This window comes from Vipera berus (assembly GCF_964194415.1).
Source record: "Vipera berus genome assembly, chromosome: 1".
Lineage (NCBI taxonomy): Eukaryota > Metazoa > Chordata > Lepidosauria > Squamata > Viperidae > Vipera > Vipera berus.
Genome location: NC_138202.1, coordinates 66814635 through 66958813, shown reverse-complemented (window position 1 = coordinate 66958813; position 144179 = coordinate 66814635). Strand labels below are relative to the sequence as shown.

The following is a 144179-nucleotide window of genomic DNA, read 5'->3' as shown; positions in this document are numbered from 1 at the left end:
ATTTTTTCAAAACCAACAGACAAAATAGATGAACTATGTCTCTAGAAAAGTGTTAACACTCTTGCTAGCATTTTTAAAAATTAGCAAGAAAGGTTTCAAAAAATCCATGTATGTTCTTACTCCAGTGAGATTACTATGTCATTGCCTTATCCTGCTCAGGCATCCCAAAACAAATCAACAAGAATTTGGTCCATAACTGTGAAAGACTTACCTACCCTTATCCCAAGCCTATTTTTTTAACCACAGGGTGTTCAATTTATTCATAACATTAAGCAAGACATGTAAACTAAACTTCTTTAAAAAATCTGATTATGGTATATGTAATGTCCAAATCTGGTCTAGGTTGTGAAAAGAAATCAAATCATACAGAAAAGAACAAAGGTATAGTAGATACATAAACCTATATACCACAAAAAAGTAAATCATTGTGGGATGCTGGCTATTTCTCTTGATATGGATGCTAAAGGATGTCAACAGGGTTTCCAATCAATGTATAGGTAGTCTTCAATTTACAAAGGTTTGTTTAGTTATAACAGCACTGGAAAAAAGTGGTTTATGACCATTTTTCAACTTACAACCACTGCAGCATCCCCATGGTCACATGATCAAAATTCAGATGCTTGGCAACTGTCTCATATTTATGATGGGGTCATGTGATCAACTTTTGCAACCTTCTGAGAAGCAAAGTCAATGGAATCCAGATCCACTTAACCTTGTTACTAACTTAACAAATACAATTCACTTAACAACTGTGGCAAGAAACGTCATAAAATGGGGCAAAACTCACTGAACAAATATTTCACTTTGCAATATAAATTTTGGGCTCAATTGTGGTCATAAGTCAAGGACTACCTGTATAACTATCACAGTTACATTCAAGTTTCCCAAGATACTAGTTCCTATAGTGATCACCAGCAGCTCTGGATCTTCTCCTGGTTCCGGAAGTTGCATAAGTACAACACTGTTTTGAAATCCTTTTGCTTATTTAATTTGCTTTGACATCAGTTTCTGTTATTGCACATCTGCTGAAAAAAGGCAAAGGTGTACCAACAATGGAATGCAATGCAGCACAGAACAGTTGTCACCAAGGAGTCACTGACCTTTCCCAAAAGAATTTACAGGTCAAAGAGCGCCTTTTCCATCACTTATTAAGACACAGGGACCTGTCCAATGGAAGGAGTGGTTGGCAACAATCTAGCAGCATCATGGAAATGTAAAGTCTAAAGTCACTTTTAATCTTTTGTAGCAGATGAACCAGTATTTTTGTGACAAACTGAATGCATCAATCCACAAGAACATTAATTAATTAATTGATTTGATTTCTATAGCTGCACAACTCAACCAGGTGATTCTGGGTGGGTTTAGAATTCTAAAATTCTGAAAGAGTTAAAACAATTTAATTTAAAGGACATTAAAACATCCTATTTTATCTTTCAGATGTGCATCGTAATCAGCAGTGCTTTTTTTGTAAAAGAAATAGGTGCCGGAACTCACACATGTCATACAACCCGCCATGCCTACCCTACAAGGTTCCATCCAAAAAAGGTGCCGGAACTCCGTTCTGAGCGTTCTATGAGAAAAAAAGCCCTGGTAATCGGAAAGACTATTAATTTTTCATGGAGTACATTCATACCTCACTTCACATATTACCTTTTGCTTTCTGATGATTCCTTGCACCCTTGGAAGACTGTTTTTACAATGTATATGCTAACTCCATTATATTATATTATGTTCAGAGAGATGGGAAGGTTTGGAAATACCTACAGTGAAGAAATGGTAAGTGAAAATGATCGAATTTGCAGAAATGGCAAAATTGACTTGTTTGGGGAAAAGACAATGAGTACATCTATTAGTAACCCCATAGATTGTTGTTGACAATAGAAAAAAAAATGAAGTAGGGATTTATGGATTTGATGATTAGAAATGGTAAAATATGGGAAGAAAAAAATCATGATGTAACCATAAAGCGGGAGGAGAGATGATAAACTTATTTGTAATTGCTGTAAAGAAGATCAGGAGCTACTTTTTAATACTTTTTCCCCTTTTCTTTATTCATCACTTTCCTGTATTTTTATAAAAATTGTATTCTTTTTATTATAGTATAAAATTCTTCAATAAAAATTAATATTTAAAAGAATATATAATTTCACCCTGTTGGAGTTTTTTTTCCCCCTAATCACCCATCTTCAATTTTGCTTTTAAAGGAGAGATGAAAATATATACTGCCTTTCTTGTTTTGCAGCTTTACTGTTTCCACCCACCAGATTAATTACCTTAGTGTGTGGTGGCTCTCGAATCACTAGGGCAAAAGGAAGAGGTGTGGAGGATATAAGTGAAGACATAGAGGTGGCACAGGAAACGGACTGGGAGAAGAATTACAGAGTTCAGTGGATAATAATGAGTCACACTCAAGTAAGCAGTAAAGTAAAGAGAGGCAAAAAAAAATGGATGACAGATGCCTGAGTACACAAGGAAGTATTTTACCATGGAATTTTGCAATGCATTTCTGTGGTGTGTCCTTAGGATTTGTTTTCTAATAAGCAGACAGCTTGAAAGATCTTCTGAAGGTGTTATAACAGCCATAACCCCATGTATCCAGTCATCTTAATTTTAATAATTCCCAAAGAGTGAGTCAGGACTAAGGATGGATGGATCTGCCTGTTTCAGTGGACCTCTAGTTTTGCATATGCTTATTCCATTTTGTTTCTGTAAGAATCTAACTTGAAAGTAAATAAACATATACTTCTTAATGTTTTCCCTCAAACAATGAATATTAATACCCAGCTTATTTTCATACATTACGTTCACTGAAACCTAATTTCATTTTCATTTTAGTTTAACTTTTGAGCTGAGAATGTTATGGAAATATACATAGAAAAAGTGAAAATAGAAAGATAACTGTATTTTAATTTGTATATCAATCTAGGAGGTGCAGATTAAGTTGTCTTATTTAAAATGTGGAACAAAGGAAATCATCAAAGATTATTTAGGACATAGCAGGTATCTATGGAAACTGTGTGCCAAAGATTCTTGGATTGTAGGAATAAACAGCAAATACTTCTTAGTTTTCTTATTTCATTAATATATTCATCTCTGATTCTATGCACATTAACTGGAAAATAAAGCTTATTTGACTCCAGGTGACTTAACTATGATGAAACAGGATCGTACTACTACTACTGTTTCAACAAAATTCTTTGTGTTTTTGTTTTATTCATGAGTTTTTGCCTTTTTTCATTGTGTTAAGGTTAAGGTGTAAGGTTTATTAAATGTATATGCCGCCCTTCTCCCTAAGGACTCAGGGCGGCTCACAACAATAAAAAGTTAAAAGATATAAATACAAAAATTAAAAGAGGATTAAACAATATAAGAAATAAGAACAATTTAAACCAATAAAAAACCAAATTTAAAAACTATGATCAGTCCAGGCCCGCTTGTTGGAATAACCAGGTATTTAGGTCATGTCGGAAGGACCGAAGGTCAGGGGCCATCTGCAGCTCTGGGGGCAGTTCGTTCCAGAGCAGACATGTAAAACACAAGGCCCGGGGGCCGGATCCGGCCTGCAAAGTGGTTTCATGTGGCCCGTGAAGCCATCCTGGAAACAGTGAGGGAATGGCCCCCACTGCCTTGGCCCTGGCCCAGAGACCCTCTTTCTGCCAGAGACCCTCAGATCTGTCCCACTCCTGCCCAGGCCCCGATAGGCACCCTTGATGCAAACGATGTAGAGCTGGCCACGCCCATCCAGTAGGCCATATGCACTCTAGCCACACCCATCCAGTAGGCCATGCCCACCCTGGCCACGCCCACCCGGCCCCCTGAGGGCAACTGCAATGCTGATGTGGCCCTCAATGAAATTGAGTTTGACACCCCTGTTCCAGAGGGTTGGTGCGCCCACAGAGAAGGCTCTCCCCCTGGGGGTCGCCAGCTGGCATTGCCTGGCTGACGGCACCCTGAGGAGGCCGACTCTGTGGGAGTGAACCAGGCAATGGGAGGTTGACATTGGCAGCAGGTGGTCTCGCAAGTACCCCAGGCCTAAGCCATGTAGGGCTTTAAAGGTGATTATCAGCACCTTGAATGGTACCCAGAGGGCAACCAGAAGCCAATGCAGCTCGCACAGGAGTGGTGTAACGTGGGAGTATCGAGATATTCCCATAAGCACCTGCACGGCCGCATTTTGCACCAGTTGAAGCCTCTGGGCGCACTTCAAGGGCAGCCCCATGTAAAGAGCATTGCAGTAATCCAGGCGAGAGGTGACAAGGGCATGGGTGACCGTGCATAGGGCATCTCGGTCCAAAAAGGGGCGCAACTGGTATACCAGGCGAACCTGTGCAAAAGCCTCCCTGGTCACGGCAGTTAGATGATCTTCCAAATTAAGCCGTGAATCCAGGAGGACACCCAAGTTGCGGGCCCTTTCTGAGGGGGCAATAACTCCCACCCCCATCAGAAGAGATGGAACCTGTTGGATAGTACGAGATGCCGATATCCACAGCCACTCGGTCTTTGAGGGGTTCAGCCTGAGCCTGTTCCTTCCCATCCAGACCTGCACTGCCTCCAGGTACTGGGACATCACGTCAAAGGCATCACTGGGTTGGCTCGGGGTGGAGATAAACAACTGAGTATCATCGGCATATTGGTGATACCTCACCCCAAAGCCACGAATGATCTCACCCAGCGGCTTCATATAGATGTTGAACAGGAGGGGGGACAGAACCGACCCCTGAGGTATCCCACAAGAAAGGGGCCTGGGGTAGATCTCTGCCCCCCTGCCACTACAAACTGCGAACGGCCTGAGAGGTAGGAGGAGAACCACTGTAAAACAGTGCCTCCCACTCCCAACCCCTCGAGCCATCGCAGCAGGATACCATGGTCAATGGTATCAAAAGCCACTGAGAGGTCAAGTAGGACCAGGACAGAGAAGCAACTCCTGTCCCGGGCCCGCCAGAGATCATCTACCAGTGCGACCAATGCCATTTCCGTGCTGTAACTGGGTCTGAAACCGGACTGGTACGGGTCCAGATAGTCCGCTTCATCCAGGAATTGTGGAAGCTGACGTGCCACAACACTCTCGACAACCTTCGCTACAAAGCGAAGGTTGGAGACAGGACGATAGTTATTCAATGAGGCCGGGTCCAGAGCAGGCTTCTTGAGGAGGGGCCTTACCACCGCCTCTTTTAAGGCAGAGGGGAAGACACCCTCTGTCAATGAAGCATTAACAACTGCCTGGAGCCAGCCCCCTGTCACCTCCCCGGCAGCCAAAACCAGCCAGGAGGGACATGGGTCCAATAAACAAGTTGCAGCACTCAGCTTGCACATAATCCTGTCCACATCATCCACAGTCACAGGGTCAAACTCACCCCAAATGGTATGACCAAGACCTGCCCTCTCCACTCCGTCGGATTCCGCCCAGTCGGAGTCCAAACCAGTCTGGATCTGAGCGATTTTGTCCTGCAGATACTGAACAAATTCCTCAGCCCTACCCTGCAAGGGGTCATCCCTTGGTCACTGGTTAAGCAGTGAGCGGGTCACTCTAAACATGGCGGCTGGGCAATTATCTGTGGATGCAATGAGAGCGGAAAAGTAAACACGCTTTGCCGCTTCCATCGCCACTAGGTAAGACTTAAGACAAGTTCTTAGCCGTGTTCAATCAGATTCGGATCTGCTGGACCTCCAACAGCTCTCTAGGTGTCTTTTCCAGTGCTTCATCTCTTGGAGTCCCTCGGTAAACCAGGGGGCCACCCAGGATCTGCGCTGGGTCAGAGGCCGCAAAGGCACAACTCGATCCAAGGCCCCAGCAGCAGCCCTCTCCCAGGCTACCACTAGGGCCTCGGCAGAGTCGTGGGCAAGGGAAGCAGGAATGTCCCAAGCTCCGTCTGGAACCTTTCAGGATCCATCAGGTGCCTGGGGCGGAACCACCTGGTCGGTTCCACATCCCAGTGGTGGGGGGTGGCGTACTGAAAGTCTAGCCGGAGAAGGAAATGATCGGACTATGACAGGGAATGGATAGTTAAATCCCCCCTACCCAGATCATTAATCCACTGCCCAGAGATAAAAACCAGGTCGAGTGTGTGCCCTCCATTATGGGTCGGGTCTTGAATTATTTGAGTCAGGTCCATGGCCATCATGGAAGCCATGAACTCCCGGGCCAACTCAGACACCTCACCCATGGAAGGCAGATTGAAAACCCCCAGAACTATAAGCCTGGGGAACTCAATCGCCAACCCGGGCAAGACGTTGAGGCAAGTATATTCTGCTCAAATGATTCTTATGAAATCTTTTTGTTTCTCAATTCTTTCAAAATGAGAGATCAAGAGAGTATTGCATAGGACAGCATGGACTGGCCCCAGGGTTCAAATCTGGTCCTAAAGTCTCCATTTAGCATCTCCAGAACATAAACAAATATTACATTCAACTATAAAGCGAATGTCACGGTCTGCAAATAAGAGACTGAGAAGTTACAATTTCAGAAATAAATTTCAGCAGGGAGACAACATTTTCTAAATTTGCCATTAAAAGTGAGGCACTGTGTTTATTTTCTTTTGCGTAATGTTAAACCACACTGTGTATATGTATGAGAGAGAATAAACATTACCAATAGCTTCTTATTTTTCTTCCTTCGTGTCTTATGCAAATTCCATAATTAACCATCTTGTTTTTGGTGTTTCTGAAAGAAGTAGCAACCTGCCTAAAGTATGGAAAAATCTTTAAGAAACTAGTCCACATTTAGGGCATGACTGTCCACTCATCGGTAGAGTGTGAGGCAATTGCAGTGACATGGTTCTTTCTTTTTAGAAATATTTTCTATTTGTGTGCGTGTGTGTGTGTGAGAGAGGGGGGGGTTAATTCAGTCTGACCAAGAGAATATATATATATTTGTCTGTAGACGATGTATATAGAAAAGAGTGTTATAATCCCATTTCTCCAAATAATATGAAGGGCTCCACTTGGTGTCAATCTGGAATGTGTCTTGGCATTTAATGAATGCATATCCCGGAATTTAATTTAATAGATTTTAATAGACTCAGTAAGCTTTATTGACCTGCTCTTTCAAAATAATCACTGGAGATTTTAAGGAGAAAAAAATAAGAGGAAGAAGCTGAAAAGGTAACAAGATGTTGATTGAGAGAACAGTGCTCCCAGGGGCTACAGAGGAAGTGGGAAGGTTTGCTCTTGAAAGTGAGATGGCTAAACAAACAAATAAGTAAATAAATTTGGGAGCCTTTTTCAAGGGTCACAGGCATTCACGTTCCAAAGATTAGCTTGTGCCCTCAAATAGTACCTCAATGTAGAAAACTGTGCAAATTAATCCATCAAATGTACAATGACTGCAATCAACTTCAGAGTTGGTGGAGCTGGATAGACACTGGTTGCAGAAAGTGTCAGGTGAGTGAAGAGGCTAAATAATGGTTCCATGCAAGATCCAAAGGATCTGACTCATATTATGCTCACAGTCCACATTTGGAGGAATGAAGAGGGTCCCTGAGTGGCAAGGCAGCTTTCCACAACCTCTTTCCAAATGCATTACAGCAGTCAGAATTCCCAGCATGTTGCAGCAGCAGGAGTCCAAGAAATCTAAAGGCTGCCACTTGGGGAAAACAGGGGAAAAGAATGTGCTCATTAATGCTCTTGTTTTACTCCCTTTCAGAAGGATTAGTGTTTGTGATTAGTCCAAGGAGCAGCCCTTTGCCCTAAGCCTAAGGCAAAAAGGCTCCTAAATCTAAAGCATTCCTGGAAGATATCCGTCTTCCGGTGCCTTGGAAATTTCCAGCCAGGAGTTTACTACTTCTTAAGTAGCTTATTAGCCTGTGGCATTGCTCTCACAACTGTTTTCTAATCTTCAATTTAAATCTACTTCCTAGCAACAAAAAGCCTATGCTTGTTTTCCCCTTTCTAGATTTAGATAAATATTTACAGAGTGCTTATTATGTATTATTGCATTATTTCAACTGTCCTAAAATTTCTGCTTCTTTCGGTACATTTCATGGAGTTTGCTTTATTATTTTAAAATATGTGTGCATTACAAACATAGAAGTCTTTCCAGGAGTGTCCCAGCTACCATGGTATAGTAGTTAAGCCACTGGAGTAAGAGCAAGATACTTGGGTTCAAATCTACTCTGAGCTGTGGAAAGTCACTGGATAACTCTGGATAGTCAATATAGTAACTCTCAGCCAACCTACCTTACAGATTTGTTGTTGTAGGGAAAATTAGGATGAAGTTCTATTTATGCCTCCCTTCGTCCAGTGCGCTCCCACAGAGAGGGCCTCCTTAGGGTGCCGTCGGTCAAAGAGTGTTGACTGGTGGCCCCCAGGGGGAGGGCGTTCTCTGTGGGCGCGCCAGACCTTTGGAACCGTTTACCGGTGGAGCTCCTTCCGACGTGACCTAAAAACATATTTATTTGAACAAGCCGGCCTGGTCTGATGGGTTTAGGGGTATTTTAATGTTATTGTATTAACTTATTGAATTGGGCTGTAATATTTAATATTTTTTTAACTTTTATATATTATATTTTATTGTATTGCCCTGTACACCACCCTGAGTCCTTCGGGAGAAGGGCAGTATAGAAATGAAATTATTATTATTATTATTATTATTATTATTATTATTATTATTATTATTATTATTATTATTATTATTATTATTATTATTATTATTATTCTCTTGAATGAAAGTCAGGACAGAAATCTAATTAATAAATTAAAGGTAGTTACAATAGTGGGTGGTGCAATGGCTCAGTGGCCAAAACACTGGGTTTGTCAAGTGGAAAGCTGACATCCCGGGTTTAAGACCAAAGCTCCACATGACAGGCTGAGCTCCCATTCTTACCCTAGCTCCCGCCAACCTAGCGGTTTGAAACCATGCAAATGTGAGAAGATAAATAGGTACCATTTTGACGGGAAAGGCTAATGTTTTCTGTACTTTCATGCTGGCCACATGATATCAGAAGCCTCTTTCAGACAACACCGGCTCTCTAGGCAGAGAATCGGAGATGAGTGAGTCATGGACATGAAAACCCCCAGTTTGTCTGGTCAAAGAGTGACAGCAATTCTATGCTTCTCTTTCCATGCTGCCATTGCATCTTCCAAGACTTTTTGTACTTTGCGGGTAAGCTGAAGGATTGAAGAGACTGGAGGAAAGGTAAATGAAGCAAGTGGAAGAAAGCAAGAGGAATGCTTCGCTTCACTCTTAGAAGCAAGGAAGTTATGTTTGACTTTGAAATCAAAGCAACCTCACAAGAGTTCTTTGCTCAGACCAAGCAAAGCATCTTTTCAAAGATCTACTCTATTAAGTGGGGAAAAAATAAGATAAGATAACCTTTATTGTCATTTTTTTTACTGTGGGCACAACGGCACACATCAAAAATGAAATTTAGTTGCCCGCTCTCAAAGTGAAACACATACCTAAACATACTATATACAACGTATGTATAGACTCACACCCCTGGAAATTCATCAAAACTTGATACAGGAACAGTTGCAAAAACTGCATGCCAAGATTCTGGTGCAAGAAATCTCAGCCTTTGTGTAAGAACTACAACCCACCATAAAAGACACCCCAAAAGTTGTCCCTACCTTTCTTCCTTCCTTCCTTCCTTCCTTCCTTCCTTCCTTCCTTCCTTCCTTCCTTCCTTCCTTCCTTCCTTCCTTCCTTCCTTCCTTCCTTCCTTCCTTCCCTCCCTCTTTGTCCCTTCCTTTTGCAAGCAGGAAATCTTGCACAGGAATTGCAGCGGGGGATTTCTACACACACACACACACACACACACACACACACACACACACTTTCCCTGGCTTGCCCCGCATCTAGGATTTCCTCATTTCTTCTTTCCTTCCTTCCTTCCTTTCTTCCTTCCTTCCCTCTTTGTCACTTTCTTCCTCCCGCTGGGAGCTCTCTGTGGGCTGGAGCCCGTGGGTGGAGGTCAGGGCCGGCCGTACAGAGTCGCCAGCTGATCGGCGGCCACGGATGCAGCATCCTGGGCTCACGGTGTTGCACCGACCCACAGAGAGCTCCCGGCTCTATGTTTCTTTTAACCTTTTAATACTTTCTTTCTTCACTATTGTCTTCTTTCTTTCTTTCTTTCTTTCTTTCTTTCTTTCTTTCTTTCTTTCTTTCTTTCTTTCTTTTCTTTCTTTCTTCTGTTTAATGTGATATATATGTGTGTGTGTATAAATTAAAGTATATATTTTCATATACAGTATATATGAAAAATAAACATGGGGGATCAGAAGAGCTCTGTATAGACAATTATGGGTCATCTAAGATTATTATTACCTTTGTTACTGTAAACATGCTTGTTACTGCCTTGATGTTTCTTAGGCTGCTGAGATTCTTGGAATGTAGCAGAGGAATGTTAATTGACCACAGATCAATGGTTTAGGGATTGGGGGAATAGACCGATAACCAAGGGTTCTTGCCTGAGGACACTACATGTTTTCCATCTGCCTGAAAAAATAAAGCACAGAAGAGCTGGCAATCGGACCAGATCGGCATCTAGTCATAATGAAAGAGCTGTGGAAACCTTAGATGGAAGCAGTAGACCTTGAACAGAGGCATGGAAACAAAGCATGCCTCAATGAGACCTAGAAACAGTAGCTACTATGGAGCATGGAGAAGATTAGAAAGTAATCTTTCTCACTTGAGCACTAATAATTGCAGAAGATTGCAAAATCTATAGTGCCTCAGAGCTAGAGATTAAAAATTAAGATCTTGAAATGTCCAGAGAAGAACAAAAATCAAACTTGGGGATTGAACACAAAAGGTAGGAAGTATGGCTATTAAAATGATTTGTGGAAGCAAGGGATATTCCTGAGCAACACCAATCAACACAGCAACACCAGCTTCACCTGTTTCAGGTGAACTGAATTAATGTGAACTGTTCCATGTGACTGTAATTGCTTGTCTTGAAAGAGACAAAAATGGGCATTTTTTCCTCTCAAATAGGTATCTGGGGCTGGGGCAGAATGTTTATTGGACTGTCCCTTCATATACCTTCTATCTTTTCACTCTCTGTGGTCACGTGCTTTTGTTGTCTCTCACAGACTCTTTCTTTGAAGTCTCTGTAACTACTTTAAGCTTCATTCAATCCAGACCTTAATAAATCCCTTTGTTGTCCCATAATCCGTGCTCACAGCATCAAAAGGTGAGCAGCCAGAATGCATATAAACTTAATTATTGCAGGACAAAATGAAAAAAAAAATGCCTCTCAGCTTCAGCATGTTATTTGTACAGATCCCTTGAAAGACTAAAAATACTTTCAGCCAGGTGACTGAAAGCATAGGGGGAAAATCCCAAATACTGGAATAACTCTTGGGATTATATTGTACTATCTTGAATTAACCAGGTGTACCACGTGATCATTTCAAACAATAACTTTGGAAGTGTGGGCCAGGGCACTCTCTTGTTTTGCTCCATTTTTCAAGCTCTTAACAAACCATGTTTAATTGAAAGTAAGATCCACCATAGCTAAGTGACTAGCGCTACTCTAAATCAGGTAGAGTGACCTGAAAGACATTCTTTCAGATCATTCTACCTAATTTAGAAGTCAGGGTAAGATAAGCACACATATTAGAAATGCGTAAGCAGCTTCTTATTTATACTGTACCGTGTGAGGTGTCTTATCTCTAATGTGTGAGGTGTCAAGCTACTGCCTTTTCCTACATATCCTAGATACAGATGTTAGGATTTATAGTCCCAATGCAACAGAAAGACACAAGAGTAGGAAGACCCAACTGAACTATATTAGCACACCAACTAAGAGAAACCAACTTTAATATATTTGGAAGAGGTCTGTGTGTTCGTTATTAGGCCAAAGCTTTAACATACTAATATAGAAATTAAAATTCACTAACAATCCTGTAAAGACGTAACAGAAATTCAGCTTCTTTGAATTCTATGGAACTTGTTCAGAAGTATACATATATGGATTTGGGGCCAGAAATTGCTTATCAAGTGATACAATTCTATTTAAGAATTAATCCTCCAGAATTTAATGAAGATGATGTGTTTATATTTATATCTTAAGGCTGTAGAACTTAATATATTGAGCATAGTAGCACTCCCTGTTGAGGAAATGGGCACAGATTGTTTTGTGAAGAAGGCCCCTGGTACTGAACAGTATGTAACCACGGTAAGCTGGGTAGTTGCCAATTCTGGACAATTACAGTAAGTGGAAGTTCAAACCAATTCATTTCATAGGAAACATTGAACTGTTCTGTACTACAAATTATTGTATATAGTAAGTGATAGCTGAGTAGCAGGAAGTATTTGAAAAGGGAAAGTGCATATATTGTTTTTCTCTTGCAGGAAATTCCTATGAGTGCTTCAGAAAAATGGAGATGATTACATTTTGACACATGATTGTCATGTGTAGGGAGAGAGCTGAATGGTTAGTTGTCTACTACAGATATTTCAAAGTGTACAGAATCATATCTACTCTAGGAATGGTATTTACTTTCTTCAAGTTGCACAGTGCTACACAGGGGACTTTCAATGAAACTGAACAAAGTCAACTATTCTACTTTTTAAATTTATTTATGTTTTGAATGCAGATGAATGGCTGTCAGTGCAATCCTGCACACCCATTTGATTTCAGTGGTTCTTACTTCCAGAAAGGTATAAGATAAAAATCCAGAGTTTTCTTTCTCTACCTCTTGCTACCACCAATCAAAAAATTTCTCTTTCTTATCAGTTTTCCCTTTATTCTTTATGGAGAGCTGTATATGAACTCTGTGCATGCAATATTACATATAGGGAGCTAATTGGATTCTGATTATTTTGCTACAGTCTTAGAAATAAAAAAAATACCTGGATTGTTATGTTTAGAAGATAAACCAATCATGTTGGCTACCTATTTCTAATTGTATGTAGACAACTTTGTCTCTTTTGTGACTCGTGGACTTCAACTCCCATCTATGCTGGCTCAGGAACTCTGGGAGTTGAAGTCCACAAGTCATAAAAGAGCCAAGGTTGCGTACCCCTGAATAGGCTATACCTGGGATAGACAAGACCCCCTCTGTTTATAACTACATGTTTTTCTATAGTTGTTTAGATGGCAATCAACAGTCTTGACACAGCATCATTTATTTCCATGGTGACATAACCAACTCTTATAAAATATGTGCAAAGGTTATTTCACAATGAAGATCTGATTAATGATTGACATATGAATAATAACAATGAGTACATATACTTGCATAGAAAGTCACCTTTAATAAATTTATGCTCTAGAAATATTAACAAGTAAAAGCAGAAGATTTCTATCAAATCATGCAGACAGAGTATTTTCACATGATAACAGGCAAGTTAATCCCTATGTTGTGTGACAATATATGACACAGTTCCAAGTCATCCTAAATCATAATTAAAGCTTCTCTAATGTTTCTTCTGTACCTAAAGCCAGCTGATTTTTTTCTCTCCCAATGATCTGCTAACTGGATCCTTCAGAAGTCAAGTTTTCTGTTGTGTGAGGTCTAGTGAGTCTTTGTGTTCTTCAACTTTCTCCACAGATTCACAATGTCTAGGCTCCCTTGTTAACTTCCACTGAGATAATTTCTCATATTTGGACAAAGCTTTTTACTTTTTTGTGTTTTCTCTTCTCTTATTTACAAAGATCAGCTCTACCAACCAAAGGATCTGCAGTCTCCTCCCCACCTGTCCAGCCAGGTTGCCCTGCTTGCAAAAGATTTAAGCTGCAGAGTTCTTGGCGCTCTCTGAACTTGGTTGTTTGCTTGCAGACCTTTCATTATCCAAAGTGGTAACAACAGTGCTTTTTTTGTAAAAGAAAAAGGTGCCGGAACTCACACATGTCATACAACCCGCCTTGCCTACCCTACAAGGTTCCATCCAAAAAAGGTGCCGGAACTCCGTTCTGAGCGTTCTATGAGAAAAAAAAGCCCTGGGTAACATTGTCAGTGCTACTGATGATGTTAACTAATTGGGGAGTAAAATGTATGCAAGCAAACAACCAAGCTCAGAGAGCACCAAAGACGCCACAATTCAACCCTGAACTACAAATATTCTCTTCTTTTGGAGGATTTGTGTGCATTTGCAGTTAGCAAACAAATGAGGAGCAGGAGTTCTATGCACACACAAAATACTATATCTCCTAGCTCAGTTCCAAACTATTTTAAAAAAAACTTTGCAAAAAGCTAGCTATAAAGGTGCACATTTGTACTTTTCTATATTCTAAAAATGAACATACAATGTAGTATATATAATAAACTGCTTGAATTGGCAAGCCTATTGTTGCCAATTCTTGAGTGCAATTTGGCTGAGTCTAATGAAGATATTACTGAGCTATGGATTTTCTCTGAATTACAACTTATTTTTAAATACATAACTTTGTTACATAACTGTGTGATTGTCAGAGGTTTCAGAAGACTTGTTAGTCCTCCAAAGAAGTGAATCATGAAGACAATTAATTACACAAACTGTGTGCTCCTGCAGCATGGAACTGTCAGATGTGGAAATGAAATTCTAGTGGTGGCAACTTCTGACAATCCCCAAAGCATCAACCCTCATACTTTAAAAGGGATTTCTGCCTATAGATAAGTGCAAAAGGAGAGCCTAAATATATGATTAGTCAATGCTTGACTTACTAAGAGTTATAGCTTGCTGTCTTGACATTCCTACATGAAGGAGTTCAAAAAGAAAACAAGGTGGCTCTTTTCAGGCTGAAAAAGATAACAATAACAATAATAGAATTGGAAGAGACCTTTGAGGTCTTCTAGTCCAACCCCCTGCTCAAGCAGGAAATCCAGTGGTGGGATTCAGCCAGTTCGCAACCAGTTCGGCAGAACCGATAGCTAATTATTTGTTGCCCAGGCCCAGAATGGACTTCTGGAAGCAACATCCACACAGAGAACTGGTTGTTCATATATTTCAGGGGTGTCAAACTCAATTTCATTGAGGGCCGCATCAGCATTGCAGTTGCCCTCAGGGGGCCGGGTGGGTATGGCCTGGGTGGGCATGGTCTATTGGGTGGGTGTGGCTAAAGTGTGTATGGCCTACTGGGTGGGCATGGCCAACTCTACATTGTTCGCATCAAGGGTGCCTATGGGGGCCTGGGCAGGAGTGGGACAGATCTGAGGGTCTCTGGCAGAAGGAGGGTCTCTGGGCCAGGATGGCTTCGTGGGCCACATGAAACCACTTCGTGGGCCGGATCTGACCCCGGGCCTTGTGTTTGACATGTCTGATATATTTGAATCCCACCACTGAGGAAATCCTATACCACGTCAGACAAATGGTTGTCCAGTCTCTTCTTAAAAACCTCCAGTGTTGGAGCATTCACAACTTCTGGAGGCAGGTTGTTCCACTGATTAATTGTTCTAACTGTCAGGAAATTTCTCCTTAGTTCTAGGTTGCTTCTCTCCTTGATTAGTTTCCAATCCATTGCATCTTGTCCTGCCTTCAGGTGCTTTTGGAGAATAGCTTGACTCCCTCTTCTTTGTGGCAACCTGTGAGATATTGGAACACTGCTATCATGTCACCCCTAGTCCTTCTCTTCATTAAACTAGACATAACCAATTCCAGCAACTGTTATTTATACGTTTTAGCCTCCAGTCCTCTAATCATCTTTGTTGCTCTTCTCTGTACTCTTTCTAGAGTCTCAACATATTTTTCACATTGTGGCAACCAAAACTGGATGCAGTATACAGTAAGTGTGGCCTTACCAAGGCGTTATAAGGTGGTATTAACACTTCACATGATCTTGATTCTATCCCTCTGTTAATGCTGCCTAGCACTGTGTTGGCTTTTTGGCAGCTGCAGCACACTGGTGGCTCATATTTAAGTGATTGTCCACTAGGACTTTGAGATCCCTTTCACAGTTACTACTAATGAGCAAGGTACCACCTATACTGTACCTGTGTGCATTTGGTTTTTCTTGCGTAAATGTAGAACCTTACTTTTTTCACAATTGAATTTCATTTTGTTAGATAGCGCCCAATGTTCAAGTTGTCAAGATCCTTCTGTATCTTAAGCCTATCTTCTGGAGTGTTGGCTATTCCTTCCAGCTTGGTGTCATCTGCAAATTTAATGAGTTCCCCATCTATCCCCTCATCCAAATCATTGATGAAGATGTTGAAAAGCACTGGGCCCAGACCAGAGCCTTGGGGCACCCCACTACTCACTTCCTTCCATGTAGATGCAGTTCCGTTGAGGACCACATGCTGAATACAGCCAGTCAGCCAGCTATGAAGATATACAGAAGAGTTTTTGAACCTATTTTATTCATGCCGCCAATTCCTCTTGAATAACTTACCTTACTTACTTTCACATAAAGAAAATGATTATATAATAAAAGGATGAAGGAGTTAAGAATATAATATGAGAAAGGGCTCATTACTTTCTTCTCACTTCTGGATTTCAAATTATTGCCCTCAATTATAACTGCTAGACCCCGCCCTCCTAAAAAATATAACTATTATGTGATATCCAGATTAGAGAAGCTTTATATTCTACTTTACAATGAGCAGTCCATTTTCATTGACAAAAGGAGTATATGTTTTAACATAAAAATATGTGTTGGAAAGCATAAAGATTAATGAAGAAGAGGAAGGGGGTAGAAATTGTCCATCAAGAGTCATTAGTTGGAAAACAATTTGCCAGTCACAATGTTACTACTATAAGGAGAGATATTTTAATTTCTATGTAAATCATTGTAATTATTTTTACAGGTGCATCTAGAGTTAAAATCAGCATATTCTAATATACATATACATATATTCTATTAATCATTTTTCAGTGTTGCATTTTTTGTGGCTGCGATGACCACCCATTGAATACTATCCATCTACTCCTCTAGCTTGAAACTAAACTTCTTAGGTAAGCACTGAAATTTATATTTCTATCAATTAATAGCAACAGAGCCTTTTCTTCAATTTATCGGCATCTTAATTTCTAGCTTATCCTCATCATTCTTAATCTCTATTTGTCCTGCACATTTCTGTTGAGCATTCTATAATGAAAGCATCTTTTTTACATTTGAAATGTCCCTATGGGTAAAAGACAGAAATATAATTCTTCAAACTTGGCAACTGTGGACTGCAACTCCCAGAATTCCTCAGCCAGCATATTATTAAGCACACTATTAAGGAATAATAGTATGGTCAGCTTTCTGAGGCCTGACAATATTCTCATCCTCAGATTTTGACCCAGTTTAAATTTCACACACGATGCTAAAATCAACGAGGGTTAGGGTTAGGTTGGAATCACTTCTCATGGTTCTAACTTGCTATTCGAGTCCAATCTAAAAAACTCAAAACATGGATTGTGGTGCAAGCACAATTAGATTGTAATCATCAAAGAGAGAGTATGCCTGATAAAGGTGTTCCTGGCTGAAACTCCCATGAAAGATTCTAGCACTTAAATGGGAGTAACAATCATGGTTTATAAATCATAATAACTGGGTTTGCATAGCAAACAATCCATGTTATAGTTTACTGAAGTATGAATCCAGCCAGTATTATAGAAGCTCTGTTTGCATGGCTTGCTTATCCATTAACTCAATTTTCTGACTCCACGCAGCACAGTAAAGAACTAACCATGTGGGTTGGACTCACATAACATGCTAGGCTAAAACTTACACAAATGCAACAGATTTAAAATTCCCTGATGGCCTTCACTATAGCAGGCAGTAAAGTGCCCAGAATACATTTCACTCCATCTCAAAGTGAAGTTAGGCAGATTTGATTATTTATTTAGCATTATAGTTCTGGTTTACAAATTTCTTGCCCATTTAAGTGAAGTCAAATTTTCACCACTATCATCTGAAATCAGCTTGGTCTTCCAATGTGTTTTTCCTTCACATATGATTTTCTCTGTTCCCAACAGAGACATACAGGAAGAAGTCAAACAAGTACAGTGTAGGAAATGGTTTGATGTATTGTGAAGATACAATGTCTGTATTGGTGACAGGGATGCCATACTATTTAAAATACACACTATTTAAAACCCAAGTTAAACTATTTTAAGAAGGTTGGCAATTGATTGCTAAAAATATTGCTAAAATTTGTTTTCCACAGATCTAAAAAAATATTCACATGTGCTTGCATTTTTATACCATAGAGAAACTGGAGTTTAGAATTCAAAAGCACTATGCTGTAGCAATTCCTAACAGTTAAAAATGAAAAACAAAGGATAACAAAGGCAAGGTATATAAGGTGAATTTCTTTTAGCTATGCATGTCTCTTCAGGTAATTACAGGGTGAGGCTTCCTGTCCCTTCTTCCCATCAAAGGGAGCTGGTCATGAATTCTTTTGTGCAACAGGAATGACTTCATCTGAAAAACAGTGTTTCATCTCACTTCAGTTCTGGGTCTTCCGATTGCTCTTTCAATCCACACTAAGGAGGCATCTGATGATTCAGCCTTTAAAATTCAATCTCTGATATCTCACTTGAATAATTTTTCATAATCACAAATTTAATTCTTTTTTTTTAATTGAAAAGTTTTACAATACATTTTATCTTTAACAATCCCTCCCCCCTCCCTCCACCCAACCCTTCCTAACCCTCCCTAACCCTCCCCCCTTCCCTCCTCCCCCCTCCCCGAATTTAATTCTTGCCACCAGAGATTATTCAAAAGTCAGATGTCACCTGCAAAATAATGATTACCTTCAATACATTATTATAAATTTTTGCTCTGTCCCCAAACTAGCATAGGCACAGGCCATTTGAACAGGGATGATTCCATATTTTTTGTGACATAGTTACAAGAGCAGAAGGACATGTACATTATGTTTTGCTACAAGAACATAAGCAGTGCACTGCTGGATTGGACCTCTGGCCCATTCCCATCCAGCAGTCTGTCCTCATAATGACCAACTGCACAAGAAACCCAATTGGTCATCATACGCCAGGGATGTCAAACTGCCGGCCCGTCATCCAGAAGCCACGCCCACCCCATTGCCGGCAATGGCAAAACAGTCCCGATATGTCTTGCAACGTCACATGACGTCATGAGTTTGACATGTCTGTCGTAGGCAGTCACATGGCAACCAAGGCTAATAGGATTGATTCCCATGACTTCAATGAATTGGTCCAATTATTTGCCTTAACCACTAGAACAAACTAGCTCTCTCGGGAGTGGACCTTGTAAGGGTCAGCAGCTACCCGAAGAACTTGAGGTTCCAAGAGGGCAGGAGACTCAAGCGGAGGCTTCCGAGAGAAACAGAACTTTATTTGGCCAAGTGAAGTTGCTGAGTGGAACACTATCTGAAGCACTGGCAGCTGCGTACAGAAGTGCCACACACTGGTCAGTTAGGCATTTCTTTATATAGGCAGGCAATAACCAATCACAAAGACACAGATGTTAGTACACATATTATCAGACAATCACATTTTACTCCTTTCCCACTCTTTTCCTTGTCTCTGGGTCTGTGTTCTTCCTGCCTTCACAAAATGCCGTCCCTAACGCAAGCATAATTTACAGAAGCAAAATGGCGATAATTAGGCTAACAACAAGAATAGCCTTTTGTACAATCCTTATAACCTCTTTGACATATCTTTCTAAATCACTCTCCCAGTAGAGGTGCTTGGTAGTGATGTTATATTCTTTTGGAGACCAGGAAAAGATATTTTTATTGCCTTAGCTCTTTTAATATTAAACATGCATATGCTTCGTTCTAGCTCTACTTTGATGAAAGATAAGATTACAGCATACCGAAAAGTCAGACTTAAGAAGAAAGGTTAAACCAAAGGGAAGATAATCCAGCGTAAGTAAACAATAACATACAGGCTCAACTTGCACAAATAGTTCTGGCTGTGCAATCCTAATAAAATACCTGTGCAGATTCTCAGTCTCCCAGGTCATCGTTGTCTCAAAGGTGCTTTTTCGAAAGGCAACTGGACTGTTTTTTCCCTTGAGAAGGAAGAAGACATTTCACTTCTCATCCAAGAAGCTTCATCGGTTCTGGCAGGATGGTGGGGGCAATGGCAGGATTAGTTCTGACAGGATGGGGGTGGGTTGGAAGGAACTTACTTCTTTGCAGTCAACTGGTTGTGCTAATGATCCTGTCAAAACTAATCCTGCCATCGCCACCATCCTGCCAGAACCGATGAAGCTTCTTGGTTGAGAAGCGAAATGTTTTCTTCTTTCTCAAGGGAAAAAAAAGTCCGGTTGCCTTTTGAAAAAGCATTTTTGAGACAATGGCAATAAAAATGTTGATTCTCCTGCTGATCTCAAGACGCAGATTTTTTTTAAAAGGTCAGTTCTTCTGATCTAGCAGGTTGAGTATGTACTTTTATTCTGTTGAGGACAGAACATTAAATCAAGAGAAAAAATTCTCTGGTAAATAGATATTTAGGTGAATGGGCAACTTGTATTAATCCCCTTAAACAGAAGATCCCTGATTTTTTTTTGGAGGTTTCTATCTAGAGCACTTAAAAAAATGCCTTTGGTCCCAGCATTAACAGAAACAGCCACTAATAGCCACATTGGCATCTGTACATTATCTTGCTCCAGAGGGGTATGTCCTGCACTGAAACTTTTAAAGGATTTGGCTGTTATTTTTTATTTGTTTTATTGCACATTTTCATTAATCTGGCTGCTTATTTTTTCACTTTAATTTTTTATGGAAATTGTTGTCGATCAGAAGGTTGGCAGTTTGGTGGGTCGAATCCCAAGTGCCGCGTAGCAGAGTGAGCGCCTGTTACTCGTCCCAGCTTCTGCCAACCTAGCAGTTCGAAAGCACGTACAAATGCAAGTAGAAAAATAGGGACCACTACGGTGGGAAGGTAATAGCGTTCCATGTGCCTTTGGCGTCTAGTCATGCCGGCCACATGACCATGGAAACGTCCTCGGACAAGCGCTGGCTCTTCAGCTTTGAAACGGAGATGAGCACCGGCCCCTAGAGTCGGAAACGACTAGTATGCATGTGCGGGGGAACATTTAAGCCCCCTTTGCTGAGTTGTAGTATCATGTTTGTTTTAAAAAATAAATATATACAAGATCTGAAACTTAAATATTGATCTCTCTTCATCAGACTATGGCATCTTCCATTCTGCCTGTCTCTGTCAGACAGCCACAAAATTATCAAAGAGACTCTGCTCCAGATATTCCTGCCAATTAAGGGATTTCTTAGGAAGAGAGCCCTCTTGTGGTAGTATCTGAGCTGTGAATTCAAGTTATTTGCAAGACCAGGCTTCTTAATGCTGGGCCTACGTTACAGCTTGAAGTAAAAATCATTTCTTTTTTATTTCCATATAAACCTGTTCCTGCTTTCTGCCAGGCAGTCTTATTTTTTCAAAGCTGAAAACCTGGTGTTATGAAGTTATAGTTTACTTTGTTATCTTTTAATTATTTTTTAATTTTGTGGCCATTTTGAAAATGTACTTTGGTGTATATAGTTGTGGGAAGTGACTGGTTGCTGCTGAAGGAAATGAAAACACATTTGCAATTGAAAACAACTATGGAATATGTTGTGTCTGTAGATTAATTAAAAGGGGCCTTTCTGGAAGCGGGAAGCTCTGAGTGCAATTATTGGCTGATGCAACTTAGGCGGGAGTTTCCGGGCTGGGGATTGGCCACTGTTTGAATGTAGCTAACTATATAAGGGGGAGTTAAACGGTTAATTGCCAGTTGACTTATGCTTGTGTTAACAAACGTTCTTGCATTAAACCTCACGGTGTGATCGTCTATTCGAACCTAACAATTGGCGATGAGGGTGGGATAGACGACAGATCGGTGAAGGAACAGCGGAATCAGCTGTGCGCGAGGCGGGAAAATTCGAACGCAGTCAACCGAAGTACAACGCTGCCAAAAAATTCACAATGGCACAAGTTGGTTCATTGAAAGAGTTTGACCCGCGATTTCCAGAAGACTGGGAAGAATATGTAGGCCAGGTTGAAGGGTTCCTGTTAGTAAACGGCATTACGGACGACAGGAAGAAAGCCGCGGCTCTTCTGACCATTAGCGGGACGCCTGTGTATCGGATTGCCGTCGGCCTGTGTCAACCGCTGCCGGTCTCTAGCGTCTCGTATGCAGACTTGTTGGCAAAATTGAAGGTACACTTCACGCCAAAAAGGTCTGAATTATTTTGGAGACGGATTTTTGAAAAAAGGAATCAAAGACCTGGCGAATCGATTACACAGTTCGTGGCAGCGGTTAGAGAGGCGGCTTTGAGGTGCAAATATGACAACCTCGAGATCCGGATCCGAGATCGAGTGGTGCTCGGCTTGCGGGACGAGAATCTACAAAATCGAATCATCGCTAAGCCCACGGGAGATCTGCAGGAAGTCCTCGATGAACTATTAACGTATGAATCAACCGGAACGCGAGACCCCCCCCCCGAAACAGCATGGCTTCTGCAGCCGAAATCAACCTAGAAAGCCATGTGGACAGCGGGGAGGTGGACCAGCAATGGGAGGCCGACATAGCTGAGATCTCCAGACGATTTGGTAAGATGGCAGCCAGACCACCGCGGACCGAAGCTCCTGACCAGGCCCGAAGACAACAACCACAAGCGGCGCAAAGAGTGCCTCGAGACAGCCTGCCCAGATCTAGAGACCAGGACACCAGATGTGGTAGCTGTGGGGGCAACCACCCCAGATCAACATGCAGATTCCGCACAGCGAAATGCAGATCGTGTGGAAAGACCGGCCACATCCAGGCCATTTGCCGCAACCGGACGCGAGACAACCGAATCCACGAATTGGACGTCTGGGCCGAAGGTAAGGTAACCCCCCGGGAGCCTGGCATAGAGACCCTTAGACCTAGGGCACAACAATCCAACCGCGGGGAGGGGGCGAGAGTCAACCACATAAGACAATAAAAAATAAATCACGTACTGAGGCCTAAATTAAAAATCGTAGTCCAGTTGCAAGGAATACCCTGCAAAATGGAGGTAGACTCAGGGGCCTCAGTATCAATAATTTCATGCAAAACCCTGAAGTACATTGAACGGGAAAGTGGTCACAAAATTCCGCTTAAACCGACAGGAATCCAGCTAGCCGATTTCCAAAAATCCCCCATAAGCATTAAGGGAAAAATCTCCATGAGGGTTAGTTATAAGGGGTTCAATGGATCATTGGACCTGCTAGTGACTGAGGGCCAAAGGACTAGCTTAGTAGGCCTTAATTGGTTCCCTGCTTTAGGAATTTGGGTAGGGGGAATAAATACAATTCAAAGTAAGACCCTCAAATCTGTTTGCGATGAATTCGCAGACGTATTTGATGGATCTTTAGGCAAATATAAAGGCCCCCCCATTAATTTTAATTTGGACCCCGCTGTAAAGCCGATTAGATTGAAGGCCCGGAGGGTGCCTTTTGCCCTTAAACAAAAAATCGAGGCCGAGCTTGATAAGCTTGTAGGCCAAGGCGTACTTGAACCGGTCGAGGGAGGCCTGTGGGAGACACCAATCGTCACACCCCTTAAACCTAATGGGGATGTGAGGATTTGTGCCGATTATAAAGCCACTCTAAATTTAGGAATGAAAAAACACGCTTACCCGGTTCCAACGGTGAAGCAGGTCCTCGCGACGATCCAGGACGGCGCCATCTTTGCCAAGCTCGACTTGGCGCAGGCGTATTTACAGCTTACCGTGTCTAAGGAAGCCGCCGAGGCCCAAACGATTGTAACCCACAAGGGGGCGTTTCGAGTTCACAGGGTTCAATTTGGAATTGCAGCAGCTCCAGGCATCTTTCAAGAGGTGATGGAGAGGACCTTAAAGGGCATACCTGGTGTATGCCCTTACTTTGATGATGTCCTGATTGCTGGAAAAACTGAAGAAATCTTAGCTGACCGACTGGAACAGGTACTGGGGAAATTTAGAGCTGCAGGACTTAAATTAAAAAGGGAAAAATGTTTTATAGGAGTTAAATCAACAGAATTTTTAGGGTTTAGAATTGATGAGAAGGGCATTCACCCAACAACTGAAAAAATTAAAGCAATTAAATTGGCACCTGAACCAAAGAATAAGGCTGAATTACAAGCCTTTTTAGGATTAGTCAATTTTTATCATACATTTTTGCCACATAAGGCTGCCATAGCTGAACCATTACATAGACTCTTAGAAAAGAAAACCCCTTGGCAATGGCAGGAAAAACATAGAATCAGTTTTCAAACGTTGAAGGACATTTTGTCTAGCCATTCCACTGTTACACACTTTATTGAAAATAAGCCAATTTATTTAGCGTGCGATGCTTCACCCTATGGTGTGGGTGCTGTCATTAGCCATATGGATGACAAGGGTCAACAAAAGCCAATTGCTTATTATTCGAGAACACTTACAAAAGCCGAAAGAAATTATGCCCAGATTGACAGGGAAGCCTTAGCAATAGTGGCAGGTGTAAAAAAGTTCCATGATTACCTTTATGGTAGGAACTTTACTATTTACACTGACCACAAACCCTTATTGGGTTTGTTCACCACGGATAAGCAGACACCTCAAATCATGTCCCCTAGGATGCTTAGGTGGTCCATATTCCTCTCAGCATACTCATTCTCCCTAAAACATAGACCTGGCAAGGAAATGGGCCATGCAGATGCCTTAAGCAGGTTGCCACTGACTGACACTGAGAGGGATCCTGCTCCAGTGGGCCAGATTCTGTAATTACATGAAATACCGGAGTGCCCATTGACTGCAAAGGACATTGCCATGGCCACTAAGAAAGATCTCACACTTAACAGAATTTCAGCATGGGTTCAGGGGTGATGGCCCAATAAGAATCCAGACCCCAAATTCACACCTTATTTTAGGAGAAAAGATGAATTATCATCTCATTTGGGATGCTTGTTGTGGGGCAGCCGAGTGGTGATTCCTGAGATTCATAGGAAGTCAGTATTAGCTGAATTACATGATGGCCACCCAGGAATAGTACGCATGAAGGCTCTAGCTAGAAGCCATTTGTGGTGGCCTGGGTTAGACACTGCAATTGAAGAGTGCGTAGCTGGTTGTTACCTATGTCAAAGATCTAGGCCGGAACAGGCTCACATTACTACACACAAATGGGAGGCGGCTAGGAATCCATGGTCACGTATCCATATTGATTTTGCTGGCCCATTTCAAGGCCTAACATTCCTAGTTGTGGTAGACAGTTTCTCCCGGTGGTTGGAGGTTGTGCCTGTTCAAACCATGTCATCAGCTAAAACAATTCAGGTTTTAAGGGGCCTCTTTGCCACCCATGGGTTACCTGACGTGATTGTCTCTGACAATGGGCCCCAATTCACCTCTGCTGAATTTCAGGATTTCCTCAAGGCCAATTGGATTAGGCACACGACTTCGGCACCCTTTCACCCGTCCACCAATGGCTTGGCTGAACGCAACGTCCGAACAACAAAAGACGCTCTGAAACGCATCATCCGCGGCAACTGGCAACAGAGATTGGCACAATTCCTTCTGTCACAGCATACTACACCCTGCACAGCCACAGGGAAGAGCCCGGCTGAGATGAGGTGGGGAAGAAGATTAACAACAAAGCTGGACAGACTTCACCCTGACAGACTACCCACAGAAGCTGAGGCGGCTATACCAACCCAGTCTCTCAACATTGGTGACTTAGTGTGGGCCAGGAATTATGGTCCGGGAGACAAATGGGTACCGGGAGTGGTCATCGATGTCACGGGGCCTTTGTCTTATTCTATTGAGGGGGAAGGGAATAGAGTAATGAAGAGACATATCGACCAATTAAGGAAAAGGGCCCCAGAAATTGATATTGTAAAAAATGATGTGGGCATATACACACAGGCTCAAGATGTCATACTCAATCCTGACCGCCTGAGCTCGACAGTTACCAGGGACGGTGAGGGTGGAGTTGAAATACAAACCAGGCTACCCAACGTAGTGCCTCAGCTGGGCAATGATGACGGGGAGTTGATTCCAATGGGTAGCTCAAGTGCATCTCATAGAGGTCAACAACAACAAACTCAACAACAACAGAACACTAACATTGTGTCATCAGAGCCCTTGGCCCAAACATCTGGGACAGGTGCCAATAGCCAGACAGCAAATGAGACGGTTGCCAACAAGAGTAATAGATACCCCACCAGGGTTCACAAGCCACCATCATATCTGAGAGACTATGTTAATAAATAACATTAGTGGGGGGGAAGGGGTGTTGTGTCTGTAGATTAATTAAAAGGGGCCTTTCTGGAAGCGGGAAGCTCTGAGTGCAATTATTGGCTGATGCAACTTAGGCGGGAGTTTCTGGGCTGGGGATTGGCCACTGTTTGAATGTAGCTAACTATATAAGGGGGAGTTAAACGGTTAATTGCCAGTTGACTTATGCTTGTGTTAACAAACGTTCTTGCATTAAACCTCACAGTGTGATCGTCTATTCGAACCTAACAGAATATGCACTGCTATTCACAAGCCAGCTATAAGTGTACAAATGCTAATCAGTTTCTTACATTATTTTCTACCATGCATTTTCTATCATACTTGTTTGACCAGTTCTTCAAGGCTGTAAAATGCTTTTGACACAAACGGTCAAAAAGAAGTTGGGACTTGAGGATTAGATTTGATGTGATTGGAGAAATACTGTGGATTGTCAAAAGAAGTTGAAGGAGATATTAGAGCTGAAGATGACGCTGGAAATGTTTTCCTCTTGAGAATGCCTATCTTCTACACACCTGCATTTTTCTGGCTACACATTGTAAGCCAAACTCAGAAATGAATTCCGAGTCTGAAAGAAACAAAATCTCTATTAATCTTCACCTCTACTTTTCCTATTTTATCAGCATCTACATTCTCAAAGTAAGGCCTCACAGACCGACTGATCTGAACAATAGCACAAACATCAAAGCCAGGGTAGAACATATAATGTTAAAACAACAAGAAAAGCTGTTATGGAAAAAAATTAAGAATCTGTAGGATATCAGATCTTTTGCCACTTTTTAGAAGGAATTGTCAAATTGGGTGATGCAGTTCACAATTGCCAATATAAATCTGTCTGCAAACGTGATAAAGCCCAGTTCATTAACTTAATTTAAGTTGTCTTCACTAACTTAATCTAAGCCAGTTTTTTTCAGACTTGGTAACTTTAAGAACTCACATAATTAGAATTGGATGGAAATTCTGGGGATTGATATCCATAGATCTTAGAATTAGAAAAACACCAACCTAAGCTGTAACAGCAACTATAGTAGTCCTTAACATACAACCACAATTGAGCCCAAAATTTCTGTTGCTAAGCGAGACAGTTGTTGTGAATTTTGCCCCATTTTATGACCTTTCTTGCCACAGTCGTTAAGTGAATCATTGCAATTATTATGTTAGTAACACAGTTGTTCAGTGAATCTGGCTTCCCTATTGAGTTTGCTTCTTAGAAGGTAGCAGTGTCCCGAGGTCACTGCAACCGTCACTGCAACCATCACAAACTGTCAGTTGTCAAGTGTCTGAATTTTGATCATATGACCATGGGGACCCTGCAACGGTTGTAAAACAGTGAAAAACAGTCATAAGTCTCTTTTTTTCAGTGCTATTGTAACTTCAAATAGTCAGTAACTGAACTGCTGTAAATCGAGGTTTGTCCAGTCTTGAAAAACTAAGTAGGGCTAGATTTGGTTAGTACTTTCAGGAAGAGTGCCGGGCAATATCAAGTCTCAATATTGAGAAGAGAATATTTGTAGCTCAGGGCTAGAGTCCTTTGTGCTCTATGAGCTTGGTTGATTTCTTACAGATGTTTCATTACCAAACTGGATAATATCATAAGTGGCTGTAGGGAGTTGGGCTTGCTCTCGTTTTATATACTAATGGCTTGCCCTGTTAGTGGGAGTTGTGTTGGTGAGAGTTGTGCTGGAGGTTCATTTATTAGGCTGTTGTTTACTGTTAGCTTGTTTGTCTGATTGGGGTATTTCTTGATTCCTAATCTAGTATTAATCTTAGTGTTAATCTCCGCTCCTTTAGGTGTTGATTGCTGGTGAGGAGGTATTTTGGTCTGTTTGATTCCTTTTTGGGTTTTTTATTGTTTCTTTTGAATGGCATGTAGATGTTGATGGCCGATTTGTCTAAGTGCCAGGCTTCCAGGAATTCTCTGATGTTTTTGGACTTGGCTTAATCTTGGATGCTCACAGTTTCCCAAATAAAACTATGGTTGAATCTGTCCATGTGTTATGAAATTAAGTTTTCAAAATGTCTTCTGACTGCTAGTTGGTATTCATGGATGCTCTCTGCTAGTCTTCTCCCTGATTGTCCTACACAGTGGCTATTTGCAGTTCTTACACTGTATGTTCTAGATCAGTGGCTCCCAAGCTTTTCTATACCCCGCTCCCCTAGAATACCCCGCTCCCCTAGAATGCTTCTGATATATTCTCGCACCCCTTACAAAATTTTGAAATAATGAATTATGCATATACACTTTAATTTTGAAACTTCTAAACCCAAGTTTTCGCAACCCCTGGAATATCGTCCCTGTTTGGGAACCCCTGTTCTAGATGATTCCTGTTTTTCTTTTGGGGCTGGTGGGTTTTTGCCAGGAACAGCAGTGCTTTATTGTTTTCTTCTTCCCTTGTGAATGTTCTTGTCATACTTTACAAAACTCAGTATAATTATTGTTGATTCCTCTGAAGGTTTATTTATTGGTTTCCTGGGGGATTTCAATTATTTGCTCATTGATTTAATCTTTGTGATATAGTTTTAGTGTTGTAATGTGCTTAAATGTATAAGTAAATGATTAACTTTCCAAATAGTTTCCACATTATAAAGTTTCCATTATTTCCCAATACAGAATCATGAATTAAAATTTTGCCATTTTTATGTGAAACTTAAAACTTGCTGCCTGTTGAAATATTTATTGTACCTTTGGAAATTATCCAAACCTGGTAATATTTACTTTACTACAATGCTAGAAATTGTGCTAGCATTACTAGATCTATTTATCCTGCAATTCACTGAATCTGAGACAATTTGAATGAATCTCTTTGTTCATATCTGATTGCATTGAGATTCTTGCCAAATTCATAAGTTAGCATAGAAGGTTGTCCTTTAATTCATCTAAGTCACAATTACATGCAAAGGACAAAAGTTTCAGTGAGGAAATTAATACAGTTGCAGATCAGCTGTTGATAGACATAAATTAATGCCAGTGTGTGGGGGGGAGGGGGTTATTAGTCCTTTAAATTGATTAACACAATCGTAACTTCTTAAAGCAGAAAAGAAATTCAGTTTCTGCAGAGCTGAAAGTCTGGGAAGAAAAGTCATTTTATTGCCCTAAATTCAGATATGTAGAATAATTTCAGCCATATGGGTTCATGTATTAATTTGGAGAAACGCAAAGCAATAAAGGAGAATGTAAACTCTAACATTATTTTGTAAGATTGTCATCTGAACTATCCATTTTAAGGGCTGGCTCAGCCTTTGAGGAACATACTGAAGGCCTTATCACAAGAGGGGAGGGAATAAAGAGATTGTACACCTAAAATGAAAAAAAATGATCTTTCAGGAATGAAGTATCTAGGAAGTCTCAATGTCATGGTTTCTTAAGCACCCACATTGCAATCAATCGCCTTGCCTCCATGTGCATTTTAACAGACGATTGGTATAACTGAAAGAAAAAATGAATGTGGGTGCTTAAGAAACCATGAAATTGATTATGAGATCAGCATAAGGAGACAGAAGCCCTTCCACAGATATCAACCTGAAATGGTAACTTTACTAACCATTTGGCTTGGTCTCTGCAAAGCCTTTCCATACCCTGTGAAGGCCCAAACACTTCTTTGATAAGGAGTGACAATGGGAGGCATACTAGAATGTGTATGATGCAGATGTGAACCTCAATCCAGTTATGCCACCCCAGGAATGTCCATGGACTGCCTAAAGCAACAGATTTTTTCTGAGGAATGAACAATGGTACGTAATTTTTAAAGTGACTTAATTTTTTTTTGATAAGTTGCTAAAAATCAGAAGCATAAGGCCCTAATTTTTTTGTAGCAGAGAAGCAGAGCACAAGTTCATTATATTATTTTCTTCATATACTTTAATACTTTTTAAATATTCATATTACTCCACTAATCATAGTCCTCAGGAACACAATAACCTTCCATATCAACTCTCCATGGCTTATTCATAAAACAAACCAGCTCCACCATCTTATTTAACTGCATTGTGACTGCTTGTTCTTGCAAAGTATAGCTTTGCCCTTCCTCAATATTCCAGAGTTGATTTTTGTAGCCCAGCTGATGTACAGTGGAAAACATTTTTGGCCAATGTCTTTTTCAGACCTTTCCCATCATGCTCTTTGGGCTCATTTTTGCTGGTGGGGAGGACGATAGCCAGATGTTCTGTGCTCTTTCCAATCATACTCATCATGGCTTTCCCTAAAAACCAAAACAGAAAATTTAGCCAGCGTTGACCAAAAGGTGGCTATGCCAATCAGGAGAGTTGGGAACTGCAAGCAAAGTAACCAAGTTTTGACATATGAGACAGACATATGAAGGTATTTTCCAACAACTTCCCTTTTCAATTCACCCCTTCTTCTCCTCACAGTGCTTACCTGGGAGATTCCCCATTTCTTGGGAGAATCATTTTAATGCTACAGGAGGCTGCTACCCTAAAGAGAATTCCTCATAGGATCCAAGAGCTAGGGTTTGTATCTTTAACACTATACTTTTTTTAAAAAAAAATCCCATTTATATCCCGCCCTTCTCCGAAGACTCAGGGCGGCTTACAATCTAAGCACAAATCAATGTGCTTAGCAATAGCCTTCATTCTATGTAGATGCCTGCTTATTAGGGCTTTCGGGGGGCCCCAAGCGGCATTATTACAAAGTCAGCTTATTGCCCCCAACAATCTGGGTCCTCATTTTACCTACCTCGGAAGGATGGAAGGCTGAGTCAACCTTGAGCCTGGTGGGATGCGAACCTGCACTAATTGCAGGCAGCTGGTGTTACTTAAGGAGGCATTAGCCCACTGCTCCACCAAGGCTGTTGCAATTATGCTGATTCATTTATGATATCTTCAGTTCAAGAGCTTTGTTTCAGTCTTTCTGTTTCCTAAAGAAATAGCAAGGGAAGCTGTGTTTTACCCAATGACAACTTTGCCCGTTACCTGAAGCAGCGCTGGCAATAGAGGTCATCATCACAGCTGTGGCAGCGCACAGTGGCGTCTTCATTGCAGATACAGCACCAGGGTAATTCTTCCTCATCACTGTCCGGTGTTTTGGTAGGCCCAATTAGATGTTTAGCAGCAACTGAAGCTTGTGCCTAACGGAGGAGATACAATAATGCAACCACGTTATGAAAAATCCATAATAAGAGTTCCTGCTTGTTTTAAAAGATAGGTGTGGAAATAGGCATCACTGTCGTAATTCCATACATTTCCTCTAAATCTATTCATCAGTGAAACCCAAAATGTATCTCTGAAGTAGCTATTTGTGTAACGTTAGTGGGAATTTTGCATGATGTTCTAATTTCACATTTTATTCCATTCAAAAACAAATGCACTATGGATCTGGAGACCAAAAAAAAAAATATCGGATGGTAGGATGGAGAAAGATGAGCAGGGCGCTTAGAGGGTATAGGCTAAGAACCCAAAATCAGAGGCAAGAACAACTGAGAGTTCAGGAACTCTGCTTTCTAAAGCTATGTTTACCTACTCAGAGGTAATCTAGCCAAATGCTGTGTAAGATTGCAGCCTAAAGTATTTCAACTGTATGATAAGCAAATACCCAAACTTGATAACTTAAGACTGGAAAAACAATGAGCGTTCTGAGCCAGGATGCCTTGGTTCAAGGCTGGCATCTCTCTACATAGCCTCCCTCCAATGAAGTTGTAGGATTACTAGAATACCTGTAATAATTCTTTGGATAACTGAAATGTACCAGTTTTTAATGCCTGGAAATACAAAAATGTATTCTCGTTCACTTTCCCTTGCTTATGTGAAAATCAACTCTACTGTCCCAAGCCTGGATGGCTGCTGGCAATTAAGAAACTACCCAGCCCTTTACAAAATGATGGATAAGTATAAAGCTTGGGGCAAGTTGGCCCTGGAGAAACCATTTGTCTTTCAGTTTCAGAATAAGAACCACAGGTGTTTGCTCTTTGGCCTAGCATCTGGAGACAGTTGATAATCCTAAAGAAACACAATTTGAGGGATCTGACTAATTTTTGTTGGCCCTTAGCTGCAGTCCTGAAGATGCTAGCTTCACAATGCTATGCACGTATGTATCTAGGGGTGTTGCTCACCTTGGTTTTCTCAGTGGAATGCGACTGCACAGTTGCAGACTGATTTGGGGAAATATTGAAACCACTTGCTTCATCCAGAGCTGCCTCCTCAGTAAGCTGGTAACAAAAAAATAGCATATATCTTATTATTTATATCTAAATAATAAACTTATTTATTAAATTTATTTGCCATTCATCCCTCTTTCAAGTAACAAGTACTCTCAGAGGCTGCTTCCTTCTACTCTTAATTTTCAGTGTAGCAAGTTACCATCTAAATAAGCACTGAGTTTCTAATCCTTACTTAGCTGCAAAACCTATAAAGCAAAGTTTTATCTTCTGAACCCACTTAGAAGGTTAAAAAGGTTAATACATGGGAAAAATCAAGCTTGGGTGTGAAGTAAAAGATTATCAGATTAACCCTGCAGCTGTAAGATACCTGTTTCAAAACTCTCTGGATGGCTTCCTCCTCTTCTTCATCACTATTGGGGAGTTTGTAATCATCCAAAGTAACTGTTGAAGAAAGAAAAATAAAACTGAAGATGTAATCATGATTTCATAAAGGTAGCTTTTTGCTATTTCATGTTACTGCAAACATCCATGCTGTACAACATACTGTCTTGCCTTCCATAAATTCTCCCATACATTAATTTAGGCCTTCCATAAATTATTCCCATTGCGGTGGGATTAATTTGACCCTTAATCTTTGAAGTCCTTATAAAGCAGAAGAGAGGATAAGTGACAGCCCAACGTCTATCACTTCTGATCTGGAAGGTCCTGAAAGATCCACAAGTAATCTCCATTCCATCATCTGATAAACAAGCAATATTCTTTGGTCTCTCAAGGCAGCCAGTAGGCCATCCTCCTCATCTTTGTTCTCCTTGGTCCTTTTCTCAAAAATACATCCGTTTCTCCTCAGTAATTGATCTGTTCTCCTTCAGCCTCAAATGTGCTTTGTTAAGTTTGCTTTCTGGGAGGATTCAGGAGTTGTCTATCACTTCTGACACCCCCTTCTCAAAGCCAGTGTGATTTCTAAAGCATCAGAGGGTTGTCTTTTTCCACTGCCAGTGCTAATCCAACTTATTAATGCTGGCAGCTCACTGTACGTGTGTCATTCACAGCACTTTATCTGCAATATAACAATTCATTATTATGTATTAATTAAAAAAAAACCTTCATAAACTGATTTCTACATATTAGTTTCTACTAAAAGAAAAAGGCCAGCCTTAGTTATTTTTAGTTCCTTGGCTTCATGAGAGATAAGAGGCTAGTGTGCTGCTGATATGCCAGTGGGACAATCATACAGGCAATACTACCAGTAGCGGTTAATATTGAAGTGAGGTTGTTTTAAGAGAAGTATACTTGAGATGTAAAAATGGATAAACTTTGAAGTGGCAGGGGCCTCTACAAAACCTCCTGTGAAGGATTAACCCAATATCAGAACCTCCCATTTGAAAGTCGTATGTAGACATATCCTATAGACCAGGGGTGTAAAACTGCCAGCCCGCAGGCCGGATGCCTTACCGGGAAGCCACACCCACCCCATTGCTGGCAATGGCGAAAAAGCTCTGATACGTTGCGCGACGTCACATGACATCGCGAGTTTGACATGTCTGCTATAGACAATAACAGCAGTGAACCAATCAGTTGTGCCACAATGGTTAGGCTGATATTTCATCAGGATAAGTGCAGAAATCACAACCGAGATTTTGAAAAGCAAAAACAAAAGGACTCAAAGGCCCATCAGCTGCTCAGCAGTGCCATATGCTGGTGCCAGGCTTGGAGAAAGAAACCCCATGAATGTACCCTGTTCGTCTAGCCCGCTGGAACAAAGACAGCCTTGGTTTCACAGCTTTGCTTGTGGGAAAAAAACCACAAAGTATTCTTGTTAACATCTCTTCCTACCTATCAACACCTATTAATTGCTTGCTTTTAAAAGAATCAAAATCCTAGCACCAGGAAATAGAAGTTCTTCTGAGAACTATGACTTGGATATTTTCCCATTACCCAACCAAGATTGGTTTCGAATAAACTAAAGTCTTCCTCAGCTGATGTGAATATTGCTTGCTCCATACCGGTCTCAGGATCTTTGCCTTTTAAAACTGCCAGTCGCTTGGCCACTTCCAAAATCTTCTCCTCTCTGGTGTTTTCCTCCCTGAGTTCAGCAGCGGCCTGTGCCAATAGTTTAGTTTTCTCCTCCTCCAATTGCCTAAGAGACAGATCTGAGATGCCTGCGGTACCATCTGTTTGATTTAAATCGTTCCAATTCTGTGTCCTCACTTCTGAAACAGCAAAAACCTAGAGTGAATTCACAGCTGCACCACAATCACTCAGTCATTACAATAATTTGCCAAAAAATAAAACACGTCACAGCCTTAACACCCTTGGTCAAGAACAGCAGTGGGGGGAGCACTTTGTTGTATGAGATTTCAGGACCTACTTGCTTCCATTTCTACATCAAAAATAAGAATCCACGTTAAGGCTAAAGAGAAACCTTGAGATGTAATTGTGAAGCCTCCACTCTCATCAATGGTGACTTCTTCGGCCATCTGGTTCAGCAAGTCATTTGACTGCTCAACCTGGGTCTTGCTGCTGGAGACCTGGTGTACCTGACCAAAGCAAGAGAAGTATAGGAAATTACATGTAATTAAATGAAATGAAATACAGTTAAAATAACGACTCCCCCTATATTAATGATTTTCCTTTCTGTCCCATTTAAACATTGCAATCTGGAGGCAAATTGAAATGGCCAGGTAATTTTCAATCATTTTCTCTGGCTAGAAAAAACTCTGGAAAAGGTCTGTTTTTAAGCAACGGTAGCTTACGGGTCTGGGGGCTGCAGATGGAAGTGTTCTGCCTTGCAAGGCTGCCAAACGGTCCTCCATCTCTTGGGCTGTCGGAACGGGTCTTCCAGAGTCAGATTTCAGGGCCGCCAGCCTAGATTCTATCTCCCCCTGGGATGGAATAGACTCTGCACAATTTAAAAGCAGATTTATTTGCTAATAGTGACCGAAAGAAGCATAAAATTATTTCTATACATAAAAAAACAATGGCAAAATGGCACATTTTAAAATGCAGAAACTGGCAGTGTCGATTCAGGGTTATGGAACTATCAATACCGGCCTCACCACGCACCCATCAAAAATCATCTCGGTTAAATAGCAAGTTGCTCAGAAAAGGGCACCTAATCTTTTTTTCCATGAACAGAAAAATTACTGCACTGTTCTCTCCACTCCCCCTGCACTGATGATGCTACTCAGCCCAGTAATAAAACATCTGCAGAACAAAATGCAAACTTTAAACAATAGCAAGAACCCAACATTAAGCACTTCTAGACCAAAATTTAAGGGGTGGGGGGTGGGGGGAAAGGAAGAAATATATGTATCTATTCTAACATGATCAGTGTTAATCTACTATGGAAACAAAAACTGAGGAATTGGTGTTCACGTTGCCTTCTTTTAGAAACTGTTTCCAGAGCGTAAGTAAGACAGCTTCTCTGTTTGCATGTGTAAACCGAACATCAAGAATTTTCTTCTTGAACTCTGATTTATGGTCTACCTGCGGCAGACCCCAGCGTGAAAATATGAGCAACTCACTAGGCCTTGCTGCCTTCTTGAGCCTCTCCAGTCTGTCCATTAGAATCTTATCCTCTTTGGATAGCCCTCGATATCTGGAGTCGGTCTGACTCTGAGATTTCACCAAGCCTTTCCGAGGGCTCTGCATCTGGTTCTGCTTGGCTTCAAGAGCTGCAATCCGCCTGCAAAAAGAAGTCCTGTGTCAATTAACAGGATTACCAGAAATGCTTCTCTAAGACTTGATTCACGCACACACACACACACAGAGAGACACACACACACACAAACACACACTCTCACATACACAGAGATTAATTACTGGGGTGACAAATTACTGGGGTGAGCCTTGCAAGACATAAAAACAGAGAGATGTTTGCCAAATTCATTCATGTTTCACTGAAATAAAACAGCATTGACTCAGCAAGCAACCTACAAACACATGTGAATGGATCAGTCCTTACAGACAGGAATAACAATAGCAATAGCACTTAGAATTATATACCGCTCCATAATGCTTTACAGACACTTTGAGAGTTTACAAGGTCGGCAAATTGCCTCCAACATTCTAGGTCCTCGTTTTTATCGACCTGAGTCAACCTTGAGCTGGTCAGGATCAAACTCCTTACTGTGGGCAGAGTTAGCCTGCAATACTGCATTCTAATCACTGTTCCACCATATCACCATGAAAGTTCAGAAGGAAGATTGTATCAGGATTTGGCAATCACTTCTGCTACCCTCATTTTCCTGGATGTATAGATTGGCCAAAGTTAAAAATTTTACTCTTAAGCTGAAATCTCTTAGTTGCTAAACTCTGCTCCACTGCCATTAGAAGCCAATGGGCTTAACCTTGTTTGGTTCCTTCAGTTAAGCATTCGTAACAGATTCATTCCAGGTGACATCACAAATAGTGATTTTAATGCACATTTTTTCAGTATCACAATATTAAACTGTCATACATATCCTAGATATATGGTCCTCAGTGTATGCATATTATTCTTAGTTTTTCATATTATTGTCAATGTTTGTATCACTAGTGCTTGCTTCTTGATCAGGGGTTCTTGGATATTTTTTTTAAACTAACAAGATATTTAGTGAGAAAAGTCCTACTCTAGTTATTTTGAGAAAGGAATTACATTTTTTGAATTGTTAACATAAGGAATTTAAATCCCGCAACAAATAAAGGAATTTAACAAATAGCTATTAAATGGCTAAGGCCACTGGTGATTCATCATCACACACATGTACACTTTGCTTTACAAATATATAAAGATCATGAATCAAAACTAATTTTCTGATTATTGGAACTCACTTCTTATAGTTCTCTGGTGGAGACCATCTAGCTGAATTTGACTTAGATGGTCCGCTGAAAAGAAAAATAAGAATGTCATAAAATAGAGGCTAAAACTGCTACATTATAAAACGTATAAACCTATTTGGGACTAATTACCAGTGTTTTTGACTGAATCTGTCCCTCTAACACTTGGAAATCAGATTATGTGCAAAATAAATACATTAATAACCATTTGTACAATACATTAGTATTATATATAGCACAACCCAATCTACATTCAACAACCCCATCTACATTCCTTATGCGACACACAGTCAGGCACCTCAAGCATCATGAGATTTGATAGATTTTATGCAAACCCTCCCCTTCATGGATTACTGCCTTGTCATGGCAAAGGGGCTTGCGTAATTCAATGAAGCTATGAGCTATGTGCAGAGCTACCCAAGACGGACAGGTCATAGCAGAGAGTTCTGACAAAACGTGATCCACTGGAGAAGGAAGTGGCAACCCACTCCAGTACCTTTGCCATGAAAACCCTATGGACAGTACCAAAAGGCAAAAAGATATGATGCTGGAAGATGAGCCCCTCAGGTTGGAAGGCGTCCAATATGCTACTGGAGAAGAGCAGAGGGCTAGTATTAGTAGCACCAGAAAAAATGACCTAATGAGAAGGAAGGACTCACTGGAGAAGAGCCTAATGCTGGGAAAGATTGAGGACAATAGAAGAAGGAGACGACAGAGAATGAAGATGGTAGAGGACAAGGAGGCCTGGAGAAATGTTGTCCATGGGGTCGCGATGGGTCGGACATGACTTCGCAACTAACAACAACAACAAATGCAAACCCTCCAAAATAAGGGAGAAACCCTGGAGCAATAAGCATCTGAACTTAATGCCAGAATTCATTGTCCAGAAAAAACGTTTAGCTTTGTAGAGTAAGGAATACGGTAGTACATTTCCTAAACGATTGTGTGGATTGCAGTTAATACACTGAATGCTAAAGTGGCAACTCGCTGTTGATTGAGCTCTCTAATTTTGTCAATCCATCACTTGGATGAGAATTCAGTTCCGTCCTTACCTTGTTAACTCTCCATGACACTGCTTGCAAACCTTCTGCTGAGTGTCCCCACAACGAGGAACAATGGCACTGAATCCTAGGCAGCTTGAGCAAAATCCTCGACCACAACCCTTGCAACCATTCTGAGAAGGGGGGAGAAAAAAAATCAATGGAGAAAAGCACTCTTAAGCAGACTGCCGCAGGACGACTGGGAAGGTTCCTTCTTATATAAGATTCATCCAGGGAGATACTTCCATACTGTGGTGGTTACTGGTACAGGGCCTAGCTTGGTTATCTGGGGAGAGTTGGATCCTCTTTGGCCTGAGAAAGTGAACAAGGTCCTCAGGACTGATAGGACCTTGTGTTACATTCATGTCACTCCTGGCTGGTTAAGGCCTCCTGGGGAAGAAAGAGTGGGTCTTTGTGCCTGAGCCAGGGACCCTGGGCATGGGCTAGGGCTCATTTCCTGGTTGTGTGGGTGATTGGCTAGATCAGACATGTCAAACCCGTGACATCATGTGACATCACGCAACCTATCAGGACGGTTTTGCCATTGCTGGCAATGGGGTGGGTGTGGCTTCCGGATGATGCGGCTGGCCAGTGGGCCAGCAGTTTGACCCCTGGGCTAGATTATGCCCGACTGCTATATGTTTTACTTTTATTTTTTATATTGTATATTTTATGTATTTTATTTTGATTTATTGTAAATTGCCTAGACCAGGGGTCAGCTACCTGAAACAGTGAAAGAGCCACTCGGAACCGGTTCCCTCACAAAAGGAAAAACTGGGAGCCGCAAAAAATGTGTGCACATGCGCGTACATGCGCGCATGCGCAGAACAGGGTTTGACTGAAGAGTGGAGCCAAGGCAAGATATGCACCTACCCTGCATATTTGAATTGATTGGTTGAACCTTTTTAGTCCCACTTTTTTTGGGGGGGGGACTGCACATGGCAGAGGACTGGGAGCCACATGCGGCTCTGGAGCCGCGGGTTGCAGACCTGTGGCCTAGACCAAGGGTAGGCAACCTTGGCTCTTTTATGACTCGTGGACTTCAACTCCCAGAATTCTGGGAGTTGAAGTCCATGAGTCATAAAAGAGCCAAGGTTGCCTACCCCTGGCCTAGACCATGTAAAAGTGAGATGGACAGCTAGAATGAATACATGCATGCATGCATGCATGCATGAATGAACGAACGAGCAAGCAAGCAAGCGTGAAACTGAGTTCTCTTGCTGTAGAAAGCCAATATGAAAACAAGGCTTTTCCTCCAGGTCCCTTCAAAGCACACATCTGACATGCAAGAGCAATGGAATATAACACCTGTGTACTATATCATTTATTTTATTCTGTTTATATCCTGCTATTTTTTAAAACAACTAATGGCAAGAAATATTGAAACAATTAACAAGCAAAACAAGCAAGCAGCTATACAAACAATAAACAAAAAGAAGGAAAAACAAAAGAGCTTAGGTGTCACAGCATACACTATAGTGATAATTAGCTAATCAAAATTCCCCAAGACTTACACATTTTTGGGCAGAAGTCTTTTCATATTTTCCTTAGGAAGATGTTGGTGTCATATGCTATTATTTAAATTATTTCCCCCACCCCATTGGTGAGTTCTTACCCAGTTTTAAGATGGATAAAACATCATCAGTGATGCACTGGCAGATAAAACATAGTATTTACTGAAGAACTTCTTAAAAGCAGTAATGGGCTTTAAAACGCTTCTCAAAACCTAAGTTATTTTAAAAAGATGACATGCATCACACATTTTTCCCTGTGAATATTTTAGCATTAATGTATGAGTTTACCATTGTATTTCATATATCTTATTTAATTCATTTCTTAAGGAGAATATGTGAATTCTCTATTCACTGTGCATCAAAGTAGACAGATCACTTTTTAAAGTGAAACCAGAACCATCTTTTGGGAAAAATCCCTTATTGGTTATTTTATTATAGAAAAACAAAACAATCCAACAACTGAACCTGAAAGGCAGAGACTTGCTTAGCATCCATCATTTATTTATTTATTCAAATTTGTTACAGTTGTCCAACTCCAACAGACTCTGGGCAGTATATAGAACCAAAAAGATCCATAAAAACCAATAAAATGTAAAAGATTAAAATAACTAAATATTAAAATATCTAAAACTGATTACAGGAACCAAAAGAAGCATGAATCTGAAGCATGAGCATAAAATCTGAGAGAATTCTACATTTTTACATTTTACTGTATGAGATTGCATTTCTCTCAACACAGATTTACCACGTTCAGTTTTTGGAAGTGCTGAAGAAAAACTTGCCTGTTTCTTGAAGACAGTAAACTTTGATGCACAGCCATAACACCTGTTATCCATGATGCTAGCTGAGTTGGTTCTTAAGAGTTTTCACAAAAAATACCAGTGGGGACGTGATTCTATTTTGTCTGCAAGCAGCTATCCCATGGTTCCCTTTTCAGAGATAGAACAAAGAATAAGAGTGAAATATAAAATGCTGATAATGATTCAATGAAAACATGATCTACTAAAGATGTGACACTGGTAATTGCTTTCGTAATAAAAAAAATTCTTACTATACATTTGATTTCCTAATAACAATTAAAATCATAAAGAAAAAACAAAAAATCAAAGATTAGGCTTTCCCAATCCAGTATCTTTCAAAAGTGTTAATCCTAATTTCGCTAATTCTTAACTAGAACAATTCCTTTAATTCATTTTATCTTTACAACGTTCAGAAGCAGACCCATAGCAGATCATCATAGTCTCTTCCAAAAATATGTTGTTCACAAAAGAATAAAACAGCACAAACTTTATTAAAAGGAAAAAAGACACTAGTCAACATTTATGACCATTACATTAACTGTTTTGAAAAGATACATGTTTACTGTTGAATTCCCCCCCCCTTTTTCGTTTCTTCATTGACTGCCATGGTGAATTAGGGTAACAAATCAGCAGTCTCCCCTATAACCAACTTTTCAAACCTGTCACCCCTAAAGATGCAGCCAAATTCCCACCGTGTCCAGCTGGGTATGGAAAACTACAATCACACTGGGAATTATCAGAGTTGGGGTACAACACAACAGCTGAACTGGGAAGGTTACCCCAAAATCCCTACGGCAAAGATTAAGGCAACTTTATGAAAGGAAAGGTAATCTAGACTGATAATCTGATAGTTTAATTAATCCAACAGGCTATTTCTGCCTTTTTCAAAGTCTGGCTACTGCTCCTTTTACCGCAAGTGACGGCAAGCGTGTACTTACAGCTCTCCTACGACCCTGGGGGTCTAAACGGGTGACAGCCAATACAATACAGTACCGTTCTGTGACTACATTTCCTAGAGACTCTTCTCCGCCCACTATCCCTGACGCAGCGCTTGCTGGGGTTTCGACGATTTCTCCAATCACGGCGCCGGAAAGTTCTAATAATCGAATCACGATGACGAGTGCGGACCTTGGCATGCTGGGAATCGTAGTTCGCTCGGCTCCCATCTTCCGTCGGGAGAAGAGACGCTCTAAAAAGAAAAGTCCACGTTTTCCCAGAAGCCAAATCGCTACCGGGGCGAAGGAGCGGGGCAAGGGAGCAAGCTCGAGCGAATCATCCCGGTCGGGAAGTGTAAGAAGCAGCAAGTCGGGGGGGAAATGGCGGTCGATAAAGAACTGCTGGAGTTGGACCTCTACGTGCTTCTGGGCGTGGTCGAGAAAGCGACGGATAAAGAGGTTAGGAAGGCCCAAGCTGGGGGATGGGAAACCATACCCGTTTGATAGACGTTGGAGGCGGTCCGAAGAAGCACCGTACGCTCTGAAACGGCTTTGGTTTTACAAGCCGTGCATAAACCAGACGTATTAATCTCCCTCCGGAGGTTCCGCGGATAAATGAGCTCTAGAGCCCAGTGTCTGAAGCTAGAGCCTCCAGATGCATTTGATTCCATCATTCCCATTTGTGACTGGCCAGGGCAAATGGGGATCGCGGTCCAATGCACATGGAAATGGCCCACGGAGTGATAAAACGGTCCTTACTACAGGAATAAATGGGGCTAGTCAGCAAACCTGTTTAAAATGTGCCAGAACTCGTATCTACCTCAAGGCCCGTCCATTGACCAGTAGAGGGACTCTTTGTGGGTTCTTATGCTAGTGGTTTTCCTGTCTTCCTGTGCCAATATTTGGTTGCGCCTTAGAGCAGGGGTCTCCAACCTTGCCAACTTTAAGACTTCGTCCACAAGTTTTAAAGTTGCCACGGTTGGAGATCCCCTGCTTTAGAGGGCTTGAGAAACCAGACCCAGGACAAGCTTTGTGGAGAAGGTGTTAGCTGTTGGGAGCGTGGGAACAGGGCTAAACCCAATGTTATTTTGTCAAAACTGCAGGGTGATGGCCTCGTGTTCCTGAAGATTATGATGCCCTGCACTTGAGATCAGTATTCTTGTGAAAGCTATAGTTGATCCAGGTCTCAGTGGAAAACATTTATTTAGCAAATTTATATAACACCTCTCCTCCCAAATCTTATTGAATATGGCTCTGGGCCACATACAACCCTCACTGACAATTAGAACAATAGAATGGTGATTAAAACAATTGAACACTTTTTTTCAAAACAAAACAAAACTAAGATAGTGGAAGAAGAACAATAGTGTGATTGAAGGAGTTTGAAAGAGAGGATGTATATGACTGACTATACAATAGAGATTCACATTCACTCCAGTATTAAATGCTTGCTTTGAATTATTATATCAGGATCATACAGATGGTCCTTGTTTACTGACCTTTTACAGTTACAATGGTGCTGCAAAAGTAATTTAATGACCATTTATGACCTTCAGTCACGTGGTCACCATTATATTCAGTAGCGTTCTATGCCTGACCTGTGTTTTTTTTCTTTGCCTCCTATGCTGCACCCTTCCCCTCATCTTACAGAGCAGAGAGATTGGAGAGAAAGAGATTTCAAGAGAGTTCTGAAACTGTTTGCAAAGTGTGCTTGCAACTCCCAGCCTCAAGGTGCCAGTGCAATTGCATTGCTGCGCAATTACTTACACTACGTTTGCTTCAAGGGAACAAACAGCTCACTTTTTGGAATCTCTTTCTAATCCCTCTACAAGTACCTTTGCCATACATATTTATGATATGCTGTTAATTCTTCTTTCCATGCCAGGTTCTAGAAGAAATGGGAAAATTGGACTCTTCCCTCTCAAGAAAATGGACCAATTTTTGTAAATGTTTTGTCGTTGCAGTGGTCATATGATTGCAATGGCTCACAATTACAATGTTGCAGCATCCCATGGGTCACCATTTGCAACCTTCTTTGCCAGAGTTTTTCAGCAAGTCAGCAGGGAAGCTGGCAGGAGGTCACAAATGGACGACCATGTAACATCCTTGCTTAACGACAGCATGGGATTAGCTTAAGGATAGCAACTGGGACGTGCCATTACTAAGTAACATGGTCATGTGTTGTGCTTTATAACTGCATCACATAGTGATGGAAATTTTGGTCCCAGTTGCCATTATTAACTGAGAACTATCTGTATACATGAAGCATAGTGTTATTTTTTGAAAGGGAATACTTATGTAGTCCATTAGATGGTGCTAAAATTACCATAAACATTTGGATAGTATATTGGTAGCTGGGTATTAATATGCCATTTCTGAATAAGTTTCAATTTAATTTCCTGGTAAAGAATACTATAGTTAATAAAATAAATAGAAATGAAAATTTAATTTACATTTGTATTAAAAAAAATCATAGTTTTTAATGTCAGAGAATCATAATTCTGGAATTGAGATGAAAAATATCATCAGATCCATCAGCTTAAACTGAGACACAATTCTGGCCAGACATAGGCAATCTAAATTCTTCTGTATATTTCCTTTATAATTCTTATAAGCTGCAGTCATGGCCTTTGCTTGTGGATTAGGAAACTTGAGAGTATTTCCCTGATAAAAATCAATAAAATAAACATGTTTCAAATCTGGATTTTGAATTGTTCCTGATTTGCCCACAGATGTGTAGCTATATTTTTGAATTTATTTACAACAATTAGATTCATAGAACTGATCCTTTATTTGCTAAATGTATATTCCAAAACACTTCCTAAATTTTTTTAGACAAACACAGCAATTCTGAAAAGATAATGTTGAAAGTAGGATAGATTGAAAATCATTCATACAAGTAAACCCAACCTTCATTATTCACAAAAATTGTTCCAGTCAAATATGAAATGAAGCTTAATTGTTGTATTTAATAGTTTTGGATCAAACGACATTTCTTTTTTGAGTTATTTGTCAGTATCAGATATGGTACCAGCTAAGAAAGATATCTTGTCAAATATTTATTTTCCTGAGCAATTACAGTCTAGATCAGGGGTGTCAAACTGCCGGCCTGCAGGCCAGAGCGTCACGGAGAAACCGCGCCCATCCCATTTTCGGCAATGGGAAAAAGTTCCGATACATCATGCGACGTCACGTGACGTCACGAGTTTGACATGCCTGGTCTAGAAGGTTACAGCTCAGTTGTGCCCCTCTGATTTCTCTGCAAGAACCATTTATATAGGATAAATAAATCACATCTCTCCAAATGTTCAATGATATTTATCATCAAGACTTAATTGATTCCATGTGCCAAAGACATATTTACTGCAGTACAGATTAGTACAGTTTTGCCTTCCATCCTTCTTAGGTTTACTGTTTGAAACATGAATTAAGACTCAGTGTTAAGTAACCCTTATGGAGATTAACATGTCTGTGATTTGTCTACCTTGATTCATCCCATTGTTTCTCTTTAGGAGTAAAGAGTAAAGATTAAATGTTTCAGTTTATCCTAAATGTTGGAAGGAATCTAAACACCAATCCATGTCAGCCTTAAAAAAGTATATGTTCCATTGCAATGAAATCAGAAATTTGAAAAATGTTGGTATTTTTTAATTATGCAGATATGCTTGGGGAAACACAATACACAAAATTTGCCAATTTTTGAGATAATTTTAATCACTTTTTAATTTGTTGATATTGTTATTGACCATTACTTTGAAAGTTGATACAGTCCGCTGACCTCACTGTTCGTTCGTTCTTCTTTTTGCTACAGATTAAGAAAGCCTACAGACAGAAGGCCCTAACCTGTCATCCAGATAAAAATCCAGATAATCCCAAAGCAGGTACGGAGACTTGTGATAAAAATCTGTCTGGCTCTCCTTATAACTGTTTTATGTGTGATCCATCAGGAGTGAATAGATTTTTGCCCCCCCCAAACATATAATGATACGGTGAGGTAGAAATAATGCATGTAACAGTTATTCTGAAATCAGTAACAGTTAGTGAGATAAGATGGCAGTTTCTGTGAGACAGGTTGCAAGATAAATCACTAGATGTAAACTGGTTCTCCCATAGCATTACTGGTATGATACTGATCTATCTCTCACTCAGCACTATCATTCAGGTGTTTACATTCTCCACATGTGACAGTAGGCAACCCAGGGCTGCTGACACTTTTGCTACAAGGTCATGCTGACAGGAGAAGCTTCCTCTCATGGTTAAGAGAAGAGCAGAGCCAGTCTCAGTGTTGCTGCTGTGAAACTGTTGAGCAGCAGCAGTTATCTTTATAAGCTGCCTGATTGGGCAGCAATATAAATTTTTATAAATAAATAAAATTAATCTGCATTGCTGAACAATTAATTGTCAGTAGTTTAGTTGCTGCAGCTCCATAGCTTGCTTTATTTATGAAGGAGATCCAGTGTGGTCCTTAGAGTAGGTCCTCCTAATAGATTACCTCAAAGGCCTACCTTACCCATGATCTTTACCACAGACACTGCCATCACAATTACCAAGGAGCCCATCACTGCCAAGGAACCTGTCAGATTAGTCTTTAATCTAGCAATACGCACACTTGTTTTATTTATTTATTTATTTATTTATTTATTTATTTATTATATTTTTATACCGCCCTTCTCCCGAAGGACTCAGGGCGGTGTACAGGGCAATAAATACGAAAACAGGATACAAAAGTTAAAAGTGATTAAATAAATGCCCAAGGTTAAAACAATAATTAAGATGTATTAAAACCCCAACCCTAAACCCATCAGACCAGGTCAGACTGCTCAAATAGATACGTTTTTAGATCGCGCCGGAAGGTTTTATCATCCATCCCATCTATCTTGTCAAATGGCCTGTCATTGAGGCAGGTCTGGCCACAGAGCCATGTTGAGGGGACAAAAGAATATTGATTAGAGGGCCTCCTGTATTCCATTGAGGGGTGGAATTAGTCTTCTTTCCACTCTCTCTGCCTCCTACCGGCACGGTATCCTCATTCCAGTGCTTTTCCCCTTCCACTTCAGAGGCTAGCCAAGGTAGTCTTGAATTGTTCTTACCTATGAGGATGATCCTTTTGGTTCTTTTAAGTGTGTTTCTTTTTAGAGAATTCAGTTATCACCTTTAATTGGGAAAAAATGAAACATTTAAGGATGTAGAACTTAGGAATCTTTTATCTTTAATTAGGTACTGTATACACTTAATGATCAACAGTACCAAATTGAGTTTTAAAAGGTAGGGCGAGTTTAAATTCTAAAATAAGCCTAATTTCTGATGTTTGATCCTATTGTTGCCTTCCGTGTGAAATTCAAGGTGCTAACAATGACATACAAAGCCCTACATGGCATGGGTCCGGACTACCTACGGGAGCACCTTCTGCCAATATCAGCACCCCACCGTCCTGTGCGCTCCCACAGGGAGGGCCTCCTCAGGGTGCCACCGCTCAAGGAATGTCGGCTGGTGGCCCCCAGGGGGAGGGCATTCTCAGTGGGTGCGCCAGCCCTCTGGAACTGCTTGCCAACCGAAATCCGGATGGCCCCCGACCTCCGCACCTTCCGGCGCGACTTAAAAACCTTCCTGTTCCAGCAGTCCGGCCTGGCCTGATAGCTTTAATTGGGGTCCCAGTTGGTTTTTACTATTGTTTTTATTGTTCTATCTGTATTTTACCTACCTTACTCTGTACACCGCCCCGAGTCCCTCGGGAGAAGGGCGGTTTATAAAAACAAATAAATAAATAAATAAATAAATATTGTGTTAAGTGTTAAGTTATCCAAGTAAAGTGAATAAATGATACGCAGCTAAAACGATATGAATTTCCCTGCGCTTACATTTATTTTTTTTAATGTTCTGTTCTGTAGCTGAACTCTTCCATCAGTTGTCTCAGGCGTTAGCAGTTCTAACAGATGCAGCAGCAAGGGTAAGAGATTTGATTCTGTGTTATAAATGCAAACATTTTTTGGTTTTGTCACTGCAAATTAGTGTTTGGACAAGCAAATACCTTTTCTGCACGTTTTTCAGCCGCTGAAAATCTGTAAGGGCCTTACAGATGCCCAGAGTGCTTCAGTTGCTTCATTTATCAGCAATTACTTGTTTGTGTATGGAGACCCCCTTCTTAGTTCACTACAAGAATCTTATCCTATATTTTGAGAGGCAGAATCATACCCTGGAGTAAGAGGTATACTGTCAACCATCTGCCTCAGGCATATTTTTAATAAAGCATGGAACCTGTAAGGAAAGAATACATTTATAACATGGATTTGTTTCTCATGGTGAAGAAAGGATATTTGCTACCTAATGCTATTATACAGGAATATCCCATTTTCCTACACGCTTTTCAGGAAAGTATATTAGTTAGAGAAAGGCTCAGAAAAACATAACATAAAACAGGTAGATAAGGCAACATTTTCTTTACATTTCTTCCCTCCACCAAGTTTTCCATATTTGTTTAATGTTTTCATATGTCTAACACTCAACTTTCAGTTCTGTGTCAACTTCCATAGATGTTAAAACTAAATTTATTAGTGAATCAAATATGTACTTAGACACCCTATAAAAACAACATTGTTGTTTTACTTCTGCATCATGGCAGCTCAGTGGTTAGAATGCAGTACTGCAGGCTACTTCTGCTGCCTGCTGGCTGCCTGCAGTTTGACGGTTCGATTGTCACTGGCTCAAGGTTCCATCTTTCTGAGGTCGGTAAAATGAGGACCCAGATTGTTGGGGGCAATATGCTGACTCTATGAACCACTTAGAGAGGGCTATAAAGCACTGTGAAGCGGTATATAAGTCTTAAGTGTTATTGCTAAGTGCTATTTATTTATTTATTTATTTATTTGTTTGTTTGTTTTATATACCGCCCTTCTCCCGGAGGACTCAGGGCGGTGTACAGAGCAATAAAGTAAGAATACAATAAAGCAACAGAGTGAGAAAATTGTAAAACCCAAATCCATCTGGCCAGGCCGGCTTGTTGGAATAGATAAGTTTTTAGATCACGCCTGAAGGAGCTGTATTCTTCCCTAATTAACCGGGATCACATCCATTTTCTTCTTTTTGATCTTTGGTAATGAAAGATACTGAAACATATATAACTATCAACAATTCAAATAGACCAATTTAATATTTTAAGTAGGTGATTGTAATTCTTAACTTCTTTCGGTGTGTTTTGTCCTTGTTACTTTTTCTGTAGGCAGCCTATGATAGAGTAAGGAAAGCCAAGAAACAAGCAGCAGAAAGGACCCAGAAACTTGATGAAAGAAGAAAGAAAGTCAAACTTGGTAGGTTATATTAGACTGTTTTTATTGAGATAATAAATTCCAAGATTATAGGATCGTTAACAGTAATGTCATACGTGCAATTCATTTACAAACTGCATATTTATATACCATTAAGACTGTAGGTACTGTCAGAATCCATTGATATCACATTCATAAATGTATGGTTAAAATATTGTGCCTACCGGGATTCTGCCATACTTGTAGAAGGAGGGGGGGATTGTTTATTCAGTCTATCTGTAGCTGCTTTCAAAGAACCTTTGATCTGAGGGAACTAAGGGGGGATCTGTCTGTTTGGGGCTGTAGGAAGAAGGCAATCAACAAAGGAATGCACGAAGCTCCTTTCTTCCCACGGAAGGACCTGACAACCAGAATTGATGGGATCCTAACCAAATGGAGTTTGAGGGGAGGGGGGTTGAACCTGGGAATGCTTATATAAAATTGATTTATATTTCCATATTTTCTCATCTTTGTGCTATAACAACCTTGCTGCAGTTACAGTATAGAAAACCAATTGTCCATGTCTTCTTCTAATTGTGTATCAAGAAATCATACTAAAGTTTTTACTAGGTTTTATCTGAATATTAAATTTTAAAATTCGCATCATACGCATGTCTTTCCAGTACTTTTTTGCTTTTTCACAGGTATGCTGTGCATGATAAAATGTTCTTTCACATTTTTCACATTTCCAACAGTCTATCCATCCTAGACAATTTGTCTGGTGACATATAGCAGCAGAATTATCATTTTATAAAAATTATAAAAGTTCTCTTTTAAATTATAGAACACTGAATTTCAAATCTTTTTGACTACATTCTCTTTCACTGATCCATTGTAACCCAAGTTCTTTGCCCATTTTACCATACACTCTTTAATTTGTTCTTCACTTTCAAATCTTAACAAAGGTTTACGCATTTTAGCAATTACATGTTCATCATTTGTATATAATTCATTTTCAAATAGTGTTTTATGGTCTTCTATATCTGGTACTTTCTTATCTATATTAAATTTTTCCTTTTAATTGCACATATAAAAACTATTGAAACTAAATCCCTTTGCAATTGATTGTTCTCCTTTGCTGTAGATCTTGAAGCTCGGGAAAAAGAAGCTCACTCCCAGGTTAGCAAGGCAGAAGAGATTGAGATAACTAGGACGTTAGAGCAAGAGGTAAAGTCATTATGGCAAACAGATACTATTTTATATGAAATTCATTGGTTGTTATATTCATGTTCAGGAAGAGCAATGGAATTATTGAATTATACAAAATGATGATGTCGGGATCCTAGTTAAAATATATTTGCTTTTCAGGCTTCAATGCAAAAGCCAACAAGCACAAAGAAACGTATTATTTAATTCAATGGAAAGCCCTTGCTTTGCATAGATAAAGTTTCAGGTCTCAGTCCTTTGCATCTTTCAATATACCGTATATACTTGAGTATAAGCCGAATTTTTCAGCCCACTTTTTGGGCTGAAAAATTCCACTTCGGCTTATACTCCAGTCAACAAAAAAACTTACCGAGGACTTGTGCGCGGCCGAGGCTTTGGTGCTTCCGGGATCGCGCGCACCTCTCCCAAGCCACCGCCATCCGGAGACCTGCCGAAGTTTGGGGAGGTTTGGGGAGGTGCGCGCCTCCCCAAACCTCCCCAAACATCGGCAGGTCTCCGGACCTCCGCGCCCTGCCTGCCTGCTTCTTTCCGCAGCGGAAAGAAGCAGGCAGGCTGCTTCTTTCCGCAGCGGAAAGAAGCAGGCAGGCAGGGCGCGGAGGTCCGGAGACCTGCCGACGTTTGGGGAGGTTTGGGGAGGTGCGCGCGCACCTCCCCAAACCTCCCCAAACTTCGGCAGGTCTCCGGACGGCGACGGCTTGGGAGAGGTGCGCGCGATCCTGGAAGCACCGAAGCCTCGGCCGCGCGCAAGTCCTCGGTAAGCTCCAGGCGGTCACTTGCTTCGCGTCTCCTGAGGGAAGGGGGGGCGACTGGAGCGGGCGTGTTTCCTCGCCTGCTGGGCGCCGCGATTTGCCCGGGGAACGCGCGGGCCCCGAATGGCAGCGTGGAGCGAGGAAGCGGACAGCCAGGGCTTCCCCGAGAGCCGCGGCCACACAGGGTATTCCTGTGTATTCAGGCTTGCAAAATGGCGGATCGAGCCTCTGCTGGCGGCGGAGGCTTGCAGAACGGCGGATCGGCTTATACTCGAGTCAACAACTTTTCCCAGTTTTTGGGGGTGAAATTGGGGGTCTCGGCTTATACTCGAGTCGGCTTATACTCAAGTATATACGGTAACTTTTGTTTGCAAAGCTAGGAATTCTTCCCCAGTAAATATAGAGATTGTTAAGCAAGATGATAAAATAATCTGATGATATAGACCAGGGGTGTCAAACTGCCAGCCTGCGGGCCGGATGCGTCATCCAGAAGCCGCGCTCACCCCATTTCCGGCAATGGCGAAAATGCTCCAATACGTTGACGTCGCGAGTTTGACATGTCTGATATAGACAGTTTCCTATGTTCGCACTTCACATGTTAAAAAAGAAGCTCTTTAGTTTGTTTAATTGTAGTCAGTAAATAGAATGTAGAGCTAGAAAAATGATAAGAGGTCAACTTCTTATGACAGTTCCCTCCTTCCCAAAAAATTGCGAAAGGATAGATTTTTTTAAAAAAATTAGTGCCAGTTCTTAAAGTAATATTGCCAGGATTTTTCTTTTCTGCTACTCATCCCAGATCCAACGGTTACGTGAAGAGGGATCTCGGCAACTGGAAGAACAACAAAAACTCATCCAGGAACAAATCCGGCTTGAGAAGCAGCGAATACGAAGTAAGGCCAGGCAATCTTTTGCCTGCTTTTTACAGATGGAATATTTTGCGTTAATTCTGACATGAAGCTTTAGAAAAAGAAGAGTTAAATTAGGAGATCCATCAAAAAACCTTAGTGTCCGTTCAGAAGTAATTTTCCTTGAAGTCACTAGAACTTTTTCCAAACTAGATGCCCAGGATTGCATCTTACCCTGTCACATTTATTTCATATATGACTTTAGACAGTTGTTTACTTCTGAAGAACTTTATACCTATCATAAAAGTGAGGAATGAAAATTAGTTTAATAAATGATATAAAGGACCTATAAAGCCCTAAATGGCTTGGGTCCGGGATATTTGAGGGAACACCTGCTGCGCTCGCAGAGGGAGGGTCTTCTCAGGGTGCCGCCGGTAAAAGATTGCCGGCGGATAACACCCAGGGGGAGGGCCTTCTCTGTGGGTGCGCCTGCCCTCTGGAACCGGCTGCCCATAGAGCTCAGGACTGCCCCTGACCTACGCTCATTCCGCCGGGACCTGAAGACCTGGCTCTTTGAGCTCTCTGACCCAGGCTGAGAATTTTAACTGGGGTTTTATTTTCAGGGATACCGTAATTTAATCTTTTAATTCTCTTTTAACTTTGTATTTTATATTGATGTGATTTTAAAATGCCCTGTAAACCGCCCTGAGTCCTTCGGGAAAGGGCGGTATATAAATCTAATAAAATCAAAATCAAATCAAAATCAAATGTTAATCAACAGCTTTGTGATTAACTGTTTGTTGCAGTTTCTTCAGTGTCAACTGACGAGAGATTTGCTTTTCAGTCTTTTCCGCCATTCATTCCCATTTCCTTAAGGTTTTTTTCCTTTATACTTACTGACAATGATGCTCTATCTCTGGGAATACTGAGTAAATTAAGAACACCTGTTGACTTGTATATCCGGATAGTGTAAATTTTGTCTATAGTAGAATAGTTTAGCTTTGGAGATCAAACTGGGTGAACTGAACTAGAACACTGGATTGCTTTAAGATTTTGTTTAGCCAAAAAAGGATATTCTTTTTAGGTTCAAAACTATAATTGCAACCATAATTTTCATTTTATTTGATTTTCTTCTTTGAGGTAAACAAGATGGGTATGGAGGGAATGGCACAGGAACACCCAAGCTCAAAGTAAGACATCCCCAAAAATTTGAGCTATGAAGAAAGATGAACAACTAATTTATCATTCCATCAGTAGAAGCCAGATGGATCACCTGCAGCCTCCCACACAGTTGGACTGCCCTTGGCATCCCTGCTCCTTATGGGAATTGTCACTTACTTCACCTTAATGTGTTCCTTGCACTTTAATCTAGAATCTAGGCACTAGGATAAAGGTAATTAGAAGTTAAGTCTCTGTCACTTGGAATATTGACCGATTTCCAGATGCTACTTGGTGTATGTAATAAATTTTTGTTATTCTAAAATGTGACTGCTTCCATATGCCTCTTATGCAAGGTGAAAATTAATTTAGTATCTGTACACCTTCTAATTCATTGTATTTATAGTAGCACTAGACAACCTGTGACCTGCTGGGTTATCGTTTCCTCATTCTGTGGCTTTTATTGTCATTTTGGAGATGTCCAGCCTTTTCATCCTTGTTTTCTTCATCTCCTTTGTTCTTTGTCTCTGATCCTGACGTTGTGCATTTCTTTACTCCTTTAACTCTTTCCCTCTTCTTCTGTGCCTCTTGTTATCATTCTGGAGAAGTGCATGCCTCTCCCCCTCTGATGCTCCTTCTCCTTCTCTGGAGACCTGTGGCCTTAACATCCATTCTTGTATCCTCCTCCTCCTCCTCCTCACAGCTTCTCAGTGACATTTGATGTCATCTGTTGACCATGTTGTTCCCCTCTCTTTCCACATGACACAACGAAGCTGACTATTTAAAACAAAATATTTTATTTTTTAACCACAATGCTATACCGTGCCATCATCACCTCAGAAGAGTTCCAACCTCCTGCTGGCTTGCAAGAAACTGGCGGGGAGTTTTGGAAATGACAATCACCTGACTTTGGCTGATTGTGGCAGTGCAGCAGCACAGCTGACTACAGCAGCGTGGCAATGCTGAAGTGACCACAACTTTGCCAAATTTCATTCCCATAGGAGTGATGGGTCTCAGACTTTCAATACATTCTTTAAGAGGTACATTGATTCAAAAATTGCTGCTCTTGTGATGTACCATTTTGCCCAATTGAAGGTGGAAAGAGACAAACAGAGTTTTTGGAATATATAGATAGAAATGAAAGTAAATTATTGGTGTTGATATACAGGCCTTGGACTCTGCGCTATGTAAAACTAATTTGTGGCTTTTCTGCATCAGCTTCGATGGAAGTGCAAGAAAGAAGATGAAACTAACGGAGGTTACTCAAAAGAAATTCTACTGCAAATTCTACAAAAGGTCCTGTTCTAAAATGTCTTCCTACCATAATTGGCTTTGCTTAATATTCACATTCATATGGAGCAATAAACTAGGCTTGTGGGGTATCCTGCTTTGGCTTGAATGAGCTCTGTGCGGGTGCATTCAATTTGACCTATCATTTGAACAAAAAATCTTGGTTTATTTTCTTCTACAGCTGAAGTCCATGATCTGGTCTTGTATTTTGAATTCTAGCTTGTTTGGAATCTTGGTTAGGACAGCATAGATCAATCTGGGGATTATTTAACTAAATGCAGTAGTAGGAATAGCCAAATAAAAGCAGACAGACTAAATTCATTAGCGTATGTCTGTTCATTCCGGAAAGGTCACCAGTATGCCACTTTCTTATTCTGTATAATTATGACTCTTCTTTAAGAATAAGCAAAGGCTTTTTATATGAATTCCTTCATAAACCAAAGAGATCATGCCATGATCATTATAAATCTTTTCTAGACAAGTTAACAAAGGGAGGCATTGTTTAATATGTGTTAATTTCTTATATCACTTTGGCTAATAGAAATTCACAATAGACCTGCTCCATAGACCCCTTTCCATAATCTATTCTAGCCATTTTTCTTTTAAGCAAATATTCTAGCTGTTGATGCAAAATATTTTTTTTCTTGTTTTCTCTTAAAAGGATTAATAATAACATGATCTCACATATAGGCTTTATAACTGTCCCATACAGTATGTAGCACTTAGACTTATATACCGCTTCACAGTGCTTTATAGCCCTCTAAGCCAGAGGTCTCCAACCTTTCCGGGCTCGAGGACCGGAGGGAAGGAGAGCAGCTTCAAAATTGGTGTGCGTGCGTGCACAGGGCCATGGACACTGGCATGGCACTAGCAGCCCCTTTCGCACATGCAGTATGTGCTGGCACCATACGCATGCATGAATGGCCGCACACCCCCATCGCAGCTAACAGCTCGTTCGCGCATGCACAAATGGCTGCGCAAACTGCCTGGGCTAGCTGTGCATGGGCAAACGAGGTGCAGACACCCTCCCCGCGCTAGCATTCACGTTCGTTCCTGTGTGCATGCGCAAATGGCCGTAGGCAATAGTGCAAGGGGGAAATGGGCGCCCACGCATGTGCACACTGGCCAACTGTTTCCGCGGCCCACTGGCCAAGAGCCCACGGCCCTGTGCCAGGCCGCAGACCATAGCTTGGGGACCCCTTCTCTAAGTGGTTTACAGAGTCTGCATATTGCCCCCAAGAATCTGGGTCCTCATTATACTGACCTCGGAAGGATGGAAGGCTGAGTCAACCTTGAGCCGCTCAGAATCGAACTCCTGGCAGTGAGCGGAATTAGCCTGCAATACTGCATTTTAACCACTGTGCCACCACAGCTGTAGAGTGGGTGAATCATGATTAATTTCAAAAAATTAAGTTTAATTATCTGATACAACTGAAGAAGCTATCCTCTTATAACAAAGAAGAATTAAAATACCATCTTCCTTGAACTGGCTTAAACTTTTTAAATTGATGGGTTAATATGACCAGATATAAGAAGAGGGTGAGTAGAAAAACCTAAAACATGTTCCAGTAATGAAGAGGAAATGAAAAATAATTTAGTCTAGGTCTAGGACACATCCTGTAGATAAGAAATAAATGTATAGCTCCTTTCTCAAGGGTAAAATAAAACATATAAATTATACAATGTGATATGGAGTGTTAGTGAAGCAGAATTATCAAGCATTAAGACAAATAATATTTTATTTGCATAATATCTTGCTTTGTTACTGTTAATACTTACGGAGCAACTGCTCAGGCCACTTGTGGACAACTTACCGTCTTCCCGATAATATACAGCTGTCCCTCAGCCATAGCTAGAATGATCGTAGGAATTGCTGTCCGTTCACTTTTGAAAGACCACATATTGCCTATTCTTCCACTAGAATAATTTGGCTGGTGCCTTTGTTTTTAGAGTCTGTATCATTTCTGGACTATAATATTGCCTGTGTAAATCTGTGCCCCTTTTAGTAAAATCTCTGAAAACTCAACCTATATCTTACATTACATTTCTTCTTGATTCTGGCAGTATGGTGAGGTTCTTAATTTGCTGATCTCTAACAAGAAGGCTGGAAGTGCAGTTGTGGAATTTGCTACAGTGAAAGCTGCTGTAAGTTGGTTTATTATTATCATTATTTTGTATTTTAAATTAGAAATACGATGTACCACAATGGATACACTAATGCAAGACAATTCTGCAGACAATAATTGAAGAAGGCAGCATTATAAAGTACAGATAGTTCTTGTTTAACAACCATTCATTCAGCAAATATTCAAAGTTATAACGGCACTGAATGAGGCGTATGCCTAGTCCCCAAAGTTGCAGTTGTCGTAGTGTCTCCATGGTCATGTGATTGTGATTTGGATGCATGGTGACTAACCTCCAAATACGACAACTGCAGCATCCCAAAATCACATGATCACCATTGGTGACCTTCACAAGCAAAATCAACAGGAAAGCCAGCAGGAAGTCACCAGTAGTGATCATGTGACATCACACCTAATGATGGTGTGGGATATACTTAACAATGGCAACTGGAAGTACTGTCATAAGTCAGTGCAGTCACATAACATCGCAACTCCAAATGGTCACTGTCTGAGGTAGTTGCTAAATGAGGTCTTTAGTGAAGTTACTGCATGTAAAATAACAAAATGCTTAACAATAGTTGAGAAACTAGCCTCAAGTACCTCTGTGGGTAAATGTTGTTACTATTCTTTTCTATCTGTTTGTAAAATGCCCTCCCATTTGATATATGTATTGATCTTTATTGATGATATTGAGGTCTATTGAAAGAATTACAATATATTGTAGAACGGAGGGCCCAACTTTTTGGGCACCAGGGACCAGTTTCATGGAGAGAGGTTTTTCCACAGACCAGAGGGTACGTGGTTTTGTGTGCTGCCTGCATCCCACGGATGGGGCTTTTGATTTTTTGTGTGGACCGGTTGCTGGTATGTCCCAGCCCGATACTGGTCCACAGACCGGGGGTTGGGGACCCCTGTTGTAGAATGATACAACCAGCTGGATTATTGTTCTACTGTCAGTTGATATCCTATATCAAGTGATAATGAATTAATTTGGCAACTTAGGAGGGAACGCGAAGCAAGCCTGGACTGAACTTCTCAATTTCTTTCCACACAGCCATTCAAATATTTGCCTGCAGCCGTTCTTCTGTTTGCTCAAGTTAATTACCAAAACAGGGATCAGTGAAATACAGATGATCACACAGTGTTGTTTGTTTTTATCTGTTAGGAGATGGCAGTGAAGAATGAAGTTGGCCTAACATACAATCCTTTAAAAATCACTTGGCTGGAGGGTCAACCACAGAGTAGCACAGTGTTTGCTGATGGCACTATTCACCCACATATATCTCAGGTAACCCCAATACAAACTGCTTTTATTCTGCTTTAAAGTATACTTTTATTTTATATGTACTCAGTAAGCGTGTTGCTTATATTCTGACTTGGAAGGCATTCTTGTAAGTCACAAGTTGTTCGTGACGGATTTATTCTAACTGAAACATACAAATGTGTTTTTAGTTTGAAATTCATGTACACCCACTATGCTAGAATGAATGCATTTAGTGCTAATTAGGAATGTGGGATGAAATACCCACAGTGTTTACTTTGTTGGGGTTGGTTACTGAAGAAATAATATTAGCAGGTGAAGAAGTAGGAGCCTTGGAAACAGATAAATGTGATAGTTTTTTTCTGGTGAGGAAGTTAGGATAAACAAGTGGCCCTTAAAGGTTCTTTATACTGAGGACTCATGTTTTGGACAGAGGTTGAGCAATCTATTTGATGCTGAGAGCTACTCATGTTACCAGATTCAGCGCTGCAAATTCACCTCCCCCTAACCCTTCCCAGCTTTCTCAAGCAGAATCGCTAGAAGGGAAACAACGCGGCTTCTCTGTCTTCTGTGGACCACATCTTTTACAAATGTGGAGCACAGTTACCTTGCCCCTACCCTCAGAATAAAAATTATGCCTCTAATTATTGGAAACACTCAGTATTTTTTAATGAACTCATTCATTTATTTTATTTTATTTTTGCAAATACGCTGTATGAAACATCTCAGATAAAATCTCCCTGAAATGTAATTCCTCTTAAATATTGTAACTACACTTTCAAATCTCCAAATAGGCTACAACTGGGGTCCCCAACCGGGGTCCCCCCCCGTTGGCCACCGGGTTATGTGAGTGGCTGGCTGGTGCACATATGTGCACAGTCCCACTCACATGAGCGTCGCATCTGCGGCCCGACTTGCACAAGTGTCGCCATGAGCATCGTGGACGTTTCCGGCCCCACTCGTGTGCAGATCGATGTGAGCATCATGGGGTTTGTGGCCCCACTTGTGCGATTGCCGCGGGCGTTCGCAGCCCCACTTGCATGAGCATTGTGGGTGTCTTCCATCTATTTGACACAACTAGAAAATAAACTGTTAAATAATTTATAGACAGAAAGCCAGATGGGTGGTGATGATAGGAAAACTAAGGAGAATGTAAAGATACGTTGTGAATGTGATCTGTGTTATATTATTGTAAGCCATGTAGAGCAGCCATCCAGAGAGATAGGCAGCAAATAAATTTAACAAATAAATGAATAAAAATAAATATATTTCCATAGTAGTCTTCCCCCCAATTTGACCCTTCCTTGAGTACAAGTCCCATCATTTCCAACAAGATTTGTACCTATGTGAGCTGGGAATATGTTCTGTCCCCATTTCCCAACCAATGTGTTGTGGCCTCTGCTGAAATGTTAATAAACAAAATTAAGAGGCTTTGGCCATAGTTTGGCCTTTTTCCTTTGCACATAACACAAGTACATTTTTCTGGCAATACGTGGGTGAAAAAAATAGCTGTTGTGTACTTAATGAGCAGGTATATTGCCAGCTTTTTTAAAGAAGCATTTACTGTGTGTGATAATTAATAAATAACCATCACTTATTACTCTGCTAGTAAGTAATTTGGTAATTTGGCCTTAATTCACAGTGGCTGGTCCTGTGAAACTGCTTTGCAGTGGCCCTGAGGTTTATTGAGGTCTGTGTAGCTCCACCTTGGACATACTTAGAGCTCTTTAGAGCGAATTGCCTTTCTAGTCCTATTCCACAGGGCTGCGTTTACTGCCATGGCTTTGCTTGACCAGAATGCATTAGAGAAGAATACTGTGGCCAGCAATACTCAACTGGGTAGAATCCAGCAGAAACCCCAGGTTATTTGGGTCATTTGTTACTAATTTAACAATTGCAGTTATTCACTTAACAGTTGTGGCAAGAAAGTTCCTAAAATGGGGCAAAACTCAACAACTACTTTGCTGATTGATGGAAATGTGGGGCTCAATTGTTTTTTAAATGTTCACAAGATTGGCAGAGCTATCACAAGCAGTCCCGATGTATATTATTGGTATTAAGTCCTGTTCCTAAGAGTGAAAGAGGATGAATTGACTTCAGTTAAAAGTTTTTGCTGGTGATGACCTATAAAGCCCTAAATGGCTTGGGTCCGGGATATCTGAGGGAGCACCTGCTGCCAGCATCAAGCTTCCTTCGTCCAGTGCGCTCCCACAGGGAGGGTCTTCTCAGGGTGCCGCCGGTTAAAGATTGCCGGTGGGTAACACCCAGGGGTAGGGCCTTCTCAGTGGGCGCGCCTGCCCTTTGGAACCAGCTGCCTGCGGAGCTTAGGACTGCCCCTGACCTCCGTTCATTCCGCCGGGGCCTGAAGACCTGGCTCTTCGAGCTCTCTGGCCCAGGCTGAGAATTTTTTTAACTTTAACTGGGGTTTTTATTTTTTCTCAGGGAATGATGTAATCTTTTAAAATTGTTTTTAGCTTTTGTATTGATTTTCTTTTAAATATCCTGTAAACCGCCCTGAGTCCTTCGGGAAAGGGCGGTATATAAATCTAAATAAATAAATAAGTCTTTTGGTAATAGAACTCTGGTGTTGAATACAGGACATCCTCAACCTATGTCCACAATGGAGCCCAAAATTTCCATCGATCAGCAAAGCAGTTGTTGAGTTTTGCCCCATTTTACAATCTTTCTTGCTACATAATTGTTAAGCGAATCGCTGCCGTTGTTAAGTTAGCAACGTGGTTGTTTGGCAAATCTGGCGTCCCCCTTGACCTGTCAGAAGATTGCAAAAGGCAATCACATGACCCCGGGACAATGCAACCGTCATAAGTACACGCCAGTTGCCAAGCATCCAAATTTTGATCATGTGACCACAGGGATGCTGCAGTGGACATAAGTGTGAAAACTGGTCACAAGTCACTTTTTCCCGTGCCATTGTAACTTCAAGTGGCCACTAAAGAAATGCTTGTAAGTCGAGGACTATCTGTATTGCTTATTATGTCATTGAAGGAGTCAGCATCTAATCGAATTGATCCAGATCTCAGAAAAGCTAAGCAGATCAAATCTGGTTAAGATTTGGATGAGATTTTACCAAGAAGTCTCAGGATTACAGGTTAAAATGAGAAATTCAGAAAACATTATGGAAGAACACAGTGACAGACCTCTTCCGTATGGTGCCAGAAAACATGGCTGTATCCATGGAGTCACCAGGAGTCAAGAATGATTCAGGAGAGACATTAGCTATTGCTTCTTATGAAATCTTTTATTACTTAGTCTTTTTTCGTCTTTTTTATTAACAATGCAAGAGGCCATTGAATATATCTTTGCTAAAGGGTTAAAAAAAGAACTAGAAGCTCTGATTAGGTATATAGCTTATTGCGGAGAGGTAGTTGTGCTAAATAAATAAAGTCCTTATTTAGAGGTTGGGCTATTCTGTTTCAATATTACTAGGTGATCCATTCCTAAGTTATATTTTTGACTACACAGCAATTTAATACAATATATTGCAATTTAAATCAGGTCATGTACTTAGTGTTCAAATATCAGTCTATTTCCTGCTGAAAAATAGGAAATAAGTGTATTTTATATCAGTATATTTTTAGTATCAAAGAGGTTAAAAGAACAGTATTTTTTATCCTGAATCTTGCACCTGAGCCTGTTGAGAACAATGGAAGAGATAAGCATCTGTTCAGTATTGAGTTAGTTTGGAAGAAGAATGTGGGTCACTTAAAACTGCAGAATGGCCCTACATTCAGTTAAAACATCCTTTAATCAGATAGTATGGACTATGTATACTAGCAGTTTCTGACAAGCAAAATCAATGGGAGAAGCCAGATTCACTTAATAACCATGTGGTCTGCTTAACAGCTGCAGCGACTCACTTAACAATTGTGGCAAAAAAGGTCATAAAATGGGGCAAAACTCGCTTAATAACTGCCTTGCTTAGCAAGAAAAGTTTTGGCTCAATTGTGGTCATAAGTCAGCAACTATATTAGATTAACTGAAAAATTTCTTGGAAGATTCTATACCTATTGTTTATTTTTCCAGACAATTGAAGAGCTAACATATTTTAACTAACCAGGAGTCTTGTATATCTGAAGAACTAAATCATGCTTCCTAGGCTCTTAAATGGAAATAATTGATCATATTTGTTGTTCTCCTCAGTTGATATGTAAAAAAGATTTGAATTTATTTCATTAAGCTGAAAAATACAATGTATTCTAGAGATATTTATATATATTATTTGGACCTCTTCTGTGGCTGTCCCATTTTCTTTAATTCTCACGCTGTTGGTATTTTGATGTTGGGTAGAGAAATAAGCATCATCATCATCATAAGTAAGTTGGAAGGGACTTTGGAGGTCATCTAGTCCAACCCCCTGCTCAGGCAGGAAACCCGATACCATTTCAGGCAAATGGCTGTCCAGTCTCCTCTTAAAAACTTCCAGTGTTGGAGCATTCACCACTTCTGGAGACAGGTTGTTCCACTGGTTAATTGTTCTAACTGTCAGGAAGTTTCTCCTTAGTTCTAGGTTGCTTCTCTCCTTGACTAGTTTCCATCCATTGCTTCTTGTCCTGCCTTCATGTGCTTTGGAGAATAGCTTGACTCCCTCTTCTTTGTGGCAGCCCCTGAGATATTGGAACACTGCTATCATGTCACCCCTCACCCTTCTCTTCGTTAAACTACACATACCCAATTCCAGCAACCGTTCCCTATATGTTTTAGCCTCCAGTCCCCCAATCATCTTTGTTGCCCTTCTCTGTACCCTTTCTAGAGTCTCGACATCTTTTTTACATCGTGGTGACCAAAACTGGATGCAGTATTCAAGGTGTGGCCTTACCAAGGCATTGTAAAGTGGTATTAGTATTTCACGTGATCTTGATTCTATCCCTCTGTTAATGCAGCCTAGCACTGTTGTAACTTGGGCATCTTGTTTAATTCTTTTTTAGTTTTTGTATTCCTGTACTTTTATATGTTTGCCCTGTTCACCGCCCTGAGTCCTTCGGGAGAAGGGCGGTATACAAATAAAATTATTATTATTATTATTATTATTATTATTATTATTATTATTATTATTATTATTATTATTATTATTATTATTATTATTATTATTATTATTATTATTATTATTTGGCCAAGTGTGGTTAGACACACAGGGAAATTGTCTTCGGTACAGAAGAACCCAGTGTACTAGAGACAAATTCCTTGTGTGTCTAACCACACTTGGTTAAATATATTAATATGTTAATATGTTGTACTGAAATCCTGGAATTTATTTATGAAGAACATTAGCTTTATTGAGCATGGAATGAACCTGTACTGAAAAAAATAAGGCTACTTATTTGAATACATTGCTCTTGCCATCAATGTGACTATCAATAAGTGTAATGGAAAGACCAGTCAATATTGTTCCTTGTGATTAAATTTTGAGCTTTTACACAGGTAGTCCTCTGTCAATAACAGTAATTGGGACCTGAATTTCTGTCACTAAGCGATGTTGTTTTAAAACATAATGTTATGTAATCGCATCCTTTACGACAGCTGTCTACCATGAGTGAATATTTGAAGGATCCCATGATATATACAGCAAATACATATTTTTTTTCTTTTGTGTTGTTTTGTTTCTTGTTGTGTTTTGCTTTTTATATTTACACTGCTTTGTATGTTCTAGTTTTTCCTTCAGTTTGTTAACTATATTATGGCAAAAAAGAATAAAAACTAAAATAAAAAGAGAGGGCAACAGATCTCATCGATTTGTTTTGTAATAAACAGCTTTTAGTTACGTTTATATTTGTGGAATAGGTGAATATCCCCTATGGATTTTATTGTGATGACTCATGCCATGCAATATGTTAAAGAGATCAGTAGCTAAAAATTATACCTGCCCCCAATTCCTATCATTCCTCTTCTGGACCTGCAGGTTACATTGGAACTGGAAACGAAGCAGTTTGTTCTATCTCAGGGGTAGGCAACCTTGGCTCTTTTATGAGTCCTGGACTTCAACTCCCAGAATTCCTGAGCCAGCCATGCTGGCTCAGGAATTCTGGGAGTTGAAGTCCAGGACTCATAAAAGAGCCAAGGTTGCCTACCCCTGTTCTATCTCATTGATTTTAACGAGGAAAAAGTTTTACTATTACATTGTCCAAAGAAACCAGTGGGAAAGTACCTTCCCACAACTTCTAGATTTTGTGAGATAGTTTCAGTACAAATCTCTCCCGTGTACCTCCCTTCTTCTTGTCACCCATGGGGTTGATCTATCCATTTGCTGGCAATTGTAGGTTTATATTGTATAAATGTCGTTCTCATGCATCTAGTTGGAAACATCTTGTGGTTTGAACCTGTTTGTTGGCAATCCTCTTGAAGTATATGATGCTACTGATTTGTGTGTGTGTGTGTTAGAAAAATGAGAAAATTGCAAAGTCTGGCTATATTTGTTCTCAGCCTGAGGAAGTAAAAACATGAGCTCATTTTTGACACTGACTTACTCATATCACCCTGAAGTTGAAACAACATATATTAAGAATTCCTGTCACAATTCAGCTTTATCTTTGGTGGTGCAGTCATAACCTTAAGTATGCAGCAGTAGGTGGAGTTCAGAATTCAGTAGAAAATTAACAGCATTAGTCATGTTTGCAGCTGCCTAGTACAGCTGCTTTAATCTGGCAACAAAACTGCTGTGGGACTCTGATCCAGTTTGGATGAAATCCCTTGCTGCTTTCTTCTGAAACTACGGTTTCCTCATGCCAGCTGTTTGCTTCTTTAATTGATGTTAACTATAAACCACAATGATGTCTGCAAGTGATTGCTGGTAGTAGTTACACTACTTGATATAGTAGGGTGGCCTTCCCCCCCCACCCCCAAATTTAACATTTTTAAAATGTGTTTCATCACAGCAATGATCAAATTGGGTGGAACTTAGTAAAAGCTGCACCCCAATACTTTTGAAGATGTCAGACTGTAAAAGGTAAGGCTTTCCCCACTTGTCTGTTAGATGAATACTTGTCACTGGAAATTAAAGAATGTGCAAAGTAAATAAAGCAAATTGGTTTAATAAAGAGTAGCATATACATTCACATTTTATATTCATAGCATGATGTAAATGGAGTCCTTAATTCCCCCAATCAATTCCCTCAGATTGAAGGAAGAAATTAGAAAAAATTATGTACTGGCACCAAGGAAGATAAACTTCATATTCAGAGTTCCCATTTCACTATTCGTAGATGAGGACCTTTGCCCTCTGTATCCTATGAAAGCTTTATGTATAAAAGTTGGGCCCTAAGATATTTAAGATTAATTTATCCAACCGTATCCATACATTCCACATGACACAGAGCTTCCTGCCAAAACCATCTTCCTCTTGCACATACACATATTGCTTAGAATTTCTGATTGGTTAAGTATAGCAAGTACACTGCCTGCTTATCAGTGAGATAGAAAACATAATTTACTTAAGAGCGACCCCTAAGAGATGGCATAACCTTCTTATGGGAACAAATTTATTTTAAAAAGAACCCAAGATCCATGAATCAGAAGAGTCAGTATGATTAATTTCTTGGCTTTCGTGAGAATTCCAGCTAGTTTAATAGTAAATCCTGTTTTCTGAGTGTTTGTAAAACATCGTCCAGGAGCGAGGGCCCCAAATCTAGTGTGAAGGAAAAGAAAGGGTCTGAAGAATCAGCAGGAGGTTTACGGTTCCTGGAGAGAGTTTCAGAGTTCATGGTTTGGGCTCTGCAAAATAGATCAGGCGGTGTTTGAGTAGCCTTATGAAAATGGCACGAAGTGCTTAAAAAGGAGATATCTGTAGAGGAAGATTCTCTGTGGTCTATTATATTGGGGCAGCTGGCAGTGTCCAAATATAAGCGAGGTGGTTTGGGAGGTGGCTGTGTTTTAGTGGTAAGATTTTGTTCACTTTGACACGTAAAATAGTCTGGCTTTTCTTTGAAATTTCTTAGGAACCTCTTTTTGTCACTCTGTTCATTGGAGTCTAATGTTTGGCTGTTCTGGGTCAAGATAATCACCTGGTTGCCCAATTTCTTTTTCCTCCTGAATGAGAGCCGCTTGAAGAAACCTGAAGACCTGATAGATCCTCTCCGCCATGTGTCCATGTTGAGACAACACTAAAGTGATGTTTGCTAATCAATCAATAGTCTTTTAAGTAAACCGTTACTCCTGGAATCAGTGGACTTCTTTCTTGTTTGCTAGAAGAAGAAAAGAGACGTTAACAAGCAGGTTTGTGTATTCAAAGTTAGGACTTGCTTGCATTTTTTAAAGAAAAGAATATGAAGGGAGTGCCGCAAAAGTAATTTTCACAATAATTCTCATTGCTAGAATTCTGCAACCCTCCAGGTAACGAGGATTTTGAGAAGAATACTGAATAAGTGTGCTTTCTGATACCAAAGCCCAAATGTAAGAAAATACTCTGCATCTTAGACAGAAATTTATCTCAGAATGAAACATTTTATTACTAGTACTTTAATTTGGTATGCATTTATATCTAAGCACTGTACAAGACCTACAAGGTATTTACAGTTAATAAATTCCAGATTCTTTTTATTTTTTTCATACTCTGGGAATGCTTATTCAAAGTCCAAATTCACAGAAGTACAATAGAGGTGCTTTCAAGTCAAGATGATGATGATGATGATTGTATGGCATTGTTACATTAGCCAGGAGACTACAATGCTAATGCAGAGTAGTAGTTCGACTGCCAGTTGACTAACTCTGTTGTGGTACACGTAGCTCGCACGCTTCCCAAGATGCGCCACAGGAGGGCAAGCTGGCTTCGCACCAGAAACACAAGCGGCTCCTGCAGGGTCATCCAAGGCACCCTCCCCTCCCCCAGAGCCGCCTCACAAATGGGCATTGCAACCAAGAAGGTTCAGAGCCTGCAGGAATCCGATGGCCTGCATGAAACACCTTCTGGTCTCCCCACTGAAGTAGTACCTATTTATCTACTTCCACAGACCATGCTTTCAAACTGCTAGGTGGGCAGAAGCTGAAGTGGGGGACAGGAGCTCACCCCATAATGCAGTGCTACGCCTTGAACCGCTGGAAGAGAGACCATCTCCAGCATCATTAAGGCATTGAGCCAGCGCGCCTCTAAGTCAAACTTGATTCTTTGTGATTTCTTAGATACATCTATGTAGTTTTCCTAGCAACGATACAAAAGTGATATGCTATTCATTTCTTCTGGGATATTTTCTTACTTTCCTGTTCAGCCCTGTTCAACCTGATGGTCTCTCGTCTAATATTAGCTAGGTTCAACTCTGCTTAATTGAGTAGCTGCTGCCGTCTACAGTAGTTAGATAGTTATAGTTAGTCCAACCCTTACGAACTTTAGATAAACATCATAGGTTTAAATTCTGCCTGCAGTGGTACAAAGTATGTCATTCTTTGGGAGCGAGCTTATTCCCCAGCACATACCCTGTTGGTATAGATTCTTTTGCATTAGTTTGCGTCATCTTTCTGTTTCATTAGGTTATTATCTCCCCTGTTCTATATCCAAGCCTCCTCCTCTATTCCAGTTTCCACAGTCTCTTCGACAGCTTTCAGTAAATGTCTGCCTCTCTCTTCACTTCCTCACACTCAATTCAGTTCTAATTTCCCCCTTTTTTGTTGCTCCATAAACTTGCAATAGCTTCACTTCTGCTCATCAGGCCTTTTGCATTTATTCATGTTTCCTCTTTGGATCAAGAACTAATACCTAACCTGGGCTTGCTCCATTTGATCAACATATCAATAAGTTGTCTTTCCTATTTTCTATTTGTCAGTCTGTGATGTACCACTTCATTCACACTGACAAGCTGATGCCCACTGTATGTAAGAGGCTAGACAGTGAAAGAAGATATGGAAATCTCCATTGTTTCTTATTTGTGGCCTGCCGTCCCTACATTAGCCCATTTTTACTATGGGAAGGTGTTCTGTATCTTAGTTTCCAAAATGTGCTGGTAAATCAAAGTTGAGTGAAGGTATAAGTATTGGTAGAATGCTACACCTGGATCCCATAGTGAACCGTCACAATAATGAAAGTGTTCAGTTTCCTACTGTGAAAAGTTCACTATGGGCCTCTGAGAGAGAGGCATCTATTAGCAAAAAATACCGGAAGGATTTATAAATTAAGTAATTATGGCTTTGAGCTTTAAACAAAACAAAATTTAGAATTAATACTTACAGTGAGATGGACCAATAGAGAAACAGCCAAGTGGGGAACACAGAAGGAAGCCCATCCAGTTCACTGCACATTGCGGTTTCATTCCTTGGCAGTCGTTGAAAGATCATAGCATATTTTCAGATTTCTTTGTTTCAAGCACCTTTCCTTTAGCATCTACTTTTCACTTCTGGCTCAGCCGCTCGTATGTTCTGTGGGTGGTAATTCCTTTGTGTGTGTTCTACGCCAAGCCCTTGCTGACTCAAGTCACATTAGAAACTGGGATTTATACTATTACCTAATTGCCTGGGTTGCAGGAAATAGGTGTGTATGAGTCTGAAGCATCAGCCTACATTACTTTACCTCAAGAGAAACTAGAGCTTCTGTGAAACCTTGGAACCACAGATTTTTATTCTTCAGGAGCGTTACTGGAAGAAGGTACAGATAAGGAAATAAAAGAGCACCTAGCAAATTTAGTTCTGTTGGCCAGGCTCCAAATACAAGAGATTTATGTAATTCCACATATAGTTTCAAATAGAATGTCATTTCCTCCCTTCCCCTCCCCTGTATTGAAATGAGGATGGTTGCAATAAAACACAGAATTCCAGTACTGGTGACTTACATCAAATAACATGGCAAATGGTTAGGAAAAAAATTGATGGCCTGAGATATTTTAAATTGTCTTTGCCCGTGTTTTTGTCTAATGCTTTTGCTTCTCCATCGAACTTGGTCTTATCTTTGTGGTATTAAAAAGTGACATTTTTGTAGATTCTATAAGAATTTTGCAGCTGTTCCTCCAAGTATTTTCTTTATTCTGGTTACATGGCTGTTTTTAATATTGCCCTTTTCGTAAGGAAACTTATATTAGTTTATTGTCCTAAAAATTATTCTTTCATCCTTCTTTTATTGTCAACATCAAATTAAAATAAGGCTTGAAATAACATTGTTGGTCTATCAGCAAGATAAATTGTAATTTATTTTTCTGTTCCTGTAATCACTCTTGCCTTCATTACCGTATGCAAAGAAGTATTTTTCCAGACATCCTAATGTGGGTCAGTATGATATAGTAGTGGATATTTGGGTAGAGATACCCTGAAGTCAGTTCCTGCTTATCTGTGAAACTTGCTGTGCTACGCAGTCAAGGTAAAATCAGGAGTGTCTGCAGTGTAGTGTTGTGTATAAAGGTCTAATTCCTTAGAACCAAGAGAAATTTTGTGTTAACTGCAGTATAATAGGAAATACTAATGCAGTTTCTTAATAGCTGTACGAGCAAAGGATACAATAAAATTAAATTTAACAAATGAATATCAGATCGCTTTCATTTACCATAGGTAAAATGGCTACTGTAAATATTCATATAAAGAGAACTCCTTTATATGAATGTTATTTATACTATATATATGAATTAGCTGCTTCTTTAGATAGCAAGAAAATGACGATAAATTGTACCAATATCTATCTGACAGTCTTGGAAATAATGTTCCTGCATTAAGATTTCCTAAATCATACTGAATATTCAATGAAACATTAAAATCAACATTCTGAAACCAATAATTCCCTTACTGGGAGGTGTAGAAGCCTACAAGTCTACTCAGACGTCTTCACTTTATAATTTCTATAGCAATGCTTTCTTACAAGGCTACGTGAGTAAATTTGGAACTGATGTAATCCAATTTCTTCTCTGTATAGAGCTTCTCAACTAATCTGATTGGCCAGATAATTAACAAAAATACTTACACCATATATGTATATACTTTCGCTTATGCAGCATGTATAGATGATGAGACAATAAAGAGCTTCACCTACCTTTAAAGATTTAGGTCAGCTTTTGTCTGCAAGGGAGGTCAGGTAGATGCCTCTGGACAACATGTGATAGCAATTTACTGCTGCATTTTGCATAGCATTTGATATTGAGAAAATCACTGCTTGCAAAGTATCATTTAAATCATTATTAATATCTGTTAGGTTTCCTGCTTTAATCCTAAAAATACATGATTTAATGTGTCACTCCCATATCGTTTGCTAATTGTGGGCCATCACAGAAGAAAACTAACCTAAATGTAAGATGTTTATGCCAGCATGAAATTTCTAAAATGCTAGCAGGGTTAAAAGCAAAACCAGTACATAGCCTCATAACATTTTACATACATGTATGAACTTTATAGCAAATTGGTTTGGATAGCAATGTTAGACCTCTCGTGGCATTTTGTTTCCTTCTTTCAGCCTTTCCATTTGTTTCATGGCACTTTGTTTGTACCACACCCCAGACCCAGTCCAAAAGGTAAACCAAAGTCATTTTTGTGGATTAGAGCCCTGGTAGATTATTCAAACTTTTTTTTTCCATTTTTGCTTAATAAGAGTGTGCCTGGTACCCTAATTTTGTGAGTGAAATGCATTGGTGTAGGTTTGCCAAGAAACAGATTCCATCCCCTTGTATTTATTTTATTATTTACATCCCACCATTATTATTTGTATAAATAACATAGGATGGCATACATAATACACTTCCCTACTCCTATTTTTTCCACCACAACAACCCTGTGGTGTGTGTGTGTGTGTGAGAGAGAGAGAGAGAGAGAACCCAAAGTCACTCAGCCAGCTTTTATGCCTAAGGCAGGATTGGAACTCACGGTCTTCTGGTGCCTAGCCTGGTGCCTTAACCACTAGACCAAACTGGCTCTATAACTACAGGGTGTCTCCACAATCATCTGTGAAAGGAAACAGAATATAGCCTTGGCTGTCCCATCCCACCGTTTCCAAATGTGCCAAATTTTCTATGGGTAATTTGTCTTTCTCCAGCATGATAGATGGAGAGTCCACGAATGGGTTAACTCTGTCTTCCTGCCCAGTCAGTCAAACTTGCCACGCCTCTCCTGGGCCAGGATACCTCCCAGTCATGACTTAGTCTGTGCCCAGAATAGACGTGTTGATTTTGGCTCCCAGAAATCTTGCTGAATCATCTCTTCTGAGTAATTGAGCAGGTCGTGTGTGTATATATATATTTTCCCCTTCGTGGATTCTTCAATTAGATAGCATTCTTTTCAGGATTGGAGGTTTACTTTTCTCCTTCCCGCTGTAACTCTAATTGGCTTGTAGCTCTAATTGAGCTCCAGCCTTCCGGAGGTCTCAAACTGTTGCAAGTCCGCGGGGAAGATTTTTTTTCAATTAGATAGCTTTCGCTGTAGTTCTTTCAGGATCTTATCTTTCTTTCAGAAGTCCCAGTCTATTCTTTTGCGGCACGCTAGTTGTGGCCACCATTTTGAATGCCAGCTTACTAGCAGCTGGCCGAGAGGAAGCTCTTCGTCAGAAAGCCTTTATTTTTATTTTTTTAGCTGCCTTTTTAAGCGTGCTGATAGCATCAGAGACACGCGAAGACTCTCTGAACTGTCTGCCTTCTCCTGAATTAAGGGGGAAGGACAGGTTGCTTCTCTTTCACTATCAGCAGTGGCGGCCGCCATTTTGGGTGCCACGATCGCATTGCTTTTCCTCTGAAAAGGCTCGTGCAGCCTTCTTTGCTAGCTTCTGAGAAGGGGGGGTAGATTTCAGCCCCCCCCCCCAAAAAAAAACAACCACAGGCTTCAAAGGTGCTTACCTTGTCTTCCAGCTCAGAGAAGTTGGTCCCTGAGCCTCTGGTCAGTTCACAGGGGTCCTTTTACAGGCTCCTCTCTCAATCATTTCAGAGGGTTCTGAGTTCAGATCCCTTCTGACTGTAGCACAATCATTGTTTGCCTTTTCTGAAACCTTTCAAAGAGGATGATCAAGTACAGGAGGCTTCAACTGTAGTGCTAGGCCTCAACCTAACTGTCTCATTGTCCATTCCAACAGAAGACGTGTGCTGGCCATGCCATTCTTGGCCTTGCCGCCACCAACTAGGACCAGTGAGCTGGCTGTTTATCACTGAGGTGATCTGTCGCCACTAGGTTTCTACATGTGAGCTGGCTGTCATCACTGAAGTGATCCGTCGCCACAGTAGACTTGGCCTGTGCTCCAAAGGTGCTTCAACTGGTCTTATGTCCATCAGGAGCTTTGCAGGTGTGCCAGTTGTCCATTAAGTTGGGCCTGCAGCCACCATTGCCATAGAGTACTTATTGATCCCCAGGAGTGGCACGCAGCCTCAGATCAGTACTCTGCTCCTCTGTTTGAGATCCCTCTCAGCATTCCACTGAGATCTCTCCAAATTGTGATGGCAGACAACACCACACCTCAGGCTTCACACGGTGCCCCCAACACTCCTGCGCAATCAAAGCATAAGTCCTCCAAAATGGAGGTTGCTGGAAAGCTCAAGGCCAATGTCAAGGCCATCTCTGGCAAAAAGTCCTCCAAGGCGGCAGAGAAAGAGGCCAGCAGGAGGCCCCAGGCCTTAGAAAGACAGTTTGCCAAGGCCCAGAAACAGGGCACGATGGGCACTGAACAGGTCTCTTCTCCTCTGGCAGAGGACTCTGTATTTGGGCCACAGCTTGCTCCTCCCTTATCTTCCCAAAGGGTCTGGTCTCCAGCGGGGGATGATGATGACCAACCTTATCTTCCCAGGGCTGAACAAGAGGAGATGGTTTCCTTTACCCAAGGACCAGGTATCCGACTGACACCTCCAATCCCCAGAGCAACGCAGTCCAGGCTCAAGGCCACCTTTACGCCCACAGCAGCCAGTCTTTGGCCCTCAGAGGCACAGGGAGTGTGGTCGCCGGAGCAGTTTCAGGCTCTGATCTCCCAGGCGGTCACCCAGGGATTGGCCTTACAATATCAACAGAGGTATGCACCTGAATTGATGGCCTCTGTGACACCGCCTTATCTCCCCCAGTTGGGAGCACCAGAATATTCTGACCCTATTTCCCCCACACAGTCTCCTCGCAGTGGAGTATCTTTTTCTGAGCAGTACAACCCGATGGAAATGCCCCTCTCGGAGGATGAGGATCTTAATCCAGACCCTCCTCCCTTTGTTGGTCTATTCAATCCAGCGTTCTTTAAATCTCTGCTTCATAAGGCCAGCGCTACTGCTAAGATTGGTCCTGACCAGGTTCCCCATCCTGGTCCGTCCACCAGCCAGGACTCAAGGCCGGTATTTTCAGAGCATGTGGTCACTGAGCATCACATCCCCTGTCCCCCTCTTCCTCAACATGGTACAGAAGCAATGGGGAACACCTGGCACTTTTCCCTCTCCAGGGGGGACGGACAAGAAGCTCTTTAATGTTGACCCGGCCTTGTCAGAAGTGCTAGAGGTTCCTTCTGTGGATGAACCTCTGACTCCACTCTTCTCCTCCTCCACGGTGTCCGGTGATATGGCTGAGACCTTGAAGGCGGAGGACAGGAAATCTGAACTTTCCTTCCGCAGGACCCACCAGGCCTCAGAATGGGCGGTGATGGCAGCCACATCCACCTCTTTCTTTGCCAGAACCTCCCTTCTCTGGCTTCGCCAACTTCAGGCCAGAGTACCCCCGGAGGAAGTTCAAATGCACCAGGACTTAGCCAGGTTAGTGGCTGCTTTGGAGTACATTGTGGACGCATCTCTGCATGCCTCCAGGTTCTCTTCTAGGGCCATAACCTCCAATGTTACTGCTCGCAGGCTCCTTTGGCTCAAACACTGGCGAGCGGATGTTAAATCCAAGTGGCACTTGGCAGCTGCCCCTTACTGTGGTGGTCAGCTTTTTGGGGAGGCCTTGACACCTTATTTGGTGGAGAACAAGGACAAGCGTGATGTCTCATCTTCTTAGGCGAACAGATACGATGGCCTACCCCGTACGTCCGCAGGCAATTTTTCCAGTCAGGATCAGGATCGGAGTTTGCTCAGCCCTCCTGTTCCTTCCCTCCCAGGTCTGACTGGCAATTTGACTGACCGGGGACCAGAGACAGACCCAGGTCGCAATTCCAAGCAAAGCGGCCCTTTTGAGGCACGGGTGGCTGTCCCTTCAGAAAGTCTAAATGACTTCAGGGCGGTCTTCCCAATTGGTGGCAGACTGGCATTTGTTCAAAAATGGGAGGCCACCACCACAGATGCTTGGGTCCTCAACACTATAAGGAGCGGTCTGTCCCTAGAATTCATGTCCGTCCCTCCAGAGCGCTTCATTCCTTGTCCGCTGTCAAAAAATGCAGTCAGGAGGGCTCTCATGTCAGAGGCTATTCAGCACCTCTTAGAAATAAGGGCCATAGAACCAGTCCCGAATGGGCAGCTAGGAAGGGGGTTCTATTCCATCCTCTTCATCGTTCCGAAGACATCTGGAGGATGGAGGGCAATACTCGATCTAAAGGGGCTGAATGCTCATCTCGCATACAAGAAGTTCAAGACTCATCATTTCCAGTACAGAGCTTTACCGTTCGGCCTTTCATCAGCCCCAAGAGTGTTTACCAAGATCTTGGCGGTGCTGACCACACATTTGAGGTCCGTCCCGGTACGCATCCAGTGCTGTCTGGATGACATTCACATCCAGTCCCTATCGGTCCAGGTGGCTCAATTGGACCTGGCTTTGTCTATCAAGACTCTCCAGGACCATGGGTTCTCAGTGAACTTTCAAAAGAGCCAGACAGTTCCCTCAACCCATCTTCTTCATTTGGGCGCTGTCATAGACACCGAACTATGCAGGGTCTATTTATCTCAGGAACGTCAGGACAGCATCAGAGCCCTGGTCCTTCAGGTCCACAGGGAGTGTGTAGTCACCCTGGCCGTTCTTTCCCAACTGTTAGGGAAGTTGGTTTCCTGCATGGGAATAGTCCCATGGGCCAGACTACATTCCAGGGACCTGCAATGGTTCTTGCTCACGTTTCAGAGACTGGGCACCAGCTCCTCCAACCAAAGGGTAAGGGTTCCGTCTCGGACCCTAAACTCCCTCCAGTGGTGGACCTCGCCAGTTGTAGCCAGGGGCTCATTGTTCCAGGAGCCTGTTCAGATCACCCTGACTACGGACGCCAGCCTGTTTGGCTGGGGGGGCGCATCCAGGGTCTCAGTTGGCTCAGGGCCGGTGGTCCTGGTCCGACCTACAGCACAACATAAATTGGTTGGAGCTCAGAGCCATACATCTGGCCCTACGCCACTTCCGCAACTGGGTGGCAAGACAACATGTTCTGGTCCTCACGGACAACGTGGCGGCAAAAGCCCATGTGAACCGGCAAGGGGGTACCCATTCCAGGTCCCTTATGGCCGAGGCCCAACTGTTGGGCTCTTGGGCAGAGACCAACCTCTCATCACTCAGGGCCGAGCACATCTCAGGGGAGGCAAATCAGCAGGCAGACTTTCTCAGCAGGTCGACAGTGGATCATTCTGAATGGCGCCTGCATATCGGAGAGATTCGGTCGGCCGGTATTGGATCTGTTCACTTCTCCAGCGAATTCCCAGCTTCCGAGGTTTTCCTCCCAGTTCCCCTCTCTGGGGGCAGAGGGAACGGATGCCCTCCGCAGCCCTTGGCCCGGGGGCTTGCTGTATGCCTTTCCGCCTCTCCCTCTGATCCCGGCAGTCATCCGCACGTTACTGCAAGAGCGGGCAGAAGTGATACTTGTTGCACCACACTGGCCAAGACGGCCATGGTTTGGCAACCTCATGAGTCTGTCAATCCCCTGTGGAGGATTCCTCCAGATCACATTTCACTCAGCCAGGGAGCTCTGCATCATCCAGAACCCCAGTGGCTCCAGTTGACCGCCTGGCACTTGAGCGGCAGTTCCTGACACGAGTCTTATTCATCGGAGGTAATTACGGTGATTCAGGCCTCCAGACGGCCTACAACAAATCTATGACTCCACTTGGAAGAGTTTCTGTAGCTGGTGTGCAAATAACCAGTTAGATCTTTTGGCTGTTACTATCCCCAGGATCTTGGACTATTTATTGGAGCAGCTCAACATGGGCTTGGCACCCAATACCATCCGCCGACAAGTAGCAGCTCTCTCCACTGTATTTACATGGGGCAATTCAGAGGCATTGGCTCAACATCCTATGGTACGCTCATTTCTCAAGGGAGCAACCAACACCAAGCCTCCAGTGATTCATCGGTATCCCTCTTGAGATTTGTCACGGGTCTTGCAGGCCCTTACCTCTCCTCCATTTGAACCCATCAGGACCTGTACTCTGCAGTTCTCGACAATTAAGGTGGCCTCCTTGATAGCCGTCACGTCCGCTAGACGCATTTCTGAATTGGCAGCTCTCTCTGTCAGACAGGACTTATGTGTTTTTCATGCTGACAGGGTGGTCCTTCGATTGGATCCCTCCTTTATTCCTAAGGTCAATACCTTGTTTCATAGAGCGCAGGAAGTCATTTTGCCGGATTTTTGTCCTCATCCATCTCATGGCTTGGAACGGCAATGGCACACTCTGGACGTCCGCAGGGCTTTACGCCACTATATTAAGCAGACAGCATCTTTTCGCAAGTCGGAAGCCCTCTTTGTTTCCTTTCAACCCTCTACTATGGGGCAGAAAGTTTCTGCCTCCACTATAGTCAGGTGGATCAGGGCTTGTATTGCAGGGGCGTACCAATCTTATTCCCTGTCAGTTCCCAGGCGTATCAATGCTCACTCCACTCATAGTGCTGCAACTTCTGCGGCTTGGGCGACAGAGGCGTCCATTGAGGACGTTTGTAGGGCGGTGACATGGTCCTTGCCTTCCCCTTTTGTGAGCCATTATAAACTGGATAGGTTTGCCTGCACAGACGCCTCATTTGGCCAGAGTGCTGCAACAGGTAGTGCCACAGGGTGGGACACAGGCCCAGACTGATTCCCTCCCATAGGCACAGGGCAGCTTTGGTATATCTCATTCGTGGATTCTCCATCTATCATGCTGGAGAAGGGGCGTTGTCTTACCTGAACGCCTTTTCTCAGCATGATGGAGAATCCACACCCACCCCTTAGTGTCCGTCAGGTCCTGTGTCAGGGTTATGGGAGCCAACACGTCAGACTGTTGTCATTTGCTTCGCCTTCATCATGACTGGGAGGTGTCCTGGCCCAGGAGAGGCGTGGCAAGTTTGACTGACTTAGTCTAATTGGGCAGGAAGACAGTTAACCCATTCGTGGATTCTCCATCATCATGCTGAGAAAAGGCATTCAGGTAAGACAACGCCCCTTCTCAACTTTAGCAGTATTAAGATTTGTGGACATTAGCTCTGTAAGTTGAATTCTGGGAGTTGAAGTCCACACACCTTAAAAGCCACAAAAGTTGAGAAGCACTATTTATAGACTATAGTTTCACATTGTATTGGCCTCTCAGCCGGGTGTTTCTTTTCTACAGCTCCCTCAGAAATCCTCCAAAAACTTTTCAGGCTTGCAGGCATACATACAGGTTGGTCTTGACTTATGACGGCCATTGAGACTGGGATTTTCATTGCCAAGCATTGCAGTTGTAAAAGGCGACTGCATCGCTTAGTGACAGCAAACCCTGCAATCTCGGCTGCCGATTTTAAATGAATCCCACAGTTTAGGCAAGGCAACTTCTTGCCAGCTTTCCACAGTCAAAATTAGTGGGGGACTCTGCAAGTGCCAAATCAGAAAGTGGTTGCTGCTGGCTGGAGGAGGGAGCGAGGGGATGTGCAAGAGGTGCTGGTCAGGAAAAATGGGTAACATGCATGGGAAGATGCACGAGTCAGGCTGGATATGTGAGAAGCAACACACGGATCAGGGAGTGTGGAAGAGGTGCTGTGTAGGTGAGGGAGGATCAGGGATGGTGTGTGAGAGCAGCAGTGCAGGTCAGGAGGCTCTTTCTGGGGAAGCTGGCAAGGAAGGTTGCAAATGGTGATCAGCTGATGCTTGGCAACCAGTCCTAAATGTGGACAGATTGCCAAGCTCCCACTTGACAAAACTCTTGAGGACTGATTATAGCCCCCATTTTCTCAATGCTTAATTTCAAGTGGTTGTTGAAGAAATGTTGCAGATCAAGGACTACTGTATGTTCAAGAAATACGGCAATGCTTTAACAAACCATTGTTCTTTGGACCAGCTGTAAGCTTTTCTGAAAAAAGAAATGCACCTTATGAACAGAACCTCTAGAACATAATCTAGAATAATTTGTTCTAAGCTCCGTTTTAATATGTGAGATCTTAAACTACTCAAATTTGAATAATTTGTATGACAATATTAAGCATATTGGGCTGTAAAACATAAAACATTTTTTTTCCTTTTAGCACTTTCCAGCCAGACGAGTAATGCTATGTACTGTGCAAAGTTTGCTTTGTTTGTAAAGAGTAATTTTAATATCTACAAAATCTTAAGATCAGCTGAAAATGCCAATAATATTGCTTGCCGAGAGCCAAATAAATTGCCAATATGCAGCAATGAGTAATATAATAGCTGCGCTAACTTAAGAATCTGTATTTCCATGGACATTTGAAAGGTACTCTTGTATTGTGGTGGTGATGCTTTCCAGATCCAGAATAAAATGATGATGTATGAAAGACCCAACGGAGCTTCAGAAACTAACTGCAGTCACTTCTTTCCACAGGGTTCAGTAGTTTCCGAGAGGGATTACGAAAGTCTTGTGATGATGCGCATGCGGCAAGCTTCTGAGAGGCAGAAGCTAATTGAAAAGATGAAACAGGAAGACGAAGAAGAGTCGTGTACATAGTAGAAGGGGAAATGGCATTACCATGCATTTTTGCTTATAATTCTTAAATCATTAAAAAAACTACTGAAGGAAAAACTTCAAAACTACTCTAGATTTCTTGGAAGAATAACTGATCACCCAAATTAAGGGGATACACAAAGTGAAAATCCTATTTCAAGTATTTCAGTGCATGGCTTAAATTACTCTTGACATCTGGAATTTATACAGCAGTGGCAAGTCTGCCTTTTGCAAAACCATATCCTTCCTTCTTGATCACCATGTTTCCCTACTCACTGAACCGACATGAGTTCTACAGCACATTTTCTAGGGTAGAAAATGTTTTCTGCTCATCACAACTCATGGCAAGTCTGACTTTAAAGGCTCATCGTGCTCTTTAACATTCTTTATAAATCAACACATGTCTTAGATGTAACATATTCTTTTATTTAAAAGCCTTCTATTGTTACCTTATTTTTATCTTTGTAATAAATCTGTGAGATTCGTTTGGTTGAAAGCTGGTTACCAGCTCAATTTCGTAGCTAAATTGTGATCTTGCCCATTTTCTCAATTCTTATCTAGAACTCTAAATATTACTGGTGGTCATTCATAGCCACCTGCATCACAAGGAAACTGAACCACCTATCGGTATTGACAGTGTAAACTAAACTAAAATAAATTCAGTTACAAAGAGGGTAATTATTTGCCAATTCCAGTTCAGCAACAGAACAATGTGAAACTAACATAGCTCTTTGAATAAGGGGGAGAGGGTGCACTAGTCCCATTACCTGCCAATATATGTTGTATATTTTATATTAGTGTGCCCTTTGGGATACTCATTATTTCATACTTTTGCTCAAGATTGTCAATTGATATATTACAGGCTTTGGCAGCATTTTAAAACTGCCTGGTAATAAGCAGTTTGAGATACAATATTAGGTTGGTTTTACCATTTTTTATTATTTTATCAGCTACTTAGGAATGGTTTTCAGCAGGCATAGTGTAAATAATCTCAACAATGAAAAGGCAAGTTGGTAAAATTAAAAACTATATGGAATTATTTAAAGAATCTTTTCTGTGCTATTTCAAGATATACCATGTAGAGATAATAGAAAAACCACATATCACAATCTCAAGATTCTAGTCACACTCTTGAATGGGGACACTGTAGTATACTTTAAGTACATCACGTAATCTATAGAGGTAAATTTGTATGGTAACAATATCCCTATCAATATTAATAGACATTTTCTGCATGATCATGTGTGTCTGCTATGTCACACCTGATCTAACCTGAGACTGTTACTAATATAGTGGATTTAATGCCAAGTTGTCACCATTCAATAAAGTGGTGATAACAATACTGCCAGTTTCAGCTTGGCACCTGAAATAATACTTAATAAAGATTCATCTCTTCAGGAAATTCCAGCCCCAAAGCTGTGAACCTTCTTAGAATGATGTAGTGATGCTTAACGATTTTAAAGCCAGGTTTTGATAAAGTCTCACTTCAAAATGACTGAAGACGAGCAATGCGATCTCAGGCTTATGCTGGGTAGTTTACAGCAATATTTTAGGAAGGAAGAAAAGCAGGATTCATTTCTTTGTGAAGACACCACACCAGTGTCTGCCCCACTCCTGTCATGCTGATCACTCGATAACCACACTTCTCCAGCTTGTCCAAGACGATCCGTGGAGCATCATTCACATAATATTCCCAGCTGTTGTAAACAAGGCAAAAAAAATGAAAAGAATTTTTTAAAAACAATTTCAAATAATCTGTGTTCATATTGATGAGAACGTAAACTGAATTTTATTAAATTTAGTTTTAAGATTAATCTTCTAGGTCTTTGTTGCCCCACATTTCTGAAAGCTTCCCAAGTTTTGGGAAGTAGCAATGGAGCCTAGGGACAGCTTTATTCACAAAACCTCATGAAGATATAATGCCCAGTTTTATATATTTGGTCCCAATAAACAAGTTAGTCAACAATGGATTATTTATAATATTACTTTAACATTGTAAATGTTAGGGCACTGTTACAAATACAGCTCTACCCTAATCTGCTTTTGATATTTTGCAGGGCTCTACTGGATTTGTTCTGTTTTCATCTATGAACTGAGCCTTCTGGCTCGTATTTCTAAACTGCAGAGTTTGCAGCCACAAAGTTAGATCCCCCTGAGGCTTTGTTCGTTTTCCCTCTTCTTCTGGTTATTTATGTGAAAAAGGAGTCGGTCACCACTGCAAAGCACGAAGGGAAAGGAGAACAAGTAGTAGAGACATGAATGGCAAGGGCGGGAATGACAAAAAGCATTGTGTCGTTGGGGCACATACCCGGCACTTTTTCCATGTGCATTATGCTGTTGCACCCAAATACGAAAAGGACAAAGCTTATGGTACGACACTATTTTTGGCACTATTGACAAATGCAACCAAACGCACATGAAAATCCTGGGCAGTGGGTAAAGGTGGAACTTGGGAGACAGCGGCCTAGCAGCTGCAGCAGAATTTCTCCTCGGGATGCAGTGCTCCCCTGCTGACCAGGATGGAGATCTGACAGAGACCGGAAGCTCCGTCTCCTTGCAAACAGGGCGCTTTGAAATGGAGCGATTAGTTCTATCACCAAGTGTCTCATTTACAAGAGGACGGAGCTTCCATCTCCGTCAGATCTCCACTCGGGAAAAGGTGCTTGGGCGTCTATGGGGCGTTGGGAACTGAGTGAATTGCTTCGTTCCAAAGCACCCCATAGGTGCCCAAATACTTTCCCCCCCCCCGCCTCTGCCTCTGCATGTGGACTTACCTGCTCTGTGCCGGACACCCATCGGCCCCCACGCGCTTACCACCACTTGTGCTGGCCACGCTCACCCCACCAGCTTATTTTGGGGGTAAGGCTTATATTAGGCCCACCCCAAAAAATCAGGCTCGGGCTTATCATCGGGGTAGATCTTATTTCCAGGGAAACATTGTATCCAGGGGTATATTCAAGGCCCTTCGCCCTTCCACTGGCCTCCACAACCCTTCAAAGAGCAGATAGCTTCATAGAGATACTCATCTGACAATCTTCCAAATAGAAGAGTCATCTTTAAAGTAAGACCTATCACTATTTATACACCAGCTTCACACTTGATCTTTTAAGCTTGCTTGCATGTAAAAGCTCTGAAATCATTAACAATGGAAAGTCAAAGGACGCAAACATCAACCTGATGAAAACCTTAGAATGACTTATAAAATAGCATGTTTTTGAACTACTTAGGTAAATACGATTGTGATCTCTTCACCAAATTTTATTTCTAATACCTGTGGAGAAAAGTTAATAGGAAAGGAAAACACTCCTTATTTTTCATCTTCAATTCTAAAACATTGCTTTCAACTGATTTTACATTTTTTTTTTCTAGGTCTTCAGAAAAGTGCCCTGAAAACTAATCCAGTTTACGTACTACAGTAAGCCAGGCCTTGTTTCATTCATAGTTCATTCAATAAAGAGCAACTGGCTGAGTTGAACTAATAATATTAGTTAATATTTTATAAACCACGATGCCTGGGTTAAACATGATGTCTTAAGCCAAAACAACTATATTGTAATTTAAGAAGATTTATCTTTATGTTCACATTTATTTATGGTGCCTCAAAGGATAACATTTTGCATGTCAAATTCTAAAGCTGCATAAACAGAGAAAACAGATGGCATAAAACTGGCAGGAGGCCAACATATTAGACTGGAAGACAGGTCCAATCTGGGGTAATGATGGGGGTTGAAGCAAGAAAAGAACTGAATGGAAATGGCTTGGATGAAAATTTCTCTGATGTTATCATTAAAGTAAATAGGATTCTAGTATTGTTGTCGTCATTTGGGCTTTAATTTAAATGATGAATGAAAAGCTCAAGAAATGTCTTAGATGCATCAGAATTATTCATCCATCTTGAAGAATGCAGACAATTTTTTGGAGCAAAAGAATAAAGATGACAAAAAATGTTATGGGTAGGAATATATAGTTTGTTAATAAAAGATTTCCACCCAACTGGGCACCAGATTTGGGAAAGCTCTCTTGTGTTGTCAAAATTACTGATTAACAAACAGTGATAGAAGCAAGAAGCAAAAAGAGGAATACTTACAAATGATTTCCCAACATGTTTCTTTTAATGGCCCCTAGATAGTGCATCAAGTTTGGATCGGAATGTTCATCACCAACCATTGTAGGTCCAACTTCCTGCAAAGAGAAGTGACCTTTTCTGTATTGAAAGTAACATTAGCATCATCCCATTATTTCACTATACCTCTCGTCTATTTGCAAAATTTGAACATAATAAAGATCCTTGGCAGAAACCACAGTTCAAGATGGTTTATGAAAATCTCTTAACACTGTACTTTTGTCCTCAAGTTGAGATTGGCCTATTACCACTCAGCTTTGCACACCTGCCCATCATTAGTGTATCCAAATTTACTACAATGCATTTTTTTACTTTTTATTGTGTTGTTGTAAGACTTTGCACTATTTCATTATATTATTTCAGCACAGTGACATGTATATAAAAGTATTTTTATTTATTTATTTATCTAACGTGTGGCCATGTTACATTACCAGCAGACTACAGTGTTAATACAAAGTAGTTGTTTGGCTGCTCATGACTGCTGGTTTGTTCAGTTCATACTCGCACACTATCTAGAGTGCACCACAGGGGCGGACTAGCTCCACACTCAGTTCAACAGCATTCTGCAGCGACATCTGGGGTTTCTCCCTCCACTGATGTCACCCTGTGTTTGGGAGTTGCATCAGGGAAGGTCTGGCATTGGCTGGATTCACACTACTACTACACAAAACGCTATTATTTTCCCACCAAAGTGGTACCTATTTATCTACCCGCATAAGAACAGGCTTTCGAACTGTTAGGTTGGCGGAAGCTGAGGCCAGTGACAGAAGGTCACTCCACCATGCAGTGCTAGGACTCAAAGCGCTGGAGCAAAGACCATCTCCAGCATCTTTATGCCACTGAGCTATCACACCTTATACAAAATAATTAAAAATCACTGACATTATATTACTTAAAAGTATTGAAAATAGAGAAGAGAAAGAAACAAGATATTCTATTAAAACGAGTTACAATTTATGATATCAATATCACAAGCATTAAAATTGTTGAGCTTTTTCATTCAAAATTCAGTATAACATTGAAAACCAATGCAACCCAAATCAACATATGTTATAAAGGTTTCATCGTTGGTGTACACAGAGAGAGAGAGAGAGAGAGAGAGAGAGAGAGAAAGAGAGAGAGAGGGAGAGAGGATTTCCCCAAATACATAAACATTGATTTAAAAAAAGGTGAATGGAGCAGTTTTAATGCTACATTATTCAGACATTATTCAGAATATGCCAGCAATTTCCAACTTATTTGCCAAAGATCTCCATTAGCATCCCGTTTGATGGTATTTCTGATCTCAGGTATTAAGCACACCCTATGTTTTAGAATCAAGATGTCTGATCAGTTGACTTCACCTGGAAGAATTTGTCTATTCATTAAAATCTGACCTGGGGCTCCTTCTGGTAGATAGATGGGTACCTAAGTATTTATTTATTTAGTAAATAAATGAAAGCATAGCACTGTATATGAGTTAATAACACTTTAAGATCACACTACCATTTGGCAGCAAAGAGGCACATTTATGGTAGCAATGTTGTTTTTCTCACTCTAAATGAGGATAAGGGTAGGAGCCAGTTAGCGGGCAAAATCTTCCCATTCCACACCTATGTATTCCACAAGTGCCCTAAAACCGTACCCATAAAAATCAACAAGTTTGCTATAAAATTTTTATGATACAATTTCAGATCCCTTTTCTGCAAAATCATAGAAACACTAAACAAATGGTATTTACGGACCTGTCCTTGAGGTTATGGCTTTTGCAGTGCCCCTGCAGTCACATGATCAAAATTCAGTCATTTGATAGCCCACCTTTTTTTAAGAGTTGTTTTAATTTCTGAACCACAAGACTTCACTATTAGGACACAAGGAAAGTTTTTTCCTTTACATAAAACCAAAGTAAAATCATTGGCAAAAGCTTGGCAACAATAACCCTATTCACCTTTACCGACTTAGAGCTATGTAGCTATTTGTGTGTAAGACATTGTTATAGCTCCCCCTACAGGCTGAACATGAGACAGCATGAAATGTTTTCAATTGATCTTTTTGAACTAATTTGGGGTTTTTTTCTGACTTTTTTCTTTTCTAAACATACCGGTACATTTCAAATCAATATTCAGGGTTGGCTGCACAGATACTTTTATAGCAGGGGAAGGACTTTTTGCAGTTGGGGGCATCATCTTCTTTTGAAACAAAATATAGCTGAGATTTGCAGTGGCTGTAAATACAATTGCTCAACATTCAACCTATTATCAAAAAAGGGGGGAAGAGTGTCAGATGCAGAGGAGCAGGAAACTTAATGCATCTATTTCACTTTCTCCCTTCACTAGTTAATAGTTTGTTGAAAATCCACAGAAATTCAGTTTGCTGCTCAATTTTTGTGCATACATTAAAAAGTCAATGCAGGGTTGCTAAAGGGTGTCAACACATGATTTATGTTTGGGGAATTTGGGGAACTAAAGTCCACACATCTTAAGTTTTCCAAGTTTGAAAAACAATTACCTATATCAAGGTGCTGGTGATGACCTATAAAGCCCTAAATGGCGAGGGTCCGGGATATCTGAGGGAACACCTGCTGCCAGCATCAAGCTCCCTTCGTCCAGTGCGCTCCCTCAGGGAGGGTCTTCTCAGGGTGCCGCTGGTAAAAGATTGCCGGTGGGTAACACCCAGGGGGAGGGCCTTCTCTGTGGGTGTGCCTGCCCTTTGGAACCAGCTGCCCGCGGAGCTTAGGACTGCCCTCAACCTCCGTTCATTCCGCCGGGACCTGAAGACCTGGCTCTTTGAGCTCTCTGGCCCAGGCTGAGAATTTTAACTTTAACTGGGGTTTTTATTTTTCTCTCAGGGGTTGATTTAATCTTTTTTAATTGTTTTTAACTTTTGTATTGATTTTTCTTTTAAATATCCTGTAAACCGCCCTGAGTCCTTCGGGAAAGGGCAGTATATAAATCCAAATAATAAAATAAATAAAATAATATATCATGCATCCACTGGAGAAAAAGGACTTTGCTTGTTTAGCTTAGGAATTTTCTCCTAAGACTGGGATGATGAATCTCCACAGTCTCTGTATCCCTTTCCTCAAAGTAACATGTAAGTAGCCAGAAGAAGTAACTAACGGCCATCAATTTTCTGTATACCTGTAAGGTTAAAATTTCTGGACATGTAGATTTTTCCATGTTTCACTGTACTGATCAGATAATCTATATAAGCATGGCCAGTCACATCTGAAGTGTACTTATAACTAAATTCCACTATGATGAGAGGTTCTTGGTTTACAGGAAAATGGATATGTTCACACGACAATGGCAAATCTAACAAATGTATCGTCACATAATTGTGTCATAATGCTGTTAGATCCATGATTCCATGAAATGGTCTGTGAGGCACAAGTGTATCCAAAAAGAGAAAAATCACTGTGTAAAATGCCCAATGACTTCTGATCATTTTTCCTTCAAGAGATTAACCAATCCAGAAATTGCAACTCTGACACCTTCCAAAGAAGTCTTCCCCCAAACTCATCCCCAGAGGTGTTGGGATTATCACTTCCAGTAATCCCAGCCAACTCCATTTCTGGAAGTTGTGGTGTCTACACATCTAGAAGGTACCGCGTTGAGAAAGGCACTGCTCTAGAAGCAGTTACAGGTGGATCCTGTCAACATACAAGAGCATCATCAGAAATCTATTGCTACGGGTGGCATTCATGGATCTGCACAACCAAGCAAATGGCAACTGAGAAAAGAAAACAATATCTAACTGTAGAACTGCGTGCAAATTACACAAAGTGACTTGATATATTTCATCATCCCCAAAGTCTCTAGTACTAAATCAGGCATGAAGGGGGTTAGAACAAATTGTATCAACACATATCTACATACATATGACCAAGGAAAGAAGCTGGTGTTCATATATTTCCGCCAGACGAATATTTCCAGAAATCAGTTAATTCTTTCATTCTTACTTTTACCCAAATAAAAGATACCGGCTCCCACCCCGTCTGGATATCTTTTCCCGCACACACTGGCTTTCTTGATTTGGAAGGAAAGGGGAAGGGGGGGGTTTAATCAGCAAAAGTTCAACATTCCCAAAATAATTGCATGCTTGGATCTCTCGCGCTGTCTTCCCCAGCCTCCCACTTTGCAACCCCAGTCCCGAATCGCTCACCATGCGGATCTGAGTGCTGATGAGAACGTACGGCATGATCCCTTAAGCGCCCACCAGGGTGTTAAAGGTGGCCGCAGCAGCTCCAGCGTCTTCTATTTTCCTAGTTCGCTTCCACACGTGACATCCTGCCTAACCAGGTTAACGCCCTCCTCCGGAACAGCCAATCGAAGAGCGAGCTACCTAAGGGCGGGGCCGGCAGGGCCGTAAGGTAAAGCTTTTCGGCTGTGCACAGGCTAGGGCTGGTTTAGTTTGTGGGAATGCTGGACCGTGGCCTGAAGACTAAGCCAACGTCTGCAGTAATCAAGCTTCTCTTTAATATATTGGATTTTCCTCTGTTTGTAGATCTGACTTACCAGAACACGGAACATCTCGATAGTCGATCAGCAAATAAAAATTTATCATCTGCACTTCTGCATGTTATTCATCTCTGAGTGAACAGCCAGAGAATGTTTGTAAAGGGATGAGTGGGTATTGCTTCCATTTATATTCTTTTATAGCACCTTTTTATCATTCCCTACCCATCAAATTTGTTTACCATTATTGTGCACTTTAGCACCTAACAGATTATGTTCCTGAACGCTTACTGTAACTATTTCCAAGTGATTGTAATTTAAAATATGTATGCATCTCATTTTATAATCCTAATTAGGATATGAATAATACCTGATTCTGAGAAACATGGCAGATACATGATGACTACCAAATTTGGGGGCTGGAGGAAAATTCAGTGGAATTAAAGCTGACAGAGGCATCAGTACGATCCAACATTTTAGTTAAAATGGTGAAAGTGGCATCATGCCATTTCACTGTTAAGCTTCACTCTCTTCATGCTGGTCCATGCAACATCATGATGCATGGACCAGAGTGGAACTTGTAGCTTTGGAATTATCATTTGTTTCCATTTCTCTCATACCTTTACAGACATGCCTGTACCCCTTACCCAGGTGGTAGCATGTAGCTGGTGTTGGCAGATCTCAAAAAACTAAGAAGGATCACACCTGGTTGTATTTGGATGGGAGATCAGCACAAATAACAAGGCCTGTAGGTTAAACTGAAGCAGAAAAAACATCCCAGGAGATAAGAACTGAATTCAAATGAGTCTTAGAGGGTCATGTTGTGGACATATTATGCAAGGAACCAAGTCTCCTGAAAGAAAGGGTTAGAAGCTAGGAGACTGTGAGTTCTAGTCCTCTCTTAGACATGAAAGCCAGCAGGGTGACTTTAAGCCAGTTATATTCTCAGCCATGGGATTGTTGGTGAGAGTGTGGTTTGCTCCTTAGTTGTTCCTTGATTGGAATTTTTTTTCTGCTTGATTATTTGCTTGATATTAATCCCTCTTTATCTGAGCATTGGCTGCTGAAGGGGATGTGTTCAGGTCTTTTTTACAAGCAAATGCTAGTATTGCCTCGTTGGGTAGTAAAACATTTGCAAACAATCAAGCTCAAGAGAGCACCAAGGACACCACAATTCAATCCTGAGCTACACATATTCTTTTCTATTGAAAGAATTTACAAGCAGTTGTTTGGTACTTGCATAAGGGCAACTGCAAATAAAATGTTACAGATGAAGAATTGCTATTACTATAAATAGCATCACAACAGATAATAGATTTGGGAGAATTGCTGCCTTGCAAGCTGGAAGCAACTATATAGTGTCCCATCCCAACCAGTCCTGTCACACTAATGTTCAGAGATGTATGAGTTCTCAACTATAAAGACATTGTGATAAGAAAGAATTTAAAAACCTCTTAATTAATCTTAACTAATTGTATCCCATGTAATTGCAGATTATTATTTTTTTGCTTTAGCAACATTTGCGTATTAAACAAATAACAAAGAAAAGGCTGAAACATGCTAGGTACAGATTTGAAAATGGCATAGTGAGATGCTTGCTGGAAATTAGAGATAAGTAAACACCTCTATCATGCCCAATTGCACTACCATCTTAGGGCCAAATTAAACAGGACACAAGAACTATCTTGTTTGTTTGATAGAAATGCAGCAATTTGTGGATCTGACTGAAGCAACCACAGGGAGAGCATTGTTTAAAACTTGTGCACAGTCCATACTTTTAAGGTACATCACACATTAGAGATGTCAGATGCCAGAGATGTTGGAAAAAGTACAAAATCAAAAAATTGTCACCAGGAAAAGGCCTCTGAGCAAGAGATAAGGACTGATCACACAGAATGTTACAATTAAATTTTAATGGGTTGCAGGGTTAAAATAATAGCAGTGTGTAAAAGGTTATTCTTACTGAAATATACATGTTTTGTCTCCGTTTATGAAAATTCTTTGAGGTCATAATGCCAGGCCCTCAAATTTTAAATCCAGAATACCAGTAGTTTAAAACTAGCTTTATGCATGTCTATCTGCAAAACACACTTGATTTACTAGAAATTCTGCATTCTAATGGCAAGAATTTTATAAGAAATCCACAAGGATCATGAAAACAGGGATATGGTTTAATTTCATGTGTTTTGATATTACTTTCACAAAGGCAGATATGCTAGCAAATCTATCCGAATTCTAGCAGTACAATTTATTGTCTAGATACGATCTTTAATATCCTTTAAGACCTAACTTTAAACTCCCACAGCCTTGATCCTCTGCCATTCCTACACAGATAGCAAAAGGACAACAAATAATTATCTGAAGCCTTGCCTCAGAATCATTTCCTTTTCTCACTCAGCTCTACAGATCTATCTAATGAAATCTATTCTACTTGCTTTCATCAAATGATCCTGCGTCACCTGCCAAACCAAAAGCACTAAATGCAATGCTCAGTCTTATGCTATGGCTCTCTGTTAATTGAGCATGAAACAAAACCATTTTTTAAAGCAACTATTATTTGATTATGAGAAAATCTTTCAAAAATTAGAACAGGTAGAAGAGACAAAAAAAATCTTACCTCATGACATGTAGTTTATCTCAATCACATCTATACCAATGGAAAAAAATACCATTATTGCCTGTCTATAAAACACATTTTAGCTTTGTTTTGAATAAATAAACGTTTGCCGATCAATGTGTATTGGTGTGTGTGTGTGTTCTCCATTAATTGACAAGGTTAGGATTAGAACAGCGTTTTCCAACCTTAGGAACTTGAAGATGCGTGGACTTCAACTCCCAGAATTCCCCAGCCAGCTATGCTGGCTGGGGAATTCTGGGAGTTGAAGTCCACGCATCTTCAAGTTCCTAAGGTTGGGAAACGCTGGATTAGAAGACAGAAGATGCAAATTGTAATAATTGTAGCAGTGCCAATTCAGTGTAGTGATTGAAGTGCTGCCCTAGAAAGTAGAAGATGATAAGTTCTAGTTTTGCCTTAGGCATGAAAGCCGGCTGGGTATCTTTGGGCCAGTCACTCTATCTCAGCTCAACCCAGCTCACAGGGTTGTTGTTGTGGGGAAAATAGAAGAGGAAGGAGCATTATGTATGTTCACTGCCTCAGTTACTTATAATGTAATAAATATGAGATAAAAATCTAATAATAAACATCAGCAGAAAAAGTATGAGAAATTGGAAAAGTACTATGGCCTAAAGGAGGAACTAGAAAGGATGTGGAAAATAAAGGCCAAAGTAGTCCCAATGGCAGCAGGAGCACTTGGGGCTGTGACTTCTAAGCTGGAAAGTAGCTCCAACAGATGCCAAGGGTGCTAGAAACAGCTAAGATACTATGCAGAACCCTCAAACTGTCAGGCCTCTGGTAGAAGACCCAAAGCTGAGATCACTTTGCACAAACTAATATTACTTTTAAAGTTTCCCAATTTGGAAATACCTTATTATTTAATTAAAAAGCTAACACAATCCTCGGTTGTATAACAGAGGCATAGAATCAAAATCACACAAAGTATTAGTACACTTGGAATACTGCATCCAGTTTTAGTCACCACATTACAAAAAAGATATTGAGACTTTGGGAAAAAAGTGCAAAGAACAACTAAGATGATCCAAGTCCTGAAGACAAAATCATATGAAGAAGAGTTGCCAGAATTGGGTATGGCCAGTCTAGAACAAAAGATTAGGGATGACATGATAGCAGTATTCCAGTATTTGAGGGGCTGCCACAAAGAAGAGGTTGTTGTTGTTGTTAGTTGCGAAGTCGTGTCCGACCCATCGCGACCCTACGGACAATGTTCCTCCAGGCCTTCCTGTCCTCTACCATCTTCTGGAGTCCATCTAGGCTCACGCCCACTGCTTCAGCGACAAAGAAGAGGGGGTCACCTTATTTTCCAAAGCACCAGAAGGCAAGACAAGAAACGATGGAAACTAACCAAGGAGAGAAGCAACCTGGAATTAAGGAGAAACTTCCTTAACAGTGAAGACAATTAACCAGTGGAACAGCTTGCCTTAGTGGTAGGGGCTTCATCACTAGAGGTTTTTAAGAGACTGGACAGCCACCTAGCTGAAATGGTATGGTCTCCTGCTTGAGTAAGGGGTTGGACTAAAAGCTCTCCAAGGTCCCTTCCAGTTTTATTATGATTGATTATTCTGATGTGATCAAATGGTCTTATATTATGTAAAAACTCTTCCTCTTTCAAATATCGGAGGTGGTAGCAGCTTTTCTGACTAACAAAGTTTATGAAAAGGCACATACTTCCATTAGCTGCAGATCAGCTAATCAAATTCAACATAGCGCCTTCGTAAATCTACGGGCATTCAATCAGCTCTAAATACAGGTACAGTAATACATAAACGCAAGCTATAAAACCTACAAAGTGAATGTAAAAGGCTCTAGTCTCTAGACCAGGGGTCGGCAACCTCGGCTCTTTTATGACTCGTGGACTTCAACTCCCAGAATTCCTGAGCCAGCATAGCTGGCTCAGGAATTCTGGGAGTTGAAGTCCACGAGTCATAAAAGAGCCGAGGTTGCCGACCCCTGCTTTAGACACATTCACTTCTCCCCGCCCATGCCACTTTCTCCTTTTTTTCCTCATTGGCTCCTTAGGCACCTGCTTTGAAACAAACGGATTTACGAAATAGAGGTGTGGCCTTGCGTCAATTCTCCGCGCCATATTTTTTTTTTAAAAAAAACCGCAGGCAAAGCAAACTGGCTTGTTAAGGGCCGGGCCAAGTTGAAAGGCAAAACCCAGCCGCGGGGCAGGGCGATGATATCATTGTAATGCGACTATGGGGAAGGGAGCGGTGTGGCTTCAGAACGGGAAGGTGAAGGGGGAAAACCCGCGGTGGACGGTGGCCGCTTGAGAACGTACCACGCAGGAAGCGAAGCGGTGTTGGGAATACTTAAAATTACGCGGTGAGAGTCCCGCTTGTTTTGGCTTGCTAGCTCCCCTTGTTTGGTTTGACTCGGCTGGCTTTATTTCCTTATGAGACCCTTTTATGCGGGACTTGCCTTCGGACGTAAATCTCACAGGTTCACGGGGACTGCACTCCGAGAATAGTTCCTACGTTTGCTGGGCGGAAAGGCTTGTGTTCGGGGGGGGGAGGCGGGGGGAATAACGCGATCCGTCTCGAGGGCGACATTAGGCACTTTGCGTTTCAACGTGTGAACAGGCTAACCCGGTTCCTCCCTCTTCCTCTGAAATGCAAAACCAATTGCGTTGAAGAAGCCCAACGATTCCCTAGAGGTGCGCTCCGCTGGGCTCCCACCCTGCGCTATTTCCCGCTGTCTCTTCTTAAGTCATCACGTAGGTGTTGGCAGGGTTCCCTTATGTCTAAGAAGCGAAATGTGATTACATGCTAGCGGCTGCTTTGAGTTTCAGTTCTCCTAAGCCACGTGGGCAAGATCTGAATTTCCATCTCAAACATATTCGGTGACTGGGCTGTTCACATTTCGTTCCCTGTCACGCCAGAGGCAGGAATCCAATTGTTGAGGTCCGTTGTTTCACAAGATTGTACTGAGCATGATTGATCGATTGATTGTGTGCCATCGAGTCGTTTCCGGCACCTAGCGACAACATAGATTAAGATGGACAGTGATTAATATTTATATGTATTTGTATGTAAGGGTGTAGGTATATACATATGTATGTATATAGCATGTCTACATGTGTGTTATGTATGTGTACACTTGAGAGCAGGCAACAGAATTACATTTTTAATGTGTACCAGTGTGCCCACAGTAAAAAATGACAAAGGTTATCTTATCTTTGTTCATAAGTATTGACTATAGAAAAGGCCAATTATACTTGAGTATGTGACAGTTGCATGGTTGGTTTCATCGCTTGTTGACTTGAAAACCTGACCAGCAAAGAAAAATATGGATACTGTTCTTTAAAATGGTTGCAAACTCTGAGGATAGGTCCTGCATCTTGTTCTGAAGTGAAAATATTAAAGTAGTTGCTTGGCTTGTCATTTTGTACTATAGGAAAGCGCATGAAACTTTTTAACTGGATGTTCCCATTCTTGTACAGAGGCTTCCAAGGTTGTATAGGTAGACCTCAGCCTATGACCACAATTGAGCCCAAACTCTTTAAGTGAGACATTTGTTATGTGAGTTTTGTCCCATTTTACAACTTTTCTTGCCACATTTGTTAAATGACTGCAGTTGTTAAATTAGTAACATGGTTGTTAAGTGAATCTGTTTCCCCATTGGGTTTGCTTGTCAAAAAGTTGCAAAAGATGATCACATGACCCCAGGACACTTGAAACATGATAAATGTGAGTCAGTTGTCAAGCATCTGAATGTAAATCATATGACCATGGGGGTGCTGCAACGAATCAGAAGTGTGAAAAATTGTCACTTTTTTCAGTACCGTTGTAATTTTGAATGATTACTAAGTGAACAGTTGTAAGTCGAGGATTACATGACTTACATAAATTGGATTTCATGCAACTGTTTCTATAAGTCATATAACTTTTAAGATGTGGGAAAAATGGTGTGTATAGCTCCAAAGCAACAGGAGACATAGATAAATGTAGCAGAGTGAACCATAAGATGGGCAGCAAGTCCCAGAAGAGCCTTTAAGTGGAAGCTTCATTTATCCATTTGTCAGCCATCCCCTGAGAAATTTGTAAGCTTGGTTTGCGGAGAAGATGCTTGGTCAGGTTCCAGTTTGCAAAAATCAGGTAATACAAAACTTTCCAGAAGTGGTACATGTTGGGGAGTGCCTAAAGTCACATTGTTTTCAGTATCCAGGGTCTTTAAACCATCTCTTGTGTCTTCAAGCAATTATGTAAGCTAAGTCTAAATTTTAAAGAAATGTTCTGATATTGTTTCAGAAAAAAAACCTAACTAGTGAAATTAGGCAAGGAATTGCTATTGAGTCTACAAAGCATTATTGTGCTTATTATTGTACTCAGTGCTTTTTTTGTCATAGAACTCACCGGAACAGAGTTAAAAATAACTTTTGAAAATTTAATGTTTGGTCCATGTGGACTTGATTTGCCCTGTCGAGCGTAGCAGGTCGGTTGCAAAATCATTAAAATGGTGCATGCAGGCTGCTTGTGTGTTGAGTCCAATGCATGCGTACTTTGGCTGCTTGGCTTGTGGCACTGCTTGGCTTGTGATTGGTCGTGTAGTGGCACACTGAGTGCTTACTGCAGGCCACGACCGCTATGTTTCTTTACACAACTGACGTGTGGGCGTGTGTCCAGTGATTGCGAAAGGTAAATAAAAGATTAACAAGATGTGAGTTCTGGCACCTTTTTTCTTACAAAAAAAGCATTGCTTGTGCTTGTTTTTAAAGCGATATACTGTCAAGCATATATAGTTGAAACAAAGTTATGTTGCCATGTGCTGTCCTTAAAAATACTTAAGAGTAATTTTAGGTTCAGATGGTTATTGTTAATATGATATGATGAAGGTCTTTCTTCTGCATGGGCTAATTTCTTTCTATTTAATTTACTTTAGATGAACCATGCCCAAAGCAGGGGTTATTCGTATGGGGCTTGGTATAGTTCTTGGAGCAGCTGCAGGAATAGGTCTCATCTTTTACTTCTACAAACAGAAGAGAAAGAAGCCGAGTCAGAAAAACAGTTCAAGATATCCAATTGTACATTGTCAGCAAAATGCTATGTATGATCATGAACATGCAGAAACCCTTCAGCCTTATAATCAGGGTAAGTTGATGATTAATTTATTTGGCATTTTTATTTATTCAAGATTGCACTTAGAGTAATAAGATATTTTTCTTCTTAGCATTTTTCCCACAAGTTTGGGGCTGCTTTTTGGGGGGGGGGGATCAACCATGTGTTGATCCATTGGTTGTGACAGGAAGTCATGGGCTGGCTTATCACCTGAGCCTGATGTTGTTCATGCCTAAGGCAGGATAAGAATGCACAATGTTCTGGTTTTGACCCTGGTGTCTTAACCATGAGACCAAATTGGTAGTAAGAGAGTATATTAGATCATTATTCCTCATTGGATTTGGAATTCGGTGCCAGTGTTCCCTACTACTTTGCTTAATTCCAGTGTAGATATGATCTGAGACCACAATCCTTTTGTTCTCCTAAATAAAATTATGAATTGTATTCTAATTATTTTAAAATAATTTCAACGGTGCAAAGAGGGCTTTTTTTATAGAATTAGAAATTTAACAAAGCATTTCCATTTATATGTTCCATGCCACTTACCAGAAAAATAAAGACTGCTTGCTGAGATACCAACTTGTTGTGTTTCAGTATTATCAAAATTATTATGAGATACATTCCAAAAGCTAGATTTGGGCTCTGATTTCTCAACTCAGACCCATTTCTCCAGGTCTCTGTCTGAAATGTCTGTATTTATCTGTGAAATTGGTCCCTTCCTTCCTGCTTGAGTGAGTCCCAAGACTTTTGGCAATTAATATGTCTAAAAGCATAAAATTGTATAAATAAAACATAATAAAATATTGTAAAAATAAGCAAAATAGATATAAGAAATTGTTTTAGATAAAACGATGATTTTGATTGGCTTTGAAATGAAACCAGTTGTTGCTAAAGGAGAAGGTGCTCCATAAGGCTGGGACCACTAGCTATGAAAGAGCTTCCCCAGGCTCCTTGGCTCATATGAACCGCAATGCACAGCATTCCTTCTTGGACAAACATGTAGGACAGGATCTCCCTGTAAAAGGTGGCTATACCATAACCTAGGAGCCAAGCCATTTAGGAATTTTAATAGTCTCTACTGGCAATCATTGTGGTACACACAATATCAGTGTGATTCAGGAATGGCTCTCAATGGCCAATACAAGTTGTCCTAAACAAAGAGAAGATTCAACAACTTTCAGCTATGTGTGTGGCATCCAGGGTTACTTAGGACAGATCCGTGATCCCTGTGGAAAACCTGAGCCCTGCCAGATATCCTTCCTAAGGCATGAAAATTGAGGTCCCTCAGCCCTAATCTCTAGGGAAACTCCTGTTCCAGTTCTGCAACAAGAACCATTCCCTTGCCAAGAGATCCTCCTCAGAATAGGGCAGTCAGTATATGAGCCGGAACCCTATGCTGTCCAACCTGACGCAGAGATATTCACACTCCATCAGTCCCAGAAGTATGTCGCACACAAATTTAAATTGATATTTGTTTATTGTAAATTGATTAAGAAATAACTGGATATAAAGTTAGGATTCAGAGCCAGTCAACCAAATGCATGTATGCAGTTCTATGTCCACATATCTGAAATTTAAAAAATTACCACTAGCCACAGTTTTGTGCAGTACAGATGAAGTAACGTTTCAGTAATTATTTTATTTTTCTCGTACTAGTTCCACGGATGAGACCCGAACCAGTGGAGGGTGGTGATAGCGTCCCATATACATCTCTTCTAACGCATGAAGAGCAGGCTGAAGTCTTAAATCGTCTTGATTTTGTGCTCAGAAACCTTATGGAGTTGCGACATGAGGTGCAAGAATTACAAAACAGCCTACAGAGTTTAGCTGGAGGAATTATTGGAGAAGTCAGGTGTGTGTCTGTTTTTCTCACATTCCAGGCTACAGAAGATGCCAAGTAGCAGAATCCAGAAACTTTTAATGAAGATTTGTGTGAGATCACTAGGTGACATTTTTACTCTTGCTGTTATCTGCAGAGCAGCTAGTTTCTTAGTCTAACTTCACCAGTGCTCCCTAGCTAGCTTCATTTTTATTTTTTTAGCAGAAGAAAAAACAACCTAATAATTCTGAATGTCAAAACAACTGTTGTGTCATTACCATTATTGCTTCAATTTGTAGCCGTGTAAGAAATGAGAGACCATCCTTTGTAAGAAAGGATGTGGAAAAGAGGCAAAGTTTTTATTTTAAAGCTGGACATGCAATTTTAATCTGAACCAACGAGTTTCCAATAATGTTGGGCTTAATAGCCTTTGCTAAATTGAGCTTTTTGTTTTTATCTTTTATTTTATTTTGATGTCTCCTCCAGTGGTATACCTGCTTCGTTGCCTCTTATGCTTCATTAAAATTTTAAGGGTCAAAACCATGAGGCAATGCTTCCCTTTGGGCTTTTCCTGTTGTAATGGTCCTGCCATTACAATGCCCTTGAGAAGCTATTGGAGAATGTTTCATTTCCCTGAAGAAATTTGAAGAAGTTGTTCCCCTCAATTTTTTTCTGCTCAAAAAAATGTAGAATTGCAAATGACCTACTTTGCTTAAATTTAGATGGCCAGCAGATGATGAACATGTTTCTGGAATCCAGAGCAAGATCTGCAGGGAGTTTCCCATAAACATGATCTAATGTTTATCTGATGCTCAAGACGTTCAGAGAACAGATGTCATGCTTTTAATCCATGTTCAGCATTTTTGGGGAGCAGTTGTTTCCATAATACTATGAGAATACAGTCATGAAAGCAAATTATTATTTAAAAATACATTCTGAGAATATTTTCCTAGACCAGACATGTCAAACACAAGGCCCGGGGGCCGGATGCGGCCCGCGAAGTGGTTTCATGTGGCCCGCGAAGCCATCCTGGAAACAGTGAGGGAACGGCCCCCACTGCCTTGGCCCTGGCCCAGAGACCCTCCTTCTGCCAGAGACCCTCAGATCTGTCCCACTCCTGCCCAGACCCCCATAGGCACCCTTGATGTGAACGATGTAGAGCTGGCCACGCCCACCCAGTAGGCCATACACACTCTAGCCACGCCCACCCAGTAGGCCATGCCCACCCAGGCCACGCCCACCCGGCCCCCTGAGGGCAACCGCAATGCTGATGCGGCCCTCAATGAAATTGAGTTTGACACTCCTGTCCTAGACTATTCGAAGGTTTTTCTCAGTGGTAACAACTTATTCCAGTAGCTTAGATGACGTTCCTGTATTTGTTTTTTTGCCAATTGGAAGATTTTTCTTTTCATATAAGTATGTGCCCTACCTATTTAATTTTATTTGCTGACTATGGCCATTTTATAAGTATTTTAACTTTTATAAATATGTTTTAATAATTTATATTTTGTAAGTTGTATTCCAATTTTTGAGGGGGAAAAGCAGAGCATACTTTATATATATATATATAGGAGTTGGACTCATTTTGAATTGTATTAAACAGAAAAACAAAAAAATGTTTTGATAGCTAGGCAAAAAGAAATGGACTATTGATTATTGTAAGGTTTCATTGTCATGCCAATCTCTAACTTTGCAGGTCCCATCTAGAAGAAAGCCAAAAGGTTATTCGGCGGAGGCGGTTTATATATCCCAGAGAAAGAAGTGATTCCACAGGATCCAGCTCAATATATTTCACAGCCAGTTCAGGAGCTGGCAACACAGACAATGGAGAAAGCGAGGGGGGGTAAGGAACAAGGAATAGTTAAATGTAATTTGGCTGATCAGGTGATCAAGGCAGTAGTAAGCAATTTAATTTGCATTTGTTGTCAAAACAATTTCCATACAGTGTAAGCTGCGAGTTTCCAGAAGATTTGATGAATGAATCAGTTACATGTTTGTATATGCCACACATTTTTGCCCACTAGGCTTTTTCTGCTTGGGCCAACATCTGAAATTTAACTGGATTTTCAAACTGGATTACTCACTTGCTCTTTAAGAAGCCGGAATTCATAAGTCAGGAGCATGCCTTGGTTTGCCATTTTTATTTAAGAAATACAAAAAGCCAAGAACCGAAATTGAAATAATATTTGCTTACTTGTTAGTTTAATGGTATATTAAAGTAGTATGAGCCACTTAGAATGAGTGGGACATACTGCTTGCTCACTGTGAATTCCCCAAGGTCTGGCTTATTGTTGAATATGAATTTAGACATTGGTTACTTGATTTTTAAATTCTTCATGTGCTTGACACGGAAGTACAAATACTGTATTTTCTTTAAAGCTATACTACGGCCAATGCAGAATCGGACTATGATAGGGAATCCGATAAAGAGAGTGATGAAGGGGAAGATGAAATCAGTTGTGAAACAGTTAGAACTGGAAGAAGAGATTCCCTGGACCTTGTCAATGAAGATGAAGCAGCGCTGAGTTTGGACACTGCTTCAGAAGAAGAACTTGCTCAGTTGCTGCACCAAGCCGATAGCTTACACAGAGGGACTGACCAGGAGAAGAGAGAAGGTTTCGAACTACTGCTTAACAATAAACCTATGGTAACTCTTAATTGCTTTTTCTGGAAAAAGAGTGTGTGTGTGAATTAACAATGCAGAGAAGAATACAGGAGTTGTGCAAAGTCCTACCTAAACCATACCAATAAATCCAAGCAACTAAACTAAATGCAAACTAAACATTGCTCTTGTAAGCCATTAGAATCCTCAATGTGGCTGAGACTTGGCTTAATTTAAGAGCATTGAATTACAGGTTTCCTATAAGTTAAATAATTTAATAGTAAATATTCTAAGGCTAAAAGGGACGCGGTGGCTCAGTGGGTTAGGACGCTGAGCTTGTTGATTAGAAGATTGGCAGTTTGGCGGGTCGAATCCCGAGTGCCGCGTAGCAGAGTGAGCGCCTGTTACTCGTCCCAGCTTCTGCCAACCTAGCAGTTCGAAAGCACGTAAAAATGCAAGTAGAAAAATAGGGACCACTGCGGTGGGATGGTAACAGCGTTCCGTGCGCCTTTGGCGTCTAGTCATGCTGGCCACATGACCACGGAGACGTCCTTGGACAAGTGCTGGCTCTTCGGCTTTGAAACGGAGATGAGCACCGGCCCCTAGAGTCGGAAACGACTAAGCACGCATGTGTGGGGGAACCTTTACCTTTACCTTTTATTCTAAGGCTAATAAAAGTGAAATTTGGTCATCTCTATATCAATAGCAAAGCTGTCATCAGACTTTTTCCCCACTAAAGATAATTATTCTGCAAAAAGACTATATGTTAATCTTTAAGAAGCAACAGATTTTATAACATAAGCAAGAAAAATAATAATCCCAAATTTGTTTTATAGAGAAGGAATCTCACCTTCAGTTTCTTTTCTTCCCTTATGGAATTTCCTTAAGTACAATTACATCTGTATGATCTTTATATTTTTATTTTGTAAAACACACAAATTATTTATTGTTCTTAATAAATAATCAGCATTCCCATAAAGATCTTTCAGCCTTATTAATTTTGCTATTTTTAATGATACTTTGTAAGAAAAATTCCTCTGTTTTTTTTTTAAATCCCATTTTTAAAATGTGTTTTTAAAGTTTTTTTTAAACTTTATCCGTTTGTGAACTTACTTGGATCACAAACTTGTTAAGCTTTTTGCTTTTAAATCAAAATCCACTAAAAACAATGTTTTTCCCGTTTGTTAATTTCAAAAATAAGGCACTCATTGACAGTCTTTCATCTTCCATTTGCATTTTGGAATATTTCTCTTAGGTTGTAAAGTAATCAATTATTAAGATGTTTAAGAAAGTGGGGCTTCTGCTGGTCAAATGCCCATAGAGAGCACATTGTAGTTCACTTGTCTCTCAACCTGCTCAATTGAGAAACTCAATTCCTCTGGTTGCCTCATGAGGAACAATTCTTCCATAGCACAAGTGGGTGATCCCTGGATCTCTCCTTCTCTTTGGAGAGATTTTCATCAACCAGAACCTGGCTCCTGGTTGGCAGTATCACCACAGTGCTATCCTCTCTGGTGGAGCTGCTCACAGGGAGTTTCAACTGCCAAAATTCCTTTTCCAGAAAGCCACACCCAGAAACTGGAATAGTTCTACTTTTCTATTTGGTATAAAAGAGCCAAAATGTTTTTGTACTTCAAACAAATGGAAGTATTTTTTTATTTTTTTAAAATATTTTTTTAAAAAAATATTGATTTGACAAAGTCTGCCTTTTAAATACATTAGCCACATTATAAGTTAGCCCTGAAACAAAGTGCTGTGTGGTATATGTGCCATTTACCTTAATCTAGAACAGACATGTCAAACACAAGGCCCGGGGGGGGGCGGATCCAGCCCGCGAAGTGGTTTCATGTGGCCCGCGAAGCCATCCTGGAAACAGTGAGGGAACGGCCCCCACTGCCTTGGCCCTGGCCCAGAGACCCTCCTTCTGCCAGAGACTCTCAGATTTGTCCCACTCCTGCCCAGGCCCCCATAGGCACCCTTGATGCGAACGATGTAGAGCTGCCGATGCCCACCCAGTAGGCCATACGCACTCTAGCCACACCCACCCAGTAGGCCACGTCCACCCGGCTCCTTGAGGGCAACCGCAATGCTGATGCGGCCCTCAATGAAATTGAGTTTGACACCCCTGATCTAGAAGAAACGAAATGCAAACATATAAACTGTTATTCATTCTGTCTACAGTATGGTGACAAGCAGGATTTCCTTTGGCATCTGGCCCGAGCTTACAGTGATATTTATGAAATCACAGAAGACACAGAGGAGAAGCAATCCTATGCACGTGATGGTAAGAAACTTTAGTTGTTGTTTTTTTTTCCCCCAATTAAATTCAATCAGACATTTATTCACCTAACCTGGAAAACATTTTCTGGAAATAACATTTTGCTGAAGTTTATACGGGTTATTATAAAAACAATAGATTACGTTAAAAATAGGTAGATTGAAAAGAGTTCAGATAAACAGAAAACAGTATTGCTTCAGAATGCTGCAGTTATCTTTACCCAAATAGATTGTATATTTGTGCTAGCTCACACTTCTGATTCTTGCCCAAGTTGTAGGCAGCTTTTCAGATTTCTGAACATAACGATTATCTCATAGTCATCCAGCTCCCTTTGCTTCTTATATTGTCTCCTTTTTATTTCCGTTAATTGGCCATTTGCTTCTCATAATAGAAACCGTGTGTATTTTGTACTTAAGTCAAAATCCCATCTTTTCTGTAGGCAGAATTTTACCTACATTGAGTATTTTCTCTTGATAGTTTTATAAATGTTGAAAGTGAAGTTTGAAAGAATTTGACTTTAGTAGAAATTAGCAATCTTATAGCTTTTGACAGCTATAATGACAGCTAAATCCTTATACGGTAGATATTATTTACTAAAGTGGCTAACTTCAAAACATACAGAGTTTTAGGCATTTTATATGAACTCCCAGCATTAGGTAATAAATATGTAAGATTTCATACAATGTTAAATCTCCCTTTGACAAAGATTAAAAAGTTGGGTTATATTGCAGGCAAAGAAGAGGCCGAAATGGCTCTGCAGTTAGGAGGTCAAAATGCTGAATGTCACCAATGGTATGTAGTTGTTTACTTTATATAGATAAGGGAAGAAAAAAGCTATTTAGGAAAAAATGGTGTTAGTTCTATAAGGTGCTGTAGGGCTTCATAGAACCGGTCAATTTCATCCTCTTCAGCACCAGTGGTTGGGGCATAGACCTGGACTACTGTGATATTGAATGGTTTGCCTTGGATTCGGGACTGAGATCATTGTGTCATTTTGGGGATTGTATCCCAGTATTTCTTTTCCTACTCTTTTATTGACTATGAAGGCTACTCCATTTCTTCTGAGGGATTCTTGCCCGCAGTAGTATACCTGATGGTCATCTGAATTAAATTCACCCATTCCTGTCCATTTTAGTTCGCTGATACCTAAGATGTCGATGTTCAGTCTTGTCATCTCTTGTATGACCACGTCCAGCTTTCCTTGATTCATGGATCTTACATTCCAGGTTCTTATGTACACATGTCTAAATTATTTTACATCTCTTACTAGAGAAAAATAGTTTTATTGCTCAGGATTGAGTAAATGAAAATTATTGTACTAGTAGTACTAATTAACTTTTTTCAAGCAAAAATAGAATTCTGTGGCAATTGAGCTCTGATTTTTACATTCTGCTAAAATTGCACAATTGAAGTAAGATGCTTCGAGTTCTAAATGATATTAAAATACTGGGTTAGAAGTGCTCAGGTGGATGGAAGGAGGTGAATTGTATTAGCAGATGTACATATAGATCCATGTGGCTGCCAAAGATCTATAAAGTAGTGCTTTTTTCTAAAATGCAGTATAGATTAATCATGTAGCAATTACATAGCAAACAGTGCTAATGCTACAAGCTCTTAATTCCTTGTATTCTGACTATCAAAATGTGTGAGATAGGAAGCTGCCATAATATCTATCTACAGATGGACATCCGTTCTACCTTTTCTGCCGGGCAGGAATTATGGGAAAGACCCAGAATTCTCTCAAGATCTTACCTATTAACTCTCAAGTGTGGGCAAACTGTTTTTTTTTAGTTAAACATTGGCGGCATTGAACACATTGCCATGCAAGACAGGTTTTATTGAATGGTCATTTTCTGTTCAGAGGTCTCCATATGCTTCTTAAAGAAAGGAGAATCTGGAGCAGAAGCGTACAAGAAATTTCTCCAGATCACGCTTGTCCTTTGAAAGATATGCTGGTGGTTTAAGTGAAGGCAGGCTAGAAGCTAAACTGATTTTAATTAAATGAAATAGAAATTGAATTTCTTTAATGCTGCACATATAATTATTCCACACTTGTATTAAATATATATTTTGGCAGAACATTTTAGAAGCTTTAGATTTGCACATTAGGCTCTTGAGAGGCCAGTGGTCCTGGGGTCTCAGCTGTTTGCTTCAGGAACAGAGGAGCAGTAGAGGAGACAGAACGTCACAGCCCATGTAGTATAGGTAGATCTTGCTTAGCTACTGCCTCAGGCAGCAACTGTTTGATGTTAACAACATTGAGAAAAAAGTAACTTTGCAACCACTGACCATATTGGCAACCATCACAGCATCTCTCTCTCTCCCCCCCCCCCCGTCCCTCACTGTCTCTCTTTCTCTCTTTCTCTTTCTCTCTCATGTTTGCCATTTTACAGATGGTCAGTCAGTCCATATTGTCCTCTACCTTACCTCTTTCTTTATTCCCCACCTCAGAGAGAGGACAGTTAAGCAACACCTTCCCGGTATGCTTTTCTCCACTCAGAGAGCTTCCACAAAAGATGCTAACTGCAAATTAAAGTCAGCTACTTTTGTTTGCCTCCTAAGTTGCTTGGGGATGGGAACCCAATACATATTATTTCTAAAAGCAATATTCCTTTTGTGCAATGTAACACATGAGAAACGTGTCTTCAAACAAGTCCGGTAGGTGATTTCTACATAAGATACTGTATTAGTTGTAATGTTTAATCATGTAGTTTAGAAAAAAGAAACATGCAAAAGGAGTCAAAACTCTGGGACAACTCTGAAATACATAGCAGTTGCTTAATTTGCTGAATTGTCAATATGCAAATTCTCAAAGCTAGCAAGAGGGGGGGGAACACTGAATTCGCTTTCTTTAGGATGTCCTTAGCTTTTGCATTCCTTAAAAATTTTGTGTCTGATTTAAAAACCAAGATGGGAGGTTGCATATTTGCTTTGGCTGCAGAAATTGATGCTTTAAGAAGAGCTGGAAGTCCTATGGGATTTTAGAAATCCCTTCAGAGAAGAAGGTGCAGATGTAACATCAGTTTACTCATGTTATTTTTTAAAAAAAATTACTAAAGCTTACAAAGCTGTCTGCATTACAAAAAGAGTGAACTGGCCTTCAGGCTAAATGGAATTGGTTATGGGAATGTATTGCTTTACCGGTAGAAGGGTTGAGATGTTTATTTAGAAACACTGCAGCACTTTAAGCCTCCCAGGGCTGAGTTGCTTCTAAATAATATCCTTGTATTTTTGTGAATTTGAATTTAAAATGTTTTTTTTTCTTAAATATTTTAACAACTGCTCAGAGTTGCTGGGAAAGGTATCATGTAGGTTTAGCTAATGATGATGATGATCAGGGCTATTTTTGTCATAGAACGCCCAGAACAGAGTTCCGGCACCTTTTTTGGATGGAACCTTGTAGGGTAGGCAAGGCGGGTTGTATGACGTGTGTGAGTTCCGGCACCTTTTTTTTTTTTTTACAAAAAAAGCACTGATGATGATGATGATGATATTGATTCTGGGGATTATGCTATCAGTTTTTATTTATCACTGTTGACGTATTTAAAAATCATCTTGCTTGTTTTTCATAATCTGAACTTTAGTATATAGACAGAAGCCTTTCGGTTTAAGCTGGTGATATGTTGGGCAAGGGCAGTTGTTGACAATCTTAATGAAGTACAAATAGCATCCCAGGGCCCAAATAGCATCTAGGTCAGTGGTGGCTGAGGAATTCTGAGAGTTGTCCACAAGTTACAGAAGGGCCAAGTTTGAAGACCCCTGGTCTAGGTACTCAGGCAATCATTCCAGAAACAAAACCAATACCTTTTCCATAGTCAATCATTCATTTGCAATACTGTTCTTAACCTTTTTAGTCATATTTAATTCACTGGAAAGATGGATGAGAACACACCTGGTCCCCAGGACCTTGAACAGGGTCTTCTGCCTATGGTTTCCTATACTCTTAGTCATGATGTTACTCTGGGCTGTATGGTGGAACTGGGTGTGGGTTCTCGCATCCTTTTAGGTGCTTAGAAATTACTATCCTTGACACATCTACACAAACAAGGAAGTTGGAAAAACATGTTTCTCATTCATCTGTAGTTTGTCCCTCCATTTTATAATGTCCACTTCATTAAAAAGTGACTGGCTCCATAGCAAAACAATTAAATATTGTGATGATGAAATGAGGGCGGTGAAAAATGTGAGATAAGAAAAGATTAGAGCTTTCATCCCATCGCAAGGCACATTTCATGATTCTGATAAAACCTCCAGACTATAGACATCTGTGTTGGTTCCTGCAAAGGAAATGTCATACAGAGAGAGGAAAAAAATCACATAAGAAAGTAAACGGATTGGAAACTTTTGTGAGATTTTTTTCCAATGGCTTCCTCTATTCACTGCTGTTTTATTTGTTTTATCTGCGCCATTTTTATAGTGGGTTGTTCTGCTGAGATTTTCAGACTTTGTGTCATTGTTGATCTTCAACTATCAAAAGCCTACTGTTGATGTATTTACAAAGAACGTAAAAGAAATGACCCTTCTCTAACAGATGTTGCAGTTACGTCAGTTCAGCCATTCTGTGGTCTGTTTGGGGTGTAAAGTTTTGATCTTCTGAAGTGAGAAGCAAGTCATACGTCATCCTGTTTGTCCCCCATTCCTCAGCACTAGCTTTCCTATGGAAATCTGGGCTTATTTAAAACCAGTGTTTTTTTATGTTCCAGTCAGGGATCTCTTGCTGAAACTCAGTTTATAACTATCTTTCTACTCTTGGTGGTCTCAAGATGATTAACAGTCTGAATAAAATATTAACAAATTTTAGACATTAATAAAAACAAATTGTTGTTGTTGAAATCTGGCTGAATCACAAATGGAAATAGTGGGGACTAAACTTCTCAGGGTGTATCCTCCATAGCTTTCAGTTGTCGATTCTTAAGTTTTCTGGGAAAAATTAAAAAATAAAATATTAAACATAGGAACAAAAAGGGAGGAGACCTCAAAATTGTATAAATTATGACTTATAGTCCAAAAGTGTCATAAAAGCCAATTTGGTTTCTCTGTGTACTGAGCCAATTACTCCAGAGAATGATTTATAGTGCTCAGCACACATTAGAGAAGTATTTTGTGCATTTTTGAGAGCTGTTCAAATGGGTAATGAATAAAAATAGAGACTAAAAAATTGTTCATTTGGATTTGTAATAGCTTCATGATGAATATATTTCTGGCTCTAAGAAATAGCCAGATAAGATCAGTTATGTTTATTCATGGCCTTCTCTATTCCGTTGTGTTGCTTTAACTGCCTACAACCTGGTTTGGGGTTGCTAAGTCTGCATTTGAATAGTCTTATTATAATTTATTTTATTTTATTTATTTTATTTTAATTCCATTTATATCCCGCCCTTCTCCGAAGACTCAGGGCGGCTTACAAGCTTAGCAGTATCCTTCATTCTATGTATATGCCTGCTTATTAGGGCTTTCATACACTAAGAACTTCTATCATTTTATTTTGCAATTTACCGGTAATACTTTGGTTTATTTTAAATACTTCTAGAATGGTTGGCCAGCCACCTGTTGGCTAAAAGAATAGGATGTAAATATTCTGTTTTATAAATTTTTTAAAAAGCAAGCAAGATATATAGCTCACCATGAGGTCTGATCTAGACAAAACTGTGTATTTCCTTACAGTCTTAGGTGGCTGATTCTGTTTTTTCAGCTGGCCAAAGTTCATGAGAATCTGTTCACTTTGGAGACACCCGGCATTGCTCCAAGATCTGAACCATCAGTCTTATGCTGTGGGATAGCAGCAGGGGAGGAAAGAAAGACAAGACTAATGAAACTTTAAATATCTTTCCAGTTTATTTCCCAAGAAGTGAAATTTTATCTGAACCAGTGGGAGAATGTGTGGTATTGACTTTGTTAGCCCATGAGGCTGATTCATTTTGTTGTCCCAAGTTATTCTTTACTGTTGCTATGCAGAGTATGGGTTTTACTTTTGTTTGACACTTCTTGATTTCTTGTCTTGGCCTGGTATCTCAAACAGGAATAGAAAAAAAGAAAAGAAAAAGTGAGCTTTGTCTCATCCTATGCTTGAAGCTGACTGAGTTTCATTCGGCTTACTCCTAAATAAATCGAAGTTTGTAGCTTTGAGGTGGGAAATATTTCACAACACTGCCACTGCTAAAGCTCGGTTGTCAGCCCCATTAAGTAGATCAGACCAGAAAATAGCTCAGTAGGAAACAGCTCCATAGGAAGACCAGAAGTACACTTGGGGATTGGCTTTAGTAACAGAATCTTGCAAGTCTAATTGTGCTTTATCTTCCTCTTTCTTATACTCCTTCCAAACATTTTCTTGTTCTCCCAGATTTAAATGATGTTAAGCATTCTTCTTTGTCTAGCTAACAATTCGTGTGTATTTTTTGTCAAGGTTACCTTTCTTATTCTCTGTACTGTTCAATTCTTCTTGCTTATTTAGTTAGTTACTTATGTATTTATAATATGGTAAAGCACCACATTCCAGAAGTGCTAAGAAATGTATGGATAAGTTCATAAGACAATACAGCTAATAATACAATAAAATAAACCACAAAGCAGTAAAATAATAATGCCACAATTGCCAAAGAGTTTATTTCAATTGTCTCCTGAAATAGTCAGGTCTCAGTAATTCTCTGGAATGCTATATATAGTGTGAGCTATTCTGGCATCTGGGATAAGCTTTCCTAAAGGAGGGAAGAAGTACTGTAGTCTCCAAGAATCTCTGCTTCTGTGCCTCTACTGGTAGTACCTGCTAATAGGAGGAGATCTTTGGTAGGCTCTCTCTTCATCCACACATCAGGTGGACTGAATTTACTCGGGATGGGCAGTCTCTAAGATATCCAGCCCAAAAGCCATATGGATTTTTAGGTGATTTCAGTGAGAAAATGAACTGGTAGCCAGTGTGGCTTCAGTAGCCATGTTTTTAGGTGTCAGGCTCCAAAAACAAAGAAAGACACGCTGAATAACCTCAAAGCAACTTCCCTTATTGTTCTTCACCTATAGACAGAAATCTTGCCAAACTAAAGCAAACTTATCATAAAGGTATATCCTGAGAATTTCTATGGAGGACTGCCTTGGCCCTCTTACTCCCAACCAAACTATCTGCATTAAAATTTAGCTTTGCCAGATGGCCTGGGACTATGACCACGGAAAGTAGTTGACAAGTTGACAAGACCTCATCCCCATCCCATCTCTTACTTCTGGTTTAAGTATAGTTTTTAAAATATAATCTGGATAGTTATAATGTGTTCATATTTAAATTATTGCTCTAATTGTTTTATAACCTGTAAGCCACCCAGAGTCCCCTTTATGGGTGGCATAAAATTTAAATAAAGAAATAAACATTGAAGATTGTATGTAATGTACCGTAACTACTTCTGTCCATTTTCTGCTATATTCTTTTTTTACTAAATAAGGAAATTGTAGTAACTTACATTTTAGTGACTGGTGTCCATCTATCAAAAATGATAGGATGTCTCTATTTCTGTAGAGAGGATATTAGGTTTAGATTAAGTATTTCACCTGTATACCAGAAAGATAAATACAAAACCATAACTGTACTAATGATGAAGCTTGTTGTAATTTCTAGGTATGCTATTCTGTGTGGTCAGTGTTCTGAACATGAAAGCATACACAAGCGCATTCAAGCTGGACATGCCTTTAAGGTAGGTAGGGCTGCCTTTTTATTATTATTTCAACTTCAGTGTGGACTAGAGTATTAGCAAATGCTATAGTAGTATATTTGCTAGGAGAGTTGCTTTAATTTAGTAACTACTTCTGCATGAAATTCTTGAATGCTTGTATTGAATTTCAGCCTTTTGAATGTTATTTCCTAATCTAATGCAAATGGGTCAACTGTTTTGCCTGTGTGGTTTTGTTTTGCTTTTTCTTTAGAAACATATAGATGAAGCCATTTCTCTGAAACCAGATGACCCCATGTCTTATTACCTCCTAGGTCGATGGTGTTACCAGGTAGGTTATTTTCATCGCTATGTTTTTTTAAAAAAAAATCTGAGCCATCATACTAAATAATTCTGCCCGTATGCACAAAATAAAATATTGACTGCCTTAGGGAAGTTTTGTATTTAAATATCTGGAATTGGTAATCAGTTAAACTATTGATAGAATTATCAGAGAAACGCTCAGCTTCATTGAGTGGTTCAGTGATTTGAAGAAGTGAAACGTCTTCAAAGAAAAACAAGAAAGTCCAGTTGCATAGACATACTTCATTCAGTAACGATACACAATTTAAAGATTGCTCACTTACAGGTTTAAGAGCAAAATGCATATTCTGGAACAAAGCACAAATCTACATAAGTATGAGTAAAATATAGTTATATGCAAATAGATGTATTACCCAAATACAACATTAATTTTACAAAGAGATGAGAATCTATTTGTAAAATAGATTTGTAATGAAATGGCACACTATTTCTACTCATCTTGATTGCTGTTTTCAACCAATATTTACTTTATATGAATTGTATATGTGGTATATAGTAAAATATTTGTATTGTGAGTGTGTATTGAAACTGATTTAGGCCTTGAGCAGCCACTTTAGAGAAACATTTTAGTAACTCTTATTTGCAATGTTTAAGAATTAAAAAAGTGTTTGTGAAAATAGGTTTTTTTTTGCCACTGTGGATGGTTTTGTAGTACTTTTTATTCCTATGATGATTTGCGCATTCTAAATTAGCAAAGTTTCTGATATTGGATTACTATTTTTCTCTTTTTTGCTAATTAAATGCAAAAAGATAAAACTATTTGATGAAAGCAAGTCTTTCAAGCAATGAGAAAGCAAAAATCCTAGACAGTTTCAAGCTTCAATATTTTGATCATTTACATTTTTTAAAAAAATACTCTTTATGGCTTTACGCTTTTACTTTTCTCATGCTTTTGCTCTATAAAAACAATCGCCTCCTGTCTTTTGAGAACATATGGATATGATTATGGATCTTTTAGAGAGAACTCCAGGGCTTTTGCATACAGTGTATTTGTAAAACCTTTTACATGCAATTTCTTCTGCCCTTTTATTGCAAATAAATATGGCAGCTATTACATAAAAGCATACCATCTTCTTTATGTTGTTCAAAGGAATAAAAAATGAAAATGCCTACTGTCATTTACAGTTTTGGACATGCGCATAAAAAGCAAAATTACAGTATGACTTTAACTTTGGTTAAAAGGAGCATATATTCCCTACATATTTGCTACATAATATGTTAGAGAAGGAAGGGTAGTCTTGATATTTAATCTCTTGAACAAAGGATTGTTAGCAGGAGGAAGTAATGGCCCAATCCATTCTTATGCATGTGGCAGTTCTTGTTGAGTGTTGAGACATAGGTATCTACCTCTGTGCATTTAAACAAAGACACGACTGAAAGAAATACTTTGAACACTTTGTTAAATGTGCTAGCATACCTCCAAACAAATTTGCCGTCACCTTTAGAATTTTTTTAGGGTGAAAAAATATATGCAAATCATGTTCCTTGATTTCATGTGGAACCTCTGGCTGCATAAAAGTGATCCAGGTTGCTTGCCAAGTTTTATGAAATTTACTTAATTGTTTTTCTGTAGGTTGCTCATTTGGGATGGCTGGAAAGGAAAACTGCTTCTGCTTTATATGAAGAGCCTCCCTTAGCCACTGTCCAAGACGCACTGCAAAACTTCTTAAAGGTATTTAGACTGAACAGAACTCAAACCGATTAGTTACAATAGTCTTGCAGAAGTCTTAAGTAAAAGGTAGTAAAGTTGGACATTGTCATTATATGCCAATGACAATCATTGACTCATTATATGTGAGTGCCAGGCATATGTGAACAAAGATAAGATAAGGTATGACACACTGTGCATAAATAACTTGATTCAGATGTGCATAATTTCACATTGTGACGTATGGACCAGTTGAAATATTTTGTTCTATTACCCAGTAAGGCCTAATGAAAGGCTTAAAAAGGTCAACTCTTCTAATATTTGTTCTATACTTTATTTTTTATTTTCAAGGTACTCACATTAATTCAGTCAAAGCTTTTAAATTGTAGGGGTTGTAAATAATGCAGAGGATATTGTAAATTAGTTAATCTGTGGATTGAATGGATTCATTTTAATATTTTATGAGTGGATGAATGGATTCATGTTTATATTTTATCTAGACCTTTCTTTTTTAATGACATTGACTATAATTTGCTGTATTAGTTGCTGTATCACTCCTTATTTACTTTCAAAGATCTCTGGATTCTTAGATATTTTTCTGCCAGTATGTGGACTCCAAGGACATCTGTAATGGTTATTGCTTTTCTTCTTATCTGAGTTTCTTTTTTTTCTTCTGTTGTCTATTGCTTGAAATGTTTTTCTGGCTAATCTTTGTGCATTCCTCTGCTTTCCTAAGCTCATTTCTTCAAGTCTGTTCTTTATCCTAGGTCTCGTTTCATTTGTTTCTTTTTTCCCCCCATAACATGTTTGATTATTGAAGTTACACATTATAGACAGGCCACAGGGGACCTTAAAATTGTAGGATTTGGCAGTGTTAGCCCATTGGTATTTGTACACATTTAAATTAATGTACCGTGCAAGTAATACATAGTAAAAATAGGCAAGCAATACACAGCATATTTCTTTTATTTATTGATTACAATAGTAAAAACAAAACATACCAAAAAAAATTGCAAAGAAAAGCAAATTGCTGACTAAATTTAGAAAAAAAAGAATAACATATGCAAGGAAAGAAAAAGGAGAAAGTAAGAAAATATTTTAAAAGTATGACTTCCAGTCTTCTTCACAATGTATAAACAAATGACACTTCGAGCCCTGAAAGGTTGCAGACAAATATCTTTTCTTTGCATAACGTATTTCTTATTCATATGCATATCCATAAATCATCAACTTTTCACTCCTGGTGTCAGCAAAATATCTATAGAGAGTTACTAGAGATTTATAAAAACTTATTTTGATCCTGGTCAAACAAACCAAATCCTGGATTAGTTCAGATGTCATAATGTTTTGTGTTATTTTGTAAATTCCAGTATTAACCAAAAATAAAAAGCAAGCTTGCTTTTTCGCCCCTCCTTTTCTGCTTGAAATCTTGTAAGTCCCCTCTAGGGAGCAATTTCTGAGATGATTTGGAATAGACGAAACAATTTAGTTCACTTGAAAGGCTATTTATTTATATAATTAATTCTAAAATCTTATGGTGGAAATCCAAATATTCCAGATTTGTCTAATCCCTAGTTTGTTTATAACAATATTAGATCAAAAATCTGAATTTTTTGCCATTTATTTCTAAGTCTTTAAAATTATTAAGCTTACGGTTATTTTTTCTTTTATTCAAGAATGCAGGCAAATTCACCAGGTGGCTTTTCAAACTCGTTTTGAACATCTTTATTAGCCTTAAGATAATTAAATTGGTAATTTCTGAAAGTATTTAGGAAGACAGGTCTGCAAATCTAGAGCCCCCTTTAAAAGGCTCTGCTATAATTGTGAACATGATGGCTAATCTCTTCATCTCCCAGCACTCAAACTCCTGCGGTCTCCTCATGAGGAGCAGCCATCTGGTGCATATGTGGGTAATCTCCCATCCTCTTCTTATCTGTAGAGGTTCCATAGGACTGGTCTGCTTGCCATTTTTTCGGTCTTTTACCATGGTGGTTTTCTCCACTCACTTGCAGATGTGCTAGTTCTACATTCCTCTCCTGGAAGTCCATAGCAAACAATATTTCTGGGCACATCAGCTGGTTTGTTGCTCATTTGTGTCTCTATAAAGATATGGTTTTGCCAGATAGAGTTTGGTGGCACTTCAAAATTTGTATGACACACATGAAAATTTACAAGATCTTTCTTTTCTACTACAACAGGCCTACATGATTTCCACTCCTGAAATGGTACTATATTATTCAAGCTTTGTATTTTATATATAGGAAAAGAAATTAAATCATAAGAGATGTATATTGAAAGTATTTGAAAGCCTAACATATTTATACTGATGATTTTGACTCTCTTTATTTTCTTTTTGCCTGTCTTATAGGCTGAAGACCTAAACTCTGGTTTTTCAAAAATGGGAAGAATATATATTGCCAAGGTAGGTGATGTGCGTGTCTATAACGTATTGATGTGCATCCATTTTAAAAGCATCAAACAGCCTTATATTTAACAAACTTATCTCACTAGGATTATCACCAAGCCATTGGTTCATTATTCACATTATTTCTGACGTGTAATATCACGTATTTTCAAATCATAGTACTGAATACCTGTTTAAACTGACCTGTTAAAAATTAAATTTGAAACATATTTCATGCAAACTTTGTCCCAATGGTGTATAGATGTTATTTCTATGGCATGGAAAATAAGTATCCAATTCAAATTGCTTAAATACTTAATACAGGTAATCTTCACTTAATGACTTCTCTGTTTAGCAATCATTCATAGTTACCGCTGGGCACTGAAAAAATATCTTTATGGCTGATCCTTGGACTTATAACTGTTGCAGCATCCCTGCAATTACATGATCAAGGTTTGGGCCTTTTGCAACTGGTGCGGTTTTATGACTGTTGCAGAATCCCAGAGTCACATGATCACCATTTGTGTACTTTACAATTGGCTTCTGCTTAAGCAGAAGTGAAGACATAAATCTGTCATAGTCACATGATGTCTCACTTAATAATTGTGTTGCTTAATGATGGAGTTGCCAGTCCCAGTTGTTAAGTGAGGACTATCTCCACAAGTAGCTAAATATTCAGGGAACTAACCCCTAAAGTATTCAGAAGGAAAAGATGACTACAATTGGTATGTAGAAGATTAATTCAAAACTTGAGGTAATCTTAGTGTTGAGACGTATTAAAATGAATGCAGTAGCAACAGAAATCCGATTTACTTTTTTAAACTGTTTCATATTTGTTGAAATTGAATTAAATATATTTAAGAAGGTGCTTGTATTTTTGTCATAAATTATTGATGTGCACAGAGGATTTGAGAAATATTCTTGGTCGTATAAATGGAACCATTATTTTTTAAGTGTTAAAATTCTTGCATGAGTTTACCCAAATGAAAGCCAAATAACTTATGATAAACCAAGGAGGGAATCATCCAGGAGAATATGAGAGGATATCTTCCATCCTGTAGTAATAACAGCTCCTTGTAAAATCATTCTGTCCTCAAATCCCAATCAGTACAAATTTCAACATTTTCTGCAATAACTGTTATATAATAAAACAAAAAATTTTTTGTATATTTTTAATTTTAAAAATATTCTTAATCTATTTTAGTATTGAAAAGAAATCAACATATAAAACCTTTTGTACCTCAGTTCTTCGCAGTGTCATATTTTGAGCACCTTATGTTCTAATTAGCGTCATCTTTAATTTGAATCAGGAGGATTACAGCAATTTTTCTGTTTGTTACAACACTTCATTTTTTTCAAACGTTTCAGTCTATGTACATTACAGTTACCATGTCGGTCTTTCATTCAAAGGAGAAAATTGGCTTTTAACTGACTTCAGTAAATGGAGACAACTTGCTACATGTTTCATCCAATTAGCAGGAGTGTATATGTTACACCTGATATCTAAAGTGGGATTTAATTAACACTATTGTTATGTGCAGTTCATTAGGGATAAGGTCCACTGAGCACAATGGGGCTGTTGTAATAATAATAATAATAATAATAATAATAATAATAATAATAATAATAATAATAATAATAATAATAATAATAATTAATAATAATAATAATAATTTTATTTATATACCGCCCTTCTCCCGAAGGACTCAGGGCGGTGAACAGGGCAAATATATAAAAATACAAAAATACAAAAGTTAAAAAAAGAATTAAATACAATGCCCAAACTAAAACAGTAAATACATATATTAAAAAAACAACAATAAAATCCCAAATCCATCCCCCATCAGGCCAGGCCGGCTTGTTCGAATAAGTGCGTCTTCAGATCGCATCGGAAGGAGCGAAGGTCGGGCGCCATCCGGAGCTCGACTGGCAACTGATTCCATAAATCCGGGGCGCCCACAGAGAAGGACCTCCCCCTGGGGGCCACCAGACGACATTCTATGACCAGTGGCACCCTGAGGAGGCCCTCTCTGTGGGAACGCACGGGGCGGAGGGAAGTTGATGCCGGCAGCAGGTGATCCCTAAGGTACTCTGGACCCATGCCACGTAGGGCCTTGAACACCATTACCAGTACCTTGAATCTCACCCGGAAGACAACTGGGAGTCAATCCTGCCTTTATTTGACACAATTATTAGTTGTGCTTAATGTTTAATGTTCCCACCTCCTGTTTTCCCAAATCTGAAATGGGTTGGGGTGAGAGTGAACATGCCTACAGTTATATTCCAGGCTGTACAGTAGAATGTACCTGTTTAAGAATGCGTATATAGTTTGTATTTTATAGCCTTGAGGTGAATTAAAACAAATATAATCTTTTAGCAATTTATTAATACAATTCTTCTGTAGCCATTGATGGTATACTACAAGCAAATAGTAAATGTGGTCTCAACAATGGGGCCTGTAAAGATCTCATAAATATCTATGCCTAGAAATAGGGTAACTGCAGAGATATGGTTTGAGTTGTGGTAGACTGTTGGTGCATGTGAATTGCATGTTAAAGCACTTTATAAATAGTCAGATATTTACAAAATTGCAGGAAGATATTACTTACCCTGAATGACCTGTTTCTTGAACAGAGTCTAACCTCTTCAGTGCCGAAAACTTCACGGTAGAACTTACACATTTCTGAAATTCTCAGGTATAAGCTTCTAAAGAATAAATCCAAATATTAACATTTCGAGGCATAAGGCTGATTTTGTAATTCAAGTATGACTCATATAAATCTGAAAGATGCTTTTGATATTTTTTTTCTACATGTAACTTGTAAGCTACAATTCAGACACGTTCTGTCACTGCTGAAGCATCATTCTCTCCTTAAAACTTCTGTTTCTTCAGCTGAAATTCAAAATGCCACTGTTCTTTAAAAATGTATAATAAATGTGTGAGAATGCAACAGGGGGTTTTCAGTCTTTTTAGTGTTGGGATCCCTAAAAGCATAGCTGGCTCAGGAATTCTGGGAGTTGAAGTCCACGAGTCATAAAAGAGCCAAGGTTGCCTACCCCTGGCCTATGAATAAAGGAGATTGCCAAACATGGTTTATGCTCTGTCTGGACAAGACAGCTGTTGATTTACCGGGCAGAGTGGTAGTATGGTGTGGCTGTGACCCAACTGGGAATGTATGAGAACATTGCCTCCTGATGGGGGATCAGCACACTTGCTGCCTAAAATGGGCCCTTCAGGCTAAACCTAGCCTCATGCCTGCCCAAGGAAGAGGACTCCTTAAAAGAAGGGAAAGTTTAGACTAGGCAAACGTACCTCAGTCCCAGCTATATGGCCTTGGACAGCATGCAGGAGGAGCTAAGGGCTGCTGCAGAAGCTGTTGCTGCAAAGGCCATCAAAAAGGAGCTTTGGTATTATCTGTGCCATTGCAGTGCACCCAACACACAGAAAAGATGGCCAATCACCCCCACCCTGCCATCCCACTTTGTATGCATCTTCCCAGTGATCGTGATCCATTATTTGAGAATCTCTGCAATAAAGTACATGGATCGAGAAGTGATATGTTTCATAAAGAAAAACTGGCCCTAAAAAGGATTGAAAAATAAACTTCTTTCTGACAACCTTGTGCTTGTTGCGAAAGTCAATACCCTACCTACCCTGTGCATGCTTCATTTCAGGGGTATCCAACTGGCTAGGGAATTCTGGGAGTTGGAAGTCCACAAGTTTTAAAGTTGCCAAGGTTGGACAACCCGGCTTTATTTTATTCAGTGGACTGTATCTGGGGTAAACGTACATAATATAAAGGCCTTACCTAGCTGCTCTGTACTGCAATAGAAGCAAAGTTCAAGAAAGGCTATGATTCTTCCACTTGTACAGTGTTAATATTTGAAATAAGTAAACACGGTTCTTATTAGTTGCAAAAAGGAAAATATCTCATTGTTTTGATTTTCTCTTTTCCTCCTTTTACAGTGCTACAAGGAACTGGGGGATAATTCTAAAGCTGCTCATTGGTTGACTCTGGCTTCAGAGTTGCCCATTATCACAAAAGAGGTAGCGTTTTTTTTTTAATCCGATTTTGAAAACAGTTAAGGGTTTACAGAGCAATCCACTGGGATGAGAGGTGGTGAGGAAAAGAAAGGAAAGGAAATGATAGAAAAAGTGCTGTGCCCTTTGGTCTGATTACTTCATGTCAGTGGAGGCCCCTTCCCCTATTCGCCACTTGGCTAAATGTTTTCTTTTTAATTGTAGTTTTCTCTTTCCAACACTCCCTCTGGGGGGAAAAAACAAAACTTGCCAGTTCCAGCTCTAAGAAAGTTTTTCTTCTGGAAAAAGGGGAACATTGAAACATTTCTCAGGAAAAGAATTTCTTATTTCTCCTGAATATCGGCACTGGACCTTTTCCACTTTAAAATGTATTTGCTCGTGGGCAGTCTTTCTTCATAGCTGGGGAGAGAGGGGGCCCTACAAAATATTATCATCCCTGGGATGGCCTTCCATGAATTATAAATTGCCTTTTTCAGTTCTAGTCTGTCCTCCACCCACCCACCCACCCTGCCTTACTTTGGACTGCTTATGACATTTTAGTCTTTCTCTTATGACAAGCCTGTCACTTCTGCAATATTTCAAAAATCTGGCTCTTCTCAGACTACTGTATGTTCACACTACTGTAGATATTCCTGTTTTCCCATCTAGATCAGCTTCCCCTGAAGGGGCTTGGTAATGCTTGTGGGTCCCTCCCTCGCTACGTCTGTGGATAGCTCGGTAGAGGCAGGGAGAGAAAGATTTTCAGCTCTGTGCCTCTTTGTATTTCTGCTGCAGATCATCAGGAAGCTCTTTCAACTAACCCCTGATGAGAGAGAGAGTCCTCTTGGCAGGTGGAAGCAGCTTACAATCTTCCCTGCCAGCTTCCCCATTGACTTTCTGGGGAGGCTGGCAGAGAACATTGCAAATGGCAATTGTAGGGAATTTAGCAAGAGGGTGAACAAGCTGTCAAGCACCCAAATCGCAATCACGGATGTGTTAGTGTGACATTTTGCGATAGCCAGAAGTGCTTTACACAGGCTGTGAAGCAGCCTTTCTGAGGCTGTTGTAACTTGGAGCAGTTGTTAAGCAACCGGTCATTAAGCAAGGATTGCCTGCAATTGGAAAAAAAGAGAGTGAACATCTGATAAGAAAATTGCTGTTCATTTCTGAAATTGTTATCATGGACACGAAAAAAATCTGAATTTGGTAGGTACCAAATAAAATTTGTTATTGGAATTTCCTAGTATCGGATGTGATAAATTTTTGAAGATTTGTTATAATAAATCAATTTGCCAGATCTAAAGTTTAGATATGTGCTCAGTCAACAGCAGGAAGGCTTTTCCTCTCTTGCATAACGTAAGGAAGAAGTAGAATTCAGCTATTCAGGATTCTTCTACATCAGAAGTTCCTAAACCATCTGCCATGACAGCTCCCTTTAGTGTAATCTTGATGTACACACCTTCTCTAAAACTCCAAACACCAACATGAACCTAAATGAACAATGACACTTTGTTCAGCAACAATCAAAAGTCCTTCACCCCATCTCTGAACTCTGTCTGCACCATCCCAAGAGAGACACAATTCATAGATTGGGAAACCCTACTCTACCTGGTACGTAACTAGGAAGATGGAGAAAGAAGTCTAATCTTTGGGACTGTATGATTTATAAAATTACTTCCTCGCATTGATTCATAAATGTTTTCTGTCCCATTCTTCAGGATGCAGAAGGCAGCAGAGAAATAGAAGAAATGCAAGCAATTTCTCTTGACTAAGGAATCTTAAATGCTCCATCCTACAATCAGCAGTGAAGAAAATTCCAGTATAAAAAATTTCTCACTGTGGTTGTTACTAGGCTTCAAGAACAAATCACAAACTACTATTTCAGCACTTCTTTCTCAAAGATTATAGCTGGTAATACCAGATAGTTAAAGAAATGTAATTCAGCTCTCTCCCTTATCACAAAATAAGATGATCCTAATTAACACACCTGTGTTTACCTGTTTGTAGAATAGATGCTGGCAAATTCATTTGTATTTTTTCCATACTCTCTTTCGAGTCATACCCATCCCGAAACCTCCAGTACATAAAATTTTTAAACAATTTTTGTGAAAATCAAGATAGCATTATAAAACATTGTAGAATTATTTATAGCATCCCTATCACTTGTTTTTATTTTTTATCAAATTAGTCCATTCAGGGGCTCCTAAGTGCCTCATTCATGTCATTTGGAACATCTGCTGGGTGCTTATACTATATTTTGCTCATAGAGAGCAAAGAGTAGTTGGGAATGCCACTGACTTAAGAAAAAAAGTAGGAAATTCTTTAATTTTTCCCTTCTCCTAGTACCATAGCTCTTGAGTTTATTAAGGGATTGTTTCAACTTAAAGAAATATCATGAAAGATTGTTAATATATTGCCTGAGTTGTATCTGATGTGAAATGAACCAATAGATCATGGCCTTTTGGGCAAATGGATTATCTTTGCTGAATAATATATTAATTCCTATGTCTGCTATTTATTTAAGATGTTTGTTGGTGTTATGTATAAGAATATATGTGGCATATGACATAAATATTTGAAAAGTTGAGGGAGTGACATGGTAAAATATACAGATGCTGTTCCATGTGGCTTATAAAATGCAAATGTAGGTGTGGTTTAATAATATAAAAGTAAGAATGCAAACTAAATTAGGTTACTGTTCAGAAAATTAGTTGTTATCCTTCATAACAAATAATGGAAAATATTCACTTGAAGTGCAAACCTTTTTTTTCCATGTTCAAATACTTTATTAATGTTTGTTTACTAGTTGACAGGGTAAAGAATACTGTGCTGTCCTTTCTTGGAATAGGACAGAACACCCATCTGCATCGTGTCCAGAGACTGGGATGTTCTCCTTCTAGTTCTTAAATATTTTTTGGACAGGAATAACATTACTGTCAGAAAGAACAATTAAACACTGTTAAGCACAAAACAAAAAAGAAGAATTTGCTTCAATTGCAGAACTTAAAAAATACATACCAATGTATCCCCCCTGTGCCGCCGCCCCCCCCACCCAAGGGTTGCAGAGAAAGTACATTCTCTGCCAATCCTGGGGATCATATGTCCAGTGTACAGCATGGAAAGAAAATTATATTGGGGGGAAAATTAGAAACAGGGACCACATATATGAAGAGATTCTATAGGCTAATAAGCTGAATTGTATCAGAGATGTATGTAACATAGCTAACATCAGTGAATATGAGATGGAATTATGTAACCAGTGGGTTTCCACTTGTTGTAGACCAAACAATTTTCCAGAATGCAATATAACTCTTTTCTACGTGTACTTTGATTTTTGGCAGATATTTTTGAGACCATGATTTCATAATAACTATAGCTACTGTATATTATTACAGTGAGGTTTAATACACTCTGCCATGTTGGACGTTTCTGTATGATGAGATCAGAGACAACTTGCAGGAATTTGATCCCTCCCCATAAAGATGGATATTCCATTACAGTTAGATTGCTTTTTAAAAATTTTACAAAATAGTGTGGAAGAAAAAGCAATATTTCAGTCCAAAATAATGGGTTTTCCCTGTTTTTTCACATTTGTAACCAAAAACATTTAGAACCTATCTTAAGTACTGTAGTTTCATTAAGATTACAAACAAATGTGATGATGCTAAGATTATAAAATCAAAATTTTGCAGAAGGAGTAGTTAATGTTTATATGACCATGTGCTGAGAATATGCTGCTAGCTTCTAAATGAGTGGATTTCCTTACATATCTTCAATATTAAACTATAGTTTAGTGGAATTCCCCGAAGTTAGACTTAAACTGAAGAAGTATAAAATATTTTTATAAGACATATGAATCCCTAATGTAATAATTCATATTTTAAAAGTACATATTTACTGGCACTGTTAATATTTTACTCTGGTAATGTAAGACCTGGCAAATAGATGGGGAAGAAATGGAGGTAGTGACAGATTTTATTTTCCTGCGCTCCAAGATCACTGCAGATGGGGACTGTAGCCAAGAAATTAAAGGACGCTTGCTCCTCGGGAGGAAAGCCTTGGCAAATCTAGACAGCACACTAAAAAGCAGAGACATCACCCTGTCAGCAAAAGTATGTATAGTCAAGGCTATGGTCTTCCCAGTTGCAATGTATGGCAGTGAAAGTTGGACCATAAAAAAGGCTGAGCACCAAAGAATTGAGGCCTTTGAACTATGGTGCTGAAGAAGACTCCTGCGAGTCCCTTGGACTGCAAGGCAATCAAACCGGTCAGTTCTAGAGGAGATCAACCCTGACTGCTCTTTAGAAGGCCAGATCCTGAAGCTAAAACTCAAATACTTTGGCCACCTAATGAGAAGGAAGGATTCACTGGAGAAGAGCCTAATGCTGGGAAAGATTGAGGGCAATAGAAGAAGGGGACGACAGAATGAGGTGGCTGGATGGAGTCACTGAAGCAGTAGGCGTGAGCTTAAATGGACTCCAGAAGATGGTAGAGGACAGGGAGGCCTGGAGGAACGTTGTCCATAGGGTCGCGATGGGTCGGACACGACTTTGCAGCTAACAACAACAACGAAATGTAAGACCAAACTCCACCAGTTTCATTTCCCATGCAAACTTCTATATATCATGCTGTTGTCAATTTCCTTATTTTGTTGGGTGGAGGAGAAATTCCTTATGGAACATATCATGTTTTTGTACCTTGGTTTGTTTTATATTATAACAAGGTATAGAGTATATTCAATTTGAAGTCTTACAAAAACATGTGGCATGTTCTAAGGACAGAGAAATTTGCCCTTGTCCAGGAGAAAGTAAAATACATATACTCTATGGCTTTTCCATGAAAATCATTTCAGTATTAGGTTCAAAATGTGCAGAAGCAAGTTTGATGCAGAAGTTAATTCTGATTGAAATACTCAGATGCTCATCTAAAGCAGTGTTTCTTTAACTAAGAACTTTTAAGACGTACTGTATTTCCAGAATTCCACATCCAACATGCTGGCTGGGAGAATTCTGGGAGTTGAAATCTACATCTCTTAAAAGTTGCTGAGGTTAAACACTGATCTAAAGAGTCTTGTGAAATCTGTGGCCTTGTTTGCAGAGAAGAAGCAGTCCATGCCAAGGTTGATTAGATTTGTTAATAGATATTTGCTTTCAGAACTCTGCATTTATTTAGCATTTTTTATTCCATGTTAGAACTGAGTTTTGAGATGTAACTTTGTCACTTCCACAATTTCCAAAGCATCTTTTTCTGTTCTGACGTAGGACTTATATCTCATTGTGTAACTTGATGTTTTATGTTATTTTATATAACTGACTGGTTTGTTATTGCACTTAATTAACTGTTCCTTTCTCTGCTTTAAAGATTGTAGCCAAAGTGAACAAGCAGATAATTTGACCTTCATAAAAGGTTGACCAGTTTACTGGTGCTTGTTTGTGCACTGAAAATTGCTGGAGTGGCAAGTGTGTAATAGTTTTATGTCAACTAATCAAAGCATCAGCTGCCTATTTTAATACCAGACTTGTTATCCAAATTAACATGACATTGTAATAATCAGTCATGACCAGAAACAAAGCACCTCATGTAGCTGGCAAACATTTAGAGACAAATAATGATGTTATAGTCAGTCAGAGACTTGTAATCTGGCTTGATAAACAGACTCCATCCTGAATCCTCAGAAACCATCCTTGGTTATAGATATTCTTGGCTACCATTGCCTTTAAGCCAAAAGACTCCAGGACTAGCAGCAAGCTGCAGACTACAATTGAAGAATTCTTGATCTCACCTTAAAAAAATTCATATAGATTTCTTTGTTCTGCGGTCTCTGAGCTAAATTTTATCTTTATTAAGGCAGTATCACTTGTCAAACATTCCCAGTCAGTTCTTCAGCAGTCATGGCTATGGATGAACTATGGCTGCTTTCCTAATTCATGGAAATACAGTTTACACTTTAACTATAAAGGTTTGAGAATTTAGCAAGTGGCGTAGCGTGGATTGTCAGCACCCGGGGCAAGGCAAGTAATTTGCGCCCCCCCCTCCACAGTGGGCGGCGACCCGGCGGCTTGGATTGGATTCGCACAGCCAGCACTGCAGTGAGAGAGAGTGAGTGAGCCAGGCAGGGGCAGAGAGCTGCGAGTGCGAGCGCGCGCCCCCCCAGATGTTGCGCCCAGTGCGGCCAGCCCCCCCTGCACCCCCCACGCTACGCCACTGAATTTAGCTAATGACCAAAAGTGTTGCCTTTGAGTATTTTTTTTGAAAAGGCTAAAAAGCATTTATAAAATATGAAAAAAAACTTACTAGTGATAGCTGCAGTGCTATATCCTACTACCCAGGGCTAGACCTTATTCAAACTTCTCACTGAGTAAATGGGTTTGCACTGCATTGGAGTGTACTTTGTTGGTTTTGCCACATTTTCACATTCCATATGAATTCTTCTGAATTGGGACCTTGAATGATTTCCATATTTTTTGACATTATTCATTTACAAATGTGTGAAAGCATTTGTGTCGTATGATACTCTTGGACTGCCTTACAAATATTTTAACATTGCATACAACCAAATTAGTGCTTAGGGTGGATTCTAAAGCAGCTGTTACAGTGATACAAAGCAGCTGATACAGTGATTACAAAAGCACTGAAGTTAGGAAATTAAAAGCATCAATTCTTGATGCTGGATTGGCAAACTACTATTACAGTGTCAACTTCTAGATCAACTCAATAATAAATACACGATATTTTTGATTAAAAGAAGACATTTGGTATAAGAGTAGCTGTAGGCTGAATATTGCCCACTGATTGCTTTCTATGTGTAGTTAAGACTCACCCTTTCCCCTAGGAATATCTGCATTGAAGAAGATTGGCAGATGGAATTAGTTTAGGGTTTTTGAAGGCTGTAAGAAAAGGCTTGATCTGTTGCTCAGGCTACAGCATCTACATTGTTTATCCCTAATACAAGGAAACTTTTTCTTATAATTGTGTCTACTACTTTGCTTTGAGAAAAATAGTGTTCCAAATCTCAAAAGATGCCTGTGAAACTGCTTTAAGTAACCAAGTATTTTCTATGAGATAACTTGAAATTACAGAGGAGAGTAACCTTTGTTCAAAGGTGCTTGGAAAAACATTGGCTCTTAAGATGCATTTTGAGCAGCCTTATGTTAGGGAAGAAAACATGGATGTGTAACTAATTTTGCTGATTAACTGTGAAAGGGCGGGAATACTTTACAAATGCACTGTACTGCAGGCATTGAAAAGGGGAAAATAGTAATAGAAAATGACATATTGAACGACTGACATTGAGATATTAAAGAGACTCAAAGGTCTCTTTAAAGACAGCCAAAAAAGTTTCCATAAAAATTTTCTGATTGTACTTTTGTTCTTTAAAAAAAAGCTAATACATGAATTGACTGTGAAGTAATTTAAATCTCAACTCAATTTTATTTGAAATAAAAGTAAAATCACTAAAAGTATGTGCATCATTTACTCCATATGTGATTGTAGCATGAATTCCAATGTCCAGTGTATGGGGTTCTACTCGTAGGACATTTGCATTGGAAGAAGAAAGATATTACTTTCATTGATCTTCCTTTGGACTTCCTAAAAAAAGTATTTTGAACAATACAAGAATGTGTAACTTGATTAAGATTATATATAAACAACCAATATGATTTCAAAACTATTCTCATTATTTCTATCCATAATCAACAACACTGATGTATGCAGTATAGCTATATCAAAGAAAAAATGTCTGTTGTAGCCCCTTCATTTGTCTTGATCTTGGTATATATCCAAATGGGAGATAAATTCTAATAGAGTCAGTGGTGACATTTGCCTTTTTAGTGCTGCTACATATCTATCCAACCATGAAGCTCTTTGATCCAATCACAATTGGGTGGACAACACAGAAAAACAGTAAACTTTATTAAAATTATACACCACAGCTTATTATTTTTGGCTTACTCGTGACTCACAACAATTATTCAACAGTCACAAGTTAAAACTTAAATTGCAGTTAAAATCATATAATGCAACCCTGATGATATCACAATGTACCCTAAGCTTCTAAAATAATTTGGTTTTAACTAGCTTCCAAAAGTCTGTTATAAGTGGAGCCAATCCATTCGTTTTTCCAAATACATCAAACCGATTCTGGGCTTTGCTCTTGCTCCAAGGAATGTGTGCCAGTTCTTGAATGGGAGTCCAGATGCTCCTCAGGTTGTTTAGGAAATGGCATCAGATAGTAAAACATTGGAACAGAATAGCAAGGTGGAACGTGGAGATCAGCATATCCTACTGCCTCAAAATTTTCCTCTTTCTCCATAACAGAACAATATCCCACCTTGATTACAGTCATAACTCTGCACTCTTTATAAAAACAGCACAGGATGGTATTTCTAGGAGTTTTCAGAATAAAGGAGTACTTTATGATGAGCTGAGGAATATTGCACATGAATCGTTACAAATATTGCACTACCTAGGGCAGGGGTAGGCAACCTCGGCTCTTTTATGACTCATGGACTTCAACTCCCAGAATTCCTGGGAGCTGGCTCAGGAATTCTGGGAATTGAAGTCCATGAGTCATAAAAGAGCCGAGGTTGCCTACCTCTGACCTAGGGGTATCCTATACACCATAAGCTACTTAGTTGTTGATTATGTGAAACATTTTCCTTATAGTTCAAGATACAAAAACGTAAAAATATTTTTGGAAGTTTAGAGTATAATAGCTTAATTTTTAAAACTCAGAGTACAGCTGGAAGGTTCTCAAGCAGGAGAACCTCGGACAAGTGACTGTCTAGTCTCTTCTTAAATTTCATTGTAAATCATAATGCATTTTTTTTATCTTGGAAATACAGCTTGAGCTAATGATGATTGGTTCAAATCATGAGATTGACATTGTTTCTATTCTAGTCAGTATTCTCCCAACAACTTTTCCATTTTGTTTTGAGTGATGGTATTTCTAATTAACAAGATCATTTTAAAAATTCAACCCGACCTGTTACAAGCCAATAGCACTTTATTATCTTTCCATAGACTAGGCCTGCATTTCTTCAAGAGCCTTTTGGAGCATAGGCTTTTTAAGAGATCCTAATGTATAATTTCTACCTGATCACACTTACCACTGAATTTTTATTTCTTTATTACCGGTATGTAAGGTTCTGCTTTTGCAAAAGTGAGCACTGCTTTATTTACCATAACAGAATATGCATTTTATGAGCTAAATTGTCTTTAGAATTTGTACACTGATAACAAGATTCCAGTTGCAAACAGCAATACTTGTCAAGTTAGTCACACTTTTGTATTTTTGAAGAATGTGCTTATTTAGACACTTGCTAACTAATCTGTCTCTGTAATATTCTATCTGAAGTAAGGGCTATTTCAGTTGACCTTTTTAAAAGGAAATGTCTTTTCATCTTATGATCCTTGGCTGCCAGATTGCAACATCCTTTATCATATTATGATTTACACACCAAAATGTCTCTGTCATGTTAGATTCAAATTGCTGATTTCTCAACTGTGAAAAGAACACACATGTTCTCTCCAGTGGTAGCTACAAAGAACTGACTCAGAACACATCACCATAGTAAAGGAACACCCATGGGAAGCATCAATGTCTGCAACTGCCAGAAAGAAAAGAAAAAAGAGACATTGGCAGGCAGGTTCCAGAGTTAAGCAGATATAATTGCTCAGAGGATTGTTGTTGGACTGGGTCCAAAGAACAACGGAGTCTTTCTGTGGTTTTCTGCTAGCATGTACAAGTCATTGCAACATCATTCTCCACCATCTTACTCCCATCAGTAATCTCTGAAAGATAAAACTGGAATGGTAAACCAACTTGAGTGAGGTTAGATTTATTAAGCTTTTTACTGACTTCTATTACTGGAAGAAAAAGATTTAATTTTATCTGGCATTATTTCTCTTACAATTTTATATTATTCTTTATTATAAGCTGCTTAGTAAAGCTCGTTCTAAAACTGAGGGGTAGGGATTAATATAATATTTGGATTTGGATTCTAAATAAAATTCTTACATTGGTAATTCACAAATTGTACATTTCCATTTGAATAAATTTCACTTGAAGCATTAAGGCTTGTTCCAGAGTCTAATTTCTCTAACAGACAAATGCTTTTACAGTTTTCTTCACTTAGCTATGAATATATGTAAGAAAGAAAGCAGTAAAATGTCAGAACCCCTGTAAAATTGTTGGGTTGCTTAGATTTAAACTTGGAATATCCCAAATGCTGAATTAGTACTGTTTGCATCATGAGGGCAAGCACAGCAGGTGTTTGTGTTTGTAGGTGTGTATTAGCTTTCAGGCTAGAGCATTTATACAAGTCCCAGTAAGACAGATAATAAATAAGGGTGTAGCTACTCTAAAATAATTCCTAACTCATTTGCATCTCAACTTTGTAACTGGGTTTGCTCCTATACCCTGGTTTAACCAGTTTGAATAAACCATGATTCCCTGGTTCTCACAACACGCTAAATCAAAATAAAACAAACCAATGTGTGATCTATAATATGTGAATTAGGGCAATATCTTGGATATACTGTACCCATAGCCTTTTCTCTAGTCCGTATAAGAATATACATCCTGGACTTATGACTGCAGCTGAGCCCAAATTTCTAATACTAAGCAAGACAGTTGTTAAGTGAGTTGTGCCAAATTTTACATCCTTTCTTGCCACAGTTGTTAAGTGAACCACAGTAGTTGTTAAGTTTGTAACACGGTTGTTAAGTGAATCTGGCTTTCCCACTGACAGCCTGTCAGAAGGTCACCAAAGAGGATCACATGACCTCTGGATGCTGCAACCATCGTAAATATATGCCAGTTGCCAAGCGTCTGAATTATGTGACAATGGCGATGCCGCAATGGTCACAAGTATGAAAAATTCTAAGTTACTTTTCCCAGTGCTGTAACTTTGAGTGGTCACTACAAGAACGCTTGTAAGTTGAGGACTACCTGTAAACATTTGTGAAAAGGGAAAAAAACTTTTATTCAGGGACATTAAGTCACATGTTTTAAAAACGTGAAGTAACTGAGACTTGAATATTATCATACAACAGATACGAGAAACTGCCATCTAAGAAAATAATACTTCATGCAGAGTAATGAAATGCTTTAGAATTCAATTATTTTGGTTTTTGTTTTTAAAAAAATGCTTTCTAAAGTTTAAAAGCTGCTGTTGTTCAAACCTGTTAAATGTTTCGCTAGCAAGTAAGTAGATGTAGAGGTAGTCTTCAACGTATGTCCACAATTCAGCCCCAAACTTACATTACTAAGTGAGAAATTTGTTAAGTGAGTTTTGCCCCATTTTACAACTTTTCTTGCCACATTTGTTAAGTGAATCACTGCAGTTGTTAAATTTGTAACCCGGTTGCTAAGTGAATCTGGTTTTCCCATTGACTGCTTGTCAGAAGGTCACAAAAGGTGATTACATGACCCCATGAGACTGCAGTTGTCATAAATGGGAGTCAGTTATCAAGCATCTGAATGTAAATCAGGTGACCATGGGGATGCTGCAATAGTCGTAAATGTGAAAATTGGTTATAAGTTACTTTTTTCAATGATGTTGTAACTTTGAGCAGTCACTAAGCGAAATGTTCTAAGTTGAGGACTACCTGTAGTTTCTACTCACACTTCAACCAATGAATTTGCATGAACAACCTTCCACTATAGAATTCAATTCTAATGTGAGAATATCTTCCTGCATTTTTTCAAGGGATAAAAGTTATTTATCTACATTTACTTGTTGCCCAACTCCAACAGACCCAGTTAACACATGTTCTTTATTCAATCCCTGCACTCACTTGCAGAAGATGAAAAGTGAATTAAATCAATTCTCTTCCTACTTTGTGAAATGAATAGTCGTTTAAGCATGGGTCTTTCTACACATGATTTTTTTTCCAAAACATGGACACAGCTGGATTGTATGCAAAAAAATTGTATTATGTGTGATATTTTGGGCTGGAGAAGGAATGCATACTATTACTTTCCTATCTTATTCTCTATCCAAGCTTACAGAGTAAGACAAGGGATAACGGTACAGTAAAAAAAAAATTATTTATTTGTAAATAAAATTTGCAGCCTCCCCACAGCTCAAGTGACTCCAGGTCATGTACAACCTAGAAACAGACAATACAATATACACAAAAGGCAGTAACTGAGAGATTAATAAACCAACTCATTAATAAAGTTTCCATAAGAGATTACCTGCAAGGGGAAAAAAAACAAATCTTCAAAGAGAGGACAGGCAGTCAGGGCCCATCAGATTACACTATTAACAATGGAACTTGTACAATGTCCATTCTGACTGGATGGGCTGAAACGATGGGATTGTTTAATTGTTTATTATTTAAGTATCACCCAGCTCTAATCAATTCTGCACATTTCACAACATAAAAGCAGAGCAATGGATAAAAACATAGCATAGGATTGTTATAAAAAGCCCAATAGCCTCTACTTAATGATGATTTGACATCTCAGAATTGTCTTTTGATTCCTTCTCCCTGCTTATTTTAATTCTTTATTATAGCATCTGGCTTTGAATTCTGAAACATTTATTTTGCCTTTAGTCATAAATGCATAGTATCTTATTTTGCAGCGTGAGAAACATGTAGGGAATAGAAATAACAAAAAAACATATGTCATGAGAATATTTCTACATTGAAGTATAATACATTGGAGGCCTAATTTTGAATCAAAGCTTGCTAATTTTATTAACTATCTGGCAATACTGGGATGCAGTCAAGGTGCAAGCCTTGCTCAAAAGAAAGCTAGCAAAGATGCTGCTGATTTCTTCAGGTGGAGGCTACTGTTTTTCTTCTTCTTCTTCTTCTTCATCATCATAAATGAAAACTGCTCCAGATCTAACAATTATTCACCATGGAGGTATAAGGATGTACAAATTGTGAGAAGACTACACTTTCTTCTTCAAGAAGTTTATAAACTGAATTACTGCACAATCATATGTACAAATATAACGAGCACTCCCTCCCAATTAATTGCGGCTCCTTGCCCATGTATATAACTAGGTATGTTTATTGTCACTGTGGTCAACCACACACTCCCTGTATGTTACTTCCTCCATAAGTGCTTCCCATTAGTTAATCACAGCATGCAACCCTTCCTCTCTCACACACATACCAGACTCCTAAGTGACAACTAACATGACAGAATTGATATAGTGGGGGGGAAAGCACCAGGACATTTTTCTCCCTTTCACGCAGCTGCTGAGAGTAATAAAACAGGCATGTTCCACATCTCTTATAATAGGACAACACTGTTCAACATTGCATTCTGAAAACAAAATACCAGATACATCATTCTGATGGAGATGCAGAACAATGCCTTTTCCAATCTACATTTTAGCTACTGATCACCTTGAGCCTAAGGCGGTTGCAGCCAGCCGAGCACAGCAAGCGGGCACCAGCCTGAGAAGGCTTTTTTCAACTGCTTTGATCATCTTCAGAGTTAATTGGGGGGGAGGGGGAAGAGCCCAGCTGAAATTTCCTTCGACAGAGGACTTCCTATGTCTGAGTTCCCGCTGCTGATAAAGCGAAGACACTGATTTCAGAAACGTTAGTCAAGGAAAGGCAACTGTCCCTCTCCCGCCACGGCGCAAAGTCAGAATTAAAGGTGGTTCTGCAAGGCAGGTTGCGCTGGCGCTAAGAAGGGCAGGCGATGTCGGTGTTGCTCCGGCTCCTGTCTTCCTCGGCCCGGGAAGTGCTTCGCCTAGTCACCGACAAGGTGTAGGGCAGAGGCCTGAGAACCAGCCCGTGCTCGCACTCCGCCCTTATCTCTTCGGCTGGGTTGGCCGTCAGGTCGCACTGGTGCAAAAGGATGGCGGTGAAGAGGAAGAGCTGCAACTTCGCGAGCTGATCCCCGATGCAGCGCCTCTTGCCCATCGAGAATATCAGGACGCGGCGAGCGAGGTCCCGGTCGAGAGTCTCCTGCCGGACGTCCAAGAAGCGCGTCGGGTCAAAAACGTGCGGGTCCTTCCAGCAGACCCGATCGTGGTTGACAGACCATTGGTTGACGAAGACCACGGTGCCCTCGGGGATGTGGAAGCCGTCCAGGAACACGTCGGCGGTGGTGGCGTGCGGGATGGTGACCGGAACTAAACTGCTGTAGCGCAGCGTCTCGTAGAGGAAGGCTTCCAGGCGAGGCAGGGAGGCGCGATCGTCAGCCGTCGGAAGCCGCCCGCGACCCACCACGCGGTCCAGGTCCGTCTGCAACTGCTCTCGCAGCTGCGGGTGTTTCAAAAGCAGCAGCAGCACCCAAGCTAGGGCAGCCGACGTGGTGTCCTGACCGGCGCCGAAGAGATCGGTCAGCGTGCTTTCCGCGTAGTCCCCGAGGGGTCCTTCTTTCCCCTCGGGGCCGTGCTCCATGAGGCCCAGGATGGCATCGCTAATGTGACGGGGAGGGGCCCCGGGCTGGAAAGTAAGCCGATGCTGCGCCACCTTGGCGCGCACGAACTCCAGCATCTCCCCGTTGATAGCCTGGAAATCGCGGAAGACGCTTCGCACCGGGTTGGGAAAGGACAGCAGCCAGGGCAGCACGTCCACCAAGCTGCCCGCCGCCACCGTCTGCCCGAAGCGATCGCTCCTGGCCAGCAGCGCGCGGAACTCGCCGTCGGCGTGGCTGTAGCGCTGCCCGAAGCAAAGGGCGCACATCACGTTGGCGTTGGCCACGGCGAGCAGCGGCAGCGGGTTGGCGTAAAGGCCGCCCTCGCTCCACTTCACCAGCCCGTCGATGAGCTCCTGCGCCTCGGCCGCCACGTGCTCCTCGAAGAGCCGCTTGTTGGGCGCCTTGCCCGTCGAGAAAGCGCGCAGCGTGGCCTGCGCCGCCCGCCGCTGCGCCCGCCAGCGCTCCGTGTAGCGTCCGAAAGCCAAGCTCTTCCCGTCGGAGACCATCCGGAAGGAGGGGAAATCGGGTCTGCCCGCGAAGGGCCCGCCTTGCTGCACCAGCGCTTGCCGGATGGTCGCCTCGCCGTTGAGCACCACGATGGAGCGCAAGCCCAGGCGGAGCTGGAAGACGTCGCCGTAGCGCTTGGCCAGCTCGCAAAAGGTGAGGTGAGGGTGGCGACCCAGCTGCAGGGCGTTGCCGACCAGCGGCCATCCGACGGGACCGGGAAGACGTTTGCCCGGAGCCGACGAGCGCTTCCCCGCCGCCCAGAAGTACAGCAGGAGGGCGCAAGAAAGCAGCAACGCCGGCTGCAAGGCGCTCGGGAAGGGCGCCGCGATCTCCCCGCCCCGTCTGTCCTCGCTGTGCACCATCGTGGTGGCCCTAAGGGGGAGAGGAAAGGTCGGCTCCTGGAGACCACGCTCGCGCCTTTCCTTCCCTGCGCCCGAGATGCCTGTGGGGAGCAGCGGCTCTCAGCCCGAGGGTGCGGGCCCTCCTTTTGCCCCCCCCCCCCCGGCTTTTGCTCTAATCGGGCAGGTCGGTCGCTTTTATAAGCCGTCTAAGGGGGTGTGTGCCGAGGCGAGCCTGACTCCCTCCTCCTCCTCCTCCCCCCGCTCCTCTCCCCCCTTTGTGATGGTCCCAGAGTCCCCTGTGCGCAGCCATGCCCTGCTTCTCTTCCAGAGAGAATAGCAAGAGCAGGCCGAACCAGCACGTCAGGAATGCGTGCAGCTTTCCAAAGCCCGCTTCCTGCCAGACAGGCCTCATCCCCACAGCAAGAGCGAAGGGTGGGCGGGAGAGCGGCTGGACTCTGCCAGGCACCTTTGGCTGCCTTGGAAGGCTGCTGCTTTCGTGACTGGAGGCAAAGAGAGCAATGACCAAAACCAGCGAAGGAGGAGGAGAGGCGGGCTCTCGGCTGGAAGCTTGGCCTGCAGGCCAAGAGCCAAGGCTTTGCTGCTGAGATTCCTCCAGCTTTTGGACTGGCAGCCTCATTTTTCCTCTCTTATGAAACGGGATAGGAGTACGCTAGGCAGACCTTACAAGGAGTCCTCAACTTACAACTGTTCATTTAGTGACTGTTCAAAGTTTACAGCGGCACTGGAAAACAGCGACATAACCGTTTTTCACACTTAAGACCATTGTGGCATCCCCCTGGTCACGTGATCAAAATTCAGATGTTTGGCCACTGACTCATGACATTAGAGTGCTGGGTTCACGCAATCACCTTTTGTGACCTTCTGACAAGCAAAGTCAATGGGGAAGCCAGAATTTCACTTAAAGACCACGTTACTCATTTAACAATTGCAATGATTCGCTTAACAATTGTGGCAAGAAAGGTCGCGATATGGGGCAAAACTCACTTAACAAATGTCTCACTTAGCAACAGAAACTTTGGTCTCAATTGTGGTCATAAGTCGAGGACTACCTGTATACTCATGAGATGGGTGGGTGGAGGTTGATATTCTTTTTTTTTCTTCTCAGTGTTTATACTGAGTGCAGGCTCCTCTTTTTTTTCAGATCAACCAGTCTATTAGTTCTGACAAGATGTGCAGCTTTGATTGCAACATGGACTGATTGGCTAGTTACCAGTGTCTGAAGTTGTGGGTTGAGAGAGAGTATCTGACTCAAAGTCACCCATCCAGCTTTCATAACTAAGGTGGGATTGGAACTCACAGTCACCAGACTTCTAGCCTGTGCCTTAATCACTACACCAAACTAGATGTCTAAGAGCCCATTTCCCTATAATTCAAATTGTACCTTTCTTATTATCTCCATCAATCTTCCCCAATCTGTGCTGTAATTCCCATAATTCCTACCAAAATAGTTGGAAAGTAGCGGATTGGGGAACGTTGTCCAACCATTTTTTTTGCACTAAAACAGGGGTGTCAACCTCAATTTCATTGAGGGCCGCATCAGCATTGTGGTTACCCTCAGGGGGCCGGGTGGGTATGGCAAGGGTGGGCGTGGCCTACTGGGTGGGCATGGCTAGAGTGGGTGTGGCTTACTGGGTGGGCCTGTCCAGCTCTACATTGTTCACATCAAGGGTGCCTATGGGGGCCTGGTCAGGAGTGGGACAGATCTGAGGGTCTCTGGCAGAAGGAGGGTCTCTGGGCCAGGGCCAAGGCAGTGGGGGCCGTTCCCTCACTGTTTCCAGGATGGCTTCGCGGGCCACATGAAACCACTTCGCGGGCCGGATCTGGCCCCCGGGCCTTGTGTTTGACATGTCTGCACTAAAATGTTCTGAAAGTTTTCTTCCGAATTATTAGAGACGAACGATACCATACTAAATACATTAATTACATATGACATCAAAACATCTTTTCAAAAAGGAATAGCAACTGAGGGGGAATTTTTAAATACCAAAGTGTGAGTAACAAATTTTGCCTTCTGCCATCTTATTATTTTTATGTCCACAATACCCACCATATTTTCAAATTAAAAAAAGCTAAGTTGCTCTCAAAATGCTCTCTCCTTAAACAGTTTTTGGACAATATCCTTTCATTATGAAGAATTGGTGAATATGAAATTAAGCTAAAGTAAAGAGCTGCATAAGGAATCACTTGTTTTCACAAGCCAAACAAATGCTCATAGAGTGATAAAATTCATACTGTGGGAATCATCAAGTTTTAGAAATTTAATTTATTCAGATTTGTCATAGCCACCAACCATCTTGACCTGTCTTCAGTAAGTTCTAGCTTTGTAATCACAGATATCCGTCTTCATGCCAAACATGGTTTTTCAAATCCGTAACTCCTTGTATGTGACTTTCTGCTTGCTGGGAAACATGTCTGTTTGGACCCAGGCTAGTCCTTCTTGCAGTCCACAGTACCTAGAAACAGTCCCAGATTTGTAATTATCCACAACTGGATTCTACTCTAACTATATACAATATTAGTCTTCCCCAAGCTCTCTCTTGGAGAGGAAACTGTTTTAACAAAATACAGTTAATGCACTTTTACAGAAAGCTAAAATGTATGTTTTTGGGTGCCCCCAAATTTACATATTCCATAGGTGTATCACATGCTTGCAGGCATATTTTATAATAATTCTTTAACATTTATTTATTCCTTCTGTTACCTGAACAAAAATGTAACAACCCAATTAAATTGTAAAAGCAAACTCTTTGTTTCAGGGATCCTCAGAACTCATTTTTCAAATTTTGCAGGAAGGGAAGTGAGGCTAAGAATCAGACTACACCACCAAGCCTATAAGCCATCTAATGTTTTCCTCATTTGGATGCATGTCTCATTTTAGCCAAGTACTGAGCCACACTTGGTGCTTGCCAATATTTGTAGAACATTTAGTACCATTCTTGCCAATAGATATTTTCACTGAACTGAAGATGTATGAAATGTAAAATTGAGCCAACACAAATGCAAACAAAGCAAAACAAAACAAAATCCCAGTCCATGTTAAGTTATTAGGCTAGAAACCTGTGAGTTATGGTCATGCCTTAGGCATGAAGCCAGCTGGGAGACCTTGTGCCAATCACTCTCATCCTTGGGAAGTAGCCAATGGCAAACTACTTTTGAAAATACTGTGAAGGAAACTGCAGAGACTTGTCCAGGCCACTGCCAGAAGTCAACAGTGATTCAAAGGCACCAATAAATAAATGAGTAAAGAAAGGCATAAGGTAGTGCATAATGTAAAAAATGTCACAGGTAATAGACATTAATGTATGAGCTGCAGTTGAGCCCCCACATTTCTGTTGCTAAGTGATTTTTGTCCCATTTTATGACCTTGCCACAGATGTTAAGTGAGTGAATCACTGCAGTTGTTAAGTTACCAACAGACTTATAAAATGAATCCAGCTTCCTCATTGACTTTGCTTGCCAGAAGGGTGATCACATGACCCTGAGACCTTGCAGTCATCATACATATGAACCAGTTGCCGCTGGTTGTCTGAATTCTGATCATGTGATTCTGGGGATGCTGCAATGGTCGTGCGAAAAACATTCCTAAGTCACTATTTTCTGTGCCGTTGTAACTTTGAATGGTCACTAAATGAATGGTTGTAAGTCATGGACTACCTATATATAAAAAGACAATAACCAGTTGTTGGGCATATATTAAGGGCTATTGAAGGCATGCGATCAATGTCATGTAGGTGAATCTAATTATGTCATCTGTGTCAAGATGTGTCATGGGTGGCTGTAACCAATCAGGGCTCTTGGTGGTTATGAGTCAGCAAAGGCGTTATTGGGAGTCAAGCAGCATACAAGTTTAATATACATGTCTTAGAGGAGGGAATAGAAGGGGAACTCCTCAAATTTGCAGATGACATTAATCTGGCAGGAATAACCAACACCCCAGAAGACAAGCTCAGGATCCAAATGGATCTTGACAGACTTGAACAATGGGCCCTATTCGACAAAATGAAATTTAACGTGGAGAAAAGCAAGGTTTTACACTTAGGCAAGAAAAACTAAAGGTACAAGTACAGATTAGGCCAAACCTCACTCAGTAACTGTGAGAGGGAACTTGGAATCCTAGCGGGTGATCATTTAAATATGAGCCAGCAATGTGCAGCAGCAGCCAAAAAAGCTAATACAATCCTTGGTTGCATAATCAGAGGCATAGAATCAAAATCAAGTACCGCTTTATAAAACCTTAGTAAAACCACACCTGGAATACTGCATCCAGTTTGGTCACCACATTATAAAAAGGATGTTGAGACTTTGGAAAAAGTGCAGAGAAGAGCAACTAAAACGATTAAGGGTCTGGAAGCTAAAACATGTGAAGTATGGTTTCAGGAATTGGGTATGGCCAATCTAGAGAAAAGAAGGACTAGGGGTGAGATGATAGCAGTATTCCAGTATTTGAGGGACTGCCACAAAGAAGAGGGGATCAACTTATTTTCCAAAGGACGAGAAGACAAGAAACAATGGATGGAAACTAATCAAGGAAAGAAAAGCAGCCTGGAATTAAGGAGAAACTTCCTAAAAGTGAGAAGAATCAATGAGCAGATCAGCTTGCCTTCAGAAGTTCTGGGTGCTTCATCACTGCAGGTCTTTAAGAAGAGACTGGACAGCCACCTGTCTGAAATGGTATAGGGTCTCCTGCTTGGGCAGGGGTTGGACTAGAAGACCTTCAAGATCCCTTCCAGCTCCATTCTGATTGAGGCAAGCATCAATTATAGGTCATGTGGAAAATAGATGACGTCACTCTAGAGTGCAAAAGTGACACCAACATTTTCTGCAAATCCTTGCGATTAAACTTACTTTTCTAAAATGGAGTGACATAGTTTAATATTTACGGCTTCAGATACAGTAATTTCTCATTATTTCCCTCTCCTAACCTTCCTCACAAAGAAAGAAATAGTATTAATTGATAATTGCCTGCCAGTTCTAGCAACTTGTTGATCCCAGCTGTCTTGCCAAATGGAGGCAATTGCTCAAGTGTTCTGATAAGCTTGTTTTTGGCAGAGGAATTACAGCAGTATTTTGCGTTCATTTCTGAGAATTCAGTGCGGGTTTTTTTGTTGCTTTTAAGCAAGACTTAGAGCTAAAACAGAAGTATGATTTATTTCATACTTGCTTGATTTGTTTAAAAAGAGAAACTATTCCTTATTACCAGATGTGTGTATAATTTGAGGATGTGCCTTCTAATATTTTTAAGGGCTTGCTATGCTGATCTTCATTAGTCCCTTTCCTCACTGTTGAGTTGAATTGCTCTCCTAGTCATCACTGAATCAGCACAAAAATACATGAGCATGACAACTGCTGTTCCCTTTGCCATTTTGCCTCTTTTACTTATTTCAAACCACTAGCTAGTCACTTGACTTCTTTCTATAAGGTTCTAGGATTTCACGGGCATTAGTAGATTGCATAGTTGGAGGCTGCCTTTGGAGGGTGTTGGGAAAAAAAAGTAAACACAATTACAGATAGTCCTTGTTTAATGACCACAACTGAGACTAACAATGCCATCATTAAACAATGCAGTCACTCAGTGAAACTGCAATTGTACTTATGGTCGTCAGCTTTGCTTTACTCTACAAATCTGTAAAGGTCGTAAATGTGAGCACTGCTTGTAAAATTACTTTTCATTACTGTTATAACCTCTAAACAAGGCAGTCTCTAAACAAGGGCTACATGTATAATATTGGTCCTGCTAAGGATGACTTAATTTTGTCTCATTGTGTTGGATTCCAGTCTTGGTGCAGGGCCAGAAGAGGTTACAGGGGTTGAGTTTTGCACAGTTATCTGGGAGGAGTTTGACCTGGTTGGATCCGAGGAAATGGCAGGGTTCTTCGTAGCAGTGCATTTAGCTATTTCTTTGTTAGATCTGTGCTATTGCTAATTGAGTCTGGGTGGTGGTTAATTTTTCCTTGAGGGAGGGAGTGGTTCTGCCAACTTTGAAGGAGTTGTAGTGCATCCCCTCCTCAAGGGATCATCGTTCGACCTACCGTAATTAATCTGGACAGCTTCCATCCAATCTCCAACTTCCGCTTCCTGAGGAAGGTTGTAGAGAAGGTGGTTACACAACAGGTTCAGAGGACCTCGGATGAAGTGGATTATCTGGAACCCTTTCAGTGAGGATTCAGGCCAGACTATGGGGACTCAGATAGCATCAGTTGTGTTCTTGGATGTGCTCTGGCAGGAGTGGGGTGGGCTAGTATATCCATCCTTGCTGTTCTTTAATTGATTTTATTATTGTTTACTGCCCTGATTCACTTATTTGAGATGGGCAGCTATATACCTTGAATGATAGATAGATAGATAGATAGATAGATAGATAGATAGATAGATAGATAGATAGATAGATAGATAGATAGATAGATAGAGGGAAAGGGATAAGATATATGCAAATTTATGGATTCATACCATTAAAATATGTGTCTAGGTTACAAACTGGTTCAGTCCAATGGGAAACCCTCTTACTCTGCATTAAAATAAAGAGTATTGTATCCTAAACTTCCCAAACAGATCTGTTTTTCTAAATCTATCAATTCCCATAATCTCAGCACCCATTTTAGGGAAGATTACTTTAAAAACTAGCACAGATTAACTATGGGATGACTTTTAATAATAACCATTAAGCAGGAGCATTGGGGTGTGGGTGGCAGGGAGCCAAGATGCTGGATGTGAGTTGTATCTGTGAGATTAAATTCAGAGGCAAGAATGCCGTGTAGACCAATGTGAATCCCTGGAAAAAAGCTGAGATATAAATCTAATAAATATATATGCCCTGAGATGTCTTTCATCAGGGATAAGCAGATTTTAAACTTGTAAATCTTTTTAGAATCCTAAGATCATCAGGCAGTACTAAATGAAAAACAGTAGATGAGGGTGAGTCAGAAGCAAAATGCTACTTTTTAAAATCTACTGAATCTCACAGACCAAATTAAATGGGGGAATCTGCATAGATAGATAGAGATAGAGATAGAGAGACAGAGATACATAGATATAAATATAGATATATAAAGTTAACAAGTAGGGATGCAGAAATGAGATCATCAAATGAAGGCAAATATTCGTGTCCCAGGATAATGTTATAAGATCCAATCTGGGTTGGTCACCAGGTTAACCTATCCCAAAGACCGACCCAGATTGGATCTATGAGCACCACCCCCTATAGTCGGCAGCGATTAGCTGAGTAAAATCCACAGGGGACTCTTATTAATACTTGACATTCCATGTAAATGAGTGACAAGTGTTTTACTGAACATAGAAAGGTAAGGTTATCTTCTAAAGATAAATCTGAAATCCTTAAAATGCATTTCACCATCAGCAAAGCAATAAAAACAATGACTGTGTGTGCTAGAAACAGTACTGTGTACATGGTGTTAAAGAAAGGGGTCAGTCTTGAAGTTTAGTTCATTGTATCTGCAGAGCCCTAGGTAGTTGAAGTTTGCATTAAAAGATGCAAATAATTTTCCAGTAATTACTATTATTGGAGGAAGATGAAGACAAAATTACATAATTCTGAAATAGATGGGGGGAACTTACAGCCACAGGTTTTTCTTGAAACCCCATTATCCCACCCATGTTATTGTTTTTGAATTTTATATAAAAGAGGAGCTGCTTCCATTCCAACCTTAGCCTCAGCCCACAAAAAGCCAAAATTGCCTAATCACCAAAAGGCCTCCAAGCAGTCTGGAATTCAGTATTGAAGCCCTTAACTTTCTACCAGGCTTGTGTATAATTAAAGCACAAGTTATTATAGAGATCTTCTGCTCACAGAATTAAGAGTATTGTATATAGAGCAATAATCTTGCCATTTCATATTTTGTTGTTCTGACATGCAGCAGATAAATAACTGCTGCTTGTTTAAATTGCATTGCTGGTACTTGTTTGGTTTTATGAGAGTTTTACTTTTTGTTGGGTTTATCAAATTGTTTTATTAAATATAATTTGTAATGCTATTGAATACTATGTGGATTCCTGCAGGAGTAATAATAGCTATTACATCTGAGAGATCCATATACCCATTAATATTTTATTCCTTTTCCCGTTCTGTTTGCCTTTTTCATCTTCCTATTGTAGACTTTTTACACCTAAGTCCCCGCAGGTGCTAACTTAAGTCTCTGGGTTTATGCCATTTAGGGATAGGATATCTGTGTTGGCATACAGTGAGCCAGTTTAAAGCAGAGGTCCCCAACATTTTGGGCACTGGGGACCAGTTCCATGGAGAGAGGTTTTTCCACAGCCTGGAGGGTACGTGGTTTTGTGTGCTGCCTGCATCCTGTGGATGGGGCTTTGCTTGTTTGTCTGTTATGGTTGCTGGCATGCCGTGGCCCAGAACTGGTCCACGGACCGGGGGTTGGGGACTCCTGATTTAAGGCATCAGGCTGGAAACCTGGAAGCTGTGAAGTTCAGTCACTCTCTCTCAGCCCTAGGAAAGAGGCAATGGCAAACCACTTCCAAAAAACCTTGCCAACAAAACTGCAGGCATTTGTCCAGGCAGTCACCAGGAGTCAAGACAGACTCAAAGGAACAAAAACAATGAAGAAGAAAGAAATGAAATAAGAATAGATACATACATGATGTGATTCTGCTGAACTGTCCAAAAAAATGGCTCACCTTATGAACATAAATTTTCTTTCTGCGTGTAAGATTACACAGCCCGATAAAAACAGTAAGTAAGCATATTTGTTACTGGAGTGATGCCCATCGTCTGAAAATGGTAAAGGAAAAACATCACAGCATATTGGCCAGGGATTAGACTGGATAATGATTCTTGCACTAAGTGTAATTATTATCACAATTTATTTATTTATTTTTATTTTAATTCCATTTATCTCCCGCCCTTCTCCGAAGACTCAGGGCGGCTTACAAGCTTAGCAGTACATATGTACAATGTACATATTCTCTTAAAAACACAAAAAGGTTGTGTTTAATTATATTTATTTAACAATTATATAAAAGAACCAGATTTATTTTCTAAAAATGGGAAGATCAGGTGTAAATACATTAATGTATTTTTTGTCCTGGATGTATATATTTTGCAGATCTCTATTTGTCTGCTTAGAAGTCAGCTCTGCACTGAGTTCATTAAGACTTACTGTATCTTGAAGTAAATGTGAATACAGTTTAAAGTTAAATATAGTATTTAAGTCAATACTCAGCCTCAGAGCTTCACTGGATGATTTTACCGTTCTCTCTCAGCTCAGTTTGAACCATTCTCTCTTAAAGTCATTGTGTGGAAAAAATGGAGGATGTCCACCTAAGTTCTGGAAAAATGCAGGATACAAATCTAACGAACAATTGCCAACTGAACAGTCTTTGAAGGCATGGGGTCTCCCAAAAGTTTACATTTAGCAGATTTGGGTTGCAAAAATCAGAATACCCACCAAATAGCATTTTTTTTTGCTGTGTTTCTTTGCCACCATCTAGTGGCCATCTGGATTTCTGCAGCTCAGTTCTAAGAGCTTTATTTAATGTAAAATAAATAGGTAATAATTAAGCTGTGATATTCTGACTTTGAAAGTAACCCTTTTTTCCCACTAGATCTCTCCTAAGAGATCCTGTGGCCTAGAGGTGAAAACAACTGCCTAATATGCAATCAGCCCAGGTTCGAATCTCAGAAGGGTATGGCTGACTGATGAAAACTAATAAGTTTGAAATGCATATTAGTCTCCCTTAATTCTTTGTTAGCAATTTACACAAATATGAGCTGTCACCGGTGTGACTACTGCCTGTTGATGGCCTTCAGGATAGGCTGAAACAGGAAATAAAGATTTGTCCCAGGTTTGGGGCCTAGCAAGGTAATCTAAAAATAGTTAACAAGCATTTGACACATATCTCCCCTTGCTTCTCAAGCTAACAAAGCGAGAGAGATCCTGTGGCCTAGAGGTGAAAACAACTGCCTAATGTGCAATCAGCCTAGGTTCGAATCTCAGAAGGGTATGGCTGACTGATGAAAACTAATAAGTTTGAAATGCATATCAGTCTCCCTTAATTCTTTGTTAGCAATTTACACACACACACACACACACACACACACACACATATATATATACATATATATATATGTCAAATGTTAACTATTTAGATTACCTTGCTAGGCCCCAAACATGGGGCAAATCTTTATTTCCTGTTTTCAGCCTATCTTGAAGGCCATCGAACAGGCTGTAGTCACACCGGACAGTTCATATATTTGTTTGGCTCAAGAGGTAAATATACTGCCTAATGTGCAATCAGCCCAGGTTCGAATCTCAGAAGGGTATGGCTGACTGATGAAGACTAAAGAGTCAGAAATGCATCTCAGTCTCCTTTAATTCTTTGTTAGTAATTTACACAAATATATATAATAATAGCACTTAGACATATACCTCTTCATAGTGCTTTACAGCCCTCTCTAAATGGTTTATAGAGTCAATAGATTGCCCCCAACAATCTGGGTCCTCATTTTATCGACCTCAGAAGGATGGAAGGATGAGTCAACCTTGAGCCAGTCAGGATTGAACTGCTGGCAGTTGGTAGAATTAGCCTGCAATACTGCATACTAACCACTGCACCACCATGGTTCATGTATGTATAGATACATATATTTGCAATGTAAACACATCTACAAAAGTCCCTGTGAGAGTTGGTAGCATGGAATGGAAATTACTAACTGCATTCATAATAGGCTTATGCTTAATTGATAGCCCATGTTTATTACATAGTTCTCTCTAAATGCCAAGAACTTTCAGGCAAATACACAGAGTTATATCAAGCAAGTTAGTGCTGATCTTACCTGCTTGCCTCCTGGTGGTTTTTTTTCTTTTCTTTTTCAACACAGAGCTTTCATGCGTGTTGTGGCCCATGGGCTTCATATTGGAGACAGCCAGAGAAACAGATGAATAGTGTTTTCTGGGGACAAACAGTGGGGTCCTCCAGATGTTATGAATCTCATTTCTGTCAGCCCCAGTAAGCACGGCCAGTAGCAAGAGTTTATGGGAGTTCAAACAAGAGTCCCTTATTTTTGGTAAAGTAGCAGAATATGAGTTGCTCTATTCATTTATGGATGCTCCTAAGTGCCATCCTGCTTAGAGTTATGTCACCCATCAAATTTTTACTATCGGAAGTAAAAGAAATCCTGTGCGTCATCTGTGCATATTGTTCGTATTTGGAAAGCGCAGCACTGCTTATTCATGAGTATTGCTTAGGATCGGCACTTTCTATTGTGTATTATAAGGGAGCTAGGGTATTCTGTAGCAGCAAAAAATCAGGAGCCTGGTAATACATTTTGTTACTAACAAAGTTTATTAAAAGACATATGCTTACCAAAGCAAATATATGTATGGAGTGCTACAGTATTCTACAATATTAGAAATTTATGAGGTCTGTCCTTTACCCACAATAGAATTTTGCCTTCTGTAAGGAGCCAGCAAAATGAAATCTGAAATACCTAACATAAAACCATAGATAGGGTAAATGCTATGTTTTCATCATCTGTGACTGATGTCTGAATTTGCACGTGCACAAAAAGATACTGTGTTCAATATTTTATACTATTCTAAAAATAAAAATCTAGCTACATGTACAATTTTTCCTGTTTGTGCCTTTTTTGTTTCTTTGTTTTAATGCTTTATGTGTTTTAATAAAAATCGATGAACTCAAAAAAATGTGACCAGACTCCTGATTTTTCATACTGGGCAAGTATCTTAATAAAATAGCCTTCCTGTGTTGAAAATGAAGTTTCAGATATACCAGGAACAGTTGACTATTGAATGAATCCAGACTGATCCTGATGGCCAGTGTGGGTGGGCTGCTGTAAATATACTTGATATCATTGTCCTTTCTTCATTGTGTGTGTGCGTGCATGTGTAAATACAAATTTTTCAGAACCATGCTGAAATAATTTCAAAACTTCCATATTGTTCAAGAATTAGGGAAAATTCTGACAAGTGCTATTTAACTGGCAGTACTATTTGTGTACAAAGTTTCTTCATTTAATGGGATTGATGTAGGAAAATGTCATTTATAGCCATA

At 40.3% G+C, this 144179-nt stretch overlaps 5 protein-coding genes and 1 pseudogene across 12 annotated transcripts; 2 read left to right on the top strand and 4 right to left on the bottom strand.

The window, feature by feature from the left end:
* Window positions 1-29879: 29879 nt before the first annotated feature.
* Window positions 29880-41369, bottom strand: ZFYVE19 (zinc finger FYVE-type containing 19). Of its 2 annotated transcripts, none has more exons than XM_081317330.1 (12): window positions 41267-41369; window positions 40311-40457; window positions 38027-38148; window positions 36969-37022; window positions 35681-35841; window positions 34910-35055; window positions 34579-34693; window positions 34160-34366; window positions 32524-32597; window positions 32109-32204; window positions 30973-31127; window positions 29880-30242 (listed from the first exon to the last, which is right to left on the bottom strand). In XM_081317330.1, the coding sequence occupies exons 2-12, from the start codon at window positions 40362-40364 to the stop codon at window positions 30170-30172; spliced, it is 1257 nt and encodes a 418-aa protein (XP_081173456.1). In that variant the 5' UTR covers window positions 40365-40457; window positions 41267-41369; the 3' UTR covers window positions 29880-30169. The 2 variants fall into 2 exon arrangements, with proteins under 2 accessions (XP_081173456.1, XP_081173457.1); XM_081317331.1 differs by having other exon boundaries at window positions 41322-41340.
* Window positions 41370-41464: 95 nt separating this feature from the next.
* Window positions 41465-78313, top strand: DNAJC17 (DnaJ heat shock protein family (Hsp40) member C17). Of its 3 annotated transcripts, XM_081323700.1 has the most exons (12): window positions 41465-41722; window positions 45075-45144; window positions 47152-47210; window positions 48480-48567; window positions 49649-49731; window positions 51277-51370; window positions 52466-52515; window positions 53702-53779; window positions 55838-55918; window positions 57062-57184; window positions 69525-69582; window positions 77707-78313. In XM_081323700.1, exons 1-12 carry the CDS (start codon window positions 41645-41647, stop codon window positions 77769-77771), a joined length of 927 nt encoding a protein of 308 aa, XP_081179826.1. In that variant the 5' UTR covers window positions 41465-41644; the 3' UTR covers window positions 77772-78313. The 3 variants fall into 3 exon arrangements, with proteins under 3 accessions (XP_081179826.1, XP_081179827.1, XP_081179825.1); XM_081323701.1 differs by lacking the exons at window positions 69525-69582; window positions 77707-78313 and adding an exon at window positions 61929-62164 and having other exon boundaries at window positions 41466-41722; XM_081323699.1 differs by lacking the exon at window positions 69525-69582 and having other exon boundaries at window positions 41486-41722.
* LOC308665641 (uncharacterized protein C15orf62 homolog, mitochondrial) lies at window positions 64224-65484 on the bottom strand. The gene has a single exon (XM_081323726.1). The coding sequence runs from the start codon at window positions 65257-65259 to the stop codon at window positions 64729-64731; it is 531 nt and encodes a 176-aa protein (XP_081179852.1). The 5' UTR covers window positions 65260-65484; the 3' UTR covers window positions 64224-64728.
* A 148-nt stretch (window positions 78314-78461) lies between the features above and the next one.
* On the bottom strand, window positions 78462-86185 carry GCHFR (GTP cyclohydrolase I feedback regulator). The gene is made up of 3 exons (XM_081323742.1): window positions 86093-86185; window positions 81914-82008; window positions 78462-79523 (listed from the first exon to the last, which is right to left on the bottom strand). The coding sequence occupies exons 1-3, from the start codon at window positions 86126-86128 to the stop codon at window positions 79376-79378; spliced, it is 279 nt and encodes a 92-aa protein (XP_081179868.1). The 5' UTR covers window positions 86129-86185; the 3' UTR covers window positions 78462-79375.
* Window positions 86186-91228: 5043 nt separating this feature from the next.
* RMDN3 (regulator of microtubule dynamics 3) lies at window positions 91229-125325 on the top strand. 4 transcript variants are annotated; one of them, XR_014027640.1, is made up of 14 exons: window positions 91229-91348; window positions 93905-94113; window positions 95737-95932; window positions 97596-97742; window positions 98279-98546; window positions 100683-100785; window positions 101511-101571; window positions 108380-108455; window positions 108685-108762; window positions 110368-110466; window positions 112811-112864; window positions 116814-116894; window positions 117663-118478; window positions 118586-125325. XR_014027640.1 is itself a non-coding variant. In XM_081337017.1 (13 exons), exons 2-13 carry the CDS (start codon window positions 93912-93914, stop codon window positions 119683-119685), a joined length of 1377 nt encoding a protein of 458 aa, XP_081193143.1. In that variant the 5' UTR covers window positions 91229-91348; window positions 93905-93911; the 3' UTR covers window positions 119686-125325. The 4 variants fall into 4 exon arrangements, 2 of the variants coding, with proteins under 2 accessions (XP_081193143.1, XP_081193142.1); XR_014027641.1 differs by lacking the exon at window positions 118586-125325 and adding an exon at window positions 115481-115542 and having other exon boundaries at window positions 117663-117695; XM_081337017.1 differs by lacking the exon at window positions 117663-118478 and having other exon boundaries at window positions 119674-125325.
* Window positions 125326-130459: 5134 nt separating this feature from the next.
* Window positions 130460-132753, bottom strand: LOC308663211 (cytochrome P450 1B1-like; annotated as a pseudogene). Its single transcript has one exon. The product of its transcript is annotated as a cytochrome P450 1B1-like (transcript).
* Between the last annotated feature and the right edge of the window lie 11426 nt (window positions 132754-144179).

Excerpts from the sequence above, each read along its gene's own strand:
- ZFYVE19 (XM_081317330.1), bottom strand. The coding sequence starts at position 40,364 with ATGGATAACAGGTGTTATGGCTGTGCATCAAAGTTTACTGTCTTCAAG. Across the intron at positions 37,023-38,026 it reads TGTCATGGAGAGTTAACAAG|CGGACCATCTAAGTCAAATT; the intron begins GTAAGGACGGAA and ends TTTTCTTTTCAG. Across the intron at positions 35,842-36,968 it reads CCACCAGAGAACTATAAGAA|GCGGATTGCAGCTCTTGAAG; the intron begins GTGAGTTCCAAT and ends TTCTTTTTGCAG.
- DNAJC17 (XM_081323700.1), top strand. The coding sequence starts at position 41,645 with ATGGCGGTCGATAAAGAACTGCTGGAGTTGGACCTCTACGTGCTTCTG. Across the intron at positions 47,211-48,479 it reads TAACAGATGCAGCAGCAAGG|GCAGCCTATGATAGAGTAAG; the intron begins GTAAGAGATTTG and ends CTTTTTCTGTAG. Across the intron at positions 69,583-77,706 it reads CCCCAGACCCAGTCCAAAAG|GGTTCAGTAGTTTCCGAGAG; the intron begins GTAAACCAAAGT and ends TTCTTTCCACAG.
- LOC308665641 (XM_081323726.1), bottom strand. The coding sequence starts at position 65,259 with ATGGACACATGGCGGAGAGGATCTATCAGGTCTTCAGGTTTCTTCAAG.
- GCHFR (XM_081323742.1), bottom strand. The coding sequence starts at position 86,128 with ATGCCGTACGTTCTCATCAGCACTCAGATCCGCATG. Across the intron at positions 82,009-86,092 it reads TCAGCACTCAGATCCGCATG|GAAGTTGGACCTACAATGGT; the intron begins GTGAGCGATTCG and ends TTCTCTTTGCAG. Across the intron at positions 79,524-81,913 it reads AACATGTTGGGAAATCATTT|CTGGGAATATTATGTGAATG; the intron begins GTAAGTATTCCT and ends TGTTTACAACAG.
- RMDN3 (XM_081337016.1), top strand. The coding sequence starts at position 93,912 with ATGCCCAAAGCAGGGGTTATTCGTATGGGGCTTGGTATAGTTCTTGGA. Across the intron at positions 97,743-98,278 it reads AATGGAGAAAGCGAGGGGGG|CTATACTACGGCCAATGCAG; the intron begins GTAAGGAACAAG and ends TTTTCTTTAAAG. Across the intron at positions 101,572-108,379 it reads AATGCTGAATGTCACCAATG|GTATGCTATTCTGTGTGGTC; the intron begins GTATGTAGTTGT and ends TGTAATTTCTAG.